A 124,125-nucleotide genomic window follows, 5' to 3' on the forward strand; every position below is an offset into this window, starting at 1 on the left:
TAATTGGGTTGTTTAGCTATTCACGGATTTTTAATTTTTATATATCAGCTAAAAGAGTGTAATTTTTTGAGCAAAATGTGATTTTAAAAAATTTTATATCATTGTCGTTCGATTTTAAAATATAGAAACAAAAATCGCTCTAAATCGCTACAATGATAGTAGGTTCATGGGCGAACTGTCATTGTAGCGATTTCGAGCAATTTTAATACGTGATTTAAAAATTGAAGAACGGCGATAGCAAATTTTTGAAAAACACGTTTTGCTTAGAAATTGCAGCTCTTTCAGAAGATATAAAAAAACTGATATAGCTTAACAACCCAATTACCGAGAATTGTACAGCCAATTCTAACTGTGTGTGTACGATTATAGGAATGTCCAAAAAATGGGTAAAGATAGATGCAGGTGCTTATTACGGGAGTCACTTCACGGTGAGATCACAACCGTAATAGGGACGGTGAATGTGATTCCCATTTGATTTGCACGCGTCTTTTTTACTCGTAAGATTTTTTCACTTCGTTCTCACCGTGAGGTGACATCCGTAATAAGCCCCGAAATAAGATCATTAATCATGCTTTAAATTAAGGTTGAATAAAACAAAATATTGTTGAACCTGATGATTAAATAGCAATAATGGATTAATCGATGGCAATAAAACACCCATACTTCATTAACACATATCTGTGTTGCTTTCCTTTATTTTAATTCACGATCTTTTCCCTCTTGCATTTCTGTCTTGTCAACAAACGTAGCGGACTTTCTTGACTGCACTGCTGCGGTGTGAGTGTAGTGTATTTTAGTGTTTTTCTCTGTGTCTGTGTGTGTATGTGTACATATATATTAGTTTTTTTTTTTTCTGCTTTTTTTCTCAAGACACACCGCAAGCAGGTTGATTGGCCGCTCCCTCACTGCGCATACCTACTAACTGATGATCCAGTACAATAAATAGCTAAACTATAGATCACTTATTCATGCAATTTGCGTTTGAGTTGTGTTATAAGAGTGTGTCTACAATTACATTGATATTTTCACTTTTCTTTTAGTTTATTTTGTTTTGGAAATTAACATTATACTTGTATTCTTGATAATGTTCTCTGTTTGTATCTTTTTATATACTATTTCCGAATGGGGGCTGGTGAAAACATGTTTGTTTTTTTTTTCGTTTGTTTTACTCTTACTTGCTCCAACTTCTAATGTTTTTCTGGTTATATCTCTTGTTGGTAATGAATTAATATATTATTTTTGTTAGACTTACGTTTGTTTAATATCAGTTATTTGATTTTTGATCTGCATTATTGATAATTTTACTAAAAATTATTTGTTTCTTTCTTTAAACTTTAAATATTACTTTTAAATTGTTTTATTTGTATCGTAGAAGGATGGTAAAAGTATGTGTTTTTTTTCGCTAAGTTGCTGGCGACTACTACGAAATGGCAAAGTGCGAGTTTATCCCAGCATCTCTCACTAACCACTGCCAGTGGTAGCACAAACCGCACAGTTTTGTGTTGTGGATCAAGGGTCAGCCATCGTTCGGTATTGAATTATTGTTGTTGCATTGTTACTTGTTTGAATTTTGTCCAAAGTTCTGCATCTAGGGTTCTTGCTTTAGAAAAATAAATAGACAAAATAAGTCTTCTGTTTACCTCACTAGCTTACACTCACTGGACTATTATTTGTCAGTTTAGCAAAATATATCGTTTTGTTAGAAGCGAGAAATTCAGTTGCGTTGCCTTTTATTCGAGTGTCGTGCAACAATTAGGTGGATGCTGATGACTCGATCTCTTCGTGGGTGACAAATGGTGCTAATGGATTGAAATCTTTTGCCAATGCGTTCCGGCTATCGTTCGACAAAACTGAATAGCGATGTATAGGTTAACTTTTCCATTACTTGTTTCAACAAATCATATTTTATGGAACGCAAGTTTTCCCTAAGCTTAATAAAAAATGAGCAAAGAAAATTGTCTTATTAGGTATTAGGTATTAGTATGTAGCAGGTTTACAAGAATGCTAACTGAATAATAATATTTACAACCTTTCCACGAGATTAGAAAAAAATGAGGAAAATGGTAGTGAATCGTGGTGATACTCGATCTAACCAAAAGGAATCACGATAACGGATCGTGGTGAAACAACAAATTAAATACTTTAGCAGATTTGTTGCAAAACTGATAAACAAACTAAATAATGAAATAGCAAGAGTCACTGATATTTATATATGGTGATTACTAATTATCATTTCTACAGATTTTAAAATAGTTTTCATCTCTTACTATCTTTGATCTAAAGATTTTAAAATATGTCCCTTAAATTTGAAAGCGCACTCCGTAATACTCGCTCGCCCTACTTAAAGTCTACACAAAACAGAACATAACTGAAACAAACACCGCACATAGCCTATACACCACGTACACACATCCTAATCAGAGTCGTCGTCCCGATCGTCGAACCCAGACAAATCCGCCGACTGCAGCATCGATCTGGACAGTGCGTACTCAATAAGCGCCAGATGACAGAACACGTATTGGTCCGGCATCTGGATCGAGTATGCCCGCTGGGAGCGAATCTTCTCCACCGTGCCCTTGATATCGGCGCTACCAACATCCTCCAGTCGCGATATGCAAATGTCCAGTGTGATAAACGTACCCGTTCGCCCGATTCCGGCACTGCAGTGAACCACAATTGGTGGTCCACGTGGATGACCGGCCCACAGATCGCCAAGGGACCGTACCATTTCGGCCTGCTTCTCACGAGCCCGTTGCAAAAAGTTCAGCATGGCATGGGCCGATGCCGGGACACCGTAATCCGGCCAGCTGGTGAACTGCCAATGGGACACGCTGCGTATTTCATCAGTCTGCAAGTGCGAATGACAATTAAATTTCATTGTACAAGTTTAATTTCAAGAGCCTTTTACCTTAATGTTCTTCAGCTCCAATTCGGCCACCGTGTAGTCTTCGCTCGTTTCCACCGCCAACGTGCGCACCTGGAAGCAACCGTACTCGACGAAGTTACCCTCGGTCGGTTCCCAGTACTGGCCACATTTCACCCGGCCCCGTTCCATTACCCGTGTTGTCATTACTATCACCAGACAGTGCTGCTCCCACACCATCCGCCAGAAGTCGTAGGAGGTCTTCGGTAGCGGACCTTGCGTAGAAATGTACGCGTTCTTCTGCTTGTACCCGTCGACGAAGTTCGCGTTGATGTAGTCCGACGTCGGGTCGTCGTCCTCCTGGGACAGCACGACCCGGCTGTGGTCGTAGCACAGCACATCCGTGTAACGGTTCTTCGCTAGATTGTTCCGTAGCCTGGGTGGAGATGAGGGAGTACATCGAATAAATAGGTTAATATGGGTTGACATTTGTTGTCAGGAAGCTTATTAGAAATTATTATTTAGAACCTAGACTAATATATTAATTGCTTTATAACCTAACAGTAACTTTTGAACGGCTGGCCAAACTACATTATAGTAGGTATGTACATTAGTTATTCCTTTGCATGTTTTTGAGCTATCGAATTCGGTTGTTTTTTTTTTTTTTTAATTAACTTACTTCTGACACACTCTGTCGGAAACAGCTGTCTTTTGCATATTTTTTAGGGTTATCTCACCACCAAGTTTTTTTACTTATTAGTCTTATGAATTTCATAGTGAATCATACAGGAGAAAACAGAAATCAGTTTTGTGTTGATATCCATTCATCATATGAAAAATGAAGTCCAGGTGATAGATAAAATGATGAATCAATCACTGGTTAGGTTGTTGTTTAATTAAACACTCTGCTGAAGACTGTGGCCTCGATTTCGCACAATTGTGACAAAACATTTCTCAGTATCGTGGAAATATGCAGCATAAAATATCGAAAACTATATGCGCGTACATTTCCCCGATGTCGCATTGTCTACCAACTGATAAACATGATGGTATATGAAGCGTAACCAAGCATTATTAAGAAGTTACTAGGAAAATCTATTTAAAATTTTACGGTGCACCTAACAATACAACAAACAGACCTGAATTTGTTTCGCGAACATAAGAATAGTGAACAATTCGAACGAAACAAGCATTTGTTGGTTTGGTATTTGTTTACGGCAGTTTACATTGATTTTTGTGTTAGTTTTCATCATTTTCCAATTAGTCTTTCATTCGGTCTAAATAAATCAAAAATAATATTTTTGTGTAACTTTGTGATGTTTTGCGCAGGGGGTTTTGTGCCGGTTTTATCGTCTATCCTGCATTCTTCGTACTTCTCAATCTCATAGTTATACTTTCGGGCACGTCTCTTGGCCACTAGATTTTGCTTCAGTGTTCTATTTGGTTGTCTACTGGCCCGAAAAGATCAAAATCTTTCTCGGATACTAGTCCTTCTGGCATCGTATGCCGCTCACGGGAATAGTGAATCAGCCAATTTCAACGACTTCGGATATTAAACGATTCGAGCTTTAAGTCCGTTGCATAACTTTCGTGAGCTTCACGATATAGACTGAAATCTGCTGCCTTGGAGCTTATGCGGAAAGATTTTTAAGTTTGTCCTGCTTGTTCTCCGTTGAATGCTTTGTAGCCGAAAACTGCAGCGAAATTCCATAAATAGGTAACTATTCGCTGTCTTTGAAAATAAGAAGATAAGCACTTTTTTCTCGCGCATTGAGGAGAAAATTTTAAATTGATAATAAGCTCTTTCTACAACAGTGCTAATCGAAGATAGGATTTGTTAAAAATATCGACCTAGATGTCGATCCTGATTCGTGGATTAAATCTTTGAGACACTCATCGTCAATTTCAGCTATTGTTAGGAAAGTATTAAAGGAATTTGCCTAATTTTCTCTTTATGCTTGAGATCACTCAACAAGTATATTTTAAAGAACGCTTCGATGCCTAACGATTCATAGGCGATGACGACTCATCTTGGATTCGGAATCATCATGTTCGTGAAGTTCAATTTTTCTCTCTGTTCTCATGTTTAACAGCATTATGTGCGTTAGTGCTCTAGAGTTCTGCATGGATAAGTCTGTATCCGGAAACAAAGTCTCGATGAATAACCAGGTATTTAAATTTCTAAATTCTCTGTTCTTTTGATGCATCTTTTTCTACTATCTGCAATATTTTATGATGGAGTGATTGTGAAAGCAAACAGGCATCAAAGTCTTCCGACTAAGGTCTGCTAAGGTCAGCTCGAGTACAATCAAACTAACTTTCTTGGTGAGATTTTTTCCACCTTTTGAAAGCTTCAAGAATTAAGACTCCTGGTCAGTTCCTGGTCGATTCTTCGTTTGAAGAAATTAGTTATCCTTTCCCAAGCAGTTTAAAGCGAAGGCTCTAACGTCTATCTCAAATACTACAACCCATTCTCACTAACATCGCCCGTAGCCCGGGGAAACTTACTTTGCATGGGTAAAGGTTCCCTCCGGAGCGCGTGCCTTAATCTCGGCGTACTCCCGTATCAGTCCCTGCTTGCCGCGCTCCCGAACCATCTGCACAATCTGCTCTATTGTCTTTGGATCTCCCTCCGCGCCGGCTAAGCTGTCGTCGTCGCTAAAGCCGGAGGACGCACTGCTGGGTGGGTTCTCGCTCCACAGTTCGTTACTGGTATTGTGATGATGGTGATGGCTGTGATGCACATGGTGAACTCCTGCACCGGCCGCGCCCGTCAGGTCCGATATATCCTCCACACCGATGTGATCCACCGCGTTGCTCGGTGACCGATGGTGACCGGAAACGTACTCGGACAGATCTGTACTGCCGGCAATTGCGCCGCCCGCCAGGTGCGGATCAAGAATGGCTGCGGTTACGGTCGTGGTTCCACCGCTTCCCATGCCGTTTCCAATGTTGTTGGCCTGGGCTGTGCTGTTGTTTACGCCCGCGAAAACTTCGTCCTCACGATTCGTCATCGATTTGTAACAGTGTAGCAACCTGGAATGGAAAAATATCGATCAGTGGAGTTGTTTAACAAAGGCCAGAGAATATTCGAACTACGCACGAAATGTACGAACGCTAATGAGCATGGATGAGATGTGCCTCTCTACATGGTCATCGAGGTGCCGAGATTACGTTAACTCAACGAAATGTGTATTGGCGAACGGAATTTAAAAATTCCAAACAAAACGAAACATAATGAAACACCTTTTGACCTTTAAGCTAATAGAAACTTACTTTTCCATAAAAATCTCATAAACGTTTATTATGAGTGAAATCATCAACGTCCTAAAATAGCACACAAAAATTGGGCTACAGTTCTAACTGTTCCAGGACCTACTCCTAACTAGAGTGGATGAGTGGATGGCATGCTCTAACAGGTGTGAGTGTGTGCATCTACTACCGGCATACAAAGCCGAAAGTGTAGGCGAGCAGCAAGTTATGAGAGGAGTGAGCAAGCGCGGACGGTAAAACAAATCACTGAATAATACCAGACTCAAGCGTAGATATGAGAGCAGCACTCCAACAATCGGAGTCCGCACGCTATCCGTGCCATGCAACGCTGCTATTAAAATGTGCCAAAGGTCACGGTCTGACAGGTAAAACCACTCCTCACACAGCCTGATCTGTTATGCTGATTTCCCTCTTGACCATCAATAAAACGTCACCAGCCCGTGTTGATTGACCTTGGGAATAAATGGTTTTATTGCATTCATGCATAATTATGAGAAAACTACGATAGACGGCCGTAAATGGAATGTTGTGACAAAAAATAACTAATTTATTCGCGTCTAACCGAATGGTCCAGACGCTTTCGAACCGTCTGTAGGTCAACCGCTCTGTTTTATACCGTATTCTCAAATGAGAAACCACTTTTGTTTTTTTTTGGTAATATAAAAATATCATTTGTTGAATGAAACTCCCACTATTATCGCGCTTCAGGAAGTAAAAAGTGACGTAACAGTTTATTATGTTAGCCATACTACTGAGAAAACAAAAACACATGAGGATGAACGAACGACTGAAGCGATGGTCTGATGGTCTGTGGTTCGGTTACCTTAAACTTGGCATGCACAGCAAATGACGCAGTCCTACACCCAGAAACTGTATGATCTGAGCATCCTGATGCGTATGCGTGGGCCGGCATTTGATCCAAGGGTACGCGGAGTTAGTAACAATCGAATCGAAATAACACGAAACGCCCCCGGAATGGTATGATTGTTATTTACATCGGTGTAGGACGAAATCAGGACATCGGGTAACGGTTTTTCCCCCACGGGAGCAGACATGTGGGTGGGAGAAAAAAAGGCAGATGGAAAGGTGTTGCCAGGTTAGACGACGTTCTCGGATACTGACGATGAATGATTTTATCGGATGGCTAGCGCTTTCCTACCATCTCCGTTAAACTCTAATTATCTAGCAGACTGTAAAATATAACTGGTGGAGGTGTTTGCGAATACCTAGCCTGGGGAAGAGATTGTCTGCTCCCCCGCAATGGTGATATAATGACAGCGTTTTCGTTCGCATTATGAGCAAGCAAGGCGTTGCTGTTGGTATAAGGATGTTGTCAACTGGTGGTGATAGGCAATTCGAGAGGAAACTTTTTGAGCGATTTTCCAATTATGCAAAACAAGAGTAGGAAGTTAACAAGAGGCAGAAAAGCAGTGACAACATTTACTGCACGAGAGTTTATTATCCGTAGTATTCCAAAATATGTAATAAACAATTTTTTATAAAACCATATTCTCTTCACAGAGCTAGGAGAATATAAATAAGAATAAGAGTGACTTTAGTGACCTTTTTCATTAAAATAGTGACCAAATAATGACACAATAGTAACCAAATAGTAAATGCATTAGCTAAAAAATTCAATATTTAACCATAAATGGACCATATTCCAATATGTGTTTAGAACAAAGGATGCGAGATGACTGGCTCTCGTCAAAAAAAAAAATCGCATCGAAATCTCTACAGCTGTTTCACATTGAAATGTTTGCTTTATAAAATGCTTAGATTTTGAATTTTTAACCAACCAAGTTAAGCCCAAACACAACGATGCTGAATATAGAAGTCGAATAGACTCAATTCGCCCATGTATTTCAAATGAGATAAGTTGTTCGTCGAAGCTTTTGTAATACGGTCCATAACTTCGAATATTTTTACTCCTTTTCATACAAAAAAAAAAAAAGAGGAGAGTACAATCGATTCAAAACATGGTAATCAAACTGGTTTCCTAATTTCACGCACAACACTGATTAAAAATGCGAACAGCTTTAATAATAGGCCTTTACATTTGCAGTTCTTAAACAGTTTGTTCGTATCTGATCACTGATCAGCGAGTGATTTCAGAACATTGGGTGGCATGGAACTTTCATGATGGAGAGGTTGACGAAAAGGCCTAACTTTTTCCAATGTATGTTTTAATACAGAAAACCCTATTTTTGCTCATTTAAAGCATTTCGTTTAAGTCACTATTTTAGACTTTAGTGACCATTTTGTTGTAGAATAGTGACTCTAGTGACTTTTTGTGTGAATATTGATTTTTTAGTGACTAGTCTCAAAATAGTGACAGAATCACTAAAAAGTGACTCGCTACTAGCTCTGTTTCAGGATATAGGATCTAAATGATATTTTCTCACGATAACATTTTTACTAATTATTATTATATATGGTTTCAAGAAAATGCTTATTAAACTGAACAATAAAACAGATGGGAAATTTTTCACGACTCAAGAGTAACTCAGGTAAGAGTAGCTCAGATACCTTCAGTTAAAAAGATAAATTGTTTAAGAATGAATAAACTAATCATCATGCTTTATAAAGAATACAATTTTTTAAATAAAAAAAATTACGAATGAACATTAATTTCAATAGAAAATTTTTGTTGAATTATTTTTGTGGAAACTGAAAATTTGAACGAAAAATATAAGTGGGTTTTTTTTATCATTCTAGAGCATTCTTCAAATTTCAACTTTTTGTAAAAATATTAGAATCTTGCAATCCTTAACAAATTGGAAAAAAGTTCCGAAAAATTCCGGAAAAAGCTCTCACGTAATTTGTGAAGAACCCTTTCAAAATAAATAAATTTCATAATGAATTCTCCTTTTCTGCATAAGCATAAAATTGAATGTATATTTCTTAAACCTAAATTCAAAATAACAAAATTACCTAAATTCAAAAATAAATTAATCATAACAAGCTTCTAGACTGGGAATGTCTATATAAATCTTTTAAAATCATTTCAATACAAATACCGTGAAATGGGGTGAAATAGATCACCTGAAAATTCGTGATAAAAAATACTAATCAAAAGATATTGCTCTTACAACACTAGGCAATGTTAACGTGTCCTTAAACGCAACTTTTGCATGATTCATTTTGCATAGCTGTCGAAGTTAACCCTTGCATGCCCGGTGCAATTTTTCATATTTTCGAAAAATACTTTTAACTCAGTCAAAACTCAGTTAAATTTGATCAAGCAAGTTTCCTAATAACAAAAAATAAGTATTGAATTTACTTAAAGTAATCTTAATTGAGGGTTAATTACGTTAAATTTGAGGAAGTGAGTAAAGTTTGATTATAAGCTCAAAAAATGTAATTTTCAGCAATGATCATTCCATACCATTAAAGAAATACTGATGAATTCGCAGGAAACCACAAAGATTTTAATTTCAGAGCTGGTTTTTGAGCTTTTGGAACTAACGACAATCAAATAAGAGCAAATTTAGCAACAAGCAGCTCGTGAACCAAAATAAGGGTCATTCCATACGAAGTGTACATGTCACTTGGACACGACCATCACAGATTTTTTTTAAAGTTGGGGGAACTATTCATCTACTGTCTCTTTGGAAAAATCCCAATTTTGGTGTCGATTGGAATACCCCCCGCTCTCCAGGACCCCCCTCTTTTTTGCAAAGTCGCGCAATTTTCGTCAAAAATCTCTTCTTTCTTTTTCTTACACTTCATAGACGTAAGATGTCCGAAAAATACTGATAGATGATTTTTGAAGAAAATAAACCAAGGAATCCAGAAAAAATATAAGTTTTGACCGGAAGTGTTGCCAGATAAATTATTTTTGTATTTGAAAACTAAATTTACATTTTTCGGCAAATGCAGCCGTTTTTATTTGAAATTCGATAGTTTCATCGTGTTCCTTGGAAAATTTCACATAAGAAACAACTATCATCCCGAGGTAATATGAGCCAATCTCGAGATATAACATTTTTACGAAAAAAATTGTAAATTTCGTGAAATTTTTCAAGGAACACGATGAAATTATCAAATTTCAAATAAAAATGCATTTGTCGAAAAATGTAAATTTAGTTTTCAAATACAAAAATAATTTATCTGGCAACACTTCCGGTCAAAACTTATATTTTTTTCTGGATTCCTTGGTTTATTTTCTTCAAAAATCATCTATCAGTATTTTTCGGACATCTTACGTCTATGAATTGTAAGAAAAAGAAAAAAGAGATTTTTGACAAAAATTGCGCGACTTTGCAATGAAGAGGGGGGTCCTGGAGAGCGGGGGGTATTCCAATCGACACCAAAATAGAGATTTTTCCAAAGTGACAGTAGATGAATAGTTCTCCCAACTTTGAGCAAAATTTGTGATGGTCGTGTCCAAGCTTGTGCGCTCTCGTGGTCACTTCGTATGGAATGACTCATAAACAAATTTTAACCTAAAATATCGTTATTTTCGTTTCCAAACTAGCTGTAAATGATATGTTTCAGCACAGAAATCATCATTTATCTTTAGCATATCGAAAAAAAGCACATTGCCAAAAGAATGTATGGTTTTCATTGATGATCAATTTCACCCCAATTTACCTCATAGTACCTTATAGAATTATCGAATTCGTTTCATGAAGTAGACGATAGAAATTTCACCAATAGCCACAGAGGTTTACTGGAGCACATACCAGTACTTGTTTTAAAAATATACTGTTTCGGGAAAAATTAACATAAAGCTAGTTAATTGGAAATTGTTATAAAAATTGATCAATTTCACCCCGTTCCATGGTACTTTGAAAAATGTTGAAATTCTCATTTTTGTTCAACTTGACTCAATGTATTTTTTGGAATAGGTTAATGAACTGATCAAGTCTGGTACCGTTTGCCGGGGTGAGATTGGGCCAAAAAAGGATACATTTTTGCTCCTTAGCTTGTAATGTACACATTTAGGCAATGAGTTTGATCCAAATCGTGTCAATGCTTGTAAATGTTTAGTTAACGACTGCCGCAAATATGGTTAAGTTACAATAAACTATAATTTTGCTAAAATTAAATGAACTTTGGCCTAATCTCACCCCTTCTATGAGGTGAGATTGTGCCAAAAACAAATGAATTTTATACCTGTTAAATGAACAGTAGTGTAGCTACGAATAGTTCACATGAATAAAATGATAAAACAATAAGTATAGGGACGACCATAAACAACGTGGACTATTAAGGAGCTGTAGGGGGTTGACCAGAAACTACGTTTCATATGAATTATAGAAAAATGTATGACTGGACCAAATCGATATCAGTAGTAACCAGTTATGAGAACGTGGCTTATGGACACGCTCTATACACATAGTGGCGTCTCCAGGTAGCTTAGAAAGGGAAAACGTTAGAACATAAAGCCTGAAAAGACTTTTCGTTTAAATTATTATGTGTCATTGACCACTGTATATTCCACTGGAGATCTCGAAAACGGCTCGAAACGTACTCACAACCCTCCTTCCTCGCTTCAAAAGTCATCAGTTTATTTAGAATAGGTGTACAAATTTTTGTTATATTTCATAAGTATTATCAACAATCAACAACAATATCGCACGCTTAGCCTTGGGGCTAATAGCGGTCTCGATCAACTAGATTAGTTGAGAGAATTCGTTATCGATATTGTTTTTGGCACATTTTGTATGTGTAAGATAAGTACAACGATACACCGTACCCCAGTGCTGAGTCGAGAAAATTTCCAGCTCGGAAAGATCCTCGACTCGATCGGGAATCGAACCCGATATCACAACCGTGTGGGAGAGCTAGCCGACCGACATCGCTAACCACAGAGCCACGGGGACCACTCTAAGTATTATCAGTCATTGTCAATTTCCATCTAACAGTTGTTAGTTTACTGTTCTTAAGCTTCTAGTCTTCATTTCAAATAATACCATAGCTAGACAACACACCCTATGTAAACAATGCTAGTGTTTTGGTGTATACTGATATAATTTCGTCGTAAATATGAATTCCGCACAATGTACCGTTCATTATAGCTTGGCACAATCTCACCCCAAAAGGGCTCGAAAAGTGTACAGTTTGGAAAAACATTATTTTTTGAGTCAATACAGGTTCAATGCATAATCTTTCCTCAACGCGTTGGAGACGACATCCTAACGGACCAACTGAGCAGTAAGTTGTTGTGATTTCTTGATCGGGTTGGTTTGCCTGGGACATTTTTGGATAACGTTATTTGCGCATGTTTTTCACCCTGTACTTTGAAACATTATTTAAGTGAAACAGTTCACTGATATTATCTATATTCTATCTGAAGCTGTGAATAAATATGTCACGTCTCATAAAGTATTGAATTTGAGGTATTAGGTTCTAGAAATCTCAAGTAATTTAACATACAAACATTTCCCGTTTTGGCTCAATCTCACCCCCGTGGCCTAATCTAACCCCGGCAGACGGTACGGAAATATTCATACTTAGAGGTATTTGGCGTTCTGGGCTGTTCTCCGAAGACCAGAAATCATCATCTCAAATTTTAAAATGGCGTCAGTTGTTGATTGCCAGACTCTGGGCATCTTTCTTGGTTGAAACAGTTACGTTACTGTGATTTTGTTTCAAAATCGAAATTTGGGGGGGGGGGGGGCGGTTTCAGCGTTACGTAAATTTTGAAGGGGGGGGGGGTTCAATTTGAACGTTACTTATCGTTACATAGGGGGGAGTGGGTCTAAAATCTGGTTTATTAGCGATACGTAATCTGTGCACGACGCATTACGGCATCGGCCTAAGGAAAAGGAGCCGAGTCCAATATCATTGATGACAGCCACAGCCGATCAGTCAACTGCGCAGGCCAAACAAATAGAACATCTTCAAAATGTGCAACACAAGACAGCTTCGTTGCCTGTGTAAGCTCCAGCTGTATGTGAGCTCTCATTAATAGCTTATTCATGAGGTTGTTATAGTAGAAAAAGAGAGCACAGTCGTCAGATAGTGCCACACCGCAGTACTTTTCCGAAGCTTGTCATAAGTCACCAACCTGATATTCAAAGTGGTATCAGGACTAGATTTTCGGCATTCCAGTTCCAAAAATATTGGATGATTTTTGTTTTCTTCATCTAAAAAATATTGGATATCGTCTTTATTTCAGCTTTGATTGGTCCGAATGTGCGTTCCAAACTAGGCTCTACATTTTACAATAGTACAATAGTTAGCATTACGAAATCACCCTTTTTCCGCATTTTTGGTGGGTGCTTAGATAAATTTAAGACATTCTCTATTTTTATGTGAGTGAGAAATTCGACTCAATCTCCTCGTTCCAACGGATCAGCAAATGTTTGCTTCCACGAGCCAGATCAATTTGATCACCTGAAGGCGAAGCTGAGTACTTTTGATAATCTCAATCAATTTAATGATTTGTTGTTTCTTTTGTAAATTGTTGGTTTAAAAGTATATAAATTTCGTAACAAAATAATAATAATATCTACCAGACTGCAGTGATTAGGTTCTTGACTCGAAGGAAAGGATACCTGCAAAATAGTGCAAAACAACTTCACCCTATTAACTTACAAATTTATCTTTTTTGTGCCAAACTGACAATTGGTTCAAGTTTTATGACGCAAAGCTTACTTAACGATTCATCCTTTAAAATGGGAAACTGAGCGTTAAAAAATGGTATGCCTGATCAGAAAAAATAATAATAAATTATTAGTCAAATCGGAGAAAGTCTATGTAAATTTAATTTACGAGGAAAATTTCATAAGATTTTAAAACTTTGAAATTTTCTTTTCACTCATGATTTTCATGAGCAGTCTTGTACAGTTACTTATCTTTGTGCATTTATCTACACATAAATTGTATTAGATCAGTTTTGAGGTAGACATCGTGAGTGGCGCTTTGGATGCGCGTAGGAAGCCTGGCGTAGGAAGCCTGGAATACTACTACACATATGAGTAAGCGAGCCAAAGCTACGTGCTGCTGTTGAGTAGATTAGCTTCGGGCTAAGATTATCATAGACCTGCACCGTGATGAAAAAAAAACTCAGTGAGCCCTACACGTAAACCATACAGAATTGAGGTTATTGAGGAAACAGCCAAAAAAGTTTTCAAACAGTTAGAACTTTCATCAGTGTGCCCTTATCAATGAGCAGTACATGTGCGGTGTCTATACTCTTTCAGTTGCAATCGGAAAAGTCTCTCTGTGAAAGGTTTCTGCGCTCACTCTTTACAATACAAGCTTTCTGATGTTGCGTATTTTGCTTTCTTGTCACGGCGTGCTTCCAGGGAAAATAAATCAGTGCATTCGTTTCATTTTAAATGCTTCGGTATCTGTGCAAATGATATGAGCCTCTTTGTTACACAAGATGAGTATGCCAAGACTGCTCATGAGCGTTCCAGACTAGAAAAGTTTATTTCAGAAAAAGAAATTTAAATACCCGAGGGTATTCCAGGCATCTTAAAAATCAAATAAACCACAACCTGAAATACTATAAATTAATAACAATTGGATAAAGAACTAACGACTCTAATCACACCATATGTGTAAAAGTTTTTCGTAATTAACTCGGAAGATTTAATCGATTTTATCCCAAGCCACCATATTCCGCACTTACCATGAGGAATGATCGATCTCCAGCGTTCCGCCTAATCGCACCGGCAGCGAGTCCCGGGGCACATGCAGGCTCAGCTGAGGAATCGACACCGTGAACACTCGCTCCCGTAGCTTTTCCCGCACGAACAATCGAAGTATTTTGAAGGGAGCCTTAAACCATAGCGGGGCGGTCACGATCAGCACTTTCTTCAGTCGCGCCGGGTAGCCACCCTGGAAGGAAAAAAAGGGATATAATTAGAATCAGAAGCAAGTTGATAAAGATTTGTGCAATTCGCGAGAACGCATAGCATGAGATGATTTTTTTTATGGGAATATTTCACTAGAATGATTTGAGAATGATTTCAGATGCTTAATACAAGGGAAAAGTATTATTAATCTAGGCATACGATCATCACAATGACACACCGTTGATGCGTCATGGCATAGCTGAAAAACATTGTCTTGATTGCTGGTTCTCGTTAGCTTGGTTACTTTGGTCGAGAATTTCCCGAATTTTGACTCAACTTTGCAAAGTAGCTTTCTGCTAGCTTCGGGAGAACAATGTGAAGCGATTCGAGTTACAATTAATATCATTTTACTATCGTTTACGTCATTTGGTGACAGCCATTTTTGAAATCCAGCCATTGTTGAAATTTTATCTCAGCCATTTTTGAAATTTTATCTCAGAATCCGTGCACATCCTAAAATACAGACGCCGTAACCTTTCACGGTGGGTGCGTTAAGTCCTGTCCATACATCTGTATACCGTCTGCCGGGGTAAGATTAAGCCACAAGGGTGAGATTGAGCCAAAACGGAATATGTTTGTATGTTAAATTACTTAAGATTTAATGAACCTAATACCACAAATTCAATACTTCATGAAACGTGATATATATATTCACAACTTTAAATGGAGTAAAGATAATATCAGTGAACTGTTCCACTTAAATAATGTTTCAAAGTACAGGGTGAAAAACATACGCAAATAACTTTAGCCAAAAATGTCCCAGGGAAACTAACCCGATCAAGAAATCACATCCACTTACTGCTCATTTGGTACGTTAGGATGTCGTCTCCAAAGTGTTGAGGAAATATTATGCATTGAACCTGTGTTGGCTCAGAAAATAATGTTTTTCCAATCTGTACTTTTATCGAGCCCTTCTGGGGTGAGATTGTGCCAAGCTATAATGAACGGTACAGTGTGCGGAATTCACATTCACGACAAATCTATATCAGTATACACCAAAATACTTGCATCGTTTACATAAAGTATGTTGTCTAGCTATGGTATTATTTGAAATAATGACTTAAAGCTTGAGAACAGTAAGCTAACAACTGTTAACTTAAACTTAAATTTACAATGACAGATATTGTTTAGGAATGTAACAAAATTGTGTACACCTATTCTATATAAACTGACGAGACGACTTTTAAAGCGAGGAAGGAGGGTTGTGGGCACGTTTCCAGCGGTCTTAAGATTTCCAATGAAATATACAGTGGTCAATGACACATTATAATTGAAACGAAAAGTCTTCTCAGGCTTTATGTTCTAACGTTTTCCCTTTCTAAGCTACCTGGAGACGCCACTGTATATAGAGACGTCTAAAAGGCACGTTCTCATAACTGGTTACTCCAGATATCGATTTGATCCAGTCATACATTTTTCTATAATTCATATGAAACGTAGTTTCTGGTCAACCCCCTACAGCCCCTTAATAGTCCACGTTGTTTATGATTGTCCCTATACTTACTGTTTTATCATGTTATTCATGTGAATTATTCGTTGATACACTACTGTTCATTTAACAGGTAATTAATTCAACTTTTTGTTTTTGGCAAAATCTCACCCCATAGAAGGGGTGAGATTAGGCCAAAGTTCATTTGATTTTAGCAAAATTATAGTTTTTTGTAACCTAATCATATTTGCGGCAGTCGTTAACTAAACATTCAAGTGTGCATTGCGTGATTTAGATCCAACTCATTGTCTGAATGTGTGCATTACAAGCTAAGGAACAAAAACGTATTCTTTTTTGACACAATTTCACCCCGGCAGACGGTACCGATTGGACTTCGGAATGAATATGATTGAGGCTCCATTGTCACGTTTTGACTCAAGGATTAGTTATTACTACTGTTACAAACAAGAAGTCGTAGCAGTATGTTCCCCAAATGGTTCATTCAAACTTGACACCCAACAGAAAAATTGTAAATTGTGTTGAAAAAAAGGAATGACGAAAAATAAAAAATCCTAAACTACTTAGAGCTGCTTACTCTTTTACGCCATGTTAGCATATCTACAAAAACGGCGCTTAAACCAGAACACAAACCTATTTCTAGAATGGATATTGCCAAAAGGCTGACACCGTTTTCCATTTCGTTTATGTTGAAAGGTATGTCGCCGCTAGATATGCAGTTTTTTTTCTGATTTTACATGGTTGCAGTGCACACACGTAGGTATGTCCTGGTATGTTGGAAGAAGAAAAAAGTGAACATTCAACTTTACTGTCTGACAAAAAAGAAAGAGAACAAAAAGTAATGTGCACTGCCAAAGGACAATGGCTGTATTCGAATGAGTTCTACTAGAAAAAGGGAACAACATCAGGCTCGGCAGGATATAGGAATCGTTTTAAGCAATACGCAGAAGCACTACCGGCCATTAATAATGAAACAAGTTCAATGTGACACCATATCGGACTCTACTATATTGAATGGTCACTTTTTGTTCTAAAACTTAAATCCTTACTACCATAACAGCCCTCACATACTGCTTCGTTTTGATTATTCAACCCTTTCTCTTGAACACTACTTACGGCTGAAGTAGCTATTTGAATGGCAATTGGCCTAATTACACTAAGCTGGAGAGGCCCAACAACGACGACGACGCAACCACCGCCGGCTAAAGACCCCAAGGACGTCACCAGTTGGGTATATTAACTCAATCCGCCGTCGTTACGGCGGCTTTTCGTAGTAGCCACGGACCGGATCCGAAACAGAAAACAGAGTGGCGAGGCATTAAAAAACACACACGCATACAGAGTACCACTAGGCAAGTGTGGCAGCTTATCCTTTAATTAGATACAGAGAGCCGGAGACGACTACGCTGTGGCGACTCGCTTTCTCTTTCATATGCAGATGAGGGCTCCTTGCTTCGAGTATGGAAAACAGTTTTCCGCCCCAATTGCATCATAAGTAGTGGAGAAACGTTGGATAAACGGTAAAGGCTAGCAGAGCAAACATTGCCTCGAACTCTGCAAATGGTGCCTTCTGGTTTTGAATTTTAATCTTAAAAAATCCGTCACTTTTGTGTACTGGTTGACCCCCATATGTACCAATGAACCGTAAAGAAAGAAAAACAGTGCCAAGGACTAATCTGTGGCCTTTTTTGATTACAATTTCCACTGTCACCTCTCAGCGGCGGAAGTAGGTCAGATGCAATGCGGTTCAAAGGATAAAATGAGAAACAGACCGCAGAGTTTTGCGGAAGGGCTCGCGAACTACCCTTGCATTGAAGTAACTGACATCCCACCCATTGTTGCGTTGTCACAGGACGAGATTACCGGCTTCAGTGGAAACCGTGATGTAAAATATGCTAGAAATTGTAATTAAGGGCAGATACTTGTTTGGAATGGGAATTTTCCACGTGGTTTCACGTTTTCGTACTGGAATGGCGTTTAAAGAAGTATACTGACTCGTTTTTTACGCAGGAAATACGAGGCGTGTAAATCTCGTAATTTGCGTCAAAAATTTTGCAAGTAAAAGGTAAAAGGTTTCTATTTCCGTCCGAATTGGAACAAATTAAAGAACAAAGTAATTCCACCTGTGATCAAGATGAGCACCAGGAAATTGTAGGGGATTGGGTTTTGAAAATTTTATCGACGCTCTGAAGAAACGAATTAAAAAGGAAAATCAATAGAAAAAAAAACTAGATAATCTTGGTGCGGGAAAGGCCTTCCTTCGCGATAATGTTTATAAACTAACAGACGACTGTATCCGAGACTCGTTTGACAGAATCATTCGCAAACACGGAAATCGACGTGCGCAGGTATAAGGATTCTGTTGGTCGTCTGGAGAAGTCAACACTGGTCCACATCATAGATTGGTGCAAAATTTGTGTTTGCAGTTAAACTAAATTAACCTACCCTCGTATTATCTCCATCCTTGACTCCCCCCTCATCTGAAAGTTTTCAAATTTCCAAAAATCATCCGTGATTTATATCCCTAAAATAATAACCCATTTTATTCTCCATTTTCAATTTTTCGGTGAAAGCCAACTGACTGATGTTTTGAAACGGAAACTGGTTGAGTTGTCACTTCGATATTACAAACCACGAACTAGTTCACCTTTATTTCGGAGGATTTTCATTATTTGATTTGCTGATGACTAACAACGGTGATTTGATTCTCAATTTCAATCAAATTTCTGGTTTCTTCAAGCACGATATATTTTTTTAATCGATTGATATTTCTCGGGAAATTTTTTCCAGACTATGGACGTATTAAATTTAATCTTTCACAAATACGTTCAACTTCTGAGATTGAAGCTTATTATACAGCATAAACGATTCCGATCTAGCAACTGACTTTCTAAATGCACGACTATTAGACCTTTTCGATAGGTTCATCCTTGCAGGAAATGTAGGACAGAAACATTCAACTTTTCACATGAATGATCAAATACATGGATACCTACTAGGAATGAGTCTGACTCGATGAAAGATATCGCAATCGTGTTACCCATGTTATCAACCAAGCCAAGTCCGATTACCTTTGCTTATCATTAAGGACTACCGACTCCAGTAAAATGCTTCAATAAAAACTAGAACAAATAATAGTTTCTAACTTTGCTCATAGTGAACAATCCTCTAACACTCTAAAACGATCGATGAATATTTTAGGAAAAATTTTACTCGTGATGCTGAGCACATTGTCCGGTGATGAGGTAGATGTATCATCAGCAATTCACTCCATCTCCTCTAATGCTGTTGGACTACCCTTGAAAATTTATGAAGTTGATTTTGTCTCGTATTATCTTTCCCATTACTTACGTCTTTAACCTGATCATTTTCACCTCGATATACCCTCGTACATGTAAAGTTAAAAAAGTCATACCAATTCGGAAAAGTTCCAGAATGTTTCTTAAATAACCTTCGTCCGTTAAACATTCTTTGCTGCTTGTCGAAAGCATTAGAGAAAATCTTAAAAAACCCAAACAAAATCTTTAATCAACAGATTCCAGATCCAGTCAATATGCCCTCTTTCGAGCTTATGGCTTATAAAACCGTACCCGGGTCAAAGAACTCAAGTCGTAGAAAGCCACGGTAAGCTTCCAGCTGAAGTTAACATTTTGTCAGGTGTTCCCCAAGGTTCTGTCTTTGGATCTTTATTCTTTTCATTACACTAGTTAATACAGGTGCACTCCAAAAGATCATACCGGATAAAAATGCAAGATTATAGCTATTCAAAAATGTGAATTTTGGTGTCTCTAGCCATTACCGTTTTTAAGAGACTTGAATGGCTTTCCTCGTAAACATAACGTTAAAACGACGATCCCGGCAAGCAATTTCAATACGACATTCTCACGTAAGTTAACGCCTTTTTGATAATGGCTAGGGGCACCAAAATTCATAGGAATGGTTGAATAGCTACAATTTTTCGTTTTTTCCAGTTAGAGCTTTTGGATTGCATTGTTTTTCATTTTGTCGACCAGTGTTATTCACTAATGATCTGCCGATCATGCTAAAAGTGTTTGCTGACGACATACAGTTACAGTATGCAAAAAAAGTTTATCCACAAAAGATTTCGATCAGCATCTGAATTTTGATTTTTGAGCATCACAAAACTGGCAGAAGCAACCGTAATATTGCCGACATCGTCCAGCTTCACAAAGATACGGTCGCTGGGATTCTGCAAATGTACTAAAAACGTGGTTCTATCTCACCAACTAAGCGATCGGGTATCCTTCAAAGAAAACTGGCCGAATTTACAGAGCTATCGTGACTATAAACTACTCTAGATACAGAGTTCTGCATAGCGAGAAAAAAGACGCTAAAAAGAATCATTGTTTTATTTATTGAAAACTCCATTGCAATTCAGCACATCAGCATCTGATTTTAAAGTAGCGTGAATACTATCTCACGGCATTTTCACGCAAACATATTTCTAAGTCAAATAAATTTCTTTTTGAGCGTCTTAGTAGAATGGAATTGAATATTGAGAATAGGTTATGTTTCCATTTAATTCTACTACAAAAAATCGAATACCCTCTAATCGAATACCGTCCGCAGATACGTATTTCGGCTGCTACATGCAACCATCATCAGTGTCAGTCCACATAAGCACTGATGATGGTTGCATGTAGCAGCCGAAATACGTATCTGCGGACGGTATTCGATTAGAGGGTATTCGATTTTTTGTAGTAGAATTAAATGGAAACATAACCTATTCTCAATATTCATATTTCTAAGCACTACTGCAAAAAAGTAGCCATTTATTCTTTCATGATCAAGGATATTTTATCCGGCAGTCTAAGCACCATTTTATTTTTTCTAGTTTTTCCTCTTATGAATCTCAATATATTACCTTAAAAAACTTATTACAAAAGAAATGAGTTCTGATTATTATCACCCCAGTTCTATTATAGTCCATTTATATTCTGTTCAATTTTTGGGTTTCTTTGTAAATTCGAACAAGAGAGAGAGAGAGAGAGATAGCTTGTGAAACTATCAGTTTAATCTAATTTCGTTGAAATAAATTTAAATAAAACATTCTGCCGCGCCCTGTCTTTTAAAGTATGCATGGACTACTGCCGTCATCAATTCTGCGTTCTCCAATGAAAATAAGTGCCAATGATGTCATTTCTGTAGATGTGTAAGATGCACGTCTACATGCATGGAAAACATTGCAGCTGCTTTTGAGCTTATTTTAATTATTTGATTCAATATTTTGCTAATGAGTATGAAGAGTAATATATTTTTTTATTTTTTTTGGTTTTTTTATTTTTTTGTAAATTTTGTTTTCATTTTTATATTTTTTTATTTTTGATATTTTTCAATTTTTGTTTTAAATTTTCTTTTTGCTTTTTTTGATTTTTTTTTTAATATGTATGGAGTACTGCCGTCATCAATTCTGCGTTCTCCAAGAAAAAATAGTACCAATGATGTCATTTCTGTAGATGGGTAAGATGCGCGTCTACATGCATGGAAAACATTGCAGCAGCTTTTGAGCTTATTTTAATTATTTGATTTATTATTCTGCTGATGAATATCAAGAGTAATATTTCTTTTTAATTTTTTGTTGTTTGTTTTTTATTTTTTCTCAAATTTTTTTCTATTTTTATGTTTTTTTTATATTTTTCGATTTTTTTAAATTTTTTTTTGCTTTTTTTTTTCTTTATTAATATGTATGGAGTACTGCCGTCATCAATTCTGCGTTCTCCAAGAAAAAATAGTACTAATGATGTCATTTCTGTAGATGTGTAAAATGTTTTTATATTTTTCGATTTTTTTTAAATTTTTTTTTGCTTTTTTTTCTTTATTAATATGTATGGAGTACTGCCGTCATCAATTCTGCGTTCCTCAAGAAAAAATAGTACTAATGATGTCATTTCTGTAGATGTGTAAGATGCGCGTCTGCATGCATGGAAAACATGGCAGCAGCTTTTGAGCTTATTTTAATTAAATGATTTATTATTTTGCTAATGAATATGAAGAGTAATATATTTTTTAATTTTTTTGTTTTATGTTTTTTTGTTTTTTTTTATCTTTTTTTTATTTGGTATATTTTTTATTTTTTTATTTTGTTTTTCTGCTTTTTTTGCTTTTTTTGTAATATGTATGGAGTACTGCCGTCATCAATTCTGCGTTCTCCACGAAAAATTAGTACTAATGATGCCATTTCTGTAGTTTGTAAGATGCGCGTCTGCATGCATGGAAAACACTGCAGCAGCTTTTGATTTATTATTCTGCCAATGAAAATGGAGAAATATAAATTTTTGCAGTTCAATGAACATTAAACAATAATCAAACTATTGTCATGTAAAAACTCGAATGAAGAGACTTTACGGCAAGCTTTGCAACATTTAAAAAATCGCTTTGGTTCTGGCAACAAGGACATCAAAGTGTCAAAGTTCAAAGTGTCTGAGTTATTCGCAACTTTCAGTGAAACGAAACTAACGTTATTCGAAGATCTATCCTAAAAACTGTTTTGCAAAAAAAACTAGCTCTTATAGTATTTTTATTACATTTACATTAAATTGAAACAGTCTTCAGCTAGAGTTACCTAAGAATATTTAATAAGTTTTCAAAGCACAGTTGCACAAGTTGTAACTGGTTTAACATACATCCCAGTTAAAAATCTGACTGACAGTACATCTGAGCGCATAATGTCTCAAAAAAAAAACATGATAGCAATGTTTTTTCAGCTTTAAGTTTCAAAATATTACATCATTGTATTTCTGCGGATTTGACAAAAATTCGAACCCTTATCTTAATAGAACTCATTATACCTAGCACATTTGGCGATGCCACTAAATTAACATGTTTCTTTCACATTGAAGGTTACACTCTTAACACTGTTACCCGCCCCCCGCCTTTTCCAGGTCATTGTTTGATAATCGCCCAAATGCCTTCAAACCATATTATTGAAGTATTCGGTTCCAAAAATCTCATTCAGAAATCTCTTGTTAGATATATCTGAAAAACAATCAACCAGCATCAAATTCACGATTATCTCAACCCAACTCCGACGGATCGAAATATCCGTCCCTTACGCCAAACTCCGACATTCACCGATATTACGAAAATCAATACCGAAATTAGCATAAAACAACTTGTTCGGTGTTTCTTTATTTGCTACTCCGGGAATCACGGTCTGTTTATATACTTGTACCTACTGGCACTAAGATGGAAAATGTCATGCCACGGGCAATGCACGCACGGACAGTTCGACCCCGAGACGGCTGAGGGATGAGAGGCGCTTTATTTATCAACAACGTTGTCCGATATCTCGTGGAGGAGGATGGGGGGACGCATGTGCAGTAAACGTGTGGCTGACGATTCGCAAGAAAGGGGCGCTTGTTAAACAGACGGTAAGCAGTTATACGAGGAGGAGGAAAACGTACCGTATCAACCGAGCAAAAAAATGGTCTATGTTTTACCACCAACTGTCATGAGGATTGGCCATCATTGATTTGGAAGGTTGCGAAAGATTTACCATGCATAACTAGCATAGTTTTCAAAGTGGTTTCATTTGTTATGTCACATCAAAAGCCAAAAACTTTTCTGCACCCCAAATTAAAAAAAGGCTCTATTTCGATCCGAGTGCCCTGTTTTATCCCCTTTCCCTCAACGATTGCGAATATTACGCTGAAAGTTTTCTTGGCAGAGGAGAAAACTGGAGCTAGAAATCACTCGAGGCGAACTGTGATGAGTCATCCTTTCTGCATGCAAACCCTGAAGGGAAGTGTTGTTGGTACACAGGAACAGTATGCGGCATGATATGCCTTGTTGAACTGAATATTTGCGTAAGGGTGACAAAATGAAAGTGACTCCGAAGGACATTGTACAGAGCGGAATGCAGAGTTATGTAGTTTGTAGAGCGAATACAAATTACCAGCCTTACCCAATTGTGAAGCGAACCGTTTCGAAGTCGGTGTAAAATTTGGTTTGAATCAGGTACTTACAATTATGAGCACCATGTAAAAAAAATCATATTACAGAGTCATATGCACGAAGGAGGATTTTGGGATTTGAAAACCCTTCCCCACATGACATGTTTTCGACCAAAAAAGTTGAAAAACTATATGCCTCTCCGTGAAATGTGGCAATCCAGAAAAAAAAAACGGGCATGAAGGTTTAAAAAAGAGGTTGAAAAAAGAAAAACTTGAGAATAATGGTCAAAAATTCCGTGAAACCACTAAATTAAATGAAAGAATCGGAAAATAATAAAAACACCTAATAATATCAGAACACAAACAAATCCAAAAAAATAAATCGGAATTAAAAATAGGTATATGTATACGCCTATCAGGTTATTCCAAAGATATAAAAACGCATTTTGATAAACTTCAAATGTTTTAGTCAATAGCAGCGCAAAAATTGTTACCAAGTTACGCTGCGGGCCACAATCAAAAGATAATGCATCAAATTATACCATTGGTCCTAAATCACACGCAGGGGAGAAATCGATGCATTGCTTCACTTCTGCGTTCGTTGTATCGCACACAGATACTATCGAACTGTAGCTGAATCGCAAATCGTTCCTTCACACGTCAGTTTAGATACGTACACACTGCATAACAACAATTACAGAGCAGAAAAGTGTCTATGATTGGCACGTGGTAGTACAGCAATTGGCAAGCGAGGTATTATTATTAAAAGTGATAGTGAAAAGGCACCAATAAATAGCGAAGAAGAAAAGTCGGTCATTGGTAAAATCCACTCTTTGTTAAATTATTCGTGTATCAATGAATGATGGTATGGCAATACGCAGTACCAAAATCGCACCAATAGCAAACTAAAGGATGTAATATAATCGTGTTTCCACTCTTTTTTTCAACTTAGACCAATTATTAATTCGTAACTAAAAGAGGGTATGCAATTAGAGAGCCCCTGTCTGCCGTGAGGTAGAAACGTGCTCGCGTGTAAATAAATTCATGCAATTAATTATCATCTAGTAATGCAAAATTGAGGATTATCAGCATGTGGTAAGCAATAATGTATCGAGCTGGAATTTACAATTATGAACTAGATTGAACGTGGTTACGTTCTGTTCATGCTATCTCTCCAGAAACGTCAGTAATCAATACTAATGTGAATTAGTGCTAGCTACTGTTCTCGATGTTGCATACGACAGCGTGTATAAAACGCAGCGTCGTTGACCCAGAAAATATCTCTGCTTATTTTGCTCAGCGCTGCTCCGGATGGTAACTGGAACAAAGGTAAACAGTGCAGAATCCTTTCTCCCGGTCACACCGAAACTAGGCCAATCATCGTTGCGAGCCTTACTCTGGAGCATTTGACATTCTGCCATTATTCTCCACGAGCGCCGAATCGGAACGACGATCCTTCCGCAGTAGCGTTTCCGAGCCAGCGTAGAAAACTGTTGCCAAGCCATAACACAGGGCCATACGTCATAGCGTACAGCTAATTAAATTATGGTAAATTATTGAATTGAAAACACCAGAAATAGCACACATCCCGTTCTAATCCATTGTAAATTGTATTTTTGTGAGTGAAGAAAAATAACCAGGATGCTATGCATGTTAGCTGGAATGTCGTAAAAATTTCAGCAGCGCAAAAAAAATTAAAGAATTGATCAATTTGCACTCGGTTTTGCATACCGGGCCGGGCAACTTATCGCTAAAAATATCGTTCGGATAACATGTGTGTTGCAATGCAACAGTCCTTCTCCGGGAGAGAGGTTTGCTTTTCACACTTCACGCCGTTTGAATTTTGGATTTTCAGAGCGGGCTGGTGAAAAAGGATCTCATCAATTCGTGATTTTCAAGTATGTACGGTATAGTGCATACATTAAGCTGATTTTAACGAGCTGCGAATAAATGACATATGGTGCTCGGAAGCGCACAAGAGTCGTTAACAGCGCAGATGCTTGTTTTCGTTAATGAATATCAACCGCTAGAAAAGTGATAGAGGAAGGGTAGAAAACATTTAATTTCCTCTCAAACAAGAGTGTGCTATCATACTGAGAGTGATATTGAAAATTGCCACTTAGTTATTTGTCATTTGATTTCTTGATACGATGTGCTTGGCCCCGACAGTGTCTACAGAAATAAATTGATTTATAATGTTTGGTGAATATTATTATTTACATTACAATTTAAATAACATTGTTACTGCTTGAGCAAGCATTTTTCGATGTCACTTTTAAGATTCAATGTACAATTTGTTGGGTAAAAATTATTGTTCGATATTTTCTCATTCCAAAAACATATTTTTAGTCGAGATTTGTTCAACGACAAACTATCAACTATAGATCCAAATCTATCTTTACTTCGTAACGCATGGTTGTAAAGCAAAGCTTTAGAGCAATTCCACAAAAAACGGGTAACCAATTTAATCGGCTATTTTTAATTAGGCTAAAACTTTGCATAGATGTTTCTATGGGCAAAAGATGCTATTTTGTGCTATCTGATTATTTTTTGGAACACGACTCATTTTTGAGAAGCAATTCAAAATGATATTTTGAGAAGGTGTTGGTGAATATAAATATTTTTAGAGCCAAAACAATTTGTTTGATCGGTGTGACGTCTATACTAAATATATATACTCTAAAAAAAATTTTTTTAGGTTTAAAGAAAAAATAAAAATTAATTATATAAAAAAGCTCATTTTTCAAAAATCGATGCTATTTCGATTTTATCACGGTCAAAAAAACATCCTCCCGTGAATCCAACGAAACTGTGGACTTGGTGAAATGATATAAATAAGTATTTTTTTGTTAGAATGCCATTCAACAAAAAGTACTAATCTCCAGCTTTCCCTCGAATCCACAGTCTCGTTAGATTCACCGAAAAGTGTTTTTCTGACCTTGATGAAATCGAAACAGTTCTGTGGCATACATCACGTCACACGCGGGTAAATGTGTCAAGTAAAAAAATACCAGGTAGAAACTCAGTAAATTTCGAAATTGCTCAGGCGCTTTTATGATGTGATTTCCATTTTCGTGCCGTGATAGTAGGCGCAAATTAGTCCTTACACAGGGAGCAAACAGAATTTACTGCGAAGACTGTACACATCTGTACGGGTTGGCGAGAAGCTGTTGAATGTCACTATTCTCATTGCAAAAGTTATTTTATATCATATGCGTTGCTAGGCTGCTGCAATTATATCCAGTGAAGGTTTTTCGACTGTTTAGTTGGTATGTTTTATAACAATCCGCAATGAATGCAAGCCGATTATTATTTTACCATTTTGACGTAGAATAACGTCTTACAGCAACATAGGTTTGCAAAAAAACGATTGAAGCAGCAGCAAGTAGAGCTGCGGTAATTCGCAGCGCAGCAGGCGGCGATTTCAAACGTATTCAGTATGTATGGTTTTAGCTGCAACACTCGCTAATTCGATTGCAGCTTTCCATAGCGGAAGGACAAGCAGAAAAAACCGGCGGATCGCACTGGTGAATGGCGACTGGGGGTCACCTTCCACAACGCTAGATTTTGAATCACTCGACTGTGTGGGAAGCACCCTAATATAGGCATGTCTGTGGCACTGCTGAGTATGTTTGTGAGGCGAGTGCAATACGTTTGTAAGAGCAATGTCAAGCCATTCGCAAGTAAAAGAAGAGCTTTTGATCTCCAAAATGCAAGTTCCTCGTCCAAAGCTAGAAAATTTTGAGTCAACGATTATCAAAGGCCGAAAGATAATGTGTTTTATTTTGCAAATTTAGGATAATGGGCACTGGGGAAGTATTATGGGTATGGGACGACCTTGTGTGCACAGTCAACATTCCACCGAAGCCACCGGTATAGAGAAGTGATAATAGAACTGGAATTATCCCCTGTCATAGGGAATTGGAAATCCGCAATGACGATAATTTGTATAAACTTGCCCTCCCAGCTGGTCTCGGGGTATGATGCTGGCCTAAGAAGCCAGTCGTCGTAGGTTCGAGTCTCGGCTAGGGAGAGACTGTTAGTGTCAGTAGGATCGTAGCGTTAGCCCTGCAATTGTACTGTACACGTAACAGTTGGCTGCGAAGTCTGTGTATAATAAACAGAAGGTCGAGTTCCGATACAGAATGTAGCACCAACGCTTTGCTTTGCTTTGCCGGTGTCACTATTATTACACACCAATGGCACTTTTTAGCGCCCTGAACTTTTTCAATTGAAGTACATTAGAGCCTTTTTTAACGCAGGGGTACGTAGCATGTAAAAAAATTCCGCCTAAAAGAACCGCGTAAATTCCGAAATTCGTGTAAAAAACATCATTTCTTAAATGGTTTTATTCATTTCTGTTAAATACATTCGAAAAAGAATCAATAGCAGTGTTATTTCCGCATGCTAATCGAGTCGAAAATCAAAAAAAAATGTAAATAGGTTAGGCCAAATCAGTGAAAAATTCAGCAATTGGATTAAGTAAAGTCATCTTACACTCTAAATAAACGACTTGATAATGGAAAACCAATAATAACATACCACGTAAAAACGACGTTTCTAGAAAATCTGCGTAAACTCCGAAATCTGCGTAAAAACGCGTAAATTCCAAAATCTGCACAGTACCAAAAAATGAAATCTACAACTAATACAAATGAAAGCACATAACGATTTCTAGCACATAAAGTGAATAATATATACAATTTCACACCGTTAATAATGCACAATACAGAATCGTTTTAAGCCATGTAAATTTGTATGTTAATTGATATAAACTTAAAGCTTCGAATATAAATATGCATGCAAATTCACAATATATTCATTTACTTTGCATGTGAATATAATACCACACGGAATATTACATGGTTTACAATGCTCCATTTATGTGCATTAAAAGTGATGTAAATTTTTTTTACTGTGTGCGTAAAAAACGCATTAAAAAGACATTAGAGTAGTTATTTTTTTTCTGTCACGCGTCAAAACGTTGCTAATAGTGATAAAAAAGATTTAGTTTCCTTTTTCGACGCGAAACACAGTTACACCCACGCTGTTTTACAATTTCAAATAAATGATTTCGGGGTGCTAAGAAGTGCCATGGTGTTGTCACAATGCTAAAAAGTATGCTAGTTTTCTGGTCATTTCGAAATACCGTTTGGATATATCGCATGAAAATGAATGAATGGAATGAAACAATTTACTTCAAATTATTGTATTTCGTAACAGCTTTGGCCTCGGACTCGGCGTGCTTGACGGTAGGTCGAATCCATAATCTGCTGCGTAATGGATATCATGCGTTGGTGCTGGAGTAATAATCTCCCAGCTGGTCTCGTACGATGCTGGCCTAACAAGCCAGTTGTCGTGCGTTCGAATCTCGACTCGGAAGAGACCGTTAGTGTCAAGTAGGATCGTAGCGCTAGCCCCGCAATTGTCCTGTACATTAAACAGGTGGCTGTGAAGTCTGTGTATAACTGAACAGAAGGTCGAGTTCCGAATCGGAATGTAGCACCAAGACTTTGCTTTACTTTGCTTTGCTTATTATTATACCAAAATAACTAGAGAATACTCCTGTATACTTAATAGTTGGCTGCGAAGTCTGTGTATAATAAAACAGAAGGTCGAGTTCCGATACGGAATGTAGCACCAAGGCTTTACTTTGCTTTTTGGGGCTGGAGTATCTGGCGGCTGTAATGCTAATAGAGTGCCTTGCTGTAGAGGTGTTGGAAACGTTGCTAAAAATAATAAAATGAAAATTATCTTGCGTTATCAAATTTGCGTTATCTGCATTTGGTAATCCGCAATGACGAGAAATTGAACTAGCTTCACTATTACCCAGGGAGGTGTTCTGTCGAAGCTTCTGAAGAAAGCGTGAAAAAAAAGCGAAAATCGAAAAATTCCCAGCTTTGCGAGAACAAAACCAACCGTCCTTTGAAGGACAACCTCATATTTTCAATTGAAGAAGTAGAAATAATGTTTCATATTGTAAATGTTCAGCGAGCAAGGTTCAGTTTTACCCACGTTGTTTTGTTTTGATGGTGAAGTGGTACTTTACTCTACCAGTGCCGTAGCCTGGAATTCCGTCCGGGGGCGAATTTATTATTATTTATTATCTATTATATTTATTAAAAAATCTTTTCTTCTACCGATTTTCAAGTCAGGTGAGAGATCTGACATCAAAAATTATCGTGGCGTTGCAATAATATCATGTATTCCTAAACTTTTTGAAGCTATCGTAAACCAAAAAATATTTAATCAGGTAAAGCATCGCATAACGTGTAACCAACATGGTTTTTACAAAGGGAGGTCTACGGCTACCAACTTACTTGAATTTGTTGATTTCTCTCTTGCGTCTATGGACAGAGGCAACTTCGTGGAAACTCTATACACGGATTTTAGTAAAGCTTTTGACAGAGTAGATATTTCCATGCTTATGTTCAAACTAAAAAAACTGGGATTTGAGTCAGGCCTACTTAAATGGATTGAAAATTTATTTGACGAACAGGACACAAACGGTTAGGTTTAAGGGACACCTTTCTGTACCAGTAAAAGTGATATCTGGAGTTCCACAAGGCTCCCATTTAGGCCCTTTACTCTTCATTTTATTTGTTAATGACGTTACCCTTGTGTTGAATCGTCTCAAAGTATTGATATATGCCGATGACATGAAACTGTACATGGAAATAAAACACAAATCAGACATCCAACAATTCCAACAAGAGGTTGACATTTTCTACATTTGGTGTAAAAAAAGTCTTCTTGATCTCAACGTAAAAAAATGTAATATTATATCCTACACAAGGAAAAGAAATCCTGAACATGCCAGTTGCACTCTTGCACATCAAGTTGTAGAAAGGTGTTATCAAATTAGAGATTTAGGAGTAATTATGGATTCTAAGTTAACATTCATTGATCACTACAATACGATCATCAATAGAGCCAACAGTATGCTAAGTTTTATAAAAAGGTTCAGTTATCATTTCGTAGACCCGTACACTATAAAAACTCTCTTGGTTACATATGTTAGATCTATCTTAGAATACTTTAGTGTTGTTTGGTCGCCTAATCAAGACGTCCATTCCAATAGAATCGAATCCGTACAAAAACAGTTTTTGTTATATGCACTAAGAAAACTAGGTTGGAATTCATTTCCTCTCCCTTGTTATGAATCGCGTTGCATGCTTATTAATATAGAAACGCTTGAAAAAAGAAGAGAAATTGCTTCGGTAACTCTTGTCAACGATTTAGTTTCACAACGCATAAGTTCGGAAAATCTGCTTGGAAAACTCAACTTTTATGCTCCTACACGCTCATTAAGAACGCGAAAAATTTTCGTATTAAATTCTTATAGAACAGAATATGCCATGGCCGGGCCAGTTAATAGTATGATGAGTCTTTACAATAAATATTGTGAAGTTATTGATTTAACGATGTCACGAAATGCTCTTAGAAAAATATTGAACACTAGAATTACATAACTATATTTGTGATGTTAGCAATAGTTTTTAAGATGTAGTCTACTATGATTGACGAAATAAATAAATAAATAAATAAATAAATAAATAAATAAATAAATAAAATTGGAAAAAAACTGTGAATTTTGAGGTTATTGAAGAGAGAGGCAGGTTGAAAGACAGGGAGTAACCCAAATCAATTACTATCATGTAATAAAACGGCATCAGAAAAACAATGGTTTGGCGAGCTCACATTACACGCTCTCAGTACAGGTTACGTGGCGGTAGAGAAATGAGTGCAAGAGAATATTGAAGAAAGAGAATAGGAAAGAACAACTTATGAAATTAGGTTTTTTTTGCTCTCATTAGCAATACCGCTTACCGTACAACGCACGTGCTGTTCAGTTAACGATCAATTCAAAAACAACATTCAAATCAATTTTCGGAATTTCAAAAGTTTTATCTTCCCGAACAAAGGCGCCATGCAAAATTTCAGCTCAATCATGCCTAGAAGTTTAGTCACAAAATTTCATTCCCACATACAAACATTTGATGCAACTTTCTGTTGCATAGTCTGAAATAGTATATATTCCCGGTATTCCTTCGTCAGAATAAATTGCTGATTCAGTGACGTGTCGATTTCAACACGGTTCATTCTTTTCACGTTTCAGTTTTTATCACATTTCTGAGTGATATGAACAATATTATAAAAACACGAATTGATTCACCTGGCGGTGCCATCTAACTGCGAAAACATGTCAGCTAGTTCTCAGGCAATCGCTACTTTTAAGGAAGAGTTCTTAAATTGCCTGATGAATCATGATCGGCAATGAAATTTACAACTGGAAAGTTACGATCTTCAGCAAATTTGTTCAAAAGGTCGAGGGCTTCTGATTGTCGAATGATTGATAATCTGAAAAATATGAAAGATTATAGCTTCTTCACCGTCCCTGTAAATTTCGTTGCCCCTAACAAGCTCAAAAGTACGTCAAAAGGACGCAGAGCAATTGGTTGCCGGGTTCGTCGCTCTTACGTTTGCTTAAGGGACAACTTCATTAAGGTCTCCGAAGACTTTACGCACTTCCAACTTGGATTGACGCACTAAAACTCACAGGCTTGTTTAAAATCTATCATATTTTTTCTAGTTCCAGCTCTAGGACAAAACCTGTGTTGACCAGTGTAAATAGAAGCAGATTAATGGTAATAAATGTAACGATGGTTAAACGTTAATTTTACTACATAACAAAGTTATGTGAATATCAGAACACTCATAAACTAGAGTAATATAATGAAGTGAGCATTTTTCATGATCTATAATCTCTGAACATCAAAAATCGTGAAACAATCGTAAAACAACCAATGAAGAAAAGCTAAGCAATAATCCAACTAATCATTAAGTATTAATCTGAACTTTTGAGCCTGTAACGGACCTTTCCGTAGTGTTTTAACTACAAAACTCGAAGCAAATTATAAGAGGATACTATTCACCATAGAAATAGAGAACCCAGTGGAAAACCAGCCGTCATTAGGTTGCCGTTTAGTGTTATTTTGCTCCTTATTTTCATTCGCACTTGCAAATAGGTACCTATGCGCTACGCCAACTAGGAAATGAAGAAATCCTACAACTTGTCAACGAACTCACCTTTTCCGCAGAAGAAGCAATGACGAATCGAGTCGGTGAATAGGGAAACTATTTCCAACCCTACGGGCTTAATTTGGCCTGGGTCGTCGTTGTCAGCGTAGACACTAAGGCAGCCACACTTGAATGCACACAGTTGTTTTATTCTCTATTATTTACCTACTGTTTTTTTTTCTCGCTTTCCTCAAACGTACGAGGTGAGATTCTTCTGCGTATATTTAGAGACAGCGCGGCAGTACACAAATTATAGATACTGAAATAGATTCACTTAACGACGACTGTGTTACCCGTTGGTGGGTTGTACTGCGCTATATGGACGGACACAAGTTGTCACGTGTCGCGGATTCAAGACTCCGAAATTGATTATGTCCAACGAACGACACGTAAACTTACGTGCGGTGGCACTTGCTGGTAGCTTTATCTCCGGAAGTTTTCAACATAGGAAATTAACGATATCCGAATAAAGTCTATCAGTAGATTGAAGTATACAACAAGCTATATCCACTAGTAATGGTGCGGCGCCGCTCTGTATCGCAGCGAATATTCTACTCGGTTATTATTTTTCCAAAAATCACTTAAAAATTTTTCGATTCTCACTTCCACGTAAAATAAAACGCACAAATTGGCCAACCACACGGAGGAAACACACACACAGCCCCTCTAGCGAGAGAAGCCGATCGCACTAGGAAATATTTTCCTTCCCTTGCTTTGTCTGAGCGGAACTTTTCACCCAGCGAATTTCGTAATACCAAAAATGGGGGTTTACTGCACTGGCTAATTTGACTTTTTCGACCTTTTCAATTGACTGCAAATTTCCCAAAGCACACTTCAATTCGATTCTGGTACTGGTTTATCGACGGCGTTTCTGTAATCAAGCGCACCTCTTCTCTTTGCACTGTTGAATTATCACTCCAAATTGGCAAAGAAAATTCCACTAATCTTTCCTACGACTACGACCGTGTCCGTTTGCTGCGGAGTTTGATGGCTGTCCACAACGTCGTCGGTTGACCGACCCGAACAGCCTTTCGTCGTTCCGAGTTCGACTGCGAATGGTGCCCTAAACTAGCAGTAAAAGTTCAACTGTTCATCGCGTGAGAAGAAAAAAACAACAATGTCCCCTCGTTTCACTAGGCAAGCACAAGCAGGGATCTCTCGGAGTGATTCGTGAGAAGAGCCACGCGACTCACTAGGCTGCTACCGGCGCAAAATTCGTCTTTTGCAGGTGGGAATAAAACGGAAAAACCCGTGTGAATAATGCGTTCTATACCTGGCACACAAGTGGGCGACATTCGATGCTCTACTATGAAAAACTCACTCGAAACCATGCACCAGCGATTGCCGTATGCGACGACGATGATGGATCGATAAATTCGTCTCACTAAGAGGTGTATGTTTACCACCCATTCACGACGCAGAGGGTGGTGGACGACGGTTCAATGGATGTTGTCGTTTTCCTCGTGTACACTCTGGACGACGAAACTATGCTAACTGAGACAGGAAGAGCGAGTATTCGTAGTTTTTTTTTTTGCTGCTGTCGAAAATATGGGAGCAAAATGCGAATTCAAATCGTCGTCGATGTCGACGACAACGAATTAACACGTCTCACACACGCCACGAGTCTGCGCATATTTTCACCCCTTGATTATTATGTACACCGTTCGCGAGAGGGGGCCCGAATTTTTCGAGAATGGTTTCTGTTTTCATCCGTTTGCGGTCGGTATCTGGCGGTGTATGGGTGAGTTCACCTTGTGTCATACATGCCCGAGGCGCTTTCGTTTGAGTTCATTCTGTCGCTGATAGGTATATCGTTGTATCATCGAGAACAGCCGACACACAGCCGAAAAGGGGATGTTATACGGATGCATGCCAGTTGTGCCGGGTAGTGGCGCAAAACGAGGGAACGGGCCCGAAGGGTGCTAAAAGTGGTGAATTATAACGTTGCTTTTAATTGTGTGGTACTTTGCGAGGGCAGAACACTAGGGACGCATAGAGAACGCCCTGCGTCGCGGTTAATTTGAACAACACTAACCGAACAAACCTGGTTCTAATTTTTTTCAGAAACATTTTGCAGTTTTCATAAAACTAAAATTTTATTTTGAAAAAGTGAGCGTTTCAAGCTATTTATTTTTGTTCTGAGTTCTGGATCGCCGAAATGCGCTTCAAAAGGTCAGAAAAAATCAGCACAAAAAACATAGCAAATTAAGCTCGCAATTCTCAAAATGCGCTGCGATATAGTTTATACAATGTTTTTAATTGATTCATTATTACCGAATCAATTCAAGAAGTGTGGAAAGGCCCTGCAAATATAATCCTATAACTTAAATAACAAACGATCTACAAAGCTTTCCAAAGAACGGTTACACTGCAGCTCTCTTGCGCGTGTTAGTTTATTCTGAAGTTCATTTATCCTTACACGCTGCACTATCACACCTATTGCTCAATGTACAGGGTGATTGCGGTTAATTTTCAACAATTTCCTATCGTACTCTCCTATGAGAAAATTTAAAATTGAAATTGTCTTACTTCTCATCTAATTCATCTCCTCCTGTTTTAACAAATTGAAAAAAACTGACAAGTACAAAAAACGGTAATTCATTGCTGCCCAACACCATCCCAGCCTTGACAGCTCAGCCGGAATATCATCAGAAAAACAAGCTGTTACCGTCGGAAACTACGAACAGTCGAGAAGAAGAAAAAGAAGTATTTTGACAGTCGACTGTGCGTAAAGCGAATCCATTTGCTTTCATTGACGACGGTACACGCAACACAACACATAAACCGGAAAGGAGGAAGCTAACGAGAGAGAGTACGAGGAAAACGCAGCTGCTGTAAGTTCTCCTTGATCTCCTGCCTGAAAGGATGTGAACAAAAGAAAGCAGCTAAACGACACGGTCGGTTTATAGGATATTTTAACAGTGCAGTAAGAAAAACAGATATAAAGCATGAACTAATAGACGTAGCACTAGATTCGTTTTGAGGCTGAATTTAAACAAAATTAAACTTTCAACATAGCTATATGAGCCGTTGGTACATGTGCCATTTTTACACTTTTTGGGTTTTTCGCATAAATTTGTGCAGAACGCAATAATGTACTAGAATATCCAAAAAAACCGAGATCTGATAACCTAAACCAAAGTTATAGCCAAAACAATTTATGGTAATTAATATAACCACCATTTCGTTGAGAGCAACAGTGGTACATGTCCAGTCTATGCATGTTAGATGAATTGTAAGTCGAAGATCTTAGGATATGAAACAATCATGTCTTCAGCAAAGTTGGTCAAGTGATTGAGTCTTTTCAGATGAAGATCTGTCTGCTTTGAAATTTTATCACTAGGTGGCGCTAGTGTACCCGTGACTATTTTGTAACAGAAAGCATTTTACCTATTTCAGTATTAACTCGTATGCTGTTACCAAATACATATACATTAGCGCCACGAAGAGACAGAATTCCTTAACAAACAGATCATCATTCTATAGTTCTCAATCACTTGGACAACTCTGCTGAAAACGTGAATGTTCTATGTCCCAAGATTAGAAAGCTATAATGCATCCTTCATGCCTACACTGGACATGTACCACTTTTGCTCTCAACGTTTTCTGGTTGTCATTATTTTTCCCATAGAACAAAAGTGGTACATGTTTTACCATTGAAGTTTGTGTAAGTTTCTCAACCGGAACCCGTTATGCTTTCATGTACCGTCTTTTGAAACCTTTCCAGCAATGATTCAGTGCAGTTATATTGGAAAAAATTGTTGAAAATAATTTACTATTTGAGTGTTTTCGTTTATCGCGTCTCCTGAAAAATTTACTTAATGGCACATGTACCACTTTTGCTCTCAACGGCTCATATGGCTAACTTAAACGTTAGCCATATAGCTATATAATTTTTGAAAAATTTGTTGTTTTAAGAAAATTGCAAATTAGTAATTGCCACTAATAAAGAATAAAATGCAAACCTAACTTTATATCACCCAAATAAAATAATTATAATTCATTGCAGAATCAAAATTTGTATATAAATTATCGGCAAATCGAAAAAAATGTAATTCGAACACATTTTCACAGAAAAAGAAAATTAGAAAGAAAACTAAAAAACATGTCGCTAACGTTTGAAATAATTATACAATGTACGCTTAGGAATGCGGAACAAAACATAATTTAAAATATAAAAAAAATATCCTCAAATTTTGCAAAAAAAATTTTAGGGGAAGGGGGATTTCAGAACGTTCAATATGCTTTCCCCCTTCCCCTAATATCAAGCAACGCTGAACAACCTGACCCCCCTCAAAATTTTCAATTTCGAGCCAACATCGTAGTAACGTAACTGTCTCTACTACCCCCCCTCCCTCCCCTCTATGTAACAATAAGTAACGCAGACTCAAACCGCTCCCCCCCCCCCTTTCATGCCTTACATCATTTGTGTACGACGCCTTATTCGCGCAGTGCTCGTTTTAATCGCTTCAATTGAAGTCAATACTGTTCCCCGGTGATGCTATCGTTCGGTTTAAATAGCTCATAATGAACAACATCGACCTAGTTCTCCCAAATACACACTAGAGTCTTTGCAGCGTCTATATTTGGTCGGGTTGATGACGTAGAAGCTTGACCGTGCTGTTCCCATAACTTTCCTTTCTTTGGGTTGTTGTAATTTTTCATCACTCTTCTAGATGCGATGAAGAAAACCCTTCCTTTTTTCTATTTCAGTAGTAAAAATACGTAGGCGAAAATACGACGCTCAACATCCCTTGGCTTCAAATCATAAGGAACTAAAGTTCCTTGTTTGTGGATCATTGTAAGCAAAGCAGGTAAATAGCTTAGAAATGGCATAACGGGTAACTCCTAATATCGAAGCAAGCTGTTCCTGCGTTTGGCATGGATCTTCATCGAGCAATTCCTCTAATTTGGTCTTTGAAGGTTATTTACTTTTCTTCATGCGGACAGTTGTGAACATCGAAATTACCGTCTTTAGGGCGACAGAACCAATCACGGCGCGTTGTTTTTTAGAGCAGCTTTCCTGTGAACATTTTTTTGTACTCTCGATGCGCTTCAGTTGCCGTTTTATTTGAATGAAATGAGAAAAGTAACACTTGCCGCGAAAGACGATTATTTGGCTCAAATAAGACATTTTCACACGGCTATAACCTGTCGAAGAAAACCATCATTTTCATCATTCTGAAGATTTCGTTTCCAATTTTCCTGCATATCGTGTGAATAGTTTACACATTTTTACTGATTGCTTTTTTTGAACTGCTGGAAATATTTTACAATAACTAACATTGCTTCTGGGATGTACGGTTTATGAGTTACAGTTTTTTGAGGCAGTAAATCAGAAAAAAATGTTCAAATCATTCGAAAAAATAGTGGTTTCATTAATATTGGTCCTTGGGTAATTTGGGTAAATTTGGGACCCTTCACGATATAACGTATGATAGTAAAACAATAAAAAAAGAAATAGTAATAATCTGGTTGGTACTTTACATGCGCTTTAGTTTAGAAGTTGTTAAATAAATGCTTTGTTTCAGAACTACATGCTTTATCGAACGAATATTTGCTGTATTATATTTATTACTAACCAATTATTTACTAAATCGTGCTATCTGACTGCGAAGTAAGATAGAGCGACCTTGTTAAGACCATAGGTATCACAAAGAAACGCGTTGGTCATATCATTCATGACTGTTTACACATCAAAAAGTTGTACACGCGATGAGTGCCGCGTTTTTTAACAATTGATCTAAGAGACCACCGTACCAAACTTTCGACGAAACTGGCATTGATTATGTGTAATAGAAATAGGTTTTGTGATTCGTAACAATCCAAATACTACACTCCTGAGTCTAATCGGAAGTCGGTAGAGTGGATATTGCCTCATAAGCGCGGTTCGGAGTGACCAAAAATGCAGCAATCAGCTAGTAAAGTGGGGATCAGTATTTTTTGAGATTTACAATGCATAATCGATTCAATAATGTACAATAATAATGCTTGTTGATTGTTTTTTTTTCTGACATTGTAAAACAATCAACAAGCAAGCTCTTTCATCAAGACAACGCTCCTGCCCATTCTACTCGCGATACGACGCATAAATTAAAAGAAATGCTCTATAACTGCCAGATTTAGCTCCAAGTGACTATTTCCTATTTCTCTAGTAAGCGGTGTGACTCGAAAAAAGAAAAAAAGTTGGAGACAAATGACAATTTGGAAAGACTTGACGCGCAGGACTATTAAACTGGCATCGAAATGCTGAACTACCACTACAAAAAATCAGAAAGGTTGTATGCAAAGCCGCATGGGTGACATAAAATTACATTAAGCTGTTTGTCACATTACTTCGAAAGTGCTAAGTTAGAAGCAAACTTCTCGTTTACCGTATGACTACGTCTTAAGCAGGTATTAAACGAAGTAAATATTCGCTATTTTTTAATACAGATTTTATTTTGTGCAAATAAAAATCGTACCAAAAATAGCAAATATTTGCGTCGTCTAATACCTGCTTTACATTAGCATGCTGTGGAAACTGAAACGAAAATATGCTCTCTTATACAGTCGAATCCCTCTATTACGACAATTTATATAGCGACAAATCTCTCTATTGCGACATTCTCAATGATCTCTTCTGCTCTATATTAATAAAAAATATTCGTTTTATTGCGACATTTCTCTATAACGACGGTCCCTTGCGATGTCGTTATAAAGCGATTCAACTGTAATGCATATTATGTCATGTGACGGATTTTTACTCCAGTGGAAATTTTTGGTTTCCAATGCATTTCCTTCGTTTTTGCAGCGATTGATTGGAAAAGCATCTATGCATCCGTCCAAATACTGAAAATTATGATTTTATGATTCGAACGATTGTACTATTTAAAGTTGTCAAATCTAGTTGAAACGCTATATAAAAGCCTGCTTCTGCTCAAACCTATCATATTACTAGTGGATGGTGACTAGGACAGTCCTAACTAAGCAGCAGCAGTAGTGGCAGTAGATAGCAGCAGCGTGTATCAGTAACAATATTGGCAGCGCTATGGTAGATGCAACGGCACTTCCTTTAATGAAAAATTGCATTTGTGCGGTAGTCGTAGCCGTAACGACAGGCTGCAGCGGTGGTGGTTGCGGTAGCATCAATTTAGTAGTAAGTGCAGCGGTACTTTCTTTTGTAATAAGCTGCCCTTGAGCAGGAGCGGCATAATCAGCGTTAGGTGCATTGGGCAGCAACTTCCTCCAAGGAAAAGCTCTACCGTATTTTTTCAACAACACAAGTGTCAATCAACATTTCTGCCAACTATCCGATTTCGGTATGAAAAACGGCCTTTCACTTTGTTATCAGAGTGCCTCCTAGAGATTTGGAAATATTATTTGAATCAAAATGTTTATAAGATTTTAAAATATCTTTCTCCCAAATCGGTAGCACTTCAACTTCTCTTTTGCACAAAATTTTAAATGATATTCAGTACAAGTAATGTAACAAGCAACCTTATGTGTGCGTGGTTGATCGAGGCGTGCTAGGAACGGGACACATTAGTGGAGTGATCGGGACACATTTATAGTTCTACGTTAACCTTGCAAACGTGACTTTGCAAACAACCCGTATGTTTTTTTTCAAGTTATGTTATTTCTCCAGTTTTGCAAGACGTAGTTTTTTTCCATATGAATAAACGAACAAGCGCAACATGAATTTCATTTCGTGTTAGCAATCAGTAAAACTGGATCGATGAAGCTCTTAACCGCGCAACAAAATTGTACCGTCTTACGGCTCATTCTCAGCCACTCAGCAGTTTATTATGCTGTTGCGTGTTGCATATTGCACCTGTGCGGCTAAGGGACAAAAATTCTGTTCGTGTCGGATGGAAGCAGATATCAGCTAGGCATATTTGGATATGATATCTGTTTGGTTGATTAGTTACTTTTGAAGGGATTTGACGCATGTTTGTTTGACAGTACACCACTAACGGGGTTTATATTTAAAATACAGCCTCGAGCTCACTTTAGTCAGAAAGACTCTTAGCTCATTTCAAATAAGGTAGCATCTCCCCGACGTAATACTTAACCGTCGTTCCGGGAAGACCAGTGCTGGAGACTGGAGGGTTTTAGTGGGTCGGGACAGGGATCAGTAGGTGCCTGGGCGAGTGTAACTACCCCAGCATCTCTCCCCTAGTCTCATCCCCACGCCCTGAGTTCTCTTCTCAGGTGTCTGTTTGCAGATTTCCCCGCCACCTTTTTTTAAAAAAAAATAAGGTAGCATAGTGGGAGCATGATGTCATCCCCCTGGTTCGAGCTGAAAACAGACTCTTATATAGCCCAAAGAGAGCATTACCGGTTAATAGGGTTTAATATCCTATCGATCGTTCTAGAGAAAGCATTCATGAATCGCATGCATGCACGTAACTAAGCTTTTGGTCGAAATCAGAGTTTCAACAAGGCTTGAAATTTATCAATAGTACAATAATTCGCATAATCAAACAATTTCCTGCATTTGGGCGAATGAGTAGCTAATTCTTCAATCGATTGCTGCAAGACCGACGAAAATCCGTCGAAAACTAACCGAATGCTAAGCATTTGAAATTGGACATGATTTCGTCCTCTGTTCAGTTTTACAACGCTTTCATAAAGACGTAGTTCTTCGTCAAATTATATCACTCTAGATGAAGATTACACCGAAGAATTAACAATTCTTTTTAAAAAAATATTTTTTATCTGTAAGCCAAAAGCTTTCCAGCACATGTGATAGTTACCCATTGGAGTCTTCTGTGTATATCCAAAATCTAATTTGTTCGTCATAGATATGTGTGGTGCTTACTTATTATACCTCATTCTAATTATTGAACGTGGAGACTCGCAAATTTGCAGAGTTCGCTTTCACAAAAGCGTGGTTTTGAATTTTAATAAAAGAGCATTCGGTGTCAGTGACTTGAGTGTAGATTTTAGGACAGCAATCAACAGTGGAGCCCGTTAAAATAACCCACATTTATAAATATCTTGTATTCTCGAGCCTTTTTCAAATTGTAGTCCCTTAAATATAAAACTCTGTCCCTTTTTTGTCAATTTTGCACGAATGCATTCAACTCCAATGCTTTTCACTACCTTCTTGTCTGTGAAAATCATTTGTTCCGACTTGATCGCTAAAGGTGTAAACGACTAGCAGTCAAAGGGTACGGATAACAAAGGAGCTGATAAGTGTTGACCTTAGTAGAAGTCAAAGTCAATCCAATTAGCTGCTGTTTCGTGCAAAAGGTCACACTTAATCACAGCACTGGTTTGTTTTTCAAAGTTATTCGAATTAAAATCCTTTTTTTTCGGTCCAACCTTAGAACTTCAAACAGGAGTTTTAACACTCCCAGTAGCAGCAGTTCCAGAAGCTAACGGGTAAAATCATTACTCGAAGCGAAAGGTCGCATGAACCGGCCGGCACACTAGAAAGGTTTCACCGTTTTGCTGTTAGTCCATTCCAGGCAAACCTATTTGTGCGGGAACACTTGGACTGGAAGTCAAATTGTTTATTTTTAATTTACTTATGACGGTACTGAAACAACTCGTTCGTCGTCTGTCGAATAAAACTAAAACCGGTACGAGACACTTTTTCCGCTGTCGAGTATTTGTTATGCATCAAATGATTTGAAGCAGTAGAAACTAACTGTTTGCAACGTCGAAAAAAATTAAGGTTTAGAAATACAAATGATTCACTAAACTAAACCATATAAATAGTGAAGTCAACATTTCTTCTGCATGAATAAACTCACAGTTTGCAGCTGTGGAAGAGACTGCGTAGGAGGAATATCCAAGAAAGATAATTTCTTTGTTCATTGGTAGTTGGTTGACAACTTTTTTTCTCGAAACACTCATCAAGTAAGTACGAATCATGTCATCGCAGGCAGGCGAATAAAGCGCGGCAGACAAATGAAAGTCAAAAATGAATAATCGAACAATGAATATCTGTATGCCACCTACACTCGGTACCAACCCTAAAGTCGTGAGTAAATAAGGGATGTCATATGCTACAGTCTCGCGATAGGTGTGTATGTTTTCGGCACGAAAGCATACCGGACACAGCGGCAAGTAAAAACATCAATCCACTATCGGCACGGAGTGCAGCGCCAAATTGAATCCCCATTTTATCGTTTGCCGAGCCTGAAACTGAATGAAAGTAATAAATGGTTGAGTTATGACAGTTGTTGCAGACCGCGCGCGGCCAGGAATACCATCACGTCACGCAACCCCAGCTATTATGGGCATGCTGAACGTGAAAGGCATCGCTGGGAATAGAGAGGTTTCACACCAGCGAATTTAAGCAATTGAAATCTCAAAATAATACTCTAAAGGTCTTCATGAAAAAGACCACATTTTTTGTAGCTTTATTTCGGAAAATGTGTACTCAAAATTGCACATGTCACATAACTCACAAAGCCTCAAAGACATCTAAGAGAATTTTGCCAATCCCACAGATGGGTTTGCGTAGAATCGCTCAATTGGTGGACTCGCGTTCAAGTAGACAAAATGGCACGCGGAGTCTAAGACGACTGTTTGTTGTTTGAAGATGAAACCTGACACATGAAAATTTTGATTGAGGGGACAGTAGGACGTTTATTGTTACATAAAATGGAGCAAAATTTGGTTACGGAAGAGAATAGGTCAATTATGTTTTGCTTCAAACCTCTAAGGTAAGATGTTTTCAAATATCTCAGAGAAGTGAAATTCGCAATAAATAACAAAATAATCACACGTGTTGAAATACTCACAACCATTAGCAGCAAATCCGACTACACACTTGGAACGTGTTATTTAAGTTTGATATTCCCGCGTAGCTCTTTTTTCACCAGCTAATATTTTGCAAACTTTGTCCTTTAGCACACACTGCACTGATTCTCCACGAGCTTTACAACAATTAAGCTAATATTTCCCGTCACTTTTCACTTCGAATAGTTAATTACCCATCTAACCAACTTGCCAACAACTATTTCCTGTGCCGAAAACACAAACCACAAACCTCAACAAACTTATCGTCAACGTAACTTGTCCTCACGGCACAGTCGCACACGAGGTTGGTGTCAACTTGTAACTAGAGCTCGATGGGAAATGTTTCGTTTCCAACAGCCACTAATTTTAGAGGATGTAGGTTTCTGTTCCTCTTTCACTACATTCATCGTAATTAAGCATGCCATCACATTGCGTCATCTCGGGAGCACTTCGCCGTGTTCGCAGCAAACCACCAGGTAAACCGATCAGCCCCCCAGTGACATCATGTGTTTTTAATAATCACTCTTTGTAACACGATACGATTCCGCCTGTAATCATGAGACACACGTGAAGGAAACTGCACAATAGTCGCAATAATAACTGCGCTACGGAATCCCATAGGCACAAGTTGTTGCTGACTCACCTGCTAGAACCCAGTGCATGCCGCCGAAGATCGAACAGGTAACATGTTCTGGTGCCGCTTAGCGCTGCGTTGCCCTGCACGGTCGTGCCAGAATGCGATGAACGAAACGAAAAGCGGACGTCTTCGATAACGGAGGCAGCACTTGATAAACATAGCCCTGCGGCCACTAAACCTCACCGTGGGCCTACCCGAAGCGTTTTTCTACACTAGCGCTTTACAACAAGACACACCGTTCGACCGAATCGGTGGACCCCTCGGTTGCACAGTGCACGAGGGTGATTCCGAAACCTCAGGCAAACACTCTGACTCGTTATCTAATCACCGAATCGCAATCGAACGGAACACACCTCTTGCAGGAATTTGCAGTTTCCTCTAGACTTCGTGCAGCTACACAAATCACACTTCTTTAGTTTAGGTCGATTGTTTACCTAACCAGACCTGTGCTTATCGGTAGACACTAGACACTATAGTTGTTTGCGAATTGAGCTAAATCATCATTTAAAAGCCATAAACTATAAAAAAACACCAAGCAGCTGCGATGATGGCGTAGCACTGAACGTGAATGATGACAGAATTACGCACTCGATCACTTTCAGAACGGGGCGAGTGGGCCCGAGGTCACCTTATTATACGCAGATCGCCACAAGCAACAGCCAACTTTTTTTTGCTTCTTGACCTATCCCACTCGAGTTCAGTTGAGCTGTACAGACTGCATCGCAGATCGTGAAATCATCTGCACACAATTAGCACAAACATCAACACTTTAGCAACCAGTGCTCAGTTGAAGCCTCACACAGGTAGGACAGCTCAATTAGGCAAACACGCGCCCCAACCGTCCCCGACATTGGAACTAGCCAAAAACGGAAACTAATCACTCGAAGGCAGACGATTCTACACCACTTTGGTACGCACTCGGCACACGCATCGCACATCGGACATCGTCTTCTCTCGCTCACCCGCCGGAAACTGGCGGCAACTACGACAGTACGACAATAATGGCACGAGCCAGGCGACGACGGCGGTGTGTATTGGACTCTGTTTATTCCATACTAAACCGAACGCCCTCACCAACTGTCGCAATCGCAAGCTCTGCCTGACTGTGGAGCAAATCTAGATATCCACGGGCAGCCAGCCGATAGCCGTTCAGGTGTTGTTTTGTTCCAGCTTATATTTCTAGAGAACGACAGTGTTTGTCAACTCTCTCTAGACCGATTCACACAAGGCAGGGTACAGACCAAAACAGTGACCACAGACTGTAACTCACGACTTTCGGCCGACGATGGTAATGAATGAAGGTCCACTATGAATCGAAACGATGTTATTTATTATTTTAATCAAGTTGTACCGGCTGTTCGCGCAAAATGAGAATGACAATCGTACAAATAATTTTTTATTGGCTCTAATGAAGGAAACCCGCCTCCAAATTTTATAAATATTCTGACCGAAAATCGGAGACTAAAAAAAACAGTATTAATTTCATTGTCCGGGTGGGGCACGCTTAGGTAAATTTGATCGGAACTACGAATATGAAGGAAGATGAATGGTTTGTTGTTATATCAAACTTTCCAGCCTTCAGTTATTAGACTACAGAGAATCAATGATCGAAACTGGACTCAGCGGGTTTGATTTGAGATGTATCGACAAAGCCACAAACATTTTAAAATCCGGAAATTCCGATTTCTTTTTAATCGTTTCACAGGGTACCCGGCTAGCCAGGCCACCTGATAGAAATGCTTCTAACTTTTACAATTCTTGACGAATTAAGGATTTTGGTTCGTCAAAATATTGGAAAATTGCTCTATCCTTAGTATCTGGGACCGAGAGCAGCCTTGGACCATATCTGTTCTTTTTAAATCCAGATCTTCTGGCGAAAAAAGTAGTATAATTGTCAGTAAAATCAAACAACATTACAACAACATTACAACATTACATTCATGAAATCTCTCCAGGAATTGATTTTCATTCATTTTGAATGAAACATTAACAATGTGTATATCAAAATTTATGAAATCATTCCAGGGGGTTCTTTTTGAGTCGACATGCTAACTTGTCTCCAGAATGGTTACTTCGGAAACTTATTTGGGGCTATTTTGGAAACCTGCTTCGTCGTGGCTATTCCGGGAACAACTCATCAGTTAGATTTAGCACGGAAGAAAATGAACTCTCGGAGTAATCTTATGAATGTTGACATATATATTGTTGAGGTTTTTATAAAACATGTTCGTGGCCATATAGAGCCGTACGAGAGGCAGCTCCGAAGTGGCCTTTTCGGGGACTAAAATGGATGAAAAACAACTTCTGGCGTGATTTTATAAATTTTGACATACGTATTGCTAAGGATTTTATAAAACATACTTGTGGTCATATAGAGATCTACTAGAACCTTTGAATTCAAATCAACTTCTAGACTGACTTGGTGAATTTAGATCCCAATTCTGTTTGGCTTTATTGCCATTTGCTAAAATTTAGCTTGGATTTTGAACTTGGTCTTGGAGATTCGGATTTACCGGAACTATATGGCGACCAACGGCTTTTTAGGTAGCGTTTACTAAATAGACAAAGTTTCCAATCTCTCAACAGATCAAGATCCAAAATCGAGCAAGAATTGAGCAATTTAGAAGCATTTTATTTCGGTGGGAAGCTTGGTACCCTGCGGAACACTTACGGGTGTCCGAATTACCGAATAAATAACTGTTAAACTTTAATGAACCGAAAGTAACAGAAATTTGAACGTTATATCAGAAATGTTAGAGCAAAAATGCATTAATCTCAAAATTAAAAAAAAAAGTATGCAAGATTTTACTGTCGGAAATATTTTTCCACTTTCTATAACGATTTATATGTGATGAAACCCGATGTTCAGGCTACTCGAAAATACAATTCCCGAATTTTCATATCCAAAATAGCTCACTTATCCAAAACACTCTCTTTTTGTAGTTCTTAAAACAGTTGTAATTCAGACTGTTTCATGCCATTTCAAAAAACATTTTAAAAAACTGGTTCAAAACAGTGTTGTTAATCTCGCTCGCGAACAGCATGCAACATCTCATGTGAGCTTTTCGTTGCTGCCGCTATTACACACTGGAGAAATCTCCATTCAAACTATTTCTCGTTCTTTTTCGCTTTCTTTCTTGCTCGCAGTCGCTCTCGAGATCATACACACACACTCCTGTCTACTCTCCGCGTGTGTACTCGTGTGTACCTACTCCCTACTCGGGAGAACGACTAGCCGAAGACAATTGTTTCAAGATGCTTTGCGATGGTTGCAGAGGGACAAAAAATAATGGGTATCGGGCTACTTCAGCAGCGGTTTGTTTCGGCTGGTTTAGCATAAGACTGCTGTAAAAATTTCACCAAAGCAGTCCAATACTCTACACGTGCCAGTATGCGACACTTCGCCCCACTGTCGGCTGTCGGTGCATGAAGTAAAACCGGGTAGATGAAAAAAGCATTTTCGTTTTCGAGCACAGTTTTAAGCACACCTCCTAGTCGAGCAATTTTAGTCGAATACTCCTACTCGCTAGCAGAAATTCGCGTACTCTTTTACAGTCGCTGAGTAGCAATACACAAAAGTTTTTGCATGTAGGTTCGTGCTTGCTGCTACTCAGGGCAATGCATGAAGAATGAAGAGTATCTCGAAAGCGTGTGAGCAAAAGACTTGAGAAGCGTAGCTTATGTCTCGTTCTCAAGCAGAAAGAAGGAGAAAGGTGTTGGCTTTCGCTCGCTTTGCAATGCTGGTTCAAAATTGGTCCACTAGACAGATATCAAACAAAACCTATGTTTTTCTTCTGTTTAATTCGTTTTTTATTTCTCAATTTTTTTACGTAGAACTACGTTTTACTCTAGTAGGGTGGCGTACTGTGGAAAGTGCAAAGAAAATGTGCCCTCTTCAAAACGTATATTATGTTACTACCACTGAACGGATGTTGAACGCCAATGTTTTTTTTAATCAGTGCATTTGTTTGGCACGGCTCATTAGTCTTCATGTTTTACGGAGCCAAATTTCATTAGCGATGTCACGCCCTGTGGTATTTGATTGAAAATTGTATCTTCCGGTTACAATGTCCTCTTATCGTCTGATGTTCTCGTCATCGGAGTTCAATCGTGTTCTTACTGTTATTTGAATGTGGGCGAAAGAGAATGAGACTAGACTGGGGCATGAACGGATTTAAGGAAAACGAATATCAGGTGCATTAGGAGCATTAGGAGCATAGGACATCACACATAGAAACAACCGGATGTTTACCTTCGACCGAATCATTTGTTTACCTACCGCTTACTCCAAACCCAATACAATGAAAATGAGTCTCAAATGTATAATGATTAGACATAACTCGACACTTTATGCAAACGAAACCTCTACCTACCTTCAAGCCCTTGAACCACGGGTTTGTCGATACCTTGGGGATAAATAAATTCAACCACCTTCTCAGTTTGGTCCAAGAATTTTGCCATCTGATGAATGAAAAGTTGATTTGAGAATCAATTATTTTAGGTTTAGTTTCATAGCACTCAACCAACCACAAGCTCGATTCCATAGCTGAGACCAAGATTACAATGTAAAACGTACGTGCGTTACTTCCACTAAACAGATCTTGAACGCCAATGTCTTAATCTATAGATTAAGTTTTCTCTTTTTTTTTGGTATAATAATTAGCATATCTTATGAAGAAAAAAAAATTAGCATATCTCTTCAATTTCAAACCAGTGAAAAAATGAACTAAAAATCACGAGCTTGCTTTCTGCTCGTGATATTTTTTTAGACCCATGCTGTAAGTGGCTCCGCCCTTTTTTCGAATTATGTCATTTTCTTAGCTTCGCAATACGTATTCGCCTTGCAAAAAAATGATACGTTATTGCGGATTGGAAGAAAGAGAATCAAATTGTTTTCGTTTCAGAAGGACACGACGGACTTTCAAGCTATGTCATTTTCCAAGTTTCGCAAGACACAAAGATTTTTTTTTTCTGTTTGTAGTACAAATATACGAAAAAATAATCTTATTTTGTGTTTGCAAGCAGTGGAACTGGGCCGAGTGAGCTCACTCTCTCTCTCTCTCAGCCAAGCAACTTTTTTATAGGGGGATGTTTGTTATGGTTTATTTATATACTCATATGTATTCACAATATATATTGTCTGTTCTGTCACAAATGGTGACATATCACCCTTTTATGTATATTTTAATTTTATCTTATTATTTTTAATTTATCTTTTTCTATACATAAAAAATGAGTTTCTGTAAGTTACACTGAGTCCGCAAAACACAGTTTAACTCAAGAACGGATAAGCGGATCGACGTAAAAATGTGTACGTAAGAGTTTCTGAGGCCTTGGAAGGTTATTATGCTAATTTGAGACCCCTCCCTCTTCTTGAAGGGAGAACCGCCATACAAATAATAAACACAATAAACACAAATCACTATATAACTTTAAAACTATATAGGCTAATGGAACCTAATTTGGAATGTGAAGATTTTTTAGTACAAGAAACGTTTCTATGATGATTGACACCCCACACTATTCTGAAGGGGGCGGGGGTCCCACACAAATGAAATACATATTTCAACTACCCCAGAGACCACTTTGAATTCTAAGATGGCGAGTTGCGGTTTCTGGAAAACAGGTCAAACTGGTCAAAAATTATCCAATACGGGTATTTACGGAACCAGAATGTTTTTCAGACGCCAGAAATTGATTCCACAGGACAATTACAATCCAAGCAGTGCATGCTCCAATGTCGACCGCGCGGTAAGCGCTAAAATGTTGAAAATCGAAATTCGGCTCGATGGGCATGTTTTTTACGCAACACACGTAATTTTTTAAAATTAATCTTGTAGGATTGTTTCTCAGCTGTCGAATGCCGGACTCAAAACTAAAATCGGTGGTTGCCAATTTGTTCAAAAACGCGTTTGACTGGTTCCAAATAGCGGCGAATTCAAGATTGAGACCAAAACTTTGAACATTTTATTTATTTATTTATTCACAATAATTTATCTGAAAGTTGTTAGAATATGTATTAAAAATTTGAGTCAAGTGTACGAAATATTTGATTTGTTCAACCTATTCACAAACTTGCGAAATAGTTCGCCCAACTCAAACAATTCTTTTACTCTCGAGAAGGCCCTGATTGCAGCGGTAATAGGTTCTTTAAATGCGAACGAACCTGAACCATTGCTTCGCGGCTCAGCAGCTGCTACACCAAGCAGCCACTGAGTCGTTGTCGGACATCGCCGTCATATCGGATCCCTACCGCATCCCTCCCGGAAACGGTAATTGGGTTGCGGATAAGTCCAGTTTGGCGGCCATATGTACGACGAGCAAGTTCCCGGTTCAGGAGGTTGTCTCAACCTCAGAAGAAGGGTACGTAGTTGCTAAGGTAAACGGAGTGTTCTACTGCAGTTGCTATGCTCCGCCACGTTGGTCTACCGAAAGGTTCACCCAGATGGTCGACCTCCTATCCATGGAGCTAACGGGCCTAACGCCGTTGGTGGTGGCGGGCGACTTCAACGCTTGGGCTGTTGAGTGGGGAAGTCGCTTCACGAACCAGAGGGGCCAGATCCTGTTGGGGGCTTTTGCAAAGCTCAACCTAGATCTGGCCAACGTTGGGAACCAAAGTACATTTAGCAGAAATGGTGCGGAGTCGATTATCGACGTAACGTTCTCCAGCCCAGGACTGATCAAGAACTGGAGGGTAGACGATGGCTACACTAATAGCGACCACCAGGCGGTCTGTTATAGTGTAGACAACAACGAGAGGCGGCAAGCGACGGGTAGAGCCAACACTCCGACCGTTCGCGGGTGGAAGACATCGCACTTTGATGCCGAGGTATTCGAAGAGGCAATGAGAAGGGAGCGCGAGGGGGGCAGTTGGCTCCGCCCGACTGCTGACCAACTAGTTGCTATGCTATCGCGGGCGTGCGACGCCACCATGCCTAGGACTCGCCAACCTAGGAATGGAAAGCCACCGGTTTACTGGTGGACGGACGCGATAGCCGACCTTCGCAGTGCGTGCCTCCGTGCAAGACGGAGGATGCAGCGTGCGCGAAACGAAGAAGAGAGGACAGAGCGCCGCGCAGCATTCAGTTCGGCAAGATCGATGCTAAAGAGTGCGTTAAAGGCCAGCAAGAGGGCCTGCTTCGATAGGCTATGTGCGAGTGCCAATACAAATCCGTGGGGTGACGCCTACAGGATCGTAATGGCCAAGACTAAAGGCGCGCTGGCGCCTGCAGAGCGATCACCAGCGATGCTGGAGCGTATCATCGAGGGACTCTTTCCACGCCACGAGCCAAGTCCTTGGCCTCCGGCAGTCGAGTCTCACGTCCGACGTTCCAGTATCTCAGACATAGACCAGAGATGGTCGGCCAACCTGCCGAGCATCCAATCCGTGAGCGACGACAGCCGTGTCGAGGCAGGGGAGGAGGCAAGGGTTACGAATGATGAACTCATCGTGATCGCCAAATCCCTAAAGGTGAGCAAGGCACCGGGACCGGATGGTATCCCTAACCTGGCGATCAGGCTGGCGATAAAAACGGCCCCCGGGCTGTTCAGGGCAGTCATGCAGAGGTGCCTGGATGACTGTCTCTTTCCGGACAGGTGGAAGCGGCAGAGACTGGTCTTATTGCCGAAGGCTGGGAAACCGCCAGGGGACCCATCGGCATATAGGCCTATCTGCCTGCTGGACACCGCGGGCAAGGTGCTTGAGAGGATCATCCTCAACAGACTGGTGAGGTACACGGAGGGTGTACACGGTCTGGCAAGTAACCAGTTCGACTTCCGGAAGGGCAGGTCCACGCTGGACGCAATCTCTTCCGTCATCAAGACGGCGGAGGTAGCAATCCAGCGCAAGAGAAGGTGAATACGCTACTGCGCAATCGTCACGCTCGACGTGAAGAATGCGTTCAATAGTGCCAGTTGGGACTCCATAGCGCTCGCGCTCAGGAGCATCCATGTACCGGTGTCGCTGTACAAGATTCTGGAAAATTATTTCCAGAATCGAGTACTTGTTTACGACACGGAGGAGGGTCAGAAGTGCGTCCCAATTACCGCAGGAGTTCCGCAAGGTTCTATCCTGGGCCCGGTGTTGTGGAATGTCATGTATGACGGAGTGTTGAAACTCAAGTTCCCTGTAGGGGTTGTGATCGTCGGCTTTGCAGACGACACAACGCTGGAGGTTTACGGCGAGTCTATCGAGGAGGTCGAGTTGACGGCCGCGCACTGTATACGCAAGGTCGAGGACTGGATGCGCTCCAGGAAACTGGAGCTTGCGCATCATAAGACGGAGGTCACGGTTGTGAACAACCGTAAATCGGAGCAACAGGCGGTGGTCAGAGTCGGAGACTGCACCATCACCTCGAAGCGATCCCTGAAGCTCTTGGGGGTTATGGTGGACGACAAGCTCACGTTCGGGAGTCACGTCGACTATGCCTGTAAGAGGGCCTCATCGGCTATTGCAGCACTATCTCGTATGATGTCCAATAGCTCAGCGGTTTATGGCAGCAAGCGAAGACTTCTTGCCAGCGTGGTTTCGTCCATACTTAGGTATGGTGGGCCAGTGTGGTCCAGAGCGCTAGGTACTAACAGTTACCGTGGTAAACTGGAAAGTACCTACAGGCTCATGTGCCTGAGAGTTGCGAGTGCGTATCGTACGGTGTCATACGATGCAATCTGTGTCTTGTCCGGCATGATGCCTATCAGCATCGCCATCAAGGAGGACGGAGAGTGTTTCGACCAACGTGACACAAGGGGCATACGAGGTACCAGAAGGTCATTCTCGATGCTCCGCTGGCAGCGGGAATGGTCCAACTCCACAAAGGGCAGATGGACGCACCGACTCATACCGGAGATATCCGGCTGGCACAAAAGCCACTCCCCGACGTAATACTTAACCGTCGTTCCGGGAAGACCAGGGCTGGAGACTGGAGGGGTTTTAGTGGATCGGGACAGGGATCAGTAGGTGTCTGGGCGAGTGCAACTACCCCAGCATCTCTCCCCTAGTCTCATCCCCACACCCTGAGTTCTCTTCTCAGGTGTCTGTTTGCAGATTTCCCCGCCACCTTAAAAAAAAAAAAAAATAGCGGCGAATTCAAGATTGAGACCAAAACTTTGAACATTTTATTTATTTATTTATTCACAATAATTTATCTGAAAGTTGTTAGAATATGTATTAAAAATTTGAGTCAAGTGTACAAAATATTTGATTTGTTCAACCTATTCACAAACTTGCGAAATAGTTCGCCCAACTCAAACAATTCTTTTACTCTCGAGAAGGCCCTGATTGCTGCGGTAATAGGTTCTTTAAATGCGATCGATGTTCAATGGAATGCGTTGTGTAACAGGCCAGGGGGCCATCCACATACCACGTGGACAGATTTTAAACGATTATGACCACCCCTACCCCTCTCCAGGACAACTACTCATATAAATGCTAAAAGTTTTGTATGGACCGTGGACATTACACATACCCCCCCAAGCTGTCCACGTGGTATGTGGAGGCACGGAAGTTTAGCAGGAACAGGAGCGTCGGTGAATCTATTTCGCTATTCAATATTTTCGCAACAGATGCAGCTTGTTGGATTTTGCGACGACGTTTGAGCGTGTCAAGGCCAAATAATTGACAGCGGTCAGGATACGGTGGGAGATTTTCCGGATCACGCCAGGGTAGATCACGTGATGCAAGTCGGACAAATCCCTTCTGAACACGTTCGATCGCAGATACCAAGTTAACTGATGAGGGTACCAAATCAAGCTACAATTTTCAAGTAGTGGTCGTACTAGAGAACAACACAAGGCTTTGCAGCAGTAAGGGACTTTGAAGTCACGGTAAATTTTTGCAATAAATCCCAGCTGTCGAGTCGTTCGAGAAATTAAGCTGGCATGATGTAGGTGGAAAGTGAACTTAGCGTCGCAAACACGGTCAACTCTTCTCAGCTCAAGTCTTATCAATGCGGTATTTGAATATAAAGCAAAGCCAAGCAAAGCCTTGGTGCTACATTCCGATTCGGAACTTGACCTTCTGTTTACTATACACAGACTTCGCAGCCAACCGTTAAGTGTACAGGACAATTGCGGGGCTAGCGCTACGATCCTACTGACACTAACAGTCTCTCCCGAGTCGAGACTCGAACCTACGACGACCGGCTTGTTAGGCCAGCATCGTACCTCGAGACCAGATGGGGAGGTTAATTTGAATATAATTGGGGTCAAAATACGGTGGAATGTCATGACCCCACATTTTCCAAGAATAATTGCCAGCCAGTTCCTATGGCAGCAATCAACGAAAACATTCAACATATCCTGCAAACGACGACAATCTTCGATTGCACGGACTACAGCTATTCGCGTATACCAACTTACAGCCAACTACACGCCGTAGCGTTGCATCATTGATGAATAGCGCGAAAAGTAAAGGCCCCATGTTGATACCTTGCGGGACTCTCGACTTATTTGTGGGTTGCGGCGAAACACAAGAACGAAGCACGTTGTATCCTTCCACATGAATACGAACTTAACCATCCAACAAATGGACGCCGTGAAATTTTACGCAATAATATGCTATGGTCAATACGATCGAAAGCTGCCTTCAAATCAGTGTAGATGACATCAATTTGCGCTTTTTGTTCGAGATGTGTAATGTACATCGAAGGAAATTCAGGAAAGTTAGAACAAACTGAGCGATTCAGCATGAAACCATACTGCGCGGTAGAGATGTAATTTCTAGTGAAATGAAGCATGACGTTACTAACTATAATCTTGAACAATTCAGAACCAGCTGAGAGACTAGTTATGCCTCGATAATTCCATTTTGATACATTTTGACGACTACCAGAACACTTCGTATAAAAGCCCTGGATGTTTTCAGCATAATGACGTACTGTTTGTAAAGTTTTAGAACAAAATTTTGAAAAATGTTTCAAAAAAATATTTGATTTTCTCTTTTCTAAAAACTTGTTCAGTTCTTGACAAACGAGGGGTCTATTAACTGGAACGAGTTTAAGTATAATTTTGTTTTTTTTTTTTACTGCGTTTAATCTAACTAACACAAAAATCAATTCTTGAAGACCTCGTGTCACTTGTGGCCTGGTTTCAGCGAGAATTGCCCTTATATAACATGGCGTCTTGGATACCATCCTCTATTGTTTCTTTAAATTGAATAAAAGATCATGATCACTCAAAAAAAAATATTGCTATAAGAAAAAAAAAACAAAACATATGACTATCGAATTGAAATCTAGAAACTCACGTACAAAGAAAAAAGTGACATCCAAAATTTCCTTTATTTGCCATAGTGGAAATGATTTGCGAAAATGAAGCAACCCAATTGATTTCGAGATCCATAAAAATCAAAGCTAAGTGCCGTTTTTTAACAGTTATTCATGAAAATAAACATTCCGACTTACGATTCTAGTTATACGGCTTCATTTAAAACTATAATTTTGTTTCGTGGAGATTCAAACGTTCTCGAAACGGACAGTTCTAGTCGAGTTTCATCAGCCTGCTAGTAGTAGAGATAAACTAAACAAACGTCACACCACCACTAACCATAATGCCATATATTCCCACCATAGTAAACTGCACTAAATCGAACGATCACGGCTTGGCGCAGCGGTAATTTTGTGTAGGCCGTAGGCCGTAGGCAACGTTAGTTCGGTATGGGCAAAACTGCTGCGAAGTTGAAATTCTAGGAAAATAACGCAGTTAGTCAGTCGCGTCACCTTAGTCGAGAGAACCAATGCTGCGTAGAATCGCAACGGTAACGCGCGGAGACACATCATACAAGAGCAGCACAAAGTTTACAACGTCTGTGCGAGCTTAATAGAGGATATGCTTTCCGAATCATATATAGATATATAGATGAACGCAAAAGTTGGATCTGCTCGATATTTGAAGCAAATACATTTGATTTTATCAAGGGTAATTTGTCATTTCTAAAGGAGACTTTGAGAGTTAACAGTTACTTACCTTCAACAGTGTGAGTATTTTCTGCGACAAATCGTAATCAAAATTGGAATACTTGGAGGTGCTCATGTCGTAGATGAACACCAGTCCGGCTTTCTGCGTTTCGGCGCTCTGCAGGGCGACGTCCAGCTGGTACACAACTCCCTGAAGAGTGGTTTTGTGTGTTACTATCTCCGGGTAATGCAGGTTGGCAGTGAATAATGCGATTGCGGCGCCACTAGCATCGCGTCCGGGCTGCAAAAAAATGAGGCGAAGGTAATTAATAACAAAACCCAGCTGAAAGCTGCAAAACGCGACGGAACGACAAGAAAGGAGACGAGGCGGGCGTTTGATCATCAATGGTAGGTTTTGTTTCATACCCGAGGATTGGAGTGAAAGCTTTCGAAACGGTTGATAATTTCGTCATCCAAACTCGAATGATTTTCTTATTTTTATTATTAAATGGATGGTGTTTTGATCATTAGAAAAATAAGAGACAAGGTTTTTTAAACTATTTATATTTTCCACGTTCAGTTAAACGATTATTCCTTTTACAAGTTTACAAGATTATGACAGGATGTCTCGAAAAAAAACTCAAGATTGTTATCATCACACAAGCTTTGATGACTTTGAAGAGCCGCGATGAAAATTTGAACACTAGACAACGAGCACCTCAGCCATAACGTTACGTATGGACACCCCTCGGAGCGCAATAGTTTATACAATTCCTAAAACCAATGGACAGTGGAAACGCTCGGGGCTGCCGTTTAAATTGGCAACTTTCTCCTAGCCTAGAGGTGCCACAAACGATTGTAATTGTTGTGCTCGACACGCCACATGCCTGCACACATCATCACTGCTCCCCACGGCTGGCAGATGGTTGTAATTGTAACGAGCGGCCAGCAAAGCCGCGCGAAAATTGCATTATATATACGCACAATAAACCCGTGCGCTCCTATAAGAGCGTATTTCTGTACAAATGTACTCAAATAAGTCGACCGTTTCGATTATAGTCTGTTGATGTTGCCTCTTTTGTGCCATACATGTTTATAGTTTTAACAGAAGATTCGAAAGCAGCAGCCGAGATCAATATCCTGAGATGAGGCGAAACACTACACTACACGCAGTTGCAAGTGAGAGATTTCGCACCGTTGGCCGGGTTTCAGCGGAACTTTCTGAGTTAAGTGATTTCGGTAAATTAGGCAACATTGCATACTTGAAAACTAGACGCACTGAGCCTTAAACAAAACTTAATTTTGCCAACGAATTTGTGCGAAATTCCTCAATTGAACGCGTCCATTTAGATCCGTGTTGTATAACCTACAGTACATCACAACAAAAAACTGTCACTATCTAGGAGTGGGATTCTCGTAAACGGCTACCGGATATTGATAAACAAAGTGTAGGATTACATTGGCAATGTCATTCATTAACAATTTTTTCGCAGACCGCCGTAATCATCGCACTGAATGAGGAAAGAACACTGATATCACAAGTCTAGGCTACTCAATCACTCACCAGTATCGTGAACTTCCCCGTTTCGAGCTCTACCCGCAGGGGATCGCTGAGCGGGTCGAATCCGTACAGACCTTCCCGTTGCCGGATCTGCTCGTGCTGCTCGTAGAGCGCTACCGCTCGGGGAATGTCGAACTTTCGTGCCAGCAGGAACTTTGTCGCAATCGCCGGTGTGACGGCCTTCCGGTGCGGGTCACTGTTGGAACTATTAATCAGATCTATGAACTGTTTCACCGCCTGTAATGGAAAGGAGAGAAAATCGACCGTTAGTTAGTGTATTGTCTGCTGAAACAATGGGTAGGCTAAAAGTTTTCAGACCCTCGGCGGGGTTCAAAACAAACGAACACAATGTTGTCCCGTTAGGAGAGGATCACTTTAGTTTGGTTAAGGTTTCTGCATATATGCTAATGGTCAGCTGAAAGTGGTTGCCGAAAGCTACAACCACTTGCGAGACGCCGACTAAATAAACCATAATAAGTATAGTAAGTAGTAAGTAGTCGAAAGTAGTCGAAAATAGAGCGAAACGGAAAACAAAATAAATACAGCTGAAGGCTTGAAATTATGCGAAAATTAGAATAAGCATGGGGGTTGTACAATTGAAAATTGTATTCGCAATGGTGAAAAACAAAACTCAAGCGGTGAGCATTATCCGGTACACCATCATCGAAGCTTGACGACAGACAGTTAATTATGGTGAGAAGAAATGTTACAGATTTGACGGCGTTTGTTGGACGTTAGATAATTTAGACAATGAACCAACTCTCAATAAAAGTTCAAGATGACGTCAAGCTATTTTATGTTTGTTATAACAGATATTCGGAGGTGACTCGCATCGAACAATATTGAATACATTCATATCAAAGTTACAGCATTTTCCTTCAGAAATCGTTTTGTGTTATGCTTTCATCTGCTCTAACCAGGATAATCTTTTTTCATAAATTACTTATTTTGTTACAAGAGTTGTCAAGCAACTCTGGAGACGTTTAGATGGAATATTTTAGAGGCACCTTATTCATCAGACACTGTGAAAGGACCTCAATTTTTAAAAGAGATAGTATACATAACTAATTCTTAGATGTGCCCCAAAGAAGCAACTCACGACTGTTGCTTTTAGCAGTATTTGAATTCTTCGGTCGGTACGTTCTTTATTCATTCAGTAGAACATAATATTACTTAGTCGCTTGCATTGCCTGCAAGGATCATTTTCAACAGGTCAATATCCGAGGGAAGCTTTCTCAGTGCATGGAAATCAGCAGCAATTGTTCCCGTTCATAAGGCAGGCAGTATTCACGACGTAAAAAACTATCGGGCTATATCCATACTGAGCTGCTTACCCAAAGTGTTCGAAAGCCTGGTCCACGATTCGCTCTACCCAAAATTCAGCACGTTATATCCGAATGGCAGCATGGTTTTGTCAAAAAACGTTCGACGACCACTAACCTGATGGCATATGTTTCTTCGCTGATTTGCGCATTGAATAAGCGTCAACAAGTCGATGCTATTTACGTTGACTTCGCCAAAGCGTTCGATAAAGTGCCTCGCCTTCTGCTGGTAACAAAGCTACGGAAAATGGAATTGCCGGACTGGCTCACGAAATGGATATCGTCGTACCTCAACGAGCGCAGCGCGTATGTACGTATCGGCGGAGCGTGTTCTTTGCCGTTTATGTTACATTCGGATGTGCCCCAGGGAAGCCATCTTGGACCTCTATTGTTCATTTTTTTTGTCAACGACTTATGTTCACTCCCAAGTACATGTTTGCTGACGATCTCAAATTTTTTCGAGTAGTTACGTTTACTCTTGACTGCTGTGCTATCCAAGCACATATTGACACCTTGTTAAGCTGGTGTACTCTTAATGGTATGGAAGTGAACGTGCGAAAGTGTAACGTGATTTCGTTTTGCAGAAAAAGGCATGTCACGTTGTTCGACTACAGGATGTCACAAGCTAGTATCAACCGAGTCAATACTGTGAAGGATTTAGGCATTCTTCTCGATGCCAAGTTAAATTTTGCTCAGCACATTGCAGCTACGACCGCAAAGGCCTATGCTGTACTTGGGTTCTTCAAGAGAAACACGCAACAATTTAACGATGTATATTGTTTGGAATCATTGTACTGTGCCCTTGTGCGCAGTATTCTTGAGTATGGGGCGCTTGTATGGGCACCTTATCATGCTGTACATATCAACCAAATCGAACGTATTCAGCGCCAGTTTCTTCGATTCAGTACGACTGCCACGCTATGAACATCGCTGCTCTCTTATACGACTACAAACTCTGATAAGCAGGAGAACAATGCTACAACGTCTCTTCATTTTCGACCTTTTAGAAAACAACGTAGACAGCTCAGAATTGCTCAGCAAAGTCCAGTTCAACGTACCACAAAGGCTTACTCGACGACGTGATTTTTTGCGGGTTTCCAGATACCGCACTGTTTTTGCCCAAAACAATACATTTGAAGTGTGTTTTTGTAATTGTAACATTGTTTCTGACGTGTACGATTTTAACATGACCAAATCGATGTTTAGACTTAGAATAAGTAGTTTTTAGAAATGTCTGTACGATTTTATTTCGAAGACTTATAAATAAATATAAATATTACTATATACAAAGATGTTTTATATAAAGCTCAACAGATTCACAAGTTTGACTAACTTTTTTGTGTTGAGAGATAGAGGAATGATTTTTTTGGTAAAGTTGTAGAAGATCCAAAAATATAAATTTTTGTTGGACAAACAAAATTTCTATCTTCGTTGGGTACAAAGTTATGAAGTACATTATATGAAAGTTAATAGAAATTTAATTTTTTGTACTCAACTTTTGTTAGTTGCATACAAAACACACGATTTGTCGAAGACTACACATTTCCAGGACTTTTTCTCACAAAGTTAGAGCAGTTTAGATTATTTTTTCGATAACTTTAAGAACGTGGGGCAAGGGGGAAATGGAACCATGAAGTCAATATTTTTCCTCAAGGTTCAGCCCAATTACTACAAATTGTTATACGTTTGTTTTAACTCTGTACCCAATGAAGTTTGAAATTTTGTTTATTCAGCACAGTTTTGTGTTTCATGTTCTGAAACGTTGCCAAATAAACCATTGCCTTATCTTTCAACACAAAATAGTTATTATTCTATTTTTTATATTTCTCTAATATGGATGGATTGGGACAGATGGAACAGACAACGGTTTGTAGTAATTGCCTCTTTTAGCCCTACACGTGATTGAAGTTATCTTAAAACATAAGCTAAAATATGCTATAACTTTGTAAGTAGAAGTCCTGGTAATTTGTGGTATCAGGCAAAAAAATGTGTTTGGTATGCCTCAACAATTTCTTTGAACAACATTTTCTTGTAAAATGCTAACAAAAGTTAAGTACAAAATATTAAACTTTAAGAAACTTCCTCATAATATAGCTTATAACTTTGTACCCAATGAAGATAGAAATTTTGTTTATTCAGCAAAGGTTTATATTTTTTTATCTTCTAGAACTTTGCCAAATAAATCATTTCTCCATCTCTTAGCACAAAAAAGTTAATAATAATCATTATTTATATAGTAAACTTTTCATAACTTTCGACAATTACATACAATTGTTCCGAAGATAACATTAGGCTAGGATGAAGGTGAATTTGTTGCATTGGTATTGGTTGTACATAAAAACTGTCTGAGAACAAATTGTAGGGAACTAATAGTGCTTTACAAAAAATATACTCAATGAAAAAAAAAATTGTTTGGCCATTAAAAACTTGATAAATACTAAATTTTGATTTACAAAAAATAGTTTTTTTTTAATTTTTTAAAGAAACTTTTGATAAAAAGGATAGTTTACGCAAATTTTCGAATTAACGCGACTTTTGTTTCGCGGATATTTGAATCATGACGGGTAGAGAACCAAAAACGTTTAAGTGTTAATTGAATAGAAGACTCAGCCACAATAAAACCCTCCGCCCTCCGAAGGATTCAGAATGACCGTCAAATTTTTAATTTTAAACAATTTAAATACACGTCGTGGAGCGTCTCGGGTTTCTCTGAAGCCTTGTCTGGTGGTTTACTTTATTTTCAAATTACGCGGTATCTACGAGGTACGTATTCCCCGTGTAAGAAACAACCTGAATGTTAACTACAAGTTTTTTTTATTCATTTTTTTACAAAAAAAGGCGACATGCATAAAAATCCAATTTTTTGACCCTCACCACCCCTAAATAATAAAACCTAACGCCACCGCCTACCACCCCCTGATAAAAATTACGTAACGTAATAAAAAATTTGCCTAATGTAAATGCTCTTTCTTGAATTTAAAATTATAGACTTCTCGAAGATTCTTCGTTACGTAACGCTGATCTTACCTCTCCACTTTTCCTATGTAACAATTCGTAACACTCAAGGATATTCCCCCTCCCCCAATGAGCGTTACGTAAGTTATGGATGCCGCCAAAGCACTATTAGTTTCTTACAAATAGTTCCCAACCAGTTTTTATATACAACCAATGATTTTACAGCTTAAGTGCTTTGAACAAAACCTATGCCAAAGTGCATACGCCCTTTTAGGAAATTAGTCTCGAGTCGTTTTTTACGCGAATTTTTTTTCGAAGTTTTTTTACACGGATTTTCAAATTACAGCGATTTTTGTTAACGGATTTTTGAATTATGGTCAGTAGGGAACCAAGAACGTTTGAGTATTAATTAAACATAAGACTTAGCCACAAAAAACCTTCTCCCTCTGAAGGATCCAGAATTACCGTCAAAGAGAACAATTTTAAATTCTGGTCGTGGAGCGTCTCGGGTTTTTTTTCTAAAGCCTTTTTTGGTGGTTTACTTTACGTGTATTTTTTAGCTAACGCATAACAAAAACCTGACTGTAAACTTCAAGTTTCTTCATTTTTTTTGTGAAGACGAAATTTTAAAATTACGTATTGCAAACCCCCAGATTTTCAATCCCCACCCATTCATGTGTTACAAAACGTAGCGCCACAACCTTCCCCCTCATAAAAAAACGTAATGCAATAGAAAACTTGCCTAATAAAAATGCTCTTTTTTGGAGTAAAATTATAGCCTTTTCGGAGATTATTAATTACGTAACGCTGATCTTACCTCCCCCTTCTCTATGCGACAATTCGGAACGCTCAAGGATACTCTCCCTCCCCTCTATGAGCGTAACGAAATTTATGGATGCCGCTAAAGCACTATTAGTTCCCTACAATTCGTTCTCAGATAGTTTTTTTTTTTTTTTTTTTATTAAACTTGATTTATTTACAAACTTGTTATTTACATTTCATAATCTAATAACATTTATTGTAATATTAATGCTAGATCGCTAATATGTCTGTCATGAGGCGCATTGGTTACGATGTAATGTACATATGTTCCAAACAATTCTACTATTTTCCGTTTTTCTGTTCTTGTATACCCTGTTAAAGTTGGAAATTTAACACTACTGAAATTTATTCTATTTGTCCTTATGTTACAATCATTTAGCTTTTGTATGAGATATTGCCATAAATTCCGACTGAATTGACAAACACTGAACTTATGACATAGATCTTCTATTATTCCTGTACAAAAGGTAAAGAATGGCCGAGGAACTCTACCCTGCCTATGGAACTGTTCCATATTTGGTATTTTTTCATTGATGAAAAGATACAAAGAAGAAAGTTCATCAGAATTAAGATTTTTGCACCTTATAGTTTTCCAAATGGTTTTCCAATTATGTTGCCTATATTTTTTTCTATTTCGGGTGCATTAACTTTTTCTAAGTAAAAATTATACAATAAATTTGATGTCAAATGCTCCAGAACTTGAGATGGTGATATTCTTATTTCATGTTCCACAATTTTCATATAATTATATTCATTATATATACTACTCGCTGAATTATTCTCAAGTGTATTTATTATGAAACTGTTTGTTTGTGTTGTTCTGAATCTGTTCACCAATAACGCTTGGCATTTCCTTTCCACATCATGCAGGGCAAGCCCGCCTCTGTTTTTTGGCAGAATCAATTGCATGTAACCTACTCTTTGTTCAAAACTTTTCCAAATGAAACTGCCAACCAGCGATTTGATTCTCGCTGCAAATTTATTGGGCAAGCTCAAAATAGATCCCACATACCATACTTTGGATAAGGCGAACGTGTTAAGAAATATAACTTTTTGGATCTTATTCAAGTTTCGCATTTTGTGCAACCACAATAAGCGAGAAATGCTATTAGTGATTCTAGTCCAGTTTGTTTCGATCATTTGTTTAAAATCGTTGCTATAAATAACACCTAATACTTTCAAAAGCCAGGGTGGCTGCTGAAAATTGCCAATTTCATTTCCTATTAATAAACATTCTGATTTTTGCATGTTAAGACTTGCTCCTGATACTCTACCGAATCTCTCGAAAATATCTTTCATTATTTCTAATTTCTGAATATCTTCAACTACTATGCAAATGTCATCAGCATAAACACTAAGCAGATCCATCTGACCATCACAAACTCGATTCAAGATCTGAATGAGAGGCTCCAAATACAAAACAAAAAGATGCATGGCTAAAGGATCACCTTGCCTGACTGACCTTCTAATTTGAATTTCATCACTGAGTCTTCCATTGATCAATATCCTGGAGAATGACATTTGTCTTATCAAATGTATTAAATTTATAAACCTTTCGTTGATTCTCATTTTTTGCAAAGTTCTGATTAAAAATGAGTCTTCAACCTTATCAAACGCTCGCTCTAAATCGAAAGAGACCATAAAGCCTTTCTTTTTCTTTATTTTGAATTCTACAATTTTGTCACGCAAAGCACACGTGGCCTCGAATATACTGTGCTGTTTATTAACACATTTTTGATTTGGGGAAACTACATATTTTACTATCTTATCCAGGCGATTTTTCAAAGCTCTCGAAAGAACTTTATAATCAAAGTTGAGCAACGTTATTGGCCTAAACCTCGAAATAGAATTTGAATTGTTGTTTTTTTTTTAATTAAAACTATCACACCATCGAAAAATTTTTTATGAACATTTCCCGCTATCACATCATTAATCACTCCAGTAAATTCAGTTTTAATGATGTCCCACACATCTAGATAAAAATCTTTAGTTAACCCATCATTTCCCGGTGACTTTCTTGAATTTGCAGTTTTTATTAATGTATATAAAAAATCTTCTTCGACTCTGTCCATCATGATTTCATTTTCCTCACAATTTTCTGGTACAGACGTATATGGATCGAAATTATTGTTTTCTTCTACGTGCTCTGACGTGAACATATTCGTGTACGAATTCACGATGTGGTCAACAATTTCCGTGTTGTTTGTTGTTGTGCGTCCATCGATTTCCATGCTTTTAATAATTGTTTCGTTAAATCGCTTTATTTTGTCCCCTACTTGAAAGGCAGATATCGGTTCTCCGGCAATATAAACTTCACTTTCTTTTATCTGTGTCATAGAATATTTTCTCTGTAATTTTAGCATGATTCCCTTTATTCGATTTATTTCAGAGATTTTAGATGGATTAGCCAAATATTGTTCGTAAGCTCGTTTTAGAGCTACGTACCAAATCTCCATTGAATCATGAAAAACTTGATTCGCTTGTTTTGTTTTCCATTTGAAAAATGAAATAATTTTTGGTTTCGCATATTCAGTCCACCAAATAATTCTTGTTCGATAATATTGTCTTTGAGAGATCCAATACTGCCATTTTCTCATAAATTCCTCCTTTACTTCTGGATTTAAAATCATTGATTTATACCTCCAGATTCCTCTACCTAATGTTTAACCTAATTTAGGCAATTTTAATTTCAAAATATATGTTTTATGATCTGAAAACGAAACAACATTAAATCGAGCATCGGAAATGTTCTTTTTTAGATCCTGTGACACGTAAATTCGATCAATTCTTGACCCAAACTTAGCACGTATAAATGAATATTCCGTTCTAGATGGGCATGCAATTTTCCACGAATCCTGCAGTCTCAAATTTTGTGTTATTGATTTTAAATTAGTACTGAAGTTTGCACAACGCGCATTAGAACTATCAGCAGAGCTTTCAATGCAGTTGAAATCTCCCCCCAGAACTGTATATTCACATGCATTTCGCAAATAATATGGAATGGAATCGGAAAAGAACGATTCCCTCTCTGCCCTTCTACTTGATCCTGAAGGTGCGTAAATATTGCACAAAGTAATTCTTTCATTCACTTTTATCTTAACCACTCGTGTATCTAGACTCTTTTCCATGACATCATATTTTATAGTGGATCTTATGGCAATAGCCGTTCCTTTTTTGCGATGATCAATATTATAGATTAAATTAAATCCAAACATTTCAAAATGCTCCCCTTCAACTTCTTGATAAAACACAATATCTAAGTCCATCAACCTTACGAACGATCTAACTGCATCAATTTTAGTTACATTAGAAATTCCATTCACATTTAGTGTGGCAATAGCATAGGTTATGTAGTCACGTTCACGTTCCATTATTTAATGAATCAAACAACTTACTTGCGTTTTTAAGTTTTGCGTTGTCGCTTTCGACTACTAGTACTGTCAACCGAGGTCAACGATGTATCGGAAGAACAGCCACCCTCTACACCTTGTTCCATCAATTTAGCGTATACGTTCTGTGTTAGTAAATTCGATGGTTCAGCAGGAACCTTGAAGTTCATATCTCTTATCTCCTTTGTATTTGTGTTTGTGTTCAAAGTGGCAGAATCCATCTTCTTGTTTGCTTCAGCCAGTCGTTGTTCTTTGTTTAGCTCGTTAAGGTTGGTCATTTGACCGATCATCATCATGTTCAGACGCGTGTTTACGCTTACTTTGTTCTGCATCACCTGTCCCGCTTCCGCACAGCTCAACCCAATGTGCACAGGCTTGCAGCAATGGCGACACGTTATTATCTGGTTCTTATGCGTAATTAACGTGAATTGTCCAGATATGTTCACATACGATGGTATCTGCTCATGGATCCTGATGCGGATTTCTCTGACACCATTTTTAATCCCCTTCAACGGCGACGGAGCCTCCCAGACCTCATTTTTGATAGACAAGACATCACCGAAACGTCTCAATTCGCTTCTGATCGTTTCATTATCCATTTGCGGTGGTAAATCGTGAACCCGTATTTTCGTAGAGCCATCTTCCATGTACAAAGGTACCACGCAGAGACGTCTCGTCCATCTGTTCAAACTGTTCATAGGACAGGTAGACAATCTCAGACAAAAAGTTCACCATTTCACATTTTTGGAGTGGATGAAAAGTCATCGATAGTAATTTATTTGTAATTGTAATGTTATCCCGAACATGCTTATTCTGTTGTCAACTGTGTTGTCAACAGTGTAATCTTATGCGCCGTGAAGAATGTAACCTGATGAGCTACACTTCAAACTACGCCATACACCTCACACGCAACGCAACCCACACTCAGTAATGACTACCGTTTGTTCAGGCCTTTCATTTGAACCGAGCGTCGTTCACACTTCTCTGCGACAGGGCAAACGCAGTCTGTTATATTCACCACTACTAATGCAACGCCTTGCGTAAAAATGACATTTTTTGGTTCAAACTCATTGTTGAACGAAAAGCCGATAGCAACGAGAGAAGACATTCTTTCTACACCCTCTCTTCAGTGTCTTTTCACTTGTTTCGTTTTGCTTTTCTGTTTCTTCTCACGACACGACATCATTAAAATTTGAGAGAGTCCATGTGGCCGCGAGAGTACGCAGATTCCAATTTTCAGAGCTTTCGTAGCAGATTCATTATTTTTCTGGATGTGGTGGTGTTCTTTGGTTTTCATTCAAGCCTTTTCATCCATTTTGTTCATTCGAAAACTTGAACGTCGTATAGCCCGTATAGTACACATTTGTCTTTTTACGCGCTGCTCACTTTCTAGTTTAAAATTTTATCATCGTCTAAGGAAACGATTTAGCATCGAACAAAAATTCAATAAATAAAGCTAGGTTCTTTACTCACGTGAAGAGTTTAAAGGCAAAAAGATAATAAACATAATTTCGACTTTCGTTAGAAAAAGCCTGCAAAAAGTTTATTCTGAAACGCTTTAGCTGGCAGAATGATCTGGCATTGCCTAACACAACGGCATCCGTTGAACGAACTTTATCAGTTCTGTAGGGCCAAAATCGGTCATAGTTATTGAGAATCATGATAATAGCTGAACAGATTTCCTCTATAAAATGAAGCAGATATCATTATTCTACGAAGAAATTATCAAAAATTAGCGCTCATAATAGACAGTAGGACTCCTTTGCTATATAGGTAAATAAAACTGGTCAAATCTTTTTTCACAATACTATTGTTTCAATGTTGCGAAAATTGATTGAACAGGTAGCCCACTTGGCCACGCGTCGCCTCTGGTACCACGAACTTATAATCACTGTATTTGATCTCGTGTTTGCGATCATGTAGTTCAACCACCTCCAGGGCAAACTCTTCTGTATCCACCTCGACATACGTTATTCCACGTGATAAGTTCGCTTGTACGGATTTTAAACGTTCTGTTGGAATTGAAAGCACTTTGAACATATAGTCCGTTATTGTTTCGATCCTTGGCTTTTTCAATGCTTCGGAGAAGTTTATAACAAATGTCTTTTCTCGTAGATTTCCTCGATTGGCAGCCATGTTGTCTCGTGTTCGTGTGATGTAACAATAGATTGTATTTGAAATTACTCTAGGTAAAAGCGAAGACTCTCCGAATTGAACAAACGTCCGAACTGATCGGGATATCGATCGCGACTGTTTGCAATGTTTTCTGAGCTGAAATGCTTTGAATAAAACCTATGCCAAAATGTATACGCCCTTTTAGGAAAATAATCTTGAGCAGTGCTGATAAAAGTCATTTCCTACTCCGTCATACTCCGATGAAATATTTCGCGCGCATCGTACACGGTTACGCGATAAAATTTGACGACAAATCCAACCAAATAATCTTCACTGTTCCTTCGTCAAAGCGAAAAAAAAAACAAACACCAAGCTTTATCGAGACGGAACGTCAAAATTGATCCAAGCAAGAGTAAATCCAGGAGAACAGTGGTCAAAATGTAACCCCGATTCGCTCTAAGTTTTTTGCTCCAAACGTGATTGGCTGAATTTGACAACATAAATGGATGCAGCTTTTAACACAAACGTTCGTTTGCTGTGCTTTTGTTCTTTAGTGCCAGTTTGTTCTTGCTTAGCGTTAAGGAAAACTGTGTGATTGCAAGCCGATAAGGGTTCTGGTTGCGACTGTGCCATTTTATTCCCCCTCATTTTCGAAAGTTGCAGATTGAGATTTCTCCAAAACCAGGAGAAGCGGTGGTTGTTTCTGGTAGCCGGTGGCACATATTTTTTAATATAGAACGCCAATTTCTTTTGGCGTAATATTTTTGTCCATTGTTGTTGTCGATCACTATTGCGTTCCACTCAGCCAAAATTAACCTCACCTAACTTTTTCACTGACACTGACCGATGACTTTTATTAACGAAAAACGAAAGACAAAGAAAGAAAGAGTATATGAACATTGCATGAAAGTGAAATATTTCACCGGTATAGTAAAAAGAAATAAACTGATTTTGCTGTTTTGTTTCCATCGCATGAAATATAACGGAGTGTCTTTACAGTTCACTTCCATGCAAAAAACGGGAAAGGAGAACTCTGAAAGGATTATGGAAAAATAACGTTTATGGTTGCTTTTTTTCACTTGCACTCAAGAGTGTTAACAAATAACAAACCTGATCTTGAGTCTCCAAAATTTCTCCATCTGTGAAAAATACTCAGTTTGCATAGCCAAACACGTGTGCAAAACTTCAATCGAATCAAAATTGGTCATTGGTTATAGGTATGGAAATGGGGTGTTTTACTTCTATCATTAATGATATCGCTTACCGTGCAACGCACATGCAGTTCAAATAAACCGTTGCGTAATTCAATCAATTCGAAAACAGTATTCTAATTGTTGTTTGTCGCATGGAATGAACAGTAGAGTGCCAATGGAAAGCTACTTTTGGAATTTCGTTGAGTGGCAGGTCAAAAAAATTTCGTCTTCTCGAAAAAAGTGCTCATGCAAAATTCCAGTTCAATCGTGCGGTAGCCTCTTTCCTAAAACCAGATATAATCATTGAATCGCATTCCCACAGACAGATAGAGACATTCCCCGTTTCATAGTTTGAAATAGTATATTTTCCCGCTATTCCTTGGCCGATATGAAGTGCTGGTACTAAACACTTTTCCCCATGGGAGAAACAACGCAAACCGCATGGCAGCGAAATAAATAGGCAACAAAAAAGTAGTAATAAAGCTGTTCTTTCTTACTTTAGGGACAGAGACAAGAATTTGAAAATGGAAAAAAGTATAGTTTCTCACCGGGATTCCAGTATAACAGTGTTCTAAAGCAATTGGTTTTAGTAAGCAGTAAGCAGTAAGAAGTCAAGCAATAATGACAACTACTACCCAAAATTGTTATACTGTTTTTTCCTGGTTTAACACTAAGCAGTGAAAAATTTAGTCTTTATTCCACCAACCTAAAGCTTACTTGCATTTGATTTTGATTATTTTCTCTTCAAACAACCACACCAGAATGCGGCAACTGTGCGCTGTCCAGCGTGTGCACGTTTCCAAAGAAGCCGGAACTGGCAATTAAATTGGGCATTCACCGCAAAATATAAGAACAACAGAATCAACTCAAAATCAGGCACTGAATCCCACCGCAGTGCAGTTATTATTGCTTTTTTTCCTGTGCAGCAGTGTACCGAATGTGCAACGTACCGTTCGCTATGACCGACCAGTCGGAGTGAAAGTTGGTTTTGTTCGATGCCTGTCTGACGCCTGTCTGCTACATCCAAATTTCAGACTCGCATGTACTGCAGTACCGGTCCAGGGGCTTCTCGGAAATTCGAACGCCCCATTTTCGTACTGGCTGGGATGAAGTCGGGCCACTAGCAGTTCTGCCAGAACAATAAAGTTTAATGCTCTATTCAAAACCCAAGTTTTTTTTTGTGTTCCAATGTCATTTTTGAACGGCTGCCAAAACGGTAGTTAGCAGCGCTGCTCCGTTTAATGGTTCACCTTATGAGTAAAAGAAAATCATCTGAGCGTTGAAAAAAACGTCTTATTAAATAATGCAGACCTAGATCGGTAAAGACCCCGGCGGTGAAGAGTTTAGCGATTGAAGTTCGCACTGTAAACAACTGTACTTCCTCGCTCGCTCGTCGCACAGCGGCACGAGTCACGGGATTACTCGGCGGAAGACGGTTGAACGATTCTTCACGCCGATTCATAAATTTCAATCAAATTGACCTATTTCGGTGGATGCCCTCGGCGTGAGTGAGAATCCCATCCGCTGCTCGTCAGTTGGCCGCAGTGCATAAGAACGTGTATTCAAATGAAAGAAACCATCCGGGCAAAGTACATAATGATATCGCCCATCTGCAGTTGCTAAGATTTTCTTTCGTAACGTTGGCAGCAGGAGGGTTGGTTCTATTGTGGTCGAAGTGAAATGGAAAAGTGGATGTTGGAAACTGGTTAAGCCAGAATAGGTCAACAATTGGACCAGTTAACGTATCGTAACGTGTATGCCATCGGGGACTCCAACGCGCAACGTAGCTTGTCTTGGAATAGAAAGCATTAACGACGCGGGATGCATCTCCACAGGGTTGTTCGCTCTCGCCTACCCGTATAAAACATTCGTAACCATATTTGCCTTCAGTGATCTACGGGACCTGGTAGTAAAAAGCTACTAACCTGATGAAGTCGATTTTATTTGAATTTGTTGCCCTTCCTGCGAGTGCTTTCGGGGAAAATTACCATCGTTTGTTGCTTAAACTTTGCAATTGAATCTACGGCTTGGACTCAACAAACTTGCATCTGCTTTCTACGCCCAGCAGACTCGCGGCCCACTAGGCCACAACTAATCCAACCAGTTTGACCACCGAACCATTATAATTACTCTGATATACGGCTTTCCCCTCGACAAAGTGTATGGAACAGCTTTAATCTCTATTTTCTCATTGCGAAAAACCACGCACCTCACCACGACACCCGTCCGGCGCTGCTGTCGTCCGGCTAGCTTCATGCAGTCGTCGCGACCACCTTTTTAACGGTATAGTTTCTCTCCTGACCTTACCGAGTCGTTTTTCTTCGAAACCGATACCGCGTGATTGGCCTAGTGCTCCAGTGTGCTGCATGTGTCTTTCGCCAAAAGTGACAGCTACGGGCCAGGATATGTTTGCGAAACCGGAATCTCGCATGCTATATGGTTATTTATGCAAAGCATTAATCGTGTGCACATATGTTCAGTTATAATCGATCGATTATCATTTCATGATACATGATTAGTAGAGACAGTGGTAATTCGCGGCAAAACAGTTGAAAATTCGCGGGTGACAAAATAAAAAATATTCGAATTTGGCGGTAGTTTCGCGGCACCCTTTTTCTTCGGAAAATACTGAATAAAGTGATTTTTTCTCTGGTAAAAACAAGAAACAACTGTTTTAATTTAATGTACGATAATTTAACCGCACAATCCATAATTTATTTGCATTACTAACTAAGAGCACGTGATGTGTCAAATACGGGGGGGGGGGGGGGGGGGGGCTAGTGCGGTCTCGATCTACTATATTAGTTGAGAGAATTCGTTATCGATATTGTTTTCGGTACATTTTGTATGTTGTAGGATAAGTACAACGATACACCGTACCTTAGTGATGAGTCGAGAAAATTTCCAGCTCGAAAAGATCCTCGACCTGATCGGGAATCGAACCCGATATCACAACCGTGTGGAAGAGCTAGCCGATCGACATCGCTAACCACAGAACCAAGAGAATGGTGTCGTTAGGCACATAATATTCATGTTATACTGGCTCACGCTGGGATCCGTATCTACCGAGTTTCGGAAATCGATAAATATTCAATTGCCAACCGGGAAAATTCAGGAAAACGTCCGCGATTCGAATACCTGCCAAAATTTGAATACCAATCTCACTGTCGATTATTTTAAAAAAGATGCTTACTTGTAGGCCTCCCTCATTCATCTTGCAACTTGGATTTTATGGCTGCACTCTCAGGAATTCTATCATGCACGTCACCAATCGCAAAATTCAATTAGGACTGACAAAATCGCGTTGTAAGAGAGCGGTTGTAGTACTGTTTCATGTTATTGGTTGCGTAGAAAACGACCTTCCATTACCATCTAGGTGCCCATTAATCTTTAGCTTCGTCCTTGTTGCTGGTTTTCATGAATTTCGTAGGTTGCAAATCGAAATGTTTCATGATTGTCATAGAATATTGCTGTTTTTTTATTATTTTCGCGGCATTTCGCGGGTTTTTGTGAATTTCGCGGAATTCGCGGCTCTCCCTAATGATTAGTTAGAGCAACGACTTCTCTTGGCTTCTCTTAGCTCTAGATGTGACGCATCGCGTATCGTAATCAATTAATTAACCGGTAACTCGGTTAATTAACCTAAAAATAAACGATTTCAAGACCTAATTGGTCCGTTTATCGTGTTGGCTATTATTGAGAGTGTGACTAGGTTAATCTTCTTCATAAATGTATTTTTTTTTGTTAATATTGTGTGGGTTAAAATCTAATTATATAAATAATGACAAATTATTGCCGCTATTTTACAGCTACTGTTTTCAAAAACAGCCTAAAATGATAAACTAAAAATGTTAGACAAATTAGGGGTCTTTTTTTTATCAATACATGCCTTATCTACCCGTACAGATGAATTTTTTTGAATAACATTTGTTTTTATCACACAAGTCTTACATGTTGTCACCAATGTACCCAAAAAATATGGAATCTTGGTTTTTTACATATGCCACATGGATCATTGTCACATTTAGCGAGATATCGAACATTCTTCAAACACGCTTTACTTTCAGGACATCAATTTTGTGTAAGTTCGAAGGACTCTCTGGACGAACACTCAAGTTGGAGATCAATGTTAAGGTTGCCATTTGCGAGCCGCAAAGATTCTCTCTGTATCGCGGAGACGATTCTTCTCACGATTCCGTCAGCGAGTTATAGGTATTGTGAGAATTCTCACTAAAGATTCTCTGGAATGTCAGTTAGGGTTTTTACAATTAGTTTTGCACCGTTCAGTATGAAGGACCAATTATTTGTCATGAGTGGAACGATTTAAATTTTCAATAGAAATATCCGACAAAAATGTGTTCCAAGAAACTTTGCAATTGTTTTAAATTATTGAAGTCCGACAAAACCTGATCTATTATATCTCGAAAGCGGATACTACTTAGATGATTATCACTACATGTAAGCTTTTTGATTTGGAACAATTGTTGAAATCGTATAGGAGCAAAATCGCGCCAAATGATGACCATTATTGATTTGAATGAAACTTTTCACACGTATTTGGTTCAGCAAACCCGTTTGGGCAACCTGAAATCAATTTTTTAGCAAGTCGAAACATTCTACGAAAATGCTATAAATCACATTATTTTTCAATTTAGGGCTGAGCACCTTGACTTTTTCAACATCGATTTTTTTTTTGGACAGCCTAGTTTAGACATGGGCTTTCATGTTGAAGCATTCAAAGCATTATAGCTCAGAAACCATTGGTAGTACAAGAAAACTGCCTGAGAATGAATTGTAGGGAATTCGCGACTACAAAGGTGCTCTGATATTTGTTTAGTTTTTGTATGAAAAGAAAAGGAAAGAAATATTTTTTGCTTTTTTCATCACACACATTTTGACAATTGCATATAAGAGCTCGCCTAGGTGCGAACAGCTTTTAAAATCTCTTTCAACTTCGTAGTCGCAAATTACTAATGCTAAAAAATATACAATGTAAAAAACTTATTTTTGACTAGAAGAAATTGAAAATTAACATAAATTGTAATATAAAGAGTTGAGTTTTCCTCGCATTTTTGATGTAGAGCTAGGTGTAAAATGAAAACCTAAAAATGGAAAAAGGGAAATATGAGACCAATTTCAAATGCTAATAAAGGGTGATTTTTTAAGAATTTGGTTCCTCTTAAAATAAAACGCATAAAAATTACAAAACTGTATGAAATCTTTATTTGAGCCGATAAATTGGTTTATGCCATTTACTTTTTAAAGATAGTTTCATTCAAATGTTGGCCACGGCTACGTTTTAAATGGTCCATACGAAAAGTCCAATTTTGGGTCACTTTTTCGAGCATTTCGGCTGGTATCTCGCGAATAACGCGTGCAATGTTGTCTTCCAAGACTGGAATTGTTGTTGGCTTATCCGCATATACGAGAGATTTAACGTAGCCCCACAAAAAATAATCTAGCGGTGTTAAATACCATGATCTAGGCGGCCAATTCACCGGTCCATTTCGTGAGATGAATTGCTCACCGAACTCATTCCGCAATATGTCCATTGATTCGCGCGATGTGTGGCACGTTGCTAGTGGTCCCCGTGGTTCTGTGGTTAGCGATGTCGGTCGGCCAGCTCTCCCACACGGTTGTGATATCGGGTTCGATTCCTGATCAGGTCGAGGATCTTTTCGAGCTGGAAATTTTCTCGACTAGCACTGGGGTACGGTGTATCGTTGTACTTATCCTACAACATGCAAAATGTGCCGAAAACAATATCGATAACGAATTCTCTCAACTAATCTTAGTTGATCGAGACCGCATTAGCCCCCCAGGCTAGCGTGCGATATTGTTGTTGTTGTGGCACGTTGCTCCGTCTTGCTGAAAACACATGTCAACAAGACCCAGCTCTCCCATTTCCGGCAAAAAAAATCAGAAATCATCGCGCGATAGCGAGCGTCATTGACCGTAACGTTGCAATTTTGATCATCTTTGAAGAAGTACGGACCAATGATGCCTCCAGCGTGTAAACCGCACCAAACCGTGCATTTTTCTGGGTGCATTGGCGATTCTTGTATTGCTTCTGGTTGCACTTCGATCCAAATGCGGCAATTCTGCTTATTAACATACTCATTTAACCAAAAATGAGCTTCGTCACTGAACACAATTTTTCGGTAAAAAAGTGGATTTTCGGCAAGTTGTTCTAAGGCCCAAAAATTCGATTATTTGTAAGCGTTGTTCAGGCGTAAGTCTGTTCATGGTGAAATGGCAAACAAAACTGAGTACATTAGACTTTGACAGCTGTCAGAATTCCCGCGTGAACTGTCAAATCTGAATACACGAAAAACCAAATAGCAAAAAAATCACCCTTTAGTACGGCTAGTTTTCAATGGATTTCCTCCGTTTTTTGAAGTAATCGATTGGAAAATAATCTATGCATCTGTTGAAACTTACATTCCGACTCCTGATTGGTCGCTTAATACTTGCTTTCCCTAGCACGGTCGACAGAATTATATTTCAATCAAACCATCAAATTTTCAATGAGAACAGCTTTCCGAAGTGTTATCAGAAAAGTGCCCTTTTTCCAGTGATGGAACAGTGATGCCACATATGCAGATTTATCTGTATTTATACAGATTATTTACGTATTTTTCACACAGATATCTGCATACACAGATTACAGATTTTTTGAAAACTATACAGATTTAAAGAGATTTTTTGGTTTCCACAAGGTTGCCTATCAAACTTCTTGATATTGTTGCAAAACAATAATGAGCATAAATGCCGTTTCCGTGAAACATTAATTTGTATTGTGCCGTGTCAAATAAATGTTGTGTGAACAAAAAAAACATAAATGCTGTTCAGCCTTTTGGAGATTTATTATAAATGACTCACCGGAATTATGTTAAACAAGCTATTTCGCGTTTTTTTTTTTTCAATAAGGATATGTTCAGTACATATGCAGATTTTTATACAGATATTTTGAAATCTTACCAAGATGGCAAGATTTCCTGATCCTCAAAATGCAGATGAAAATGTGGCATCACTGCTTTGGAGGACAAATTAAATACTTTTGATTGAAGAGTTTATAGTTTCTAATTATTTCGTTACACTTCATTCAAAATATTGGAACGCTTTCACGAAAGCGGTTGTAAATTCGACTTCATCTTCATGTCTCAGCACGAACTGAATTTTTATTTCTTTCAGCAATGTGCAACACCACCCAACAGCAGCGTAATAAAATGTTACGTAACTAATTGCGATACCTTTTGTTATCTGTTTCCATACGACACTAAAACGCATCATTAGGCCTTCAAAATTGTAATTATGCAAACTGTACTATTGAAAGTGGTCGAATCCTAGTTGAAACTCAGTGATTACTTTCCCTACCACGGTCGACAGAAATGTATACCTAGTTAACCGGGAATGCACTATTTGGGCTTTTTAAGAAACTGCTTCTTCTCAAATCAATCATTACACTAGTGGATAGCTACTAGGACGGTCCTAATTAACGGGCATCAGTAGCGACAGCGGCAGCAAGTACCAACAGTAGTAGTGGTAGAAGCGTTAGCAGTAGAGCAGTGGAGAAATGAAACACAGATTTTATATAAGAGATTGAGTTTTATTAGAGAAAATTGAATTCAACGTTTTTCAAGATATTTTTTATGCATTCCAATAATTACAAATCGAAAAGTGATAATAATAATTATTTTCGTAAATGCATCCGTTTTCAAGTTATTTTGAATTTATGGTGAGAAAATTGGAACAAACACTAAATTATACACAAAAAATTAAAATATCTAAACTTGACAATATTCCAAAGCTATTGATAGAAACTGCTGGATGGAGAAGGTTGATATACATTTTTAATCAAAAGTTAATATTTTTTTTTATTTACAACATCAAATTCCAATGGCGCAGTGCAATTTTAATAGTAATTTCGTATCATAAAGCTCTTGGCCACGAACATTCTATGTGCATTTGTTTTTGAGATATTTCAGTATTTCATAATGTTTGGATAATTTCAATTATCAAAAAATGTTTTTTGTGAGTTATTAATAGTTGTTCAGTGACAACCACAAATTTATTGAAATATACGATTGATAATTCAGATGTTATGGTTATGTTCACATTCACGGAGATTCATCAAATCTCTTTGAAGTAAAACGTCCAGGAAAAAAAGTAACATTAAGTCGTTTAACGTTTTGTGCTAATTTTCGCTTCCGTAATACTTTTGAGTGTATATGTGTTATATGTAGAAGTCGTAATATGTTAATAGCGCAAAGGTTATACTTTCAGTTTATTCTGGATGCAATTAATCTAAAAATGATTGATTTTTGTAATGTTTGAAAAATTTGTGAGAAAATTACAGATTTTCTTGAAACCCAGCAGATTGCAAACAACACCAGGTTGGCGAAAAAGTTTTCAAAATTATTTTCTCTAATACTCCCTGTCATACTCTAGAAATAAAATTTATTTTCCCTGATATTTTTTAAACCTGTTTGTTTTATTTTCCTCTGAGCAAAATTGCCCCAAATGCGGGGGGCAATTCCCCCCCCCCCCCCTTGGGAATACGCAAAAATTTAATCGACTATTGTTGATTTGAATGAAAATTTGCACACGTGTTTTGCTTTGCAAACTGAGCATTTTTCACAGATAGAGATAATTTTTAGACCCATGTGTAATTTTCTAAAAGGGCGTATGCATTTTGACATAGGTTCTATTCGAAGCATGGCAGCTTAGAAACCGTCAGTTGTATAGAAAGGCTGTCTCATTCTCAGTTGTAAAAATAGTTGTTGAAAATAAACACTAAACTTCAATTGAAAAAAAGATAATTTTTTTTAATTAATTTTGAATAAACTTGAAGTTATTACGCAACTTGCAGGATGGAGAAATGAGAATCAAATTTTCATAGAAGATTAATTTTTTTAAACTCAATATAATTTGAATTATTTTAACCTTTTTTGCGGTGTATATTTTTTATGAGGCAACATTAATTTCCTACAACTAATTCTCAAACAGTTTTTATATACAACTAGCTGAATGTACCCGGCCTTGCTCGTGTAAAAATTTCTGCTTTTTTATAATTTTCTATATTTTCATATTTTTTTTCCAGCCCGAGCATTCCAAATAATATTTCTATTTTAGTTATAAACTTGCTTATATACCACCTTTTTCGTTGATTCACAATCGATGCGTAGGCATTCCAATTGGGTCGAGTGAATTCAAAAATTCATAAGAACTCGTACTTTAGTGAATTCAAACTCGTTTTTCTCTTAATCTGTGCATGCTAGAATAATTCTTCCAGCATCTTTGGATTCAGAAGACGTTACTCTAGAAATATAGAGCTTGAAAATTGAAGAGCCAAGTTGAAACCAACTGTGGGAGACTGAGAAAATCAGGTTTCCATGAAAATATGTACTTTAGTGAATTTAAACTGGTTTTTCTCAAAATGTTTGCATGCTAAAATAAATATTTCATCACGTATGGATTCAGGAGACCTCACCGCAAAAATGTAGAGCTTAAAATTTGAAAACGGTTTTGTTGTTTGAATTTTTATAAAAATACGTAGTTTTGTGATTTTGTACTAAAATAATTTGGAAACTCCAAAGTTCACTCTTACATACCATATTTCATCCACCTGACATGATTTGATACATGGAGCAATTGATACGTATGAAAATTACTAGTGTTTGCTCAATCTGTTTGAAAAATTTAAAAAAAACACAGACATATTTGCGTCTCACAAAAACGGAGAGGGGTCCAGAGGGGTGGCACCTTTACCAAAACTTAGAGCAACTATTCCCCTTGAATAAAAGTTCCAGTGCTGAGAACGAGCATTTTCAAAAAACAAGTTCCGTCCCGGGTCTTTACAGGTTCATAAAAATCAAACAGCAGGAAAATCAAAATTTTCCATCGCAGATTAGTAAAATGGTTATAATTAGTATCATGAATAATTTTTGCAATTTATTAACTTAGTCGTAATCGGTTTACAGGTTCCAAAAGAAGTTCCGGTTTAATTCAAACGGGAACATGAAGCCACTAAAACACCTGTTCATGTTTCAACGTTAACTTCACTCTAAAATTCATTCGTCAGCATCTTGTTGTTTAATAATCAACTGCTTGAAAGTTGTGAGAAACTGATAAACAGTTTTGTTTTAGGAAAAGAAAACACAATATAGCAATTATGTTTGGTTTATTGCTCAACTGCAGAGAAGATTGAGACGAAGACAGGATAGCGGGTATGCATACAAAAACTGATCAGAAACTACATCAGTTAAAAAATCCAACGCTGTAGGATGTAAGATGAATAAATCTCCATTACAACCGCTTTGCAACGTATTACAAATTATGCTGTTGAAAGCGCTAAAAAAACGTATTGCATCGTCAGTAAATGATTGACGTGACCATCGAAATATTAGCAAATGAAAAGGCTGAATTGAATTCGGTGTAGGCTTCTACGACAACAACTTCGAAGCTGCGAAAAACATTCAAGGCATCATTACCGTTCTTGGGCGGTTGATTATTTCGCTGAGATTGAGACAAACAAATTTGATCATTTGTTGGAAACGACAACAAATGATTGAGCCCAGAGAAAAAGTTCATTACATTCCGTGGTTACGTATCCAAGTGAGATGAAGGCCAAACGGCATTCGCAATCCGAGTACGTACTGTGCGAAGGCAACGCATTCTTACAGCGAAAAGCCACCACCATGGCGTAAATCTGGTTACGACCCTGGAAATTATAATTATCGCGCAGCATACCTTTAGTGCCCAGAGAAGCACGATATCCATCACAGTAATTTTATCCTTTTTCTTCATGATTTATTCTCCGGTGATTGCACTAATATCCGATACAGGATATTACCAACGTTTTCTTTTCGTTTCTCTCGGCCACTTGCAGTAATGTTGATTTTGAGGCACAGACAAAACAAGAACCACAAGCAAATCTTCCACTTTGCGGTTATCCTACCCTACGGCCATCATAATGATACCACCGCTCTATAAAGCTTCTTCCCATGCACCGTGCGCGCACTCTTCCGAGATCTCAATTCTGCGTAATCACATATTGCTTCATATCACACCGTGTATACAAATGATTTTTTTCTTCTGCTTTTTTTTTTCAAGAGTAGAACTGAACTGCACAGCCCACAATCCAACTCTGTGCTCTTTAACAGCATATCATTCGAAGCATTCACGAAGACTTCCACGGGATCTGCTGTGAACCACATCCATTATTTGAGAAAGGCCTATCATATTTTCCACATCGCACCCACTTGAACCTCGGCGACCTTCTCCAGCGGCGAGCTGCGGTTGGCAGGTTAACAAGAAGTCACCGCTATTTATTCTCGACGTGAACTTATCTCGTTTCGGCTCACATACACACTCTTCAAAGCGACAAGTAATGGGACGGCAAGTATCATTCAACTAGTGGCGGTAGATTATTCACCATTCCCTCACTCAGAAAACAAACAACGGCGACGACTGTCAACGAAACTGTTCCAGTCAGTAGCGTAGTAGCGAAACCAACGACAACGGAAGCACATGCAGACTCACTTACACAAACTTAGCCCGTTGGTCCCCACCGGGATAAGCTAACAGCGGAAGTTGATCTGCACTCCGGGCGCAAAAAACGGTCCCGAAGAAACTGTCGCAAGTAAAATGGCACGTTACGACCAATGACCTACAGACCGAGACCGACCGACTCGTTGCGGGCGCCAAAGAACTGTCTCTTGGTTTCAGCCGACGACGAATGAACGGACGCGCTTTCTTTTTTTTCTTCTCCTGACGAGCCTTCAACGCTATTGTATGCACCGGCGGTTCGTGCGCAACACTGCACTCGACGGCTGCAGCATCCCAACTCCGGCCCAAGACTCGAAAACTCACACGTCAGTGGCTGCGACTGGTAGAGGCTGGCTGCTAGCCGCCTGCTTCAATGTTTCAATGAAGATTGAACTTCAACTCCGTCGCAGCAATAGTGACGACGCACGCGAGTAACTGCACCGAGGGACCTGAAACCAAGTACCCGCGCGCTCTCCAAGCAGCAGCGCAGCAACTACACGCGACTCTCCCACCAGCAGCAGTCGGCTGCCACCCGGCTCCGTTAGTCAACTTTTTTTTTGTTTCTTCAATGATAATTTCTTGTTTCTGCTTCATTTTTACTGTGTGCCTTCTTTCGCTTTTCTTTATGTTGATGACGATGATGATATACGATCAGCGGAAAAGGAGAAGAAAACGCACAAAAAATAGTACCTCGTCGGAGGGGTCGATCCATCCAGCAGGGTGCGATGATCGTGCGTTCGGGACATATTGAGATCATCATAGTAGAACAATATTGGATTGCACACTGGAAGCATGCTCGCACGGGATGTCTAGAAAACAACTCTCAGATACAATTCTTGTTTGAAAAGCAGATAACTTTTGAAATACTACAAGGTATACAAATTAGCCTTATCTGAAACGGTTCAAGCGTATTGTTATTGTTAAATGAGCACCAAGAATTATTCCTAATGCATCTAAACCAGATTTAATTCTATTGAAAAATACAGATCCAACCATATCTCTCAAATCCAACAATGCTACTTTATCATAATAAATGGTTTTGTTTTTTTTTTAACTCTAACTCAAATTTATTATATGAATCTTATTCTGAAAATAATTTCGAATAGTTACATAGGCTCACTAATAGGAAAACATTAGAAGATATGTCAAACAAAATTATCAACAAGTTCCAGCAAAAAATCGTATCAATCAATTACAACAAGGTTAAAATTCAAAAAGCTTCATTTTTGTTTTTTGCTTGACAAGTTTTTTCATAGGTATATTATTTGTTGAAATAGAAAAAAAAAAACAATTTTAACAATGTTGAAATGTAAAAAAAGATTCTGAATAAATCTAATTTAATGAACAAAAAATACACAAGCATTCGCCGGCTCAGTCGATATTATGCCGGCCACGATTATTTAGTGGATATCGAAGATAAAATGAAACAAATATAACTTAATGGTAACCATATTAATGAGATAAATCTTCAATCAACATCAGCAGTAGTATTGCAGTTTCTTCTTGATTGCACGCGAAAAGTTGTCGTGTACCGCGCGCTGCAAGGAGAAACCTTGTGCTCTGCTCCACATATACAGCACGGTACTGTTGCTTCTACCAGCATGTTTTCTTTCAAGACATCAGTTTTTATTACGCTTCAACAGCAAGTTTAAAATTTGTTAAAAAAGGGTTGTTTTAAACTTTTTGAAACATCTTTACCTTCGAGACATGAATTTACTCTAAGTTCATGGAAGCAAACATGATCCTCGCTTCAGTTTTGTTGTTAAAAGTCCCTGTATAACTACTTTCAACCCTTAAATGCGGGTGTTTCTTCATCCAATATTGGTTTATTTGTGTTTTTCAACTTTGAAGTAGTTGGCGTTAGGTTGTTTTCTCTTTGCTTTTACGATTTTACGGACTTGCAAAAAAGTTTGACGCTGTTTTCTTCCTCAGCACTTCATATACTGCTAACTGTATATCGTGAGCAGCACATTTTACTCTAATAAGATGCGGTTGTACGATGACTAAAAGAACATCAACTTAATCGGCGAAAGATTTTATCATCAGCCAATTCGAATAATTTTTTCCACACTAGACAATATTGAAAAGTGAGGTCTATTGAAAAAAATGATTATGTATAATAGAAAAAAATAGTTTTAGGTTTAGGTTTTCTGAACAGAAACAAGCAAACAAATTTTGAACAAGAACGGTAAATTGGAGAATTTCACGTGAAGTTGTAAGCGTTGTCTATATCATCGGACTTTTCAATTTCCTATGCAGAATTCTCAGTTTCGTTTAATTGTAACATTTGAGCATTCCGGATCAATTTCGTCGTCTTACGAAAATTTATTCCATTATCCGTGGTCACAGGATATATCTGATCTGAGTTTAGGTTGAATAGTATTAAACCTTCTATATCAGCGAGTATATTTTCGGCAGTGTTCTTATCGTTCCGTTCCATCATGGCCAAAGTAGGCACCACCAGCTTTCCATTGCAAATATACTGGCTATTGATACATAGTACTGATTGTCCTTTTCTCGTCGCTTGATCTCTTTTAATATAAATTAGTTTTCCCTGCATCTGATGTGATCCGTTATTTAAACTATCATTCGCGTTTACACAGCACTCACGTATTTTAATTTGTTTGTTCGACTAACGTGATTCAAATGTAATGCTTACTCAATGAGCAAAAGTACTACACTCGCATACTTTTTGAAAAAAAAAGTTCATCAGGATGTTACAGTCCGTTATCTTCCTTACTAAAGAACTGATGTAGGTGTTTCGATCAATGTTGACCAAAAACTCGGCTTTCCCGGAACATCGCTTTTTTTACCGACAAGTATCCCAATATCTACTGCCTCCTTAGCATATTTAGCAACTAAATGTCGCGACAAATTGAACGTGCTACCACGATAAACGGGTTGCCCGTTTTCGCCGCATAAAACACCATTTTATCAACACTTGGTTTCCTGTGGAATCGGTCACCATTTTCTTATAAAAATTCCCTCTCTATAAAATTTCGGCTATCGGAAAAGATTTGAAGCGATTTTTTTTTGTGCGCAACACTTACTGGGCATGTCACGAAATTCAATACTTTTCACTCAATAAAAATCACCGGTTAAAAGCAAAATTGAGCGAAAACAAAGGTACAGAAAAGTGGACGCTCAGGCCTGTGCAAAACACGAGCATGGGATTGAAAAAAAAACTAATAATGAAGCTGTTTCACACAAGAAAAGGAGAGAGCTGAAGCAATAACAGAGCAATGACTATACACCCAAATCATGACGTTAGTTGGTTTGATAATCGTTGAATCAGCAAGAAATTGCTCGCTATTTGTGATTTGGTAATTCTTTGACTGTAAATAAAATAACAAAGACTTTCCTCAACTGCGACACTTTTGACAACAGATAGTAAATTGAACCAGAATCTATGCTTATATTACACAGTCCTTGATCCGATCGTGTTTCTGTATGCGATCTTCACCTTCCTTAATCTTCTCTTTCTCTCTCTTAAATCGTGTTAGATCGGAAAGGAAACAGCAGTGCAAAGAAAGAAGATGATCCATCTGCTGCTTCTTAACGCCCAAGTTCGAGAGCTGATGTGGTGAGCTGAGTTTCGCAATGACGTGAGCAATATTGAATGATGACTGCGCTACACTGGAGTCTGCGTAATGAACGATGATAATTAGCTGGCTCGCTCGCAAGTTCTCATTCGCTTCGGTAACGACTCTTCTTTCTCTCGTACGGCCGTACGATATGCGTCACTAACTGGTGTGCAGCGGTACAGCAGCGTTGCATTTCTTCAAGGCAATATCTTTTCAACAGCGTAAAAACTTAAGTACGGTTGATAGAAACTCTCCAGATTTGACGCCTCTGTAGCAAAGGGAGGAGAGCCAACACACGAGAGGCCGTTTCTACTCTACTCACACCATGCGCTCAAGTGCTGATAGCTGCTGTTGCTGCTTCCGCAATTATCATCAACTCGAGATCGACACACACTGATGATGGCTTTCAGTGCTTGGGAGAAAAGAAGAGAGTACCGTACTGGGAGCATATTCCGCCAACGCGACATGAGTTCGGTATAGATTTTTAAAATTTTACCGGACCGCTGGTTAGAGTACATATGTTGAAACATATGCAGAGTTGAATATCATAGCTTTTTGGAAAAACAATACTTTCATATTTACCGTAAAACATTTTTGGGTTCTAAAATTTGCTAAATTTGCTCTGCCAACGTAAACATCAAAGTTGTTTGGATCTAATTTCTACTCTAGATTTTTTCAATCAATTGATTAATATTGATTTATGATAAATAATTATGTTATTTCGCAAACAAAACATACAACCAATTACACGCTCAACAAAAATTCGGATTATAGCTAAGACACAATTATCTAATTTCAACACACAACATTGATGTGATATTGCCCATCCAACGTTTGCCTGCATGTTGCACATAACAAAAAACGACGAGATGTGTTATTTCTTGTTTGGTTCTCAAAACAAATCTTGATCTAGATTCCAGTGGGAAACTGAAACCAGAGAAACGCTAGAAAAGCATGACCCCTAATTAAAAATCTGTCAAGCAAAGCGGAAATTCTAACAGAAATAATTACATCACTCGGCTACTTAGTGGAGGGTGTCATAACAAGAGAAAAAAAACGAATACTCTCTACTGGATTACCGTGCGTTCTTCCGCTTCAGCTGACACAGTTTTTGAACCACGAAAATAAAACACATCTGGCAGACAAAAAAGAACGTCACATCACTCACCATATGGTCCCCGCCCGACAAAAAAAAAGTTAACAGTAAGAATGTCGTCGTATCTTTTTATGCTTAGATTTCAAACAACACTAATTATGAGGGTAATTAAGTGCGTATCTCATAAATTCCGCAAACCAATTTTAATATTGCTAAAGGCGATCACCAAAACCATGTTAGCGAAAACAAACAAAATGAATGCGACGCAATTCGAGTGAAAATGATACTTCGTTGATCACAAACTCAAGTTCAAAGAACTGTGATCTAAGTAGATTCAGCTGAAATCCTAGAAAAAATGATGCTGCAAAAATTCGCATTTCCAACAACGTGACATAGGATTTGTTCAGAAGCGACCATAGCAGGGAAATTGAAGAATATTAATTTTTCGGGCTGGCACTTTCGTACGCCTATGATACTGAGAATTACTCTGCTGCTACGCAATTTTCTAGTCAATACTTTGTCACATTTCGCTGGAATCCATCCGGTTGGTTAGTTTTTTTCGCTACCGACAAGCTTCCTGGTAAATACTGCCCCGGTAATGGAAAAACCTTCTTGGAAGAGTGAAGGTACACTATTTGTTAGGAACTTTGACTGCAATAAAGGACGCAGGGACAAACTCGGTAAACATTTTTTTCTACAAGATTGTTTGTACAATTCCAGCCTTTCTAAGAATAACGTGCTTAATTTGTGTTGTTTTTCTTTCCACTGCGACCCATAATTTATTTGACTTTTTCCGATCAGTACCTTATAAATTTACGAGGAGGCCATTAACAGCACTGTTTTAATAAAATTACTTCACGGTCTTCTTCGTCTAATTCCGTTCTATTACTTTGAATTTCGCCATACGAAATTGCCTATTTTTTCACATTATAGATATGGATATAATCCACAGTTCTACCGGTCATTAAAAGTATCGAAATGGAATTTCGTCGTGCTCAAAAAGGGCGTAAACAACGATATACCAGAATAAGTACTTCTTCGATCTACATCTGCATTGAATTGCAAGAGCTAATATAACATTCGCAGGTATCAATTCCCATAAGAGTGTGAACTGGTTAGTCAATTATTGTTTGTGTCAACATACTTTTATTTATCACCGTTATTCGGCATATCTAAAGGTTCCATCTTATCTACCAAAATTTTTTCGGCATTTTTTGACGTAGAACTCGTCCTACTCCAACAGAACGATATGCTGTGGAAAATGTAACGAGAATATGTCCTCTTAAAATGCATAATATGTTACTACCACTGAACGTATTTTAAACGTCAATATCTTGATCAAAAGATGAAGATTGCCCTGAACTTGTGGCATAATATTTGACACATTTTTTCAATAGTAAATAAAAGATGTTAAATTGAGAATCAACCATTTTTAATTCATTTCTATGTATTCTACAGCTGGGATGGTAAGGTATAGTGTAGAATTGAGCTGATATGCGCCGTTGTTCCTTTCACTAAACAGACTTGAATACTAATCTCCAATCAAATAGTGAAGTTAAGGGAGGCTGCGTAGTCGCAAGGTTACAGAGTCCGATTAGTCAAGCAAATGGTCGTGGGTTTAAATCTTAGTAGAATCAAGCCATTCGATGTCAAGAAGACCTAAGGATGGGTTTATTTTCAGGCTCCCCAACTACTTACCCTTTCTTTAGGCTGAATCCCACAATACCTTTGCGTGACTTGCTTCCAATAAAAAAAATACCTCTTATCAACAAAACTGGCCACAATGGCGCACGACGAAACATCTCCAGAGAATTATAATTGGCGATATTTGCCAGGAGGAAGGAGGCTCGGTATAGTAGAGCCAATAGTGTATTGAAGAAAGGATAAAATCACATTACACACTAGAGATGTAACAGATATCCGCATCCGCATGAAAATTGACATCTGCATCAACATCTGCATCCGTAATCACATATCCGCATCCGCATCTGCATCATACCATGCGGATATTGAAGAAAAATTCGCTTCATAAAATATTGCAGAAAAATTTTCCTTGGTGTATTTACTGCTCGCCCAAATATCTTTTGCACTGGGAAGGGGCATGGTTATGTGAAAAAAGCAAAATATAACACAAGGGATGCTACGGATATCCGCATCCGCTTCCGGAAATGCGGAACATCCGCATGAAAATTGACATCCGCATCAACATCCGCATCCGTAGTCACATATCCGCATCCGCATCCGCATCTGCAGATGTCTGAAAAATCACATCCGTAACATCCCTGTTACACACAAGCCCGAATAAAACAATAATGATAGAAGTGACATGCTACTTCTCAATAGCGGTATTTCTAATAATAGAAATACGGGATACAGCAGACACACGGGCATATTGCACAATAGATCAGCTAATCTGGTCGCAGTGAGGAAGTCCATACAGCAAAAAATAGGTTTTTTAATGATTAGTATTTTTTTTCAATTGCAAAGCACGCAATTCCACAAAAAACGGGCAACCTATTGAATCGACCATATTTGATTTAACTGAAACTTTGCATTGACGTTTCTCAAGGCAAAAGATGTCATTTTGTGCTATTGGAACACGACTCATTTTTGAGAAGCTATTGGAAAATGCTATTTTAGAGAGGTATCGGTGATTAAAAATATATTTAAGGCCAAAACGGTTTGTTTGATCGCTGTGATCTCTTCAGCAAAGTTTAAGACAATAATTTTGTCTTTTCTTTTTGTTCTTTCTTCTAAAAAATACACACTTTAAAAAAATCATTTATTTTTGAAAAAAAGTTAAAAAATAACTAGGTCTAAAAAGCTAATTTTTGAAAATTGCATTTTTTTCATAAAAACTGTACAAGTTTACCTAAACGATGCAACCGGTCCGATCATGAAGAAATCAAGAAAACAAATGTTATGATATTTGGAAAAAAAAACAACTTTTTTTTATTTTTTCGAGGGGCATATTTTTTTGGAGGGACAACTTTGTCTAAGACACTATGACAATCACTCAAACCGTTTTTGTTGCAGAAATATTTTGAATTTCCAATAGAGCACTCTATGAGGAATTTAAAATATTTTTACAGTTAAAACGGTTTGTTTCGGCATAGTTGTACATAATAATTTTATTCTTCCATAAAAAAATGTATCGCGTAAAAAAAAAAATTTTTTTCGAAAAATTATAACTTTTTTTCTGATTTTTTAATGATCGAACCGGTTGCATTGTTGAGAATATCTTTTTTAGTTTTCACAAAAAAAAAAAGATTTTCAAAAAATGAGCTTTTTTAGATAATTAGTTTTTAATTTATTTTTCAAAAAACTTTTTTTTTTTTAAATTTTTTTCTCTAAAAACAATATAATTTTTCGGGAAAGACAAAACTGTTATCTACAAATTTGTTGTGCTGGTTGATTTTAATTATGACTTATTTTTGCTTAAATTATTTATTTACCTATTTTCGAGAAGCTATATAAAAAGTCTATGCAAAAGTCGTATTGATGATTAAAAATATTTTAAGAGCCAGAACGGTTTGTTCGATCGGTGTGATGTTTTCGGTAAAGTTGCAAATAATAATTTTGTTTTTCCTTTTTTTTAATAATACACTCTAAATAAATTTCCATTTCAAGAAAAAAAATATAAAAAAAAACAAAATTATTAAAAGAAAAAAAATTATCTGAAAAAAACTTTTTTTAAAAACAATCTTTCTGTTTTCCATAAAATCTACACAAGATTACTATACGAACTAATTACATTTTATGTCTTATGACTAACATTTTAAGTTTGGTAAAGTGGGCAATGTATGCAATTTTACGAGGATGCGAAAAATGAACAAGGTGTGACTTTAACTTGAAAAAAAAAATTTCCTCATCTAGTCGGAGCTCAAACCCTCAATCTCCGATGTCTCCGGCATGATATTCTGGCCAATCAAACTACTGGGAAAGTAATCTCTCCTAAAAATAATATCGATCACCCTTTACTATTGTGTCCCGTCCCAAGAACGCCTCGACGGAATTATTTTAGAAAAAATAACATAGAATATATAATTATAAACTAAATATCTCAAAAAATCACACTCTAAGCTAATCAATAGAAGTTAACTGAACCTGGAACAACGAAAAATATCAAAATGTGTCAACAAAAATTTTTTAGACTGTTTTTTACAGTGTATATTTATTTTAGAAGGACAAAACTATTATCTACAACTTTGCCGAAAACACTATACCGGACCAGGGTGGCGAAAAAGTTTTCAACGTCGAATTCCCTGATTTTCCCAGATATTCCCTAAAATATAACATTTATTTCCCTGATATTTTTCAGCATTCAGCACAAAAAAGTGCAACGTAGATTAACGTAACTCTCAAATCCCAAAGAAAAAAATATTCAATCGGATATGAAACCGAACCGTAGAGGCCCCGAAACAGCCCGAAATAGTTTTTGCACTACGGAGTCGTTCAAAAAAAAAATCACGCCCCGGATAACAATTATTCAGTTTTCACTCATATTCCCTGATCAAAAAATGGATTCCCTGACTAGGGTTTGCAATATTCCCGGCAATCGATTTCCCGGGAACCGGGAACTGACAAATGCTTTAGCAAAATGACATTTTAAATGAAATTCATCAGTAAAAGGTAACAAAAAAATGTTTATAATTTTTTTTTTTTTCAATAAAAAAAGAGAATGTTTGTAATGATTTATTTATGTACTAATATCTATTTATAGAGTTCCTGTTGATAAGAGGATATAAACATTTGATATACTTATTGCACTTTGACTGGATATTTTCAATGTGCTCCTTGAAAGTAAGATTCTTATCATAAATAAGCCCTAAGTATTAAACTTGATCAGACCAATTTAAGACCACACCGTTCATCTTAATAACGTGGTTATGGGTGGGTTTGAGAAATGAAACTCTTGGCTTATGAGGAAAAATAATTAACTGTGTTTTAGAAGCATTAGGGGAAATCTTCCATTTCTGCAAGTGTGAAAAAGATATATCTAAACTTTTTTGTAGCCGACTGCATATAACACGAAGGCTTTTTCCTTCGCGGAAATGCTTGTATCGTCACAAAACAGAGATTTCTCACAACCTGGTGGTAAATCAGGAAGATCAGAAGTAAAAATGTTATATAAGATTGGGCCTGAAAACTCCCCTGAGGCACACCAGCTCTAACAGGCAATCTATCAGATTTACCATTTTGATAGTTAACCTGAAGAGTGCGGTCAGTTGAATAACTTTGTATCATTTTTGTAAGGTAAAGCGGAAAACTGAAATTTGACATTTTAGCTATTAAACCTTTATGCCAAACACTGTCGAATGCCTTTTCTATATCTAGTAGAGCTGCTCCAGTCGACAGCCGTCAGATTTATTAGTTCAAATCATATTTGTTACTCTAAGTAACTGATGAGTAGTTTAATGCCCATGGCGAAAACCAAACTGCTCATTTGCAAACATTGAGTTCTCATTAATATGTGTTATCATTCTATTGAGAATTATTCTTTCAAAAAGTTTGCTAATAGAGGAAAGTAAACTAATTGGTCGATAACTTGAACTCAGCTGGATTCTTCTCGGGTTTTTAAATTGGAGTGACTTTGGCATTTTTCCATTTCGTAGGAAAATGTGCTAGTGCAAAGCATCTGTTAAAAATTTTTATCAAGAAATTTAAAGAGTTTTCGGGAAGTCTTTTAATAAGGATATAGAAAATCCCATCATCTCCTGGTGCTTTCATGTTTTTGAATTTTTTGAGAATAGTTCGCACCTCATTCAAGTTTGTTTCCAATACCTCTTCGGAAAGAAATTCTTGGGTGGTGATCTGATCATACTTTTGGTTTACTTCATTTTCAATAGGACTTACTACGTTCAAATTGGAGTTATGAACGCTCTCAAACTGCTGAGCAAGTTTTTGAGATTTTTGTTCATTCGTTAGAAAAATGCAATCACCATCTTTAAGGACTGGAATGGGCTTCGAAGATTTATTAAGAACCTTCGAAAGCTTCCAGAAAGGTTTTGAATAAGGTTTTAGTTGTTCAACTTCTCTCATGAAATTCTCATTTCGCAAAAGAGTGAATCTATGTTGAATTTCCTTTTGCAATTCTTGAAAAACAATTTTCAAAGCAGGATCACGAGATCTATGGTATTGACGTCTCCGTATGTTCTTCAAACGTATAAGCAGTTGAAGTTCACTGTCAATAATTGGTGCATTAAATTTCACTCGAGCCTTAGGAACTGATAAATTCCGGGCATTGAGTATTAAGCTGCTAAAATTATTACTAATTGCTGTTTTGTAAAATCATATCATCATTCAAATTTTCTTCGATCGTAGAACGATATCTATCCCAATTAGTCTTGTGATAATTTAACACAGATCTAGTGGGATTTAAAATAGTTTCATGGGAAATAGAAAATGTTATGGGAAGATGATCAGAATCAATTGTAGATGGATTCCTTATAGAAGAATAACATGTAGGACCATTTGGAAATAAAACTGAATAAAATCCAGCCGAGCAATCATTAAACAATATTTTTCCATTGGAATTGCTTTGAGCATTATTCCAAGATCGATGTTTCGCATTAAAATCACCGATGATTAAAAATTTAGATTTATTTCTTGTGAGTTTTTGCAAATCTCCCTTGAAATAATTTTTTTGCTCACCAGTGCATTGAAAAGGCAAATACACTGCGGCTATAAATAAAGTGCCAATACTTGTTTCAATTTCAATTCCCAAACTCTCGATAACTTTGGTTTCAAGATGGGGTAAAACACGATGTTTTATTCGACGGTGGAAAACGATTGCAACTCCACCACCGGCAACATCAATTCTATCAAACCTATGAACCATGTAATTTGGGTTCTTTTTTAGTTTAATATTTGGCTTTAAAAGCGTTTCAGTCACAACTGCAATATGCACATCGTGGACTGTTAAAAAATTGAAAAATTCATCTTCTTTCGCTTTTGAAGAGCGAGCATTCCAATTTAGAAAATATACAGCATTATTTAAAATCATTGCTGAATTTCAATTTCATAACAATATTAGTTGTAAATTTTAAACCTTCTTGAACAGCCTCGTACATCGAGTTACAGTTCAACAAAACGGACATTAGCTGCAGTATGGATTGTTGTAGGTATTCAATCTTTTCGGGAGTTGGATTACCTAAATCAATACTGGCTGACTTTTCAGCACCAAACACGAATGGTTTGTTACTGTTTGAATTTGAAATATTACCTGTAAGGACACTGGCATATGAACAGCCTGGTGTTGCCTGAACAGGATTTTTTGTCTGAAATTTGTTATCTGAATTTAAATTATTACCTACAGACACACCTGCTAGTGAAAGTGCTGGTGATGCCTGAACAGTATTGAAAGTCTTTTGTATACCCACATTGACAACAGGTTGCAGGACAATTAAAGAAATTAGATTTGTGATTTTCGCCACAATTTACACATTTGAAACTATTAGTGGTCTCTTTCACGGGGCAGATATCTTTCGTGTGACCAGTGTCACCACAAATCATACATTTTGCCGCCATATGGCAGTTTCGAGTTCCATGACCATAGGCTTGACAATTTCGACATTGAGTAAGATTATGGATTTCTCCATGTCTCTTGAAATTTTCCCACTTTATTCGTACGGTAAATAAAACACGTGCTTTTTCCAAACATTTCAAATTATTTACTTTGGTACGATCAAAATGTACTAAGTAATTTTCCTGGTGTATTCCAGTTTGATTAATTTTGGCATTGGCCTTTCGTTTCATCAAAATTACTTGGTTGGGAGCAAAACCAAGTGATTCTGACAAACATTCTTTAATTTCCTCAATAGTTTGGTCATTTGAAAGACCTTTCAGAACAGCCTTAAACGGTCTCTCGTTTTTGGCATCAAAAGAATAAAATTTATACATCTTTTCAGTCAAATACTGTAAAAGATGTTTATGGCCATCAAAAGATTCGGCCAAAATACGAATTTCGCCTTGGCGGCCAATATGAAAATTAACTTTCACATCCGACAGAAACGATGAAAGCTCTGATCGAAATGCTTTAAAATTGGCTACAAATACCACAATAGGTGGAACTTTAACCTGCTTCATAACGGCTTTATGCTCAGTATGAGAAGTTTGAATTTCTTGATCCCCAACGGAAGAAAGAATATCATACCAGTTAGTCGAAATTTCAGTGTCACTTGGAGGAGATGCCTCACGTTTCCTTGAAGCCGCATCAAAGCGAGCTTTTTTATTTTTTCCAGGCATAACTGGAAAACTTCACTACACTTTCACTTCACTATAGAATTTAAGTAGAAATATCTCAAACCAAATTTACTCACTAAACACTCGTTAACGTTAAAAACAAATTTATTACTTTGCGTTTCAACAGGTAGTCTTTCAAGAAGATTGCCTGTTGAAAGCGAAAAACAAAATTTCAATATCTCTCGGTAGTCTAAGACTTAGCCTCAAGCTGTTGGTAAGATGCGACCGTAATGTAGGACAGTTCAAGTCGATCTGGAACAAATAATTGTTTAAAATTTCATTCTCAATCCGCATGAAAAACAAAAAAAAAACAAATGAAATACAAAACATTTTCAAGTTAACATAAAAAATTCGTGATCGATTTTTGTAGCATAAATTTGCAGAAGAGGAGAATTGAGGGTATTAATGTCGTCAAACAATCGCTTCAGACCCGCTGACAATTTTCCGTTAAGCTAAAAAATTTTATTTCCTTCTGTAAAACTTGAGGTCTGCTGAATCACCGCTTATGTTTGAATGAATGGATACGTTGCTGCTGCGTTTGCGGCAATTTGACAGCTAGCCCATACATTTTCTGTCAAATTAACGCAACGCAAACGTATCCATTGTGTTTGAGCTTTTAGGCAGGCATTGGACGCGAAAAATATTTGCTATATTCGGTACGGACTTTTTGGGCAAAATGTTTTTTACACTACAGTTAATATTTACTGTTTACTTGAGCGGTAGCAAACCAATTCGCTTTTTTTTTTTTTTTTTTTTTCATTTAAATAGGGTATCGAACGTCTTCGTCAGTGGTTTTCTTCGGCAGTTTTTCTGCAGCAATCTTATGCAAAAGGGGGCCGAAGAAAACCACTGACGAAGACGTTCGGTACCCTATATTTGCTATGTTATTGTGATTTATTTTAAATAAACTGCGTCTCAAATCTAGTTTTCATTGACAGAACAACATTTCAAACGCTTTTGGAGTTTATATCATTATTGATTATAACGTAAGGGGCTGGCATCACGGCTAACTAATAATACGTGCCCCGAAAGCTATCTGTTTAAGTTATTAATTTATAAGTGAATTAAGTGGCCAAACTTGTTAAAAAGTGTCAAGTTGTGATCTGTGATGCTTTGTCTAAGTGAGAAAAGTGAAGGTTTTGTGAAAAACACAGTGTTCTTTGCGTGAAAATAGTATTTTTTCCTCGAATTGCAATTGAAAATTGTAAGGCCAGCTAAGTTGCGCGAGTGTGAGTGCCTACTTTGTGCGTCGCGCTAACTAGCGGTTCGTTATTAACATGCGAAAATGGAATGCATGGCGGTGTGAGCGAAGAGAACAATAATATCTGGCGAGAGAGCGAAGAGATTAGTGTTGCGCTGTGTTTGTCGGCGTTTGTTTCGCTGGCACAGGCATAACCAAAATAAAACAGATGAGTATAAGTTTTTGTATCAAACATTTTAAGAATGCATAGGCTCTGTGTGTAGTGGTTTTTAGCGGGTTTAGGACTTTGCCAGAAGTGTAAATATGTCATCTGTTGGGTGCACAAAGTGTGGTAGCTTTTCGGTTGCGGGTGGAGTTTTTTTTTATATTTACAAACCAGATTGTACGGTGCACTCTCACAGGTCAAAATTGGCAGTTTTACAATATAGTTTCAAAATTTATCATTCGAGCATGACAATGCGGCATGCGATTGATGCATCGTCTACAATTGTGAGTCCTGGCAGGGCGGTGACATTTTATTCAGTTCTATGTTCTTGTTTTATGATTTTCCTAGCTTTTGGACAAATGTTGATATACATAAGTAACTTTTATTTAATTATGTTGAAATCGTTTTGGGCGTGAAAATAGTTCACGACAACTGAACTTTGATTGCAATTATTTTGGCATTTTAATAATAAACTTGGAACTCTGTTTTGTTTAATATGCTTATTTGCATTTTTTTAAGTTTTTGGGCTATGAATGCATGTAACTTTGTCAGTTTTTATATTCAGTAGGTGTCTTTTGTGCGAAACGTCGTGTCGCGTATGCGTCGGTAGGAGAAAATGGAGCGGTCGTCCATAATGCCCCGGTGAAACGCATCATCGGCCCGGGTGAGTTTTGTTTATCTAGGGGTTTCCGGAGTGCAGTGGGCACGCTATTGTTCACTTCGGGGAAGTCAGCTCAGTTTCGCGCACGTTATTTTGACAGCGCTCAGTGTAACTATCTTAATACAGCGGTTTCGGAGCTCAATGACCATTACATCGTTTAATGCTCTGGTGTGCCTTGTGGGTTTTTTTACTCGCTCTAACGGTTCTTTGAGCTGGTACCAGTAGTTTGCGTTCGGCGTGCGGTGCGTTTTACGAAATTCATTCGTTTCGAGGTAAATTTTAATAGTTCACGGGATGAAACGCGAAGTTTGGTGTGATACAGACTGTTGACGATTGGTTGCCGATGATACCTAGAAACTTCGATTCTCCTATATGCCGATACAGCGATCGTGATGCGGTTCTATTTATATCGTCTTCTGATGGCCGGTTACGCAGAGACCGAGAAATATCCATATCGGGCGCGAATTTGTGTAGAAAAGATCGCACCATCAACCTCGATGGATCCAGATCAATTCCTTTCCACTAACACTAATTCCTTCCTTTGATACTTGTGGATGATGCAGAGGATTCCTCGGTCTCTAGTAGCAACAAGTATTAAACTAACACTCCCGATATCCCTTCCTCTATTGATCTGCATTGGGCGTGGCCAGCTACGTTATTGACCAGTGAAAAGAAAAATCACCAGGAATTGTACACTGAAAATGGCTTGCTACTCCTAGGCACCATTTTGACGGTTCTTTGTGCAATTTCAGCTGATTCTGGTCAATCGCGGGCAACACACGGGCGATCAAATATGCTATGCTATGCTATGCTATGCTATTATAACGTAAGATTCCAAGGAAGATTTTTGGTTAATTAAATACGTTATTCGTTATTTCGCCGTTCGGTGGTTTTCTGTGACCGAGACAAACCGGAAGGAAACGAGAGAATACTAAATAATCAGTTCAATACGACTCAAAATAAGTCAGTCTTAGGGCATTTGAAGGCTTACTAATTAACATGCAAAGATGATTTTTAAGTTTGAATACTATACTGACTTTGAGTTTTATTAAATGATTTATTTGAGGTCGCACCAGTTTGACGTATTTAATTTTATTGCAATAATGCATAAAAACTATAGTGAATCATACAAAAATTTTCGCTGAGCTCGGGAATCCCAGGAAAAGCTTGAGAGCGTTTTGTGCAAAATTGTAAGTAATTATTTTTTCTTAAATCGAATATACACCGTAAAAAACAATTTGTTTACAAAACAAAGATAGGAAAAATAAAAATTTACTATCTAAAATAAGTTATTTTTTATGAAAACTGCAAGGATTTGCGAAACATTGATAGTTACCTAATCATAAAAAATGACAAAAAAGTTAAAATTTTCAAAACCGTCATTTTTATATTTTTTATCTTAGCCAAAATAGCTAGATTTATGTGATGTGTTCTTTTTTAATTTTTTTTTCATAGTGCATATTTTTGAAAGGACTAAAATATTATCTAACTTTGCCGAAAAAATCATCAATACCTTTTGACGTAGGACTATATCACGGGAACATTCTGCGAAAACAAAAACCAAGGCGTGACGTCGGAATGAAATATTTCAATCGTTGTTGAGCAGGGAAAATTGATGAAAAGTTTCAAGGTCGAATTTCCACTAACAATGAACCAATCACGTGCGAGCACACCTGACACAGACGGCATAAGTAGATCCCCCATTGCCTGCTGTGGTCTTCTCTATATCTATGGCAAAAATTTGACTGAATCACCCCGTCCCAAAAGATCAACTAATGTTTGCTTCCATGAGCCTAGACTATTTTGATGTCTCGAAGGTAAAGCGTTTTCGAGAGGCTGATGATCGTTTCAAAACTGATGACTTGAACAACAACAGTACCGCACCGAGCCTTGTGTGAATAGAACGCTAGTCACTCGTTGGTTATCAGTGCAATTAAACTCGCTTTTCATTTGGTAAAACAATTTTTTCAACTTGTCTATATAGAGGCTAGGCCGACCAGTAAGACCACATCCCACATGGGCATGTCTCAAACATGCCGAAAAGGACAAAAAATTGTTACAAATATCCCAAAGGGATAGAAAAGGTAAAATTTTACAATAACAATTAAAAACAAAAAGGAAAATTAAATTATTCCGGATCATCGAGTCCAAAATTCCGGATAATCGTATCTCGGATAATCGAGTCCGACCTGTAATTGATTTTGAATTTTCACTTGTTCAGTATCCAACGAACTGAGGCCCAAACACGACTATGCTAGATAAAACCTCGATTTTTTTACCCCTTCTTAATCAGGAAAAACAGGAGAGAACAATCAATTTAAGACATGGAAATCAAACTACACTTCAAACTTGGTTCGTGCTGCCGTAAGAGCTATATATGACAAACGATATCAAGGACCAGACATCAATCAAACTAGTTTCACTAATTTCACGCACAACACTGATTGAAGACACAGGCGGCTTTTAAAGTAAACTTTTTCATTGGGAGTTCTTAGACAGTTTCACAATGAGAGATTCGAGAACTTGCATAAAGGAAAAGTCAGTTAAAAACCCAAACGAACCGAACTGCGCATGAGAATTGACGACCCGAAAAAGCCTAACAAACCGGACTGTCCAAACATTCGGTAAAGAAGAAGCACACTTTCCAATGTATGTTTTAATGCAGAAATAGTTATTTTTACTCATTCAAAGTTGTAATAGTGACCATTTTGTTGTAAAATAGTGACCTTGAAAATAGCATCTGTAGTATCTGTATGATCTACGATGATAGATATGATGTTTTCATACTATTGTCCTCATTATTTCATTCACTCAATTCTATTTGTTTAGGTGTTTTGCTTAATTTTTCTAGGAATTAGGACCTCTCTAATCGAAAACTAGAAAGCCATAAATGTTGGCAAAAAACTATGATGATGTTTTCGAAAATTTCGTTATTTTTGACAAACAACAATTTCCTACTGACGTGCTACAGTTTGCCGCAAAACCATATCTGATGGATGAGATAAAAATATCTTTACGACTTCAAGGTCGTTTTTATCACGACTCAAGGTAAACAAACGAGATTTAAAAAACCGAGATCCGTGCGTAGTAGTCAAAGAACAGTGGACGGTATGCCGATGGAGTTCGAACAAGAGGTAAGAATTGACCAAATATTGATCATTAATTCAAGATTCGCAATAACAAATTTAATCGTTATCAGAAAGCAAACATCGAAACAGTTTTAACAAGCTACTCGAAATGATTACACCATCTATTATCACTTAGTTGTATGAAGCAAAAGTTTATAGTTACAAGAAATGGTGTCCAAATTAGTAGATCCTTGACTTTGATTGCATTTATTCATGGCATTCGGAAAAGTTAACCGTATATGCTAACAAAGGCTAGCCAGCACAAAATAACAGAATAAAAACAAACATTTGAGCATCATTTCCTCTGTAGGCTATCACTGTACAAATAGCATCGTTGAGGCCAGCTAGCAAACTCGGCCTCGGTTAGTTCCATAAATTCCCATTAAACAATCAACTGGCCAACTCGACGACTGTGGCACAGAATTATGCCATTCAAGTCGTCAGGTATTTCATTAATCTAAGAGTACACACCTTTAGTCTCATACCAGAGCTTCGATTCGACCGAAGAAACTTGGAATGCTACGAAAACAAGAGATTCGTGAGCTCCACTCCGACTAAACGAACGACAACAAAAAAATCGGACGGAAGCGAACGACATCCGTTAACCATTAAAGAACGCACCGTGAAAATTAAATTATTCCGGATCATCGAGTCCAAAATTCCGGATAATCGTATCTCGGATAATCGAGTCCGACCTGTAATTGATTTTGAATTTTCACTTGTTCAGTATCCAACGAACTGAGGCCCAAACACGACTATGCTAGATAAAACCTCGATTTTTTTACCCCTTCTTAATCAGGAAAAACAGGAGAGAACAATCAATTTAAGACATGGAAATCAAACTACACTTCAAACTTGGTTCGTGCTGCCGTAAGAGCTATATATGACAAACGATATCAAGGACCAGACATCAATCAAACTAGTTTCACTAATTTCACGCACAACACTGATTGAAGACACAGGCGGCTTTTAAAGTAAACTTTTTCATTGGGAGTTCTTAGACAGTTTCACAATGAGAGATTCGAGAACTTGCATAAAGGAAAAGTCAGTTAAAAACCCAAACGAACCGAACTGCGCATGAGAATTGACGACCCGAAAAAGCCTAACAAACCGGACTGTCCAAACATTCGGTAAAGAAGAAGCACACTTTCCAATGTATGTTTTAATGCAGAAATAGTTATTTTTACTCATTCAAAGTTGTAATAGTGACCATTTTGTTGTAAAATAGTGACCTTGAAAATAGCATCTGTAGTATCTGTATGATCTACGATGATAGATATGATGTTTTCATACTATTGTCCTCATTATTTCATTCACTCAATTCTATTTGTTTAGGTGTTTTGCTTAATTTTTCTAGGAATTAGGACCTCTCTAATCGAAAACTAGAAAGCCATAAATGTTGGCAAAAAACTATGATGATGGTAAAAGAATACAATTGTTTTCAATAATCCATTGAAAGTCTCATTCTGTTGGGGTTTCGCTTGAATTTTCGATGTAAAAGGCCACCCTCATGGAAAATAATTAACCACCTTGAAGAAATATCTATATAATATGCTGTCGGTGCTCTACGATGATATAGGATATGTTTCAATACTATTGTCATAAACGACCCTGTAATTTTCTTGGGATAACACCTAATGTCGACATTTCATGCGTTTCTAAGAGATTTGGCATTAAACATAAGTTTTAAAAGTGGAACTTTGATTGTTCCTGAAGTTCGATTGAGCTCGAATTTTATATTCGAGCCTCACCGCTCAAAGTACAACTGACATCGTACCTCGAGACCAGCTAGGAGGATACAAGTGTTATCAAATCAGGTCAGGTCAGTTCAAGCGAAGCTATGTATATTAAAAGTTCTTCTTTGTTTTACGATTTTAGTATATAAATCTGGTTAGCTCTTCAAAACACGCCTTTTATCGTATGTTTCAGGCTGTCATCCTAAAGCTCGTACTTTGAACGAACAAGTTTTCGAGTTAAAATTTACCCAAAAATGCTACTGCTTGGATGGATACACGCACTCATGTTTTCGAAAATTTCGTTATTTTTGACAAACAACAATTTCCTACTGACGTGCTACAGTTTGCCGCAAAACCATATCTGATGGATGAGATAAAAATATCTTTACGACTTCAAGGTCGTTTTTATCACGACTCAAGGTAAACAAACGAGATTTAAAAAACCGAGATCCGTGCGTAGTAGTCAAAGAACAGTGGACGGTATGCCGATGGAGTTCGAACAAGAGGTAAGAATTGACCAAATATTGATCATTAATTCAAGATTCGCAATAACAAATTTAATCGTTATCAGAAAGCAAACATCGAAACAGTTTTAACAAGCTACTCGAAATGATTACACCATCTATTATCACTTAGTTGTATGAAGCAAAAGTTTATAGTTACAAGAAATGGTGTCCAAATTAGTAGATCCTTGACTTTGATTGCATTTATTCATGACATTCGGAAAAGTTAACCGTATATGCTAACAAAGGCTAGCCAGCACAAAATAACAGAATAAAAACAAACATTTGAGCATCATTTCCTCTGTAGGCTATCACTGTACAAATAGCATCGTTGAGGCCAGCTAGCAAACTCGGCCTCGGTTAGTTCCATAAATTCCCATTAAACAATCAACTGGCCAACTCGACGACTGTGGCACAGAATTATGCCATTCAAGTCGTCAGGTATTTCATTAATCTAAGAGTACACACCTTTAGTCTCATACCAGAGCTTCGATTCGACCGAAGAAACTTGGAATGCTACGAAAACAAGAGATTCGTGAGCTCCACTCCGACTAAACGAACGACAACAAAAAAATCGGACGGAAGCGAACGACATCCGTTAACCATTAAAGAACGCACCGTGCGCAACGTGTAGGAATGACGGTCGACTCCGGGGGCCCAGAAGCAGAAAAAAAACACCGGTAGTCCGTGAATGCGACGCGGCACACGCAGATCGCGCTCTGCCTCCGTTCCGGTGGTCTGAGAAACTGAAAATGGAGTGTAAAATAAATTTTGAACCTACGGGCTATTGCGTGGAATCCGCACCCGTAAGCTATCGTTAATTAAAATCTACGACCATCAGGTGACGTAATTGCGAGCTCATTGACAAGTCCACGGGTTGGTAGTCTCAGGACCACCTTGAATTGACCCCGCCAGTGTCACACGGAAGAGCAGTTCGAGAAGCGACGACAATCAACGTGGAGTCTGTCGGCCCGGGCAATCAATTCCTGAACTTTAAAATTGAATCATAACTCAATTACATCGCGTCACGAGATCGTCGCCAACTGGCTGGCACTGCAGTTCAAAAGTTTTCGACGCTACTCATTTACAATTTATGACAGTTAAACTAGTCCCACAGGTAGTGCAAATCATTGCGTTGGGTGTGTTTCCATAGATAGATAGTTATTACTTAATTTTCGGAACGGTATCTCCCCTTTCTCACCGTGAAACCCGCCTCTTAGTTAGTCGCTAGCCATAACACTACAGAACCAATAATTTATGTATATTCACAAATTCCGAGAAACCATCTGCTCCGTAAAATTGACTTTTCATTGCGATTTGCTCTCTGGTTGTACATCACAACCTGGCCCAGAGCGGCCACGGATCGACCAATTCGAGTTAAACTTCTTTCGAGTTTTGTTCTTTTCTGCGATTCGCAAAGAACGTTGGCTGGTTTCGTTTTGCTTTAACATTTTTATTGATGACATACCAAGAATCTAAATACGCCTCTGGTGTGTACAGCTGCTTTGTGGGATGTTGCTCTTCTCTGGCAGCTTTTTCGAGTGAATTGGTTATTGCGCTGCGAGTTTCCAGCGCAGAAACAACATCCTCTGGGAGCTAAATTACATTATACCCAGAATGCTATTCACGCCCCAATGGACGAAAGGCAAAAAAAGGTGCGCGCGAAATGACGACGAGACAAGTGGGGATGACGATGGAATCGATGGTTCAGCGCAGCACGTTTAGCAATCGGGGAAAACAACTTGTTAGTGATAGTTGTTATGCCAAAGGTTTGCAAGTTTAATGCAAGTTTGAATTTCACTCTGCTATGTGATCAACAACAAGCTTTTCGATATAATTTCGATCTATAGCTTAACGGTTAAAATGTCAACTGAGTTCTCGTAAAGGAGTAATTACAAAGTTAAATCGAAATCCTACTATGAGAAGAGAAAATTGTTGCAAAAATGCAAAATAAGCATATTAAAAAATCCCTAACAGTTACATTAGAACATGTGAGGCAAATGGTCGACTTGAAAATGTTACTGGTATTGAATTAAACTCTTATACTAATCATATCGCCAACAACGACTGTTGGAACATTTTTGCTATCTTCATTCCCAAATTGAATAAAAATTCTGGGGAAGCACTTTTTTTTTAAGGGGGGGATTTGTTAGTAGCTTAAGTATTTATGATAAATATTAGTAAATAATGAGTATGTGTGTCCAATCACAAATGGTGACTTCTCAACACTGTTAGAAATTTGTAATTTTAATTGTTAGGATTTGTTTGCTTTCGCAATTAGGACTTATCATTCGTAGGGATTTAAACCTACTTGTCAGAAAAGGGGAAGTAAACTTACAACTAACCTAATTGCTAACTTATTACTATAAAGAGAGCTTATCGTAGCAATTGAGGATTGCAACGATTTTTGTCGAAAATTGTTAATAATTTTATTTGACATAGCTTCTAATGGTTCAACACCAGTAAGTCTATGTAATTCGAGTTGGGGAAGCACTTTATTATTAAAAGAACAAGAACAGTCTACCGAGGTGGATTTGCTTCCTATACAGGTTCGTCTCATCATATCAACAAGTGAGTTTTTTGCGGTGGCCGTCGTTATTCTTTTAAACAACTGATCTGCCGGTATTCGAATAACTGTCCCATAATGAAAAACAACATGTTGAGAAAACGGCGATTTAATATTATCTGTGAATTTTCGGATTTCAATTACATCCAGAACCAATGACCATAACAGTTTCATGGCACCACAAGTTTATCGTTGAGAACAAAAAAACATGGATGGAATTGGTTTTACGTTATATAACTTGGAAAAAAAAAGACAAAATAGGACAAAATATGCGGGTACATTTCAAAAGTACTCGCATATTTTGTCCCATCACATATAAATTCAACCAGCAACCGGCAGTATCATTGGCAACGTAAATTGTACTACAGAAAAACAACATTAGTCTAGTTAATTAAATGACATACTTCTATATGCCTAAAATAATCCGATATACACTAATCTGGAGCAAAATTATATGTTTGCAGTTTGTACCACTATGCAGTGGGACTGTAATGCGGGTACTTCCAATATGGGACAAAAACAACTTGGAATTTTTTCCATATTTTTCCATACAAAAGTATCAATTTTAATTTTTTTCCAGAAAATATGATAACAATTAAGTCGATTCCCGATGATAACTCAAAAGTGACCAAAATCAGTATGGGACAGTTATGCGGGTACCGGCAGTGATCACCTTAGTCATTTTTGTTCTTGAGGCAGTTTTGATTACTCGCCTACCTGATTCTAAGTAAAAAAGTAGACTTTTCATATAGCTTCCGAATCATCGTTCTGGGAAAAACTTGCACCAAAAGATCAGAAAAGGGACAAGCTGAAATTGATTCCTAATTTTTCTATGAATGGTTCCGACTAAATCTAAATACTTGCAAACGCTTTATTTTTTTCGCATTTATCATTTATTTGCATCAATCATTGCAGACTCTATCTTAACCCTAAAAAGATAGTCTACGTCAGCTTTTAGTGACATTGCCTTATCCGTTTTGAAATGGTGCGAATCCGTTCTCGTTTTTCAGAAAACTGAATTCTGATGTTTGTGATGTATCGATGTGGTGACATGGTAATGATCACTCATTAATAAATTCCAACCAAAAACTTGCATTTTAAAAGATTTTAAATTAATGCGTCAATTTAACGCTACAATAATATTATCTTTCCAGGGTTGAACCAATTGCTAACATTGAAAAACAGTTATAATATATTATAGTCCAGAAGAATGCTTTGAATCGTTGAAAACACTCCTAAACGCGAGAAAAACAACACAACAGCAAAACAAAACTAAAACGATGAAAACTTTTCTACTAACTTTTCTTCTTTAAAAAAAAAAAAACAAATACATAAAATTGGACTCAAAATACATGCAAACCCTCCGAAAAGCAACAGACAGAAATCATTTTAAACCGAAAGAAAAAAAAATATTATTACAATTTCAAGTTCAAACAGGAAAATCCAAACAATTGAGCGTCAGAAAAAGACCGAAAAAATGATCCCAAATTAACTTCAAAAAACCTAAAAAGTTTCTTAAAGGTAGAAAAAAAACATTCAAAAGTTTATGCTGAAAATATTCCCAAAATCCAGAAGAAGTCGAAAAGAAAATAATCTGGAATATAAATTTAAGTGACCAGAAACACGTTAAGCATGTCATTTCCACAATATTCGTACGTATCAAATGCAACAAACAAAATTAAACAACCAGAATAACTCCAAGTGCAGCCAGAACCACTTTGAAGTATCTCGAAAAATAGAAGTGCATGATTTCAAGTTAAAGCGATAAAATAACAGAACAAATGAGTTAAAGGTTAGGTAAACAAATCAAAAAACAATATGGCTCCTAACGCATCTTGAAAAGCATGAAAAGGAAATAATAATCTCAAACCACCCGCAAATTACGTGTTAAAAAAAACAGTCAAAATTCCAGAAAAAACGTGAAACAGCAAAACAGCCACAACAAAAATTATTTCTAGAAAACCTTTCGAAGCAGTAGAAAAACACTTCTAAAACCATTAAAAAGCAGCTAAGAAATTGGTCTCAAATTAGTATCTGATAACGATAAAGCAACCGTAAACCAGAAAAAGTAACGAGCACAAGAAAAAACTATATCAAACTTAATTTAGAATGCATGGAAACTGTCGTAAATGTAGCTTAAAACATCTGAAAATGCTTCGAAAGGTTTGAAAGAATAAAAAAGAGTCATACATAAATTAGATAAGGATTTAGGGGGAGAGGGAAGGTACCGAAATTATTTACGAATGCTTAAGGGGGGAGAGCACTTACACTACTGATTCTCAGGAAACACTAAAAATTATCATAAACCATCTTTCCCAGGATGATATTCGAATACTGATGAGGTCCGGGATCAAACGGGAAACAGCTAACTTCAAATGCGATTTGGACTTGCCTGCTCCATTTTCAGCGAATCGAGGATTAAAACAAAAGCCTCTTTCCAACCAGATAAGTCCCCGAGAATGGATGGAATACAGCCACTTAGGCTCCAGAAGAACAAGAAAATATTTATTCCAATTATTACGGAGATGGGTAAGGTGAGTCTAATACTAAATTACAAACCTTCTAATTGGAGACAAACTAGAACTATTCTCATACCAAAAATCGGAGAACGGGATAAGACACTCCCGAAAGCCTTGAGGCCAATTAGCCCAACATTCACCTTTTACAAAAAAAAGAAAACTAATTGATCATCATGTACAAACAGTTTATAAGATAGCCAATCCATCGAGTAAATTTCAATTTGCTATAAATGTTGGTGAGTTCTCGACTGTTGAAATGTTATGTATGTTGGTTTTACATTTGGCTGAGCAGTCACAAAAGAAAGTAGAACGACTTATTTTTATACTCTTATTATGTTATATTTTTATAAAATAAGTCGTTCTATTTTCAATTTGCTTACAAAAACAACATATCGAATTTGGACGCGCTACACATATTAGTAAAAAAATCGAAAAATCCATTCAAGCCAAGGAAATTCCACTAGCAGCTTTTCTTGACATTGAGGGAGCAATAGGGGATAATGCATCTCACAACTCAAAGCAAATAGCCATGGGAAAGCAAGGCATAGATAGGAACACAATAAAATGGTTCATGCCATGCTGATAAATAGCGAAGTAACTGCTCAACTCGGTGGCACATCCCTAACAAGAGCCTACCAAAAAATGCCCTCAAGGCGAAATTTTATCACCCTTGCAGTAGTCATTGATCGTAAACGACTTTCTTCAACGACTAACGTCTCATTAGTTTGGTGGCCAAAAGCGACTGAAACAATAACTCAAGCTAAGCTTAATAAAATCCAAAAATTGGCTTGTGCACCGTTTTGTAAAGTTATGAAAAGCACTCCATTAAAAGCATTAGATGCTATACTTCACCTTTTTCCACTTCATCAGGTGGTTCAACTAGAAACAGAAAAGCGCTCTAAGGCTGAATCGGCAGGCTAATCTAAAAAAAGGCGAGGACACCTAAGAACACTGGAAGATTTCCACATCAATGCAAAAGTAACGAGGATTGGTTCCGCGGTTCCACGAACGATTCCCCATGGGACATTGCCCAACAGTAGTCCAGGCCGAAATATACGCTATAATAGAGTTCGCGAATACCTGTCTGGAAGAAAATGCCGACGCGCAAATATCAACATATTCTTCAATAGTCAGGCAGCAATTAAAGCCTTGAAATTCATACTGGGTTTCTGATCACCCTACAATCGAAGGAAATGACTCACTAGCCAGACAATCCACTAACTTCGCTGGAACCTTATTGTGGCTTTGAAAGCTGCTCTCCGAGAATAAAAGAAAGCGACCATCAACTCGGCAAATAGTGATAAACCTGCTCGTACGCACTTAGAGTAGTTAGGGGGATACCACAATAAATCAAATAATGGTCACAGTATTTCAGTCTCTTACAAGGGAATAAGGATAGGGAGCAGGGATTTAAAATAATTTTTGGTAAGTTTTAAAATAGAAAAAAATTTTCTTTTTTTTCTTGGAAAAAAAACCTCACTAGAATTTGGAAAATCCTGCAAAGGCTAGTCATGAGGGATAGTAGGTAGAATATTCCGGAATAAGAACCTTACGTAATTTGTAGATGGCTCCTTAGTAATTAAAAAAGGATAAAAAATAAATAACTGAACATTTCACGAAGTGTTATTTTTATCTTTGGTTGCTTTTGTGGAAATTATATAATAAAAGAATTGTGTATGAAGCACGACCGCAAGGTTAACGAAGAATTAAGACAGCCTGTCTTATGTCGGTGCATCTCTTGTTATAGGTTAGGGAGTACACACGATTCGGGTTAATCAATTAGATGGTTTGCAATTGTAAATTTGGTAAATTTCAGCTATAATTCTCGTTCAACTCTCTCTCTCTCTCCTTTAATGATGGATAACCCTGAAAAAAAGTTCAATTGGCTTGAAACCAAACCACAGTGAGGTGAGATCCGTGGTAAACCTCTAAATAATTTACCTCGTCTTGACGACGTGACTCTGAAATTCATCTGGGGTCGATTTACGGCTTCTCGATATATTCGCGTTCCGGAAATATCTATTTTGAGTACTAGGGTAACGAGGGTATTTTGGCCAGCTTTGGGAAGTGTTCGCACATTTCATTAAAAACAAAAACAATTTTTCAACATAAATACCTACTCTATTATACCATTGTTAAAAGCTAGCTCTATTTTAATATACACCGTTCAATAATGCAATATATTGAAAAATATCCTAGAAATATCAAAATTTTACGAAGTACTAAAAACATATTTTGGTCCACCAAATTTTTACTTTGGCCCACCTTTATATTTACAGACGTGTATGTTAATAGTTCGGACTAATTATATTTAAGATAATCATCGGTATTTTTAGAGCAAAAATAGTGGGTTTGAGGAGAATATCCTTCTGCTGTGAATTTCTGTAAATTTTAGGCATCTAAAAATGAAATGATTTGACTTATAGCGGTTTGACAGGCATTCTCAACCAATTTCACATCGTTAAATGTGATAAATTAAGAAGTAGTCACCTGTAAATTGTCACAAGCTGCTTCTCTGTTCACGTGCAATGGCCGAACGTTAATCAAAGAGATGTCAAAACTTGGCATGGCCAATATATGTTTGCTTCAGAAAGAGGCAAACATATTTCGGCGATGCGTTCAACCACTTTTTCAACTTTTTCCAACATGTTAGAGTATACAAACTGTTCCTATGACACTTTATCGATGTTACTACAACAACGAATTGTTTCATAAGCATACATATTTGTTACAACAGCTTCCGGACGTTGACTTGTATATTACCACTTCCTCTTGACTTTGGGTTGACTCAGTCATGACTTTGAATATGTATGAACTAATTCCAAAATAACACTACCTAAAGCCAGTTTTTCGCCGAAAATTATAGTGTAGTATGATTCTTAGGTGTGTTATTCAATGTTGCATGCGCAGTTTTCTAATATTCATTGAATTTATCAGATAAAATGCGTAAAATGTTACCGGGTGGGCCAAAATACCCCCGTTACCCTATTTGGTCGTTTCTAGTCATTTTTGACTATTTGCCATGAACCGTCTTTAACTTTAATCGCGTCAGAAGTTTATTTCCTGTTTCTGCTGTTTTGGAATTTATAATAGCGTTTGAGGTCGATTTACAGCTTGTAGATATCACGCCAGTTCCGGAAATACCCATAATGAATGATATTTAGTCTTGTTCTCAGCTTTGATTAGTAAAGTTTGCATTCAAAATAAAGATCGACAGCATTCAACAGTAAAATAGCTGATTTTCCAATCGATTACTGCAATAATAAAGAAAATTTGCTGAAAACTGACCGAGCTACCAGCATTCAGCATCCTCTATTTTCTCGATTTTTTCCAGATTTCATTACCTTTGTTGAATTGTACATTTAACGTAAATAAACACTTACACTTCGTGTTCCAACACTTGAGAAATTTCTAGGGAGATGGGAATTCATTTGAAGATGTTACTGGAGTTACTTCTACAAAGTCCGATTTTATTTCGGAACTAATCGCAATAAAGCTATCTGGAACGGCTTGCGGGGTCCGGAAAAGTCCGGTTGAAAAGAATGAAATTAAATTTCTATCAATGATCTGTCAATAACAAGGAGGATATTTTCTAAAATGTTTGTTAGTTTCAACATTTTTCACATTCAACTCTTCACGAAAACGTGAAAAACTTATGTTGTTATTTTCTTTATTCTGTGTTCTTTATTCGCCAGTTTGACTGGATTTTGTTGACAATCTTCAAATTTTAGGCGTTTTTTTAACTTTTCTGGCACCAGCTGTTATGATTTTTGGTTGATGTGGAGGATAATGTTCCAAAGAAGGAGTTTATGTTTACAGACTGACGTCAGCTGTTATGATTTTTGGTTGATGTGGAGGATAATGTTCCAAAGAAGGAGTTTATGTTTACAGACTGACGTCACTCTTTACGTGATTTGGTGTTGTTTTTCACGCAGATTCCGAAATTTAACATTTTTTCCCCTGAATATTTTTCCCCTGAAAAGTTGGATATTGTGCGAATCATTCCTAATGATTTTTCTAATCTAAATTGTTTATTCAGAGTGTTGGTTGAGTTTACTGAATCGAACTCTCGAATATTCACCGATTTTGCTTGACCTATTGATTTTAGGTGATTGTCATCTTGATTTGCAAGTGGAATTACTTTGCAGTTTAGCCTTTTTGACAGTATTCAGTAGTGATCGTTAAAAACTATTTATGAGTAAACTTTTTATGCATATTTCGGAAAATTTCGATTAACCATACAAAATATTACTATTCGCTCTCAGATACTTTTTCTAAATAATAAAATGTTAACATTTTTAAATTTAGACGTTCGCTAGAATAAATTGAAAACAAAGCAACAGAAACGACTACCAAACGCACCTCACAGTGGAAGCCCCTGCCAGAGAGACAGACAACCCTATTTTCATCTCGGCACACTTTTATCCGCATGATCGCGCTGAAGCAGTGTGATTAACCGTTCAAGGAATGGTAGTCAATCGTAGCTTGTTTTCACTGGAACAATCATTCAACAGTATGAATGCATCGAACCTACACAAGTACCTACGTACCGCGCGCCAGGTTGAATTGCGATACGAACGATATAGTAAGTACTGGACGTGTGCGCGCTTAGCTGTGTGTTTGTCTGAAAGCAGCAGGGCCGAGTTTTATCCATCAGAAGATGCGATTTCCATCAGCGCGCAAGCTGCAAAACTGACATCGTAAACCTTGAAACACCGCTCGGTGTTTATCGGTGTTTGATCCGTCTGGACAACCGGTGGTAGTGTGAACAACTGGAGAAAGGCTGAGCGCGCACGGCTCTTGCGAGCTGCTCGAACATAGTAGATGACTAATTTGGACCTGCACTGTATGTAGATACGTACATAGGTACATACATGTTCCGACACACATGCTATGACTAACCACCGCTATCGACCGGTGAGACAATTGGGGCCTCACGGTCGAACGTCAGTGGAGGCGCATCTCGTTCAAGTTTCGAAATATAGTCGAATGAAAAGATCAACATACTATCTGAAACTTCGTTTTACAGCGAGGTCTGAGCTTAAGCGAGAAAAGATTGGGTTCCGAGAAGTACTGATATGTATCGTTGTTTTTTTCCTGGAAATTGGTATTGGGATTATCACTGTAGATCTAAAATAGAATCACCACGGAACATGTATCGGGTGTAATTTATCTAGCGATTAACGTTTCAGGCGCGTTTTAGGTGAACAAATAACAGCAAAAAATAATCAAAAAATCGGAATGCGACGTTTAGTTTCATCAGCGAAGATAAAGGACCTCAAACTCTTGAAATTTCATTAATATCGACAATTTCAACGATGCGAACAAAGACTATCAAACTTTCTTACCGTTTATCACAAAAAAATCATTGAATTAACAAAAATAAAAAACAACAAAAATGTTTAAAATACGTTGGGAAGGATTTGACAAGTATCCCACGATTTACAACTTTGATTGATTACTGTAAAAGTTTGCCAAATCAATTATGTTCTCAAAAGATACCTTACTGACAGTGACAAAAGACGGTGAATAAATTGAAATATTTAACCTTACTGATTTCAAGTATTTCGTCTTAACGCACAGAAGGCTGTAAAAAAGGGTCCTTCCCGGGATGAAATTTCCCGGGAATTTTTCATATTCCGGGAGTCACGAGTCTTGGAAAATTTTTATTTGATTCCCGGGATCCCGGAGAATATTTGTTGCAATGAAAATTAGTTTATGAAAATGTGGAACTTCATGCCAAATGTCTTAGAAATATATAAAAGTATTATATTTAAGTAGTCAAAAAAATTTTTTTTAACACTTCTAAAACAAAAAAAAAGTAAGCTAGGAGATAGGAGTCCTAGGTATTTTATCAAAAATCGATTTTGAAAACTTCATGAATTACCTACATTTTCTCAATTTTTTTTAAAGACGAAGCTTTTGAGTTCTACCGCTAAATGAAATTTGAAGTCAATATTCGTTGGTACCCTAATGCTCTTATCCGTGAATGACTAGCAGTCATCGCTCCCGCTTTTTGACTTTGAAAATAGTAAGCAATTTGAATTAGGATTTTTTATTATTTTTTTTATGAGTCCGAATTGGGTTGTTTACACACTTATTTCCGCCTTGATTGTTCGGTAATTTTTATTACGGTCGCGTTCAGTAAACTTGAAATTTTACTGGTCATTCTGTAATTTCCTGAAAAATTACTGATGTCGGTTAACTTTTTTGCCGAAATACTGTTCAATAAAACTCACTTGACGAGTTCAGCAAAAAACATTGCTGACCTCTTCAGTAAACTAGAATATTTTTTGCACTTTTTTATAGTTCAGTAAATATTTAACGATCTATCAGCACTTATCCAGATGTTGCTGAGTAATCTCTAATTGGTTTACTGAACTTTTGTTTATTTCACTATACTGTTCGGTAATTTTTCTGCATCTGTCATAACAGAATCGCACATCAGAAGTCTGCCATTTTGAGATTTTCAGAAAAGTTTCGTGGCTGTGTTATTTAAAGTGTTCTACGAGCCATTTGGACAAAAAACTCTAAAAGCGGTATCGTGCTTTCAAATTTACCACCACAGTAGATTGATTTACATAAAGTCTTTAATAAAAAGTTTATATTCGTCATGATATAAAACGTATCTAGTTTTAGTAGAATGTGCATGAAACGTTAGTATAATGGTCTGAACAATCCGAAATACCTGTATAAAATTAGTCATCGGTTGCAATAGCAGCTATAGGAATAGTTACATTCATATTTATCTATATTATTATAACCGGGAAAAAGCTTACGTTGCATTTTGCGAAACACTTGTAAATTTGTGACGAATCATCAGCTTTGTAAATGCCGACTAATGCAGCAACTTTTGATGGACGCTTTGTAAATTTTTGCTGAGCTATCTTCTTTATTTGACGTTTCAGCCACAGTGAAAAAACACCGAACGCTCGTTAAGCAAATGAATTACCGAACAGATTACTGATGGCTCAGCTGTTGAAAATTCAGTAAAAAGTTTGCTGAGTTCGGTAAAAGAAACTAAGTGTGTAGCTATATCAGTTTTTTATATCATCTGAAAGGCATGCATTTTTTAAGTGAAACGTGATTTAAAACAAATTTCTATCGTTGTCATTCGCTTTTTAATGTCGAATTCGTTTTTACGGCAGGACTATCCCGTCCCGGACTACGCTTTGCAGCTGAAAAAAAAACACTTTCCGAGCAGGTGTAATGGTGTGCGTAATACCAGAGGTAGCTGTTACTTTTGTTTTGGTCATTATCGCAATTGTCTTTTATCGCATTTGTGCTACTGTATGAAAAATTTGCCAATTTACTGAAAAATGACAAAATAACAAAATAAAATAAATAAAATTCAACCTGATGTTTGACACGCGAAGAACGATAATCAAAGCAAACCGATTTTGACACATTTTATTTTTTTTTGATTTTGACACATACGTGTGAATGTGTTGGTGTCTTCAAAACTGCACTCTGTTTCTTGCGCGGACTGTCCGGGACAGAAAAAGGATAGTCCGGGATAGTCCGGAAAATGTAAAAAAAACAGTGACAGGACAAAGTGTAGTCCGCGGGGTAGCTACACCGCAAAAACGAAAACGACATAAATCACGATTCAAAACTGCTCGAAATCGCTACAATGACAGTTAGCCCATATACCAACTGTCATTGCAGCGATTTAGAGCGAATTTTTATTCTTCATTTAAAAATCAAAGGATAATGATATAAAGCTTTAAAAAATCACGTTTTGCTCTTTTGGAGGCGTTCCTTCAAGTATACCTGCTCAATGACCATCCCGATTGTCAAGAATGGGGTGCTTCGCTTTTCACACGAGCAACTTGCTTGCCATGTACTTTTTGGCAAACTTTGACACCTTCTGCTTTCTAACGTCCTCAGGAACTTCGAATTTATGATGAGCGGTGAAGTACTGGAGCCCTGGAAGTCTGCTTTTACATATGTCTCGTCATTCATAGCGAGGCAATGTGGTTTTGTCAATATCTGATGTAGAGCTTCCATGTACGTGTTTTCGCCACCGTATTTTGTCGTTCATTGCAATTCGGCGCCTTATGAACTTTGTACGTGTATAATGCTTCACGTTTTTTTCATATCTTGAAGGAAACTTTCACTCAAAAGCAGTTTTTTAGTCGCATCTCTAACTGAACTACCCGCTTGTTATCCTTTATACTATACGGATATCCATTTTGGCCACTTTTTTCTTGCCGGTCGCTGGTCAAACACTCGTTGTACCGATTTGAAATGCAAGTTACCGTAGATTAAACCATTCCCAGCTTCCTGCTGATTGCATAAAGAGAATACAGTCATACCTCGATATAAGGCAACCTCGATATAACGTAACTTTTTAAAATGTATTGAAATTGAAAATAAATGATACAGCAACTGTTTTTGGGGTATAAATTGCTTCAGAAATATGTTTGTAGTAAGTTTTAAAATTAATGAAACTAATGCGAAAATTGTCCTAAATGGACATAAGAAAGGTTAAAAAATACTAGGTGATGAAAAATAGGTTTTCACGCATCCTTCAGTAACAATTCGCAGTCTTGCATCTATCAGGAAAAAAAATTTTTTTTTTTGCTTGTAGAAATTTTCTTTAAATAGGCATAAGAAAGGTTAAAAAATACTGATAGGTGATAGGAAATAGGTTTTCGCGCATCTTCGAGTAACCGTCAACAGTCTTGCATCAATTAAAAGTTATTTTTGCATGTTGAAAATTGCCCTAAATGGGCATAAGAATGGTTTAAAATTACTGATAGGTGATGATGATAAATAGGTTTTCACGCATCTTTGAGTAACCTGTGTATCAATCGAAAAAACAATTTTTTTTTTTTTGCTTCTGAAAATATTTCTAAATAGGCATAAGAAAGGTTTAAAAATACTAATAGGTGATGGAAAATGAGTTTCCGCGCATATTTGAGTAACCATTAACATTCTTTCAAAATTAGAAAAAAAAAATTTTTGCTTCGATATAACGTAACTCGATATAACGTAACGAAAATAAAAATAAAGTTGCCTTATATCGAGGTATGACTGTAATTCGAATTTTCGGGGTATGTGCCCAAAACTTCTTTACGCCTCTTCTGTTCTTCTGACTACATGTTCGCAATGATTGCACTAGCACCTGAGTGCAACTTACACAGTGTCAACAATACACAGAACAAATTTAATCCAAATGTTCAATAAAAAATATCCAATGAATAAAAAGCTACAGGCATTTGGAAATGATGCAATTTGATACCGTACACCCTTTATTCCTGGAAATTGAGTTCCCGGGAAACGAGAAAGAAAAATCTCAATAAGATTTACAACATCTTTATTTATAACAGGTATCAAAAAATCGTCAACATTTTGTTACCAATTCGCTTGAAATACGATTTCAAAAAACATAGCATATTCAAGTTCACATGAAAAATTTTGACACAAAATTCACATTTCTAATCATGAATTAGTGATCTTCAATAACACGATCGTCGATAGGATACAATGGAGGGAGTTTTGGAATGGAGGCCGGCGTTAAATGTGTGTGTCACATGCACACACACCCATATTCGTTGATTTAAGTTATTCCTTTCAAGCATTTTCCAAATGTTCTGGGCAAGTTCCCTGACATACACGGTTCATTAGAGAACGTCTGTTAATTACGTAACACCAATAACTGCCTCGTTTGATAAATATCAAATCCGAGCATCTCCCCCTTTCTCCTCTCATGTAACTCTTTTTTTAGATCTTCAAATTTTGTTGTGTCCCTCACATGTTTATTTGCAAATTTCTAATTGCAGAAATTAATTTTGGGTTTCAAGAAAAAAAAAATGCTTCGATTTTACGCACATCTCTTAAAAGGCGTCAAATCGAGATATGCCTGTATTATGCTCGAGCTTAATGATCTATGAAGAGATTTTGATCTACCATCCTTATTCTATTAATTCATTTTCACTCGCTGTTTAGGAAATTTCTTTTTCTCACATCAAAACAATTTTTCTGTTTCCTCTTAGGAGCTTATGATTAGTAAAAATTGAATATTGTATCCGACCAAAATATTTTTTTTTAATTTTTGTAGAATAGAATTGCAAATTACAATAAAACGCCAATCTAGAGTTATAAACAAAATTATTTACAATAATAAATTTGGAACGAATGGATGTACTACTAAACGCACCGTTAAAAGTAGTCCATTTGCCAATTTGTTTACACATTTTTAAGAAAGAGATACTCTTCGGCTGAATATTACCGTCCGACGTGCATTTTCCATCGTTGGCATGGCAATAGATTTAGCAAACAGCCCTCATTGTTGCACTCGACATTCGGTGGAACAACAAACCGCAAAATAATCCACCCGCGGCCTTAAGGTGAACGAACTTTTGACAGACGGCACACAGCAGCAGCCGAGCCACAGCACGGTTCTGGAATTTAATTCAATCATCATTTTTGAAAAAATTAAAAACCAGTAGTAAAGCCTGCTGACGGCATCCACCACTTCATGGGGGAATTTTCGGAACACAGCAAATAAATGAAAAGCACCTCGGCATTTGCCTCTACTTCTCAGAAGCTTTTATCCCAATTTCGGAGAATCGGCCCTTGTTTTACTGTTCGTGCTGTTACTGTTGCGAATAGATTTTTCGCCTGATGTGATGAAGGTGAATTCTATATAATTTTTGCTTACCGTTTCCTGGGACATTATGGAGCTGCTGGTCCTCGGTGACGTGGATTAGTCGACAATATAATTAAAAAACACTTTTCAACAGAACAAAACGTTTCGTTCTAAAGCGCCAACGGCTCTGCGGACACTCGCGAAATTTTCGACACTTTAATCTTGCGTTTTATTTTCGACCCCTGACCTCAGTTTGGGTCACACGATTCCAGCGTAAAAATCTCTTTCCGTCAGACCACTAGTAGGTACTTAACTGATAAGCTTCGAATCAATAGTAAACATCAGCACTTTTTTGCAGCAACACAAAATAAATAACAACAAAATTGCGCACGCCTACCACTGACTCCGAGAGTGTCACACCGAAATTCAACACAAAGTTTAGAAATTCCTTCGCGCAACAGGCCACAAACCAAAACAGTGTGCTAAGCAAAAAAAAAGAGCTCTACGCATTAGCGTTCACCATTGAACTCTGCCACTGCCACCGTCTTCTTCTCATACACAAAAAAAACTATTTCCAAACTGGCACCCAGCCTCTAGACATAAATAACTGGACCTGTAGAATATCACTCCAGAATTCTGCAAACGTCCGCCTGACTTGCAACGTTTTACAAGCGATAGATTTCTGTTTCCAAAACGATTTTTCTACACTTTAGCACAACCTTCTCTTGTATCTCGTGGCTTCACTTTCCAAAATGTTTCGTAAAGAACGAATCTACTATTATACTCAATCGCCCTTCTGATCCACCACACTCGACTCGACTCAACATCTACGAACGCAAGCAAGCAAGCGGTTAACAAAACACTGGAGCAGCACAGCACATCCGTACTAAGCTGATGAACATCACACAAACACCAGCACGCTGATGTTTTACGCGTTCGTACTGATAGTGCCGTTGGTTTGAGCGAGCAGGCATTCTTGGCCGAAACCCGTTGTACAGAACGAAATAGGCGACAGAAAGAACTTCGTGGTGGAGAGAAAACAGCTGCAACGATACAAAGAAGATTTCAAGCGAGTTTGAATCGATTTGACAGCGCAGCGAAGTGTCAGCTGTCAAGTTCGGGTGGCGAAAACAAGGGGGATACATTTGTTGATAATTTAAGGGCGGTAGGCACCACGATTTAAAAACAATAAAATACCGTAATAGTTTTAACTAGAGTGCCGATAATAGTGGCGCCGTGTCATCCAAAGTAACGCTGGTAACACTGGTAACACTGAACATCCTTTCTCTTTTCCCCACACGTGTTTAATAGGTTGTTTGCTCAATTGGAATGACACTGACAGATACTTTTTATTCCAATTTTGACAGTGGCGCCACTCTATATATTTACAGGCACTCTAGTTTTAAATATAATTAAAAAAAAAACATTAAATCATATCTTTATCCAGCTTTTCACGAGCCATAATGGCGGACGCTTTAACGCAAAGTTCGTAATAAATTACCCACCCCTTTGACAACTCTGCTTACGTCAGTTTGAAGTCTTCATAGACCTTCCTATCTGCGCTAGTCTTAGTGGTCGATTTCACTAATTCAAGTTTTATTTTTGGTTGCAAATAATCAACACGCTGGTGGACTGGTAACAAAAAATTTTCTCCTGCTCTGAACTTCTATTCAAGTTGTAAGCCGATTTTTAGTTTTATTTCATCTATTTTTCCACTAAAACATAGTTTGTGAAAACAGGTAACACTAATGAACTAGATTTCATAAGTGAAGTATTTTTCGAAATTGAATAACAGCTGATTTTTTGGTTGAAAACAAATCGATTTTGTAAGGATACACGACTAAGCCTGTATTGGTAAGATCTGGCGTAGAAAGCTCTATGTAGTTTATCAAAAAATAAATATATCCGGCAACATTTTTGTTGCCAATTCAGCAGAAATCCCTAAGCAGACGTAAGCAGAGAGGTTCACATAATACGAACACACATTATAGTGATTGCCATTATGGAGCGTAAAAAGCTGGATAGTACGATGTGGGGTTTTGGGTTATTATGCATTTCAATTGCACCTGATTCAAAAGCGCTGAATGGCACTCAGGTGGTAAGTTATCTACGTGGCTTAGAGTACTTATCTATAGACCGGAACAAATAAAGTGTTTTAGGGGTATGTATGTAAATGTTTTTTCAAATGGAGTGTGAAAATATTTTTTTTTGAAAATACTTGGCGAATTGACAATTTTAAAAAGAAAAATGCATTTATTTTCGTCATGTTACCCTTTTGGCATACATTGTGACCATGCGTTTAGTACTCTTAGTGTAGAATAATACCACAAATTTTTAGACATTTAGAATTTTTGGACATATCATTTTCAAGAGCCGTTTTACCTCACTTAACCTCAATGTAAATAAATGAAATTTTACAAAACTTTCTTCCTTGAATAGACAAATAAACGCTGAAAATTTCAGCCAAATCGGAGAACATCAAAACAACATGCGGTTGCGCCTCTCACAAACTGGCTCTCAAAGGGTATAACCATGATATTATAATGAATATCAATTTTTTTACACCACTGTTTAAATCAATTGGATTTCAGCTGCAATCCTAATTGACGAATGTCAAAAACACAAAGCTAAACAATAACAGTAATGGTGGCAAACGACAAAAGCAGCACATTTCCCCCAGAGATCAAAAATTTACTCTAGACTCTAAAGTTTAAAGTAAGTATTCTTAAATCTTCGATATGAAAATAATAATAAACCCAATCTTTTACAGAGCCTAGAGTCGATCGCACCTATACGGCGACAGCCCTCAACCTGTTAATTCAATTAAAATTCCAGAATGAAACGAAATTATAAAAATTATAAATAAAAGAAAAAAAATATAAAAATTAAAAAAAATGTAAATTTTCAATTTAAAAATCAGAAACATCGTAGAAATCTAAGAACAATTACGTAGTGCCTACTGAAAGCTCGGCCATTGATAAGAATAGGCAAAGGCAAGTATTTTTTAAAATTAAAACCCCCTGTTATAAACGTTTTAACTTTTTCTAAGCAAAAAAAAATAAATATCTAAATGTAGTCTAATAAACGAAAAATACTTTTCAAAACAGTTGAGACCAGAAACGAAAATAGAATAACATTTACAAGTAATTAACAAATAAAGGATGCCAAGTGCATCAAATATACGAGATGTTTATATCCTCTCATTAACAAGAATTCTAAACTTTGTTTGAAGAACAAACTTTTGATTTACAAACAAATGCTTTATGCAGTACCGATCTGGTCAAGTTGCTGTTCAACAAAGAAGAAAACGCTCCAAAGGATTCAGAATAAAATTCTGAAAATGATTTTGAAGCGTCCTCCTTGGTTTGGTACACTCGAATTACATAGACTTACTGGTGTTGAACCATTAGAAGCTATGTCAAATAAAATTATTAACAATTTTCGACAAAAATCGTTGCAATCCTCAATTGCTACGATAAGCTCTCTTTATAGCCAATAAGTTAGCATTTAAGTTAGTTGTAAGTTTCCTTTCCTTTCTTGACAAGTAGGTTTAAATGATAAGTCCTAATTGCGAAAGCAAACAAATCCTTACAATTAATATTACAAATTACTAACAGTGTTGAGAAGTCACCATTTGTGATTGGACACACATACTCATTATTCACTAATATTTATCATAAAAAAAGCAACTGACAATAGTTTGTTGTAACAGGATTAACAAACAGAAAAAACAGAAAAAAAATAAGTAAGAACAAATAAAGGTCGATTGTCATTTTCAAAATTTCCAAACATATCGCACGCATAGGAATAAACAAAAAAATGGCCCCAAACGTGGCTTAAAACTATCCATTAGGCTGTCCCAAAAGAAAATCGATATTGAAAAAGTCAAAGTGCCTAAATCGAAAGATAATGTTATTTATATCATTTTTGTAGAACATTTCGACTTTCTAAAAAATTGGTTTCAGGTTGCCCAAACGTGATTAATGAAAAAATGATTTTTTTAAGCCACAAAACCACTCTTGCACTTATTTAAAATCTGTTCGATTCCTACATTTTTCCATATATTTTTGTATTTTTATGGGATTGTTTTTGAATACTTGCATGGTTTAGTTCAGCATCGCATTCAATTATTTGATTCTCAGAGCCCATTGAACATCAAAAATTCACAAAGTGAATTTTTCTCATAATTTTCAGATAAAACCCTTCAAAACACATATAAATTTTTTTTGATCAACAACTGAAATTTTAACTGCAAAGTGAGACTCAAGAAGAAATTTTTCATGAGAAAAGATCCTTGATATTTTATTGGGGGGCTGAGATATTAGCGTTTTCGTGTGAAGTTAAAACGGTCAGAAATTTAAACGATCAAAATTCAACAAAAATGTCTAAATATGTACGTAAGGGAGCTGCGTAGCCGCAAGGTTACAGAGTCCGCTTTGTCAAGCGGATGGTCGTGGGTTCGAATCTTAGTTAGAACCAGGCCATTCGATGTCAAAAAAAAGGACTTAAACATGAGTTTATTCTCAGGCTCCCCACCAGTTACCCTTCCTTTAAGCTGAAATCTACAATACCTTTGCGTGACTTCCTTTTAACAAAAAATAAGTCCCTCTTATCAATAAAACTGGCCAGAAGGACGCACGACGAAACTTCTCCAGGGAATTATAATTGGTGATATTTGGCAAGAGGAACGAGTATCGGTATAGTAGAACAGTAAGCGTGTAAGGAAGAGTATCACATTACACACAAGCACTGATGAACAATAATAATAAGCATGCCACTTCTCAATAGCGGTATTGCTTTTAACAGAAGTGCGGGATACAGCAGACACCCGGGCATATCTCACAATAGATCTACGATTCTGATCGCAGTGAGGAAGTCCATACAGGAAAAAAATATGTACGTAAAACAGCGGAGAGGCCACAACAGAAATGAATTCCAAATTGAATAGAAAAGCGTTCGAATGAGCAGAGAAACGTCTCTAAAGTAAGTAAACCAGCTGAAAATTGATCTCAAACACTCAAAATAATTTCCACGTTATAATTACCGGAAAAGTTATGTGAATATTTTCCATTGTCATTTTCACGTAGATTCTACGTGATTGTCATTTGAGTTCATCATGATCTGGTGAGATGATTTATCCTATTAATCTTATACAGCAGACATATGCATTTCATGTGAATTTCACGTGGAATTCAACTACCGGTAAAATAGAATGCATTCGATTATCTGCTAGCTACTATGTTTTATACAACGTAAAATTTCCAAACTTTGTTTTCCCAATTCCTAGGAAAACGGCAAATAGTTTTTTAGAAATGATAGAAATATGTTGCTTGATAAATCACACAGCCATACAAAATCGCCGATTCGTAAATGGATCAAACGACATAAAAATTGACAAATATTACGACATTTGCCGACGATAACTTCTGTAAGCTGCAACTGTTTATGTACAGGAAACTCCTCGACCTTTAAACTGAATCTGTGTGAAACCTCAAGACTCGATGTCAAATTCGTACGGTTTTTTGAAAGCTCACTTATTGGCAAGCCGTCGAAAAATTCCATTTTATTTTCAGAGACTGAGTTAAACTGTTTTGCCATTTTGATTTCTGTATATTTTCACATAGACTTCATGCGATACTTCTTCTATGACGTTCAGTTTGACGTTGCCAAGTTCACGTAGATACTACGTGATAAAACATATTATGCATGTGATTTTCACGTAGATGTTATGTTTGTCACATAAATCATGCAAAATGACAGAAAATGAATAAGTACAGGAAACTTCACGTAACAATAATGTGAAAAATATTTTGAATGAATGATTATCTAATAAGGTGTCGTGCACAAATTACGTCACGCTAAAAATCTGAATTTCAGACCCGCTTCCTCCCTATGTAACGATAGGTAACGTTCGACATGACTCCCCCTCCCCCTAAAATTACGTAAGGCTGATCAGCCTAACCCCCCTCCGAAATTTTCAATTTCGAGCAAACATCACAGTTACGTAACTGTCTCTACTACCCCCCTCCCCCATACGTAACAATAAGTTACGCAGATTCAACTCCCTCACTTCTTTATGCGTTGCGTAATTTGTGTACGACGCCCAACTTAAAAACAGCAGCTCAAAACCACCAAACTCAAAGAGGAAATATATTCAGTTTAATTTAAAATGCATTAAAATTCTAGTATATGTTGCTTTGAACATCTGAAATCACTTCTTTCAAATCAGAGATGCCAGATGTTTTTGAAAAATGTCTGCAACTGCTCGAAAAACCGGTAGAATCAGCTTAAAATCTGAAAAAAGTCTATCCGTGATCCGAAAAAAGTTCGCTCACGCAGGCAAGTCTGCAAAAATCTGCACACATTTTGACAAAGTTTGCCTAAATATAAGTAGACTATGACAAAAATCTGCAGGAACTATTGAAAATCTGTAAATATATGTAAAGAATCAATAAAAATCCGCACTCGTACTCTAAAAATCTGCGTTTTGCAGACAAATCTGTACATCTGGTTTCCCTGT

The 124,125-nt window shown here is 37.7% G+C and overlaps 1 protein-coding gene across 2 annotated transcripts; it reads right to left on the reverse strand.

The window, feature by feature from the left end:
- Positions 1 to 663: 663 nt before the first annotated feature.
- LOC129733086 (tyrosine-protein phosphatase non-receptor type 9) lies at positions 664 to 118,442 on the reverse strand. Of its 2 annotated transcripts, none has more exons than XM_055694656.1 (7): positions 117,678 to 118,442; positions 58,223 to 58,456; positions 56,729 to 56,959; positions 14,727 to 14,935; positions 5,372 to 5,899; positions 2,909 to 3,299; positions 664 to 2,848 (listed from the first exon to the last, which is right to left on the reverse strand). In XM_055694656.1, the coding sequence occupies exons 1-7, from the start codon at positions 117,690 to 117,692 to the stop codon at positions 2,414 to 2,416; spliced, it is 2,043 nt and encodes a 680-aa protein (XP_055550631.1). In that variant the 5' UTR covers positions 117,693 to 118,442; the 3' UTR covers positions 664 to 2,413. The 2 variants fall into 2 exon arrangements, with proteins under 2 accessions (XP_055550631.1, XP_055550630.1); XM_055694655.1 differs by lacking the exon at positions 117,678 to 118,442 and adding an exon at positions 80,768 to 81,820.
- Between the last annotated feature and the right edge of the window lie 5,683 nt (positions 118,443 to 124,125).

The sequence above is a fragment of the Wyeomyia smithii genome, chromosome 3, assembly GCF_029784165.1.
Source record: "Wyeomyia smithii strain HCP4-BCI-WySm-NY-G18 chromosome 3, ASM2978416v1, whole genome shotgun sequence".
Taxonomy (NCBI): Eukaryota; Metazoa; Arthropoda; class Insecta; order Diptera; family Culicidae; genus Wyeomyia; species Wyeomyia smithii.

Coding starts and splice junctions, on each gene's coding strand:
- LOC129733086 (XM_055694655.1), bottom strand. CDS start 80,824: ATGAAGAAAAAGGATAAAATTACTGTGATGGATATCGTGCTTCTCTGG. Junction 58,457..80,767: donor TGCTTCTCTGGGCACTAAAG/GTATGCTGCGCG, acceptor TTTCCATTACAG/GCGGTGAAACAGTTCATAGA. Junction 5,900..14,726: donor GAGATCGATCATTCCTCATG/GTAAGTGCGGAA, acceptor TTTCCATTCCAG/GTTGCTACACTGTTACAAAT.